Source organism: Dama dama, chromosome 7, assembly GCF_033118175.1.
Source record: "Dama dama isolate Ldn47 chromosome 7, ASM3311817v1, whole genome shotgun sequence".
NCBI classification, from domain to species: Eukaryota; Metazoa; Chordata; class Mammalia; order Artiodactyla; family Cervidae; genus Dama; species Dama dama.
The window spans coordinates 50,032,329-50,176,507 of record NC_083687.1 but is presented as its reverse complement, the minus strand read 5'-3'; the positions used below and the strand labels follow the sequence as shown (position 1 = coordinate 50,176,507).

The 144,179-nt window shown below is 48.0% G+C and overlaps 1 protein-coding gene and 1 long non-coding RNA gene across 2 annotated transcripts; one reads left to right on the top strand and one right to left on the bottom strand.

The window, feature by feature from the left end:
* Positions 1–62,535: 62,535 nt before the first annotated feature.
* LOC133059213 (uncharacterized) lies at positions 62,536–71,114 on the bottom strand. The gene is made up of 3 exons (XR_009693504.1): positions 71,047–71,114; positions 69,537–69,718; positions 62,536–62,628 (listed from the first exon to the last, which is right to left on the bottom strand). It is a non-coding gene; the product is annotated as an uncharacterized LOC133059213 (long non-coding RNA).
* Positions 71,115–72,607: 1,493 nt separating this feature from the next.
* On the top strand, positions 72,608–115,332 carry LY86 (lymphocyte antigen 86). Its single transcript, XM_061147683.1, has 5 exons — positions 72,608–72,815; positions 100,828–100,914; positions 102,129–102,257; positions 110,998–111,050; positions 114,939–115,332. Exons 1-5 carry the CDS (start codon positions 72,629–72,631, stop codon positions 115,020–115,022), a joined length of 540 nt encoding a protein of 179 aa, XP_061003666.1. The 5' UTR covers positions 72,608–72,628; the 3' UTR covers positions 115,023–115,332.
* Positions 115,333–144,179: the final 28,847 nt, after the last annotated feature.

The following is a 144,179-nucleotide window of genomic DNA, read 5'->3' as shown; positions in this document are numbered from 1 at the left end:
ATATGAATGCATTTTATTTCATGATGTGACAACCATACTTTATCATTCTTGTATGGAATCTTCTCAAAATTTTCAGTTATAAATCAAAATGTTCTGTCTAATGTTTAAAATAAAAATTTAGTCTCCTAAATTTAACTAAAAAGAAAAGCCAAAATATTAACCAACCAAAGCCCATACCTCACTTCTACAAACTTTCCATGTTATTTTAGCCCCAGGACCTTTGTACATGCCATGCTCTCCATCTGAAATGCTGCTTCCCTTCCATTCATCTTCCTACAAACCTCTGGCTTCTGGTGGAAGATGCTTGACTCCTCAGTCCCATCAGGGGGCCAGGACTTACACTTCATTCCCAGGAGGGAACAGCATGGGAAGCATAATTTGGAGACTCTCTCCCTTTTGCTCAGTGCTTCAAAGGTGTCATGCAAGGCATGGATATTGTGAGAATATTAGGAAGCTCATCTTTCCCCAATGGAAGGACTTAATGCTAAAGCCTCTTGCTTTTCTGTGACTTCCCTCTTGTGGAACACCCTAATCTGAATACAGAAAGTCTCACAGTAGCAATCTCTCGGTCAACAGATATTAATTAGGTATCTACTAAGTGAAAACCGGGCTCCCCCAGAGGCTCAGCAGTAAAGAACCTGCCTGCAGTGTAGGAGATGGGTTCAGTCTCTGAGTCAGGAAGATCCCCTGGAGAAGGAAATGGCAACCCTCTCCAGAATTCTTGTCTGGGAAATCCCATGGACAGAGGAGCCTGGCGGGCTACAGTCCTTGGGGCCACAGAGTCGGACATGACTTAGCGACTAAACAACAAGTGAAAACTACCATGGAGGCCTCAACAGAGAAAAAGAAGCAAAATATTTAGTTGTCGTCCAGAGGGATCTTATCAGCTAATTGGGAAAATAAGTAGATATATTTTTAAAAGATAGCTAAAATTTCCAAATAACAGATGAAAATTGTCCAAGGATGTATAATAGACAGGGGAAGCTGAAGGAACTTGGAGGGTGAGTGGGATGGCTAGCCAAAGCTAGAAGTAAAGAGAAATCAGTTTAAGAGCAGCATCTGAAAATAGAATCTAGGGGCCAGACTCTGGCCAGAGTAAAGTTCCAACGAGATCTTGAGACCCACGCCAATGGTAAAAGGAAAGTCCTAGTCACAGAGGTAGAGCATCTTGACTTCCATAAAAACAGTAAGGGTGCCTTTGTCAGTTAGCTATTGGCTCTCCTCTGTGGATGACATTGCTCTGGAATAGTACAAATGTGACTCCTCGCTGCCATCTGGCATTTTCTGGCTAAGAGCAGTGCATGTGCTGAAATGCAGAAATGGCACCCGCTAAAACAGCACAGAGAAAACGGTGGCTGTGTTCACTGACGTGTCTCTGCATATAGACTGGAGGAGGAAATGGCAATCCACTGCAGTATTCTTGCCGGGATAATCTCATGCACAGAGGAGCCTGGCAGGCCACAGTCCCTAAAGCGTCTGCCAATTAAGGAGATTATTCCAAAGCATCTCAACAGAGTGTTTTAGGGAGAGATGAAAGGTCTATAGCTCTCCCAAGAAAAAGAAACCCCATACAAGTCCCAAAACAAGGCATCAAAGAGCTAACTACACCTTGGAGGGAAACAGTACTTGAAGCTCTGAATTTCCTCTTTCAACAAATACTCACAGTGAAGTGTATGGGTTCGAACCTGGTGGAAGAGCTAAGATCCCACCTGCCTCATTGCCAAAAAAACAAAACAGGAAACAGAAGCAAAATTGTAACAAATTTAGTAAAGACTTAAAAAAACAAAGTGGTCTACTTAAAACAAATGTTTAAAGTTAAAAAAAAAAAAAAAAACAAAGAAAAAGGAAAATGTCAACATTTGTGTAATGGATACACTGGCTTCTCCTTATATTCTGGGCTCTCCAGTTCTGCCCCGGCCCTAACAAGGAGGCAACAGAAATGAGTGAGGTTCAGTTTACTGGATCCTAATTGAAATAGGGCTTTTTAGGGTCAGAATTATGTTCATGGAAAGGAAATAAGTAAAGTAGAAGGTACACTTTCAAAAAGTGAACATGGTAAGGTAGTCTGTGAGACTGAGGTCTTTCAGTGAGCTTAATAATGTGGGTTATTTTAAATGCTTGTGAGAAATGTTTAAGAGATGGTTGGTACCACTGGGTTTTGTCCACATTTCTTTCATTTGCTTTTCTTTTCATTCTTTCTTTCTCCTTCCTTCCCTCTTTCCCTTCCTCCTTCCTTCCTTCCTCTCCTCTTCCTTCCTTCCTTCTTCAGTTCTGCTTTCTTTCTAAACAAGATTCTATTCTTGTCTCCAGAATTCTCAAGCAGAGGAATATAGATAAGACATGAGTAGACTTTTAACAAGGAAATTCATTTTCAAAAACATCATCCCGGGGTTGAGGACATGACTGGTGTGAGATGACTGATCGGAAGTATGTGTGTTGGCCTCATTGCCAGAGATTCCACTAAAATGACAGTGTTGGAGTGAGGAAAGAAATAAATCTGTAGCAGAGAAGAAACTGGGAAGGAAGGTCTTTTGTAGATGAAAGACTTCAACACATTTCTTGCATATGAAAGCAGATGGAAATGTGTTAGTGGATGAGATAGAGCAGAGGAAGCCAAACCCCAAATGTGAGTTTGGGACCCTCAGGGGGGCGACTACCAGTCACCCTCCCAGGATGCGCTGAGCATCAGAGGAGGGTGAGAGGTCCCCCTTCCATGCAGGCTGTTACTTCTGGAAGACAGAGGAAAAATAACCGGAGACTCTTCCGTGAAGGAAATGAGCCAGCTGAAGAGGGATCTTGTTTGGCGTGGGCGTCGGTCTCCTTGTTCTGCATTTTTCGGAGATGAAGTGGAATGTCCAACCCTGGGCTGGTCCTAGGCTGGTCGTAAAACAAAAGCTACTGGTTAGTTAGCCCGGGGCACTCACATGGAGTTCCCTGTGGGCTTTCTCATCCAGGAGAGAAGCCTGTCCAAAAGGATGTTGATTCAAACCCAAAAGAAACCGATGCTGGACGATTATCATTATGAAACTAATTTCCACTTACCAATGTGAACACACGAATATGATCACCAGGCATTTGAGGGCAACACCCAGAAGGAAATTGAAAAGTCAAAACATATAAAGTCTCATGAGAACAGAAATAATTCAAGAACAGAAAATATTTTGAAGTATTTAATGAATAAATTCAAAGATATTTGAGAAGATGTCTTATTTATAAAACACAATTAGTGTGATTGGAAAGGGAACAACTAGAGAACAGGAAAAAATTCTTATCAATTAAAAATATAATATTTAAAATATAAGTTTAATAGAAGGGATAAAATACAAACCCCAAAACTCCTTTAATGTTTAAAGCAAATGGCAAAGAAATAGCTAATTTGAGGGATAAGATTTATAGATGATTAATGGCAGAAGTTGTGGAAATCCACCAGTTAGCTAAGAGAAATTGCAGAAAAAGGGAATAGAGAATATAGACGGAGTTTTTTTTTTTTAAAGAAACAATGGAACATTTCCTTGAACTGAAGAAAGGCAAATCGTCATATCTGATAAGTCTACTGGGTTCTGAGCAGGATGAACTTGAACATAGCTACATGACTACCAGCAGATCCTCTTGATATTTCAGAAAGCCAATGATACAGAAAAAAAATCACAGAAGCTTCCAGAGGAAAACGCAAGGAACCACCCAAACTTTTCATTAGTCACAGTGGATTCAGAAGATAATAAACCAATGCTAAAAGAAGCAAAAAAAAGAAAACGTTTTGAGCCCATAATTCTATACCCAGGCAAACTAGCAATGCATTTTGAAAGTAAAATAAAAATATTTTCAGACATACAGAGACCCGCTTTGTATATCATCTTGTCTACCTAAAGTCTTCTGAGTGTATTTTCCTATAAAATCAACAAGACCAAAAAGATGACAAGGAGTCAGACTGGCCTTTCATCCAGGAAGTCAGTGAAGAGAAGCCCAAGGATGATGAAGGTATGCAGGTCTGGAAAGCAACAGGCCCAGATTAGGGCACCCTGAAAGAAAGAAAAAGAAAGAAAGAGAAATCGCTCAGTTGTGTCCGACTCTTTGCAACCCCATGGACTGTAGCTGACCAGACTCCCCCATCCATGGGATTTTCCAGACAAGAATACTGGAGTGGGTTGCCATTTCCTTCTCCAGGGGATCGTCCCAATCCAGGGATCGAACCCTGGTCTCCTGCACTGCACGCAGACTCTTTGCCATCTGAGCCCCCAGGGAAGCCCAGGGCATCCTGGCAGGTACCTTAGGCAGAGGGAGGGGAGGGATTCCAAACACTAGTAACTACTGGAGGGCTGGATACCTATGAAGTTATGGCAGAGACCTAAGATTCTTTTTAAGTAAGAAAAAAAGAACTCCAATTAGAAGCACCTGGTAAACATAAAGAAAAAAAGTCGAAAGTCCCAAACTGGGGGCAAGAAAAAAGTGACTTTAATATGAATGATAAGGTGTAAGAACAGAAGAATCCGTATGACCTTGAAGCTGGGAATGTTCTGTTTCAAGTGCCCAGAAAGCATGACTCTGGACCTACAGGGCAGAAAATGTAATCATTAGCTTTCCCCTCATCTCTGAAGTCAACATTTATAGAGTCTTAATAATGTCAATGCTGCTTATTAGCTTTCCAGTTTTAGAATCCACAGAGAGATAAAACACACAGATTTAATTCTGATTATAGAATAGAATTGAAATGTTATCAGCTTGGACAAGGTAAAAACACAGCTGCAGCTGAGGGAAGATGGGAGGTAAAAGGATGATGAGAGAGAGCAGGAAAGGTCAGTTCAGTTCAGTCACTCAGTTGTGTCTGACTCCTTGTGACCCCATGGACTGCAGCATGCCAGGCTTCACTGTCCATCACCAGACTGACCCAGACTTGCCCGTGAGTGTCCAGGAGTCTCCCGCAGAGATGTGGGTCGGTGGTGGCCTGGTGCAGGGTCGGGGGCACTGAGGGCAGTGTGTGCGCAGGACCTTCTGAAGGAGGTCTCCATTATCTTCATCACCTCCACCATAGTTTGGCCTCAGGTCAAACAACAGGGAGTGAACAGCCCCGCCCATCAACAGAAAATTGGATTAAAGATTTACTGAGCATGGCCCCGCCCATCAGAACAAGACCCAGTTTCCCCCTCAGTCTTTCCCATCAGGAAGCTTCCATAACCCTCTTATCCTTATCCATCAGAGGGAATGTAAACCACAATCACAGAAAACTAATCAAACTGATCACATGGACCATAGCCTTGTCTAACTCAATGAAACCTTGAGCCATGCTGTGTAGGGCCACCCAAGATGGATGGGTCATGGTGGAGAGTTCTGACAAAACGTGGTCCACTGGAGAAGAGCGTGGCAAACGACTTCAATATTCCTGCCTTGAGAACCCCATGAACAGTATGAAGAGGGAGTGGTGGGAGTGCTGAATCAAGAGAGAAAGTTAATGAGAGAGCTGGTGGTGGTTACCAGTGGCTGGGGTGGGGGCCATATTGATCAAAGGGTATCGACTTTCAGTTATAAGATGAGTAGGTTCTGGGGAGCCAGTGTACAGCCTAGGAGTTGTGATTAGTAATTGTTGTTGTTTAGTCGTTCAGTCGCGTCCGACTCTTTGCGACCTCATGGACTGTAGCCTGCCAGGCTCCTCTGTCCATGGATTTCCCAGGCAAGGATACTGGTGTGGGTTGCCATTTCCTTCTCCAGGGCATCTTCACAACCCAGGGATCAAACCCAGGTCCCCTGCATTGTAGGTGGATTCTTTCACCATCCTTAAAACATCCATCTTTTTAAGAGTCTTTATTGAATTTGTTACGATATTGCTTCTGGTTTGTGTTTTGGTGTTTTGGCTGTGAGGCTTGTGGGATCTTATCTCCCTGACCAGGGGTCAGATTGGCACCCCCTGCATTGGAAGGCAAAGTCTTAACCACTGGACCACCAGGGAAGTCCCTCGATTTTATTTCACATATGTATGTGTCATTTGGATAAAGATCTTAACTTATAATGTTAAGCCTCACCCTTGGTATAAATTCACTTCAACGATGATATAAATTCAAAAGTACCCAAAACCCTACCAGTGTTACCTGCCACACACAAATTCCTACTTAGGAAAAAAAAAAAGAAAAAATGTCGTTTTCTTATATTTAAACAGTAGCCAAATGCAAGTTGGTATTGAACTTACCAGAAACCTTTTCTTCGCCCATAAATGCTGGTTTTCTTTTATTTCAGGAGAAGAATTTTGCACATCCTTTTGTCCTGAAGGAAATATAGGTGAATGTACGGCATCCTGGCAAGTGGTGCTGAAGCTGGGAAGGTTCTTTCGTGAGTCAGCAGCTTATTCAAGTAGAATGAGACCCTGACCTGCAAGAACAGGGCGGTGAGCCCAGCAAGCTCTGTTCCGTGGAAAGCTGTCTCCCAGTTTCAAAGGCAATGCAGACCACCTCCTGCTTCCTGCATCTTCCCTGATACGTTTCCAAAGAGTCTGTCTAGAAACCAAACTGATGCTATCCGATTTTCCTTCCCATTTTTCTGCTTTGCTGTGCATTAGAGCTGTAAAAAAGTCATAGCTAGGCTTCTGTGTGAGCCATCATTACCCAGGTAACTTTTCATCCTCTTTCCTTTATTCATTTACTCAACCAAGTGACTGACACCTGCTATGTGCCAGACAGCGTGCTAAGTCCTGGGAGTGCAGCAATGAGCAATGCATACTGATCTCCTACGAGCACTGTGGTTGTCCTGGACACCCCGGTGGTTAAGCCTAAGACCGCAAGATGGAGACACATGTGTGTTCAAGACCCACGCTGTCACTAACGAGTTGACTGACTTTTAAACCACTTATCTCACTTCTTGTTCTTTGGTGTCCTGGTTCTGAAATGGGAATATCATTCACCTCAAGGGATTGTTGTGAGGATTAGATGACACAGATGCAAACGGTTGGCGCGTATTATTTCAGCGAGGGGCAGGGACTGTCTGTTGTGACAGCATTATACAGCAATGAGCACAAGAACAGGTCATAAGCAGGATCCACAGAGGCCACCTATTTTTGTCCGGGTGAGTCAAAGAAGGCGTCCCAGAGGAAGCAGGATCTAAGAGAGGGATGAATACACGAGAATGACTGTTAGGCGAGAAACGAGAGGAGAAGAATGTTCCAGCTGGGGAGAATAAGGCCAAGAGGGTTTCTTAAAATATGAAGCTTTCAATTACATTCATAGTGGCTGCACACGGACCACAAGTCAAAGACCAGCCAGAAAAAGATGCAGGAACCAAATCAGAGACCTGTAGGCATTTTAAAGGTTTATCTTTCTTCTAAGAGCTATGGGGAACCATGAAAGGGCATTCAACGGGGAAGTATTTTGATCAGATCTGCTTGTAGAAATATCACTCAGGCCGCAATGCCAACCGTGGACAGGAAAGAGAGAGAGGCTTGACACGAGGAGACTCCTGAGAAGGCTTATACTGATCTAGAAAAAAAATAAATAAATGTGGCAGATACAAAGTATATTAGTGGAGACAGAGGGAGGGAGAAACCACAGGTCTGGTGAAAAATTTAGCGTGAGGGCAAAGGAAGACAAAGGGGTCGAGATGATTCAATTAGGTGGGCAAGGAGATACTCGCTGAGACAGACAATGCAGCAGGGAAAGCAATGATTTTACATTTGCACCTCTGGTGTCTGAGCTGCCAGTGAGATAGCCAAGCAAAGCAGGCAATCAAAGATATGTTCAAAGCCCAAGAGAGATCTGAGCTGGAGACAGGAGACACCCCAACAGCGTCACTCACCAGAGGCTTTTCTTTTCCTTGATGAGAAGAGTTGCCAGCAACTTCATGGTCCCGGGACAAAGAGAACGTCATCTTAATGCAGATCTTTCCTGTTCAGTGGAGAATACTTTGGTTGGTTCCCTCTTTAGTTGGGTTAGTGTGGACCTCACCACATTATTAGAGGGGTATAAAACGTCCCTTGTGTTTAAATGTCTTTTAAAAGTTGCCTACACTATTCAAAAGAGTATGTGCCTGAGTGGGAAGGGTCTGTATTAGTCAGGATAAGCTAGGTTCTGCTGTGGTAACAAGTAATGGGAATAAAGCCAGCAAAGACTCTCTGTTTCACTCTGGCTATATGGATATTACAGGTCAGCAGAGGGCTCTGCTCTCAAGTACCCAGAGCAACAGAGCAAGCACCTTACTAACCTTGTCACTGCCCACGACAGGGAAGAGAGCGCTCTGCAGGACCCAGGACCCAAGGACCCACCCCCAGAAGCAACCCCTGGTGTGACTTCTGCTCACATGCCATTGGTCAAAGCTAGTCACATAACCCCACTTGACAGAAAAGGACCAGGAGGTATACCAATGTCCTTTGTCTCATCGTGGAGAAGAAGAAGAACCAAGTTGAGTAGCATCAGCTTTCAAATAGAGGGGAGGATGAACACAAGACACCGGAGACTGAGGAGAAGCTTCCACAGAGGGAGCAGGAACGATCAACGTGTTCTTGAAAAAGCCAAAGGAAGAAATGCTCTAAGGTAGTGAAAACGGTCAGTATTCCTGAGAAGCCTCCTAAGACACAGAGTGATCTAGACACAGAGATGGGGCTGGGATCCGGGCCCAGCACTTCAGTGGCAGGATGGGGGTGGGGACCACAGAAGAGGATGTGGAAGGTAACAGGGAGATGAGCCAGGATAGATGGAAAGGTGGCCAACCTGTTCTGTATAACTTCAGCTGCTGGGGACTTCCCTGGTAGTCCAAGCGGTTAAGACTGCCTGCTCCTGCTGCATGGGGTGAGGGTTTGATCCCTAGTTCGGGAACTGAGATCCTGCATGCTACACAATGCAGTCAAAAAAAAGTGATGATAAAAAAAAAAAAAAAAATGACCTCAGCCATTGTATCAATCCTGTAAGCTAGGTGTCCTTTTCTACATTTTAAAGCATAAGAAACAGAGTAAACCAAGGCGGCCCAGTTAGGAGACAGCAGAGCTGAAATTTAAACACATACCACTGTCTTCCCACGCATCCATATCACCTATGTGTCCCTAACCACATCAGCAGAACCCATGGCAAATACTGGAAAGGATTCTTCCTGCTTCTGACAGAGACACATCACGCAATTAGGTGGAGGTCCTAGGCACACGCCCGTCTACTCGTCAGAAGCGGAGTTAGACGAAAACCGGAGAAAGCAGCAGCTCCCATCTCCTCGTGGCAGAGTGTGTCTGCTCTTGCAGGCCCAGCTCACGAGCCTCTCCAGCACATCTCAGAATTCCTTGGACTCAGATACCCTTTGCTGTGGTGCAAAGAGGCTCAACTGCCAAAAGCATGTAACAGGCTGTGTCTTTTTGAAGAACCAGCTTGAACTGATTGTTCTTCAGCTTTGCACATAAATTACAGAACATGAGGCCTGCAGCTTTGCCCAAAGTTGTCAACAGGTTTTAATTGTCTCTCTTTTCCGTACACACAGATGGCTGTGCTAAAGCTGCGCTGCAGACCCCTGCCGCCTTCACGAAGGAAACTCAGACACCACAAACGCAAATTCGTTTAAAAAGAAAAGTTACGGTAAAACAAAGTCCAAGGTAGCCACCGTTGTTTCTTCCAGAAGATAAATGTTACATAAAGGAAAATAGGAGAAGGAAAGAAACAGAGGCACAAGCAAGGCAAGAAAAACTGCAATGAAAATGCAGACAATCACAACACAGGTACAGATACCACTAGGAAAAGTGAGAAGTCCTTGAAAGAGCAGGAAGTCCTTTTTATTGGTCGCATCTATAATGGGACCCCACGTTCAAGTTTCTTTCTCTGAGTTCATTCAGAGAAGCTCCAGATGCAGCAGTTTCACTTATAGGATTCAGTCCTTCAGAAATAACAGGACTAGAGTGTATAGTTATGCTAAAAGGTTACCTTACAGCCTTGTTCACAGTAGCAAAACTTAGGGAGCAAGTTAGTTAAGTGTAGTTTACCTATGTGATCAAACCACCATAGATTGATGAAAGTTAGCGATTTAATAACATAAGTGACTGTGACTTATTAAGTGAGAAAAATAGACTATCCAAAAATGATTCAGTCTGTATACACGAGTCCTCCCTATCTATTTTCTGTGCTTAGCAGGCATTCTGATGGTACACTTGTCAAAATGTGAACTGTACTTAGGTCTTAGCGATGGGCTTTCAGATTATTTTCATTTTCTCCACTTTATCACTCTCTATTGTCTGCCTCTTACTCTTTAAGAAAACATATTGTCTTTAGAACGGAAAAAAAATGAAGCCATTTTCATTTTGAAAGAGCAAAAGCAAATCACGAGGTGAATGAGAAGTATGGGATGCCTCCTGCTTGACAGAAACACGTGTGCGGCGTCAGCCCTGGTCCACCCGGCAGTCCATGGCAGAGAAGGGAGGTGCCAGGACACCCCCACAATGTGGGGGATGGCTCCCGTGAGCATTTGTCCTCTGGCGATAAGAACAGCTGCTGTAACCCGGCTCCGTGCACAGAACTGGCTCGAGAAGAGGCGCGTGACTGGTAGATGTTGAACGCAGCGTTTCACCTGCGGGAGAGGGACATGGACACACCACCAGGCACTCATTTGAAGAACCATGTGTGACACCTGCAGGAAAGGAAAAAGACCCAACTTTAAGCAAGCGGGGGTTCAAATCCCTGCCCTGGATTCTTACCACTTGAACTTGTACAACTTATTTAACTCCCTGAGACTCAGATTTCTCATTAGAGAAATGAAAGATGATAAATATAAAGAACAGGTAAAGGTGATAAAACATAACACAGTGATAAAACAAGTAGATTGAGTGGCATAGTATATTTAAGTGTCTGGTATACAGTAGGTGAGAGCTTCTCTGGTAGCTCAGCTGATAAAGAACCTGCCTGCAATGCGGGAGACCCCGCTTCGACTCCTGGGTCAGGAAGATCCCCTGGAGAAGGGATAGGCTCCCCACTCTAGTATTGTTGGGATTCCCTGGTGGCTCAGATGGTAAAGAATCCACCTGCAATGTGGGAGGCCTGGGATCCCTAGGCTGGGAAGGTCCCCTGGAGGAGGGCATGGCAACCCACTCCAGTATTCTTCCCTGGAGAATCCCCATGGACAGAGGAGCCTGGTGGGCTACAGTCCATGGGATCACAAAGAGTCAGACACGACTGAGCGACTAAGCGCAGCACATATAGTAGGTGCTCAAATGTCACTATTATTAGCATATTATCCAGCAGAGTGGATAAAATAGTAAGGGAAGGGAAACACAGATTTATGTTCTGATGCTGGTTTCAGCGATGACCGACTGTGGGACTCTGGGCTCACCGCACCTGGAGCTGTGTCTGGATCATTTCTCATATCTTTCTCAACACTGCCCTGAGACCAAAATGGGATGTTCATGAGGATGTACTTTGCATGAATGCAAGGATTGTTTCTGAAATACTTATGGTTGTCCTTTAGGAACCAAGATTAAAACCCTGTATAGTCAATCAAAGCTATGGTTTTTCTAGTAGTCATATACAGATGTGAGAGTTGGACAATAAAGAAGGCAGAGCACTGAAGAACTTGATGCTTTTGAATTGTGGTGCTGGAGAAGACTTTTGAGAGTCCCTTGGACAGCAAGGAGATCAAACAAGTCAATCCTAAAGGTGATCCACCCTAAATATTCATTGGAAGGACTGATGCTGAAGCTGAAGCTCCAATACTATGGCCACCTGATGTGAAGAGCTGACTCATTAGAAAAGATGTTGATGCTGAGAAAGATTGAAGGCAGGAGGAGAAGGGGGTGGCGGAGGCTGAGATGGTCGTATGGCATCATCAACTCAAGGGACATGAGTCTGAGCAAACTCCAAGAGATAGTGAAGGACAGGGAAGCCTGGCATGCTGCAGTCCATGGGATCGCAAAGAGTCAGACATGATGGAACAACAAAAAGAAAAAGAACAAAGGTATACTCATTTCTAGTATAGTCTTTCCTACTTCTTGGGAAAGGAGAGTATGAATTCTGGGGAAGCCATCTTGAGACCAGGTCATCTTAGAAGTTCTCCAAAACAATCAGTAATCAGAACCATTTAAAAAATAAGTAATCCTTTTCATGGCAAAACACCAGAAAGAGATCAAAAAGAAAGCCGGTCAAAGTCACAGTGCTCCCTCTGTCTCCTCCAGACTCCTAGTTTACCTTCCATGAGGCAACGAATGTAACCAATTTCTTCTTCCAGAGACACTTTACGTGTTAACATGTATCTACACATACATATATACACTGTACATGTGGGTACACACACACACACACACACACACACACACACACACACACACACACACGCAGGCGTACATTTCAACAGTAACATGCTATGCTCATTGTTCTGTGTCTTTTTCTAAACAATGTATCTCTTGTATCAATATGTAAAGAGCTGCCCCATTCCTTTCAACAACTGTGTAGCATTCCCTAATATGGATATAATACAGCTCTCTTTACAATCTTGACCGGATTGTAAATTGTTTCCAACACAGGATGCTCTGCTAGATACACACATGTGGGTATAGTAGTGGTTTTAGTCAGCAAGTCATGTCCAACTCTTGCAATCCTGTGGACTGTGCCCCGCCAGGCTCCTCTGTCCATAGGATTCTCCAGGCAAGAATACTAGAGTGGGTTGCCATTTCCTTCTCCAGGGGATCTTCCCAACCTTGGAATTGAACCCAGGTCTCCTGCATTGCAGGCAGATTCTTTACTGACTGAGCTATGAGGGAAGCCCACATGTGAGTATATTTGAGATAAATACAGAGAAGGTCAAAAGGTACGAGGTATTGCCAAACTGCACTCCATAGAGACTGCACTCAAATTACATTCCCACCAGCCATGGAGGAGAAAGTCCACTTCCGTACTTTGTTGCCAATGCAGCATGTATTATTAATGTAATAGGTACAAAAAATGATGTGTCATTATGGGTTTAATTAGTTTCCCTCATTATAAATAAAATTGAATGCCATTTTGTTTGAGAACTATTTCCTTTACTATGAGTTCTCCTTTCAAATCTGTTGTCCATTTGTTGCCCATTTTTCCTGTTGGGCAATTAGTTTTCCTATGGACTTGAATTTATCGGTCTTTCCTTTATGGCATTTTTCATTCTTAGGGAGGACATCCTTATTTAATTTTTAAAATTTTATATATTTTTCTAAAATGCTTAATTCCAATTTTTAACATCTAAATTTTAATCAATCTGTAGATTTCTGTGTATATAATATGAAGAACAGGAATCCAATTTTTTCCCCAGATGATTATCAAGGTCACCCCAAGCCTGTGCCCTGTATGTGTGCATAAAGGTCTTCCTATTCTGTTTTAGTCATCTGTTTTTCTAGCCATGCACCAACATCACGTTGTTTTAATTTTTGTAGCTTTAGAATATGTTTTGAAAATCTGATAGAAATAATTCCTCCACCTTTCCCCTGTCTTTTTTTTTTTTTAATCCATGTTCCTGGACACTCTATTTTTTTTTTCACATGATGCTTACAATCAACTTATCTGGTTAAGAGATTGTTAGAAATTGCATTACATTTATGGATTAACCTTTATGAAATTGAGTTATTCTGCTCATGAAAAGACCATGCCTTTTTCAAGTAGAGCTCTTTATCAAACAAAGGTAAACAAAAACCAGTCTTTATGTGTCAAGGATGTTATAATCCTAATAGAGAGTTTTATTCAGGCCCATTTCTTTGATTTACACAAAACGTTTCTTTGTCTTAGATGCTCTGTTTCCATTTTTATAGAAAAAGATACTCCATCACTTACACAAACTGTCTCCAAATGTCACATTTGCACACCAAGGGCAGAACCAAGACTAAATGAGTCACCCACAAGTGGAATGCATCTCTTTAATGATGCATCAATCTCCAAATGCTCTAAAATTAGGTATGCCTGCCCAACCCAAAACACAGCTTAGTTCCATGCTCTCATCTCTAATACTGCATGATACATCACTCAGTAGGAAAACATCTAGAGTTATTTCATTTGGAACTGCTTCAGAAAAGAAGCATTATTGACTAACATTCGACAATTGACTTTGAAAGATAAGTTTCTTTGAGAATTGGTGGTCTCAGAAATTTTGATCATTGAATATTCACACTATCTGATAATTTAATAGTATGATTTCAATCAATTGCCATCAACTTCCTAGATAAAGAAGGAGATCACCCACTGACTATTAACTGAGTTTTCTAATGTCACCCTGAGGGTCTGTCAATGAGGTGAGAGAAAAAGAGGGAACATACTGCATCATCACACTAGTGAACTAACTCACCCAGTGCTCTTCCGAGAAAACGTTGTTCCTGAAACACAGTTTGTTAGTTCTGGGTTCGCCGCTTGTTCATTAACTGTCATCTCCCTGGTACAGCTGGCCCTCTGTGTCCACGGGTTCTGCATCAGCAGATTCAAACAACCCTAGATAGAACACTGTTTGATCTGCAGAAGTTGGATTATCAGACACAGAACCCATGGATACCAAGGGCCAGCTGTAAGACACTTGAGCATCTGTGGCCACTGGCATCCCCGGAGGGTCCTTAAATCAACCCTTGATGGATCCCAAGGGACAGCTGTACACAGCTCTAAGGTGGACCTGAAGCTAACTAGCTGAAGTCCCCAAATTAGGCTCCTCTTCTCGCTACTAATCTGTAGTTTGATGTGGCAGAGGGAAAAGGGATGGACGTTGTTAGAGACAATAGTTCGCTCAATCTGAAGCCTGTCCCTAAACCCCTTGGCCTTGGACAAGTTATTGAAATATGTATTTCTGACAATGTGGTCCATGAATCACATGCAACAGAATCTCCTGGGTGTTTATATAAAATGTGTATTCCTGGGCCTCATTCCTAACCCACCATGGGCTGGTCAAGTCATCTTCATCAGCAGCCAAGTTCTCAGGAGATTCTTATGTATGCATACGGTTGCAATCTTTTTTGCTCATCTGTAAAATGGCACATGGGCCAAAATTTATCCCAGGGTGGTTTTGAGGGTTTCAGATAATTCCATGTGCAAAGCACCTGCACAGAGACGTAACTGGTTGCTGTCCTCTCCTTTTCTTCTCTTCTACCAAATAATAAGGAAAACTGGAGACAAATACAGCATGCTACTATAACGTTTTGTCTTGTTCTTTACTAGGAAAGCATGGAGCTGCTATTCCCTTCTTAGAAATGAATAAATCTCGGGCTTCCCTAGTGGCTCAGATGGTAAAGAAACAACCTGTAATGCGGGAGACCAGAGTTGGGCCCCTGGGTTGAGAAAACCCTCGGGAGTAGGGAAGGGCTGCCCACTCCAGTATTCTTGCATGGAGAATTCCATGGAAATAAATCTTAGTTACCTAAAACTTGAGCTCAGAATTTTTCGTGGAAAGCATTTAATTGATGTTATAGATCTAAACTTATCAGATGGCCACATAATTTTGAAATACTGATAGACAGCTACCTTCCACAATATGTATGCTGGTTATCAATTTATCGCCTCTTAGCTCTAAATTCATACTTCATTACCTGCTGTAGGAAAATGGATATGGGCCCCTTAAAATATTTCTCTACCAGACGGCATGATATTAAGCTTTGTCAGTAGAGGGCATTGGAGAGAACTTACAGGAGGAAAGGATTTTGCTTCCCGGTCTGGAGCGCTTGGTGGCCAGAATCTGCAGCGGGCACTTTCTCCAGAACCCAGCTCTGGTGGTGTGCCTGGCTTCCCAAGTGCATAGACACCTTCCACGTGGGATGCAAGCTTCCACTTCCACGTAGTGGATTAACAGGAACCTGACTTAGCTTTCTACCTTAAACAACTGGAAAAAACATATATGAGACAGTAGTTTTCAGTCACTGACTGAGAGACATCCCCAAAGAGTAATCTCTGAGAGAAGTGAGACAAATAAAGCAATGGCCAGTTTAATGTCTGTGGTACGCTTGCAGCCAGAGGTACAGAGAAGGGGAACTTCAGAGCCCAGTGGAGTTCCTGAGTGGGGGGGATAAAGGTCAATATTCGGTGAGTCCAAAGCTGCTAAATTTCTCAGGGCAGGGTACTAGGGGACAGAGAGAGAACTTAGGAAATCTTCAGAGTCTTCTTAAGTGCCTAACTGTATTGATGTAGGCATGCATGTAAAGTAGCTACCGATGTCAGAGGGAAAAACACTGAAAAGAAGCAGGTGAAATGCTCCCCCGGGACGGAAGTTACTTGCACCCCATCGGCTCTGTGAATACGCACTGCACAGAGTGGAGTCACCTCTGCAGCGGGGCAAAATGCAAAGGCCATTCTGCTCCCGCTCTCTCAGCTCAGGCTGCAAAACCCCACAGACTGGGGGACTTAGACAGGAGACCTCTATCCCTAAGGCTTCTGTAGGCTGGGAAGTCCGAGACCATGGTGCCAACAGCATCAGTGCCCGACGAGGACTCTCTTCTGAGTGTGCAGACCTTGCCTCCTCACTGGGTCCTCAGGTGGCAGAGAGTGAGTTCTGGTCTCTCTCTTCTTTTTTAATTTGTTTTTATATCTTCTAATTCACTTTTTAAAAATTATTTTTTTTTTAATTGAAGGATGATTTCTTTACAGAATTTTGTCATTTTCTGTCAAACCTCAACATGAATCAGCCATCGGTGTACATTATGTCCCCAGCCTCTTGAACGTCCCTCCCACCTCCCTCCCCATCCCACCCCTCTCGGTTGATACAGAGACCCTGCTTGGGTTCCTTGAGACATACCACCAATTCCCATTGGCTGTCTATTTTACATATGATAATGTAAGTTTCCACCTTACACTCTCCATACATCTCACCCTCTCCTCCCTCTCCCCATGTCCATGAGTCTATTTTCTATGTCTGTTTCTCCATTGCTGCCCTGCAAATAATTCTTCAGTACCATTTTTCTAGATTCCGTATGTACGCGTTAGTATACAATATTTATTTTTCTCTTTCTGACTTACTTCACTCTGTATAACAGGCTCTAGATTCATCCACCTCATTAGAACTGACTCAAATGTGTTCCTTTTTATGGCTGAGTAATATTCCATTGTATATATGTACCACAACTTCTTTATCCATTCATCTGTCAATGGACATCTAGGTTGTGTCCATGTTCTAGCTTGGAGGACAATTGCTTTACAATATTGTGTTGACTTTGGCCATACAACAATGTTCCTTCCCTCTTGAGTCTTCCCCCCCAACCCCAAACATATGAATTTGAAGGAGACACAGACACAGTCTCACAGAGCTGTGGCCAGCTCTCTAGGGCTTCTCCTTCTGGCTCCCCCTTCTTTCTTGCTCCTCCTGCTGGTCCCTTACTCGTGTGCTGAGTTTGTCGTTGTCGTTAAGTCACTTAGTCATGTCCAACTCTTTTGTGAACCCATAAACTGTAACCCGCCAGGCTCCTCTGTGCATGGAATTTCCCAGGCAAGAGTCCTGGAGTGGGTTACTATTTTCTTCCACAGGTGATCTTCCAGACCTGGGGATCAAACCCACATCTCTTGCATTGGCAGGTGAATTATTTACCGTCTGAGCCACTGGGGAAGCCCTTGCTCTGAGTTTACTCCTTGGTAAAGTAGTAGCACAAAGGGGAAACCCAGACAATGAGAAAGAATCCCAGCTAGGAATTTTATATTCTTTATTACATTACTCTAGGGAAAAAAAATCACCATTTTATAGCATGGCAACTATTAGTATTAGAGAAAGTTATTATGTTACAATTTTTGTGATAAGCTACTTTGGGGCTAAATGGCAATGTAGAAGCAAAATCTAATGGAAAACACTCTGGCTTTCTGTTAACATTTGTTAACTGAACAGTAAGGTTCTATGCCCACTCATCCACACCTCCTAATTGTAGGAGAGATAGGCAGTAGCCATTGAACTACCTCCTGAGTGCTGGCCTTGCAAATCCAAACCTATAAAGCAATGACAAATGCTACACTTTGTAACAGGGCAGGACAATAACTGAATTTAAAACAAACCAAAGAAAACTGACTAAAAAGCATTTTTTTTCCATACTGCATCAAACCTATAATTCATTAGCACACCATTTCTCACTTCCCATAAGAAACCAAAAATACTGATGATGTATATCACATGTCAGCATTCAACAAAATCATTTAAGAACCATAAATTTGAGTGTGTGCAGAAATTTTGTATCTTTTTTTGTACAAGAAGGGTGCTTTCCCCTTTTGGAGGAGTTATGCTTTAGATCGATTTTGCCAGTACTGACTCAAGCAACACCTTCTGGGGTGTTTCAGAATTTATGCCCCACTTCACATTTTTCCAGCCCGGTTACTTCTTTGTAAGCTTTGCCACTGGGAAGTAACTTAAAAAAAAAAAGAAGAAAGAAAAAAGCATTTCTTTTTTTCGTTCCCCAAGAATCTTAAAAGTCGAGTAAGAAAAATGAAATGACCAACAATGACTCCCAAGGGGAATCTGAGTAACCGGGAAGATTCATGGGGGTTTCTTAATGCAAGAGCTTTTTCTCTATATATTCACAACCCACGTGGACGTCAGCACCCACGGTCTGGAGGATGCAGGAGTCTGAGCTGTGCTTCCACTCCTGTGGAGACAGCTAATGGGATTGGGCATCTGCCCACAGCCCAGGGGAACACACTATCCCGTTCCTCCTAGTGTAAGCACCACCAAAGGTTTTCCACACCCCAGCCAACTGGCTTAACTGCCCTGAAATGGGATCCAAGTCAACACTGATTGAATGTCAAGGACACGGCAGAACACATTCCATCACTGTTTCCCTGAGAGACAACCCACAAAACAGATGCGCCCTGCAGGGGAAGTGGTCGGGGCAAGCACCCTGCAGCGCTGAGCACACTCCGCACACCCCGCACGATTACCGCTCACGCTGCCTTGACTGAGCCCATTGCTGTCTGCGCGTGTGTGCCCCCCGCCCCGATCCTCCTGCTGAAAGCCTGACCTGCGCGGTGATGAAATGAGGAGGTGGGGCCTTTGGGAGGTGATCAGGTCGTGAAGGGGGAGCCCTCCTGAACGGAATTAGTGCTGTCAGGGAAGAGGCGCAGAGAGATCACGCCCTTCTTCCACGGGAGGACCGATGAGAAGCCTGCGGCCCGAAAGAGAGCCCTCATCCAGCTGTTTCGGCACCTGATCTCAGACTTCCGGCCTCCAGAACTGAGAGCAACAGATCTCTGCCGTTTACAAGCTCCCCGGTCTGCGGCGTTTTGTTGTAGCAGCTGGAACACGCTAAGACAGAGCATATAACAGCGAGGGCAGAAGGAAGAGAGACATTTGAGTCACGGAGCATTTATAATCCAGGGCAGCAAATTGCAAAACAAATCACACTCGCACGCTTGTAACAATATAAATCCCTTACTGAAGACCATGGGGGCCGAGGAAAAGAGGGAGGGAAGCCAAGAAGGAAGGTGTTACAGCTAGGAAGAGAGGCGTCCAGGCAAGCCGGGTGCTGCAAATTTACCATGTTGGCCCAGGGACCAGCAGGTGGGAAACGCGGGACTAAAAATTTGCTTTTAAGAAAAAAATCATTTCCATACAGTTAACCTTTTGTTTAAGCATGATATATAAATTAAAAAAAAAAAAAACACACATCCAAGACTCCACTTTATCGTGAAAAGCTGCTGGTGGAATAGACTGAAGAAGTGTGAGCAGTATAAATCCATCTCCATGTTCAGCGTTTGGAACTAGATTATACACACACAGACATGCCATCTTTCCATTTAGCACAAGTGACCTCTTCTCTTTTGCCTTATTGGAGCTTAATCTGAAAGTTCTGCTGGCCTTTCATGAAAAGAAAAACCAGCAACAAGTCATTTAACAGAGGGTTGGCTATTTTCAGTGCTATTGTTATGACAACTCTGATTTCCAAAAGGATTATTAAGAAGGAAAAAAAAAAAAGGCCATCTCTGAAATCTACATCAAGTTGTTAAGGCAACAAGAATGAGATTAAATCTAGAAATGTTCGATCTGCCGCCCCCTCCCTCCCCCCTATTAACCACCCCGCATGTTCTCGATGGCCTTGCCAACTAACTGAAATCATCACTACATCTCTGCCACCCTGTCCCAGCAATCAAGGAGAAGTGCGGATTTGAAGAATGGGATGCGGTATGGATTTATGTGTAGGTTGGATTAGTATGTCTGTGGGCTCCTGTGAAATTCTGCAAACAGTTCATCACATTTCTCCCCTTAAATTCTGTTTGTCAGATTTAACCAAGGAGGTGGCAATCCTTTACCCAGATGAAAAAAAAAAGGACATCGGGGAAAACGCCAGTGGCATTTGTTAGGTTTCAGGAAGCAAAGACTGGCGGAAGGGCAGCCTGAAAGAAAGAGGCAGCACTCACAGTAGCGCAGAGCTAGGGGGTTACGGGATGCATGATCGTCCATAGAGATGCCCAGGAGAAGGGCGGAATAAGGCTTGAGAAATACTGAGGACATCTGACATCTTGAAGGGCCACACTGTGAATGTGGAAATGAGGAGCAGGCAAAGGGGAGCTTTCTTGGGGTGAAAGCAGCATCCGTGAGAAGGATGGAGGAGTGACAGTCAGCCAGCGTGTCGGTCGTCAAGGAGACAGCCTAATGGAGGAGAGGGTGACGATTCTGACCCTGAGGATAGCATTGAGGGCAGAAAGGGGCCCGTGCCCGCAGCAGGAGGATTCTCTGAAATCTGGGAATGATGGTGATGGGAGCCGGAAGGAAACGTGGCGAGAGAAGCAAGTTCAGAGTGAGGAACAGTTTAGGGCTCCAGGCGACCTGTTCTACTTTAAGATGTGTTCAGCAGGCAGTGAGGAGAAGGCCATGGCACCCCACTCCAGTACCCTTGCCTGGAAAATCCCATGGACGGAAGAGCCTGGTAGGCTGCAGTCCATGGGGTCACTAAGAGTCAGACACGACCAAGCGACTTCACTTTCACGCACTGGAGAAGGAAATGGCTACCCACTCCAGGGTTCTTGCCTGGAGAATCCCAGGGATGTGGGGGCCTGGTGGGCTGCCGTCTATGGGGTCGCACAGAGTCGGACACGACTGGAGCGACTTAGCAGCAGCAGCAGGCAGTGAGAAATTCAGGTAGGGGGGCTCTCCAAAGAGATGAGGGCCAGAGACTCAAGGGTTATCACGACCCAGGAAGAGGTGAGCCCCTGACCGTGCGACGATGCAAGGAGAGAGAAGGGAACCTCAGGTCCGATTTCAGCCTCCCATCTCCTCTCTACCCAGTGCTACTGTTGGTCTGGGGACGGCAGGACCTCACCCCAGTGAGCCAACTCACCGGGGCACCGCTCACCCAAGACCGAGTGTGTCTCCCAAAGGCTGATGCGCTCTGCAGGGTCCCAGCAGTGTGCGCATGAGTTTCCAGCAGTCTCCTCCCGGCACACGTGAGCTAAGAGGTGCTGGAAAAGCCTCTGAGCTCTCTCACCTGGTGACCCAGTTTCTCTCTGCCTGCCAGAAGCTCTTCCGGCCTCAGATGACAGGTCTGGAAGCAGCTTAGTAGAATGGATGGTGAGTTACGCGAACACGCTTTCACATTAATTGAATTCTCCTCTGTTGGGCTACTGCAAAATGATCTTTTTCTTAAAGTGCTACATTTTATTTCACTACCAGGGACTCTGCCGGGTGGATGAGGATGGCTGGTACCAGGGTGGACTTTCCCTAGAGGGCAGGGCTGGTCTTACAGGAGGCAGACCAAGGAAGGCCCTCTGGGAGTAAAGGTCACGTTTTCTCCAGAGCTCTCTGTATCACTTCGGCCACTGGCTTCCACATCTGGGCAGATCACCTTGGGAAGCTCTTTATATGAACAGATTCCTTAGACCAGCCAGCTCAACTCAATTAGAACCTCAGGAAAGAGCACCCAGGGGTCTCAGTCTCACCGGACATCCTGTTCAAAGACCCTTTCTTCAGGAATCATTGCCTTCAAGCATTCCACTCATGCTCTGTAAGAAATATCCAGGCATTTTCAATAGTTGCACAAGAAAGAAATTTGCTTGGCAAGGCCTTAGAGAATGGGGGTGAGGGCTTGCTAATCAGAAACAAACCAAAAAAAGTTTTAAAATTGTCCTTTGTTTTCACTGTGATATTTATCTGTAATATCAAATAACACAAAACCTTTGCCTAAGACTGATGTTGTGAGCAGAAGAATTTTGGATCAGAAGTGGCTGAGAAACTTCACAGCCTGAGATGGTGCTACGGTTCAGCTCTGCAAAATTTATCTTAGCAGTTTTACCAGGGTGCTGCCTCTCCGAACCTGAGTCCGTTCTTGATTGAGCTCTGGAGAAACACAAACTTTCAGGCCATGAGCTGTGCCTGCAGAGACTGGGGACCTCACAATGATGAAAGAGAACACACAGCATCCAGGTCAGGGCCATAGGTTCCCTAGCAACACCCAACAGAAGAGAGCACCTCCCTCCCGCCCATCTCCAAACCCCAGAGGTCCAGGATGTTCATGTCCCAGGGAAGAGAAAAGGGTCAGCATCTCAGGGAGACCAGCTCAGGAAGCAGTTCTCTTCCCTCCAGCAGCGAAACCAAACATCAGAACCCAAAACCAGCCTACTTTCCGGTGCATCCCTCAGCGGATGTCTCAACTTCTGTAACTCACACCCCTCTGCTCCTAATAAAACCTTGGGAGACGCAGTGAAGAGTTTGGGCAGCGAGTGGGGAGATCCGGTATCAGCTCTTCTCCTCTCTGTCTGTTTCCTCATAATGGGAACAAGTGGTCCTGCTCACTTAGCAGAGAGGGTTTGGAGGATCAGAAGGCTTCAGCAGGTCTGGCAAGGGGCTGGAGCCAGGAGCATCTCTGTCCCGTCTCGAGTCTTCGCGAGGCCAGCCCACTGCCCGCGCTCTCACTCTGCCCCTTCTCATACCCGCTGGGTCACCAGGAGAGCGGTGGGCAGCCTTTGACTCCCGGATGCATGAGAAACTTCACAAGCCCAGCTCATCAGCAAAAGACCATCAGCTCCTTCCCCTGTCTAACTCTGTGTTTCTTAGATTTGGGTTTGTAGTGTTAGTCACTCAGTCGTGTCTGACTCTTTGCAACCCCATGGACTGCAGGCCACCAGGCTCCTCTGTCCATGGGATTCTCCAGGCAAAATACCGGAGTGGGTTGCCATTCTCTTCTCCAGAGAACCTTCCTGACCCAGGGATCGAACTTGCATCTCCTGCATTAGAGGCAGATTGTTTACCACTGAGCCACCAGGGAAGTCTGTAGTTTCCAACATTTTGTCTCTGGGAATACAGCAGAGATTTAGTTTTTACCAGGGTGCCACCCCTCTGAATATGAGTCTTGCCTTAAGAGTGTTAGGGGCAGAGGAGTCAGGATTCCAGGCAAGGTCACCTTCCCGGGAACCCCTGGGAAGTCTCCCCAGGCCCAAAGCCACCCCTGCTCAGGTCTGCACGATGCCTGCTGGCCCGGTCTCTGCTGTCCTTGGGTTCCAATCACTGGTCCCCACACTGCAGCCAGCTCTGCCTGAGCCCAGCCAGAGCATCTTCTCCTGCCACACACAGGAGGCAACGGGGGAAGCTTCTTCGGGCAAGCACCAGCCCTTCATGTTCACTTCTCTTGATGTCTTTTCCAAGAGACTCCAGCTCTTAGCTTCCCAAAGGGGCTTCTTTTGGAGGCACAGTGCTTCCTGCCTCTTGCCCAGGTTCCAGGAGCTGCCACATCACTTCGCCTGCCCAAAGGGATCCTGAGGCTCTCCTCTTGCTTCTGCATATATCGCCGACTCCCGTGGAATTCCCACAAGTGGAAGACCAGCCCCATTGCTTTATTTGCATCTCCTCCTCTTTAAAATTTTAAAAATACTTACAGGACTACCTCTGTGCTACAGACTGACAATCATTCCTTTTTCCGTAGAGTGTGCTGAGGACAGGGAAACTCCAGTCCGATGGAGCAAGGCGGTCCTGCCTTTAGCACTTCACTTGCACACGTAAAAGGTCAGAGAAATCAGAGACCGCACACAACAGTGGTGAGCAAGGTAAAGGCTACAGAGAGATGAGAAGCCCTAACCTGTTCGAGCGACAAAACCTAAAATTTCACCCCCCTCCCTCAGCATCCTCAGAAGGGAGCACGGTTTGCTCTTCGGGGCCGCTGCTGTGGCTGCTGCGTGGAGTAGGTCTTGAAGCACAGAGCATCTGTTCTTGCCTCTTCTTGCCTCACTGCTAGGATCCGTGATCACCAGTCCCTGGGCAGATACTGCCACCAGAACAAACCCTTGCAGGCCCTGGCCATCGAGAAACCGCTCCAACATCACTCTGCCCCGGGGTTGGATGGAAGCAGACAGAGGCTCTCTCTCTCTTCACTCCATGCCAGGCTGACGTGGGCTCACAGTGTGAGAGCGGGGTTAACACACACAGACTCAGACACACACACACTTTTCCCCAAGACCTGCCTCCCTGTCCCCCAGCTTCCACGTCCCCAGAATTTCAGAAGCTGAGACTTTCTCTCCTAACATTGAAAGCTAACTGCTTTTTGCCCTAGGATAAGTCATATTTCTCTTAGGAACATCTCTACATTCTAATAGGTTTCATCCTGCTTTCAAAGGTAGACAGGTCTTTTGCATCAGGGACAAACATCAGAAGGCCTGAAAGGATGGAGTAGAGTTTGAGTGACAGAGTGTTAAAGATGAGCTGGCTGAACCAAAGAAAAAGATGCCCCAAGAATACAGAGATCTGGCTATCCTTTCCTGAACAATTCAACTGAGAACCATACGGTACCTGGCTATTTCCTGGAATGATGGGCTTGGGAGGTTAGACAAAACTCCAGGGTCTCCATGGAGGCTACACACTGATGGAAAGGTAGCTAAAGATCAAGATTTAGCTTTCTTTATTTTTTTCAAGTTCTGAAATTCACACTCCATAATTCAGTTTGAACATCTTAACCTGGGCTTCCCAGGTGGTAGTGGTAAAGAATCGTCCTTCCAAGGCAGGAGATGTAAGAGACGCAGGTTTGACGCTTGGGTTGGGAAGATCCCTGTGAGTAGGGAATGTCAACCCACTCTAGTATTCTTGCCTGGAGAATTCCAAGCACAGAGGAACTTGGTGGGCTATAGTCCATGGGGCTGCAAAGAGATGGACAACACTGAGCACATATTAACCCTAAATTCCATTTTCATACTCCAAGAAAAGTTTGTTCTGTGAAACCATGGGAAAGAGGAGAGTTCTAATTGGGCTTCCCAGAAACAGACCCTGAGATGAGGATTCAGGTACAGATGACTCTTTGAGAAAGGGCTCCTGGGGGAGGCTGGTAGGGGGGTTGGGGGCAGAACCAGGATAGGAAGGGAAGAGGCAGTTAAGGCAGATGCGGGCAGGGTCCTGCAGGGAGCTTGGGAGCAGGGAGCAGTCTGCAAGATGATGGAGCTGGAACTTTTATTCTTCTGTACCCACCTGCCTCTCAGTGAGGGCACAAATTCCCCCAGCACTTCCTGCTTCCAGACTGTGCAGCCCAGGAAGCAGCCTGTAACCCACAGACACACCAAAAAGAGTAGGGGTGATCTGAGCGAGACCTTGACATCATTGGCTGCAAGGACCAGAGACTCTAGTTAGAGACTTGGCTTCCTACACCCAAAATTAGGCTACTCAACTGCTCTGCACCCCTGATTCCTTACCTGTAAAATAGGGAATGTTATCATACCTGTTTTATTGGGTTATTGTAAGGATGAAATAGACAACTTAGGAAGAACACATACTAAACACTGAGAAAGATCAGCTATTGCAATTATTTAGAGGCAAGCAGAACAGCAATTCCAACTGGGCATGCAGTTCTGGTTATGTTTTGCAAAAAAAAAAAAAAGAAAAGAAAAACAGAAACAAAACCAAAAACATGTGTATTCAAAAGTCTCAGAGATCTCTCCCATCTCTCAGCAATTTGGCAATGGAATCTGACTCACCTGGAAATTATAGGTTTCCATTAGGTGAAATGAATGTGGACAACCTCTGTGAGGAGTTTTAGAAGCACCTTGAAAAGCAGAAACCCACTTGTTTGGATTGCACACAAAGCATTCCTTTAGCTAAAACTCACCTTCGGGTCTGTATGGTGTTTTCTGCCCTGTTCATCTCTCAAACACAGTTATAAGGAGAGCTTTTAGTTCCGTAGGTTTGGAGCATCAGCGTACTATTAGACTAGCCCACAATGAGCTAAGTTAGGAGCTGCAAGGGAGCTGTTTTTGACATCCGAGTAGCACAAAATGTGATTTTTCTCTGGAGAAGAATTTTGAGAATTAGAGAGAATTAGTCATATTTCCAATGGGGATTTTAACAGTTGTGAAATTATTAAGAAGACCTGACTCAACAATTCCTGTATTGCAATATGTCACCTAGCTGTCTTGTTACTTAAAATTACATGATTTAGAAGACAGTGACTTTAAAAAGAACCCAACTGAGTCTGGAAAGAAAAGGGAGATATGCAGACAAAGCAAGGGAAAAGTATAAAACTGCTGAACGTTTATGGAGCTAAGTTTAACAACTCTGGGCTCATTTAAGACATTTCTTTCTTAAATAGCACATTGAATAGGCATGTTTATCCTCTCAATGAGTTATATGTTTAAAATGCACTCATTAAACAGTGTGTTTTTTTTTAAACCAACAATACTGAATCTGAACTGAATTTAACATGTTGCTAAATATTCAAACGGTTCACCCCTTTGACACTCTTTGGAGGGTTAAAGAAAATGAATAGACTCTTACTGGACAAAGATGAGTAAGCCAATTTACGACCACCCTTGTGCTGTATTTTTCTAGCCTCTTCATTTTTCTACTACTCCTCATTAACTCCGTTAAATGAGCTACAGCTAATGATCAGGTCCTGTCCTTTCTATAGGAAAATTAGGCCATTAGTGAGCTTGTGACTCTTGAGGTGTTTTCCAGGAGTGGTGAAGAATCTGAACTTTTTCAAGCACACTCTCTAAGTTTCCCTGGCCCTCAGAATGCACATTTGCAAGGTGGTTGGCCAGGATTAGCAGGAAGTGAAGAGATTCTGAACAAGATGGTTCTCATGAGCCTGGTCTCATTAACACGGCGTGATAATTCGATAACCTCGCCAAGCACAGGCAACGCCGGGCGAGTCTGAAGAGCTATAACTAGCTCCTCTAAATGATAAATACAAAAGTAGATGTGGCTTTACGCTTTGAGGAACGAAACAGACCACTGAATGGGATAAGCCCTTCACTCACAATCAGAGACTGTAGAGACAGAGGGTGTTCTTGCTAAGGGATTATTACCACCTACCACTAACGGACAATTCCAAAATACATACATGCCTTCTTGGGTGTTTTGCTTCTATCAAGTTAATCCAAGTCAAGTCCATTGAGAGATCTCAGGCTTATTCCAGACAAGTAGGAAAGACTATCCAATCCAACCCAAAGAAGTTTGCTCCAATATGTAAATTTCAGACACTGTTCATTCTTCATATGTTTTCAACAGACTTGTTTGCTGTTGTTTTTTTTCAAAGAGTTTGTTTCAACAAAACATTTCTTCCCAAATTGATCTATAAATTAAATTTATAAGTTAAGTTCAGTTCCAATCAAAATTCCAATAGGATTTTGGATGACCTTGACAAATTCATCTGAAAAGTTATCTGGCAGAACAAAGCAGGGGAACTTGCCCAACCAGATATTGTTTTACCTCAAAGATGAAGTAGTTTGAAAGGAAAAAGGTAATGTTGGTATCAGAAAAGACAGATCAATGAAATAGAATAAGAATCTCAGAAACAAACCAAAAGAAGTGTGGGAACTCATTCTATGATAGAGATAGCATTATAAATCTGTAGGGAAGGATGGAATTTTTAGTAACTGATGTTAAGAAAACTGGTTCACAGCATGAAGAAATATGTCTACCTAATGAAATGTAAAAATACAGACCTAAATTGATTGAAAACCTAGATATGAAAAGCAAAACAGTAAAGCAATATTTTTAAAAATATTGTGACATTAGGATGTGTGGGAGAAGCTCTAACACTAACACTCCAAAGACATAAGGTGAAAAAGATGGTAACGACAAGAAAACTGAAGATTTCTGTTCGGAACACCACAAAGTATATTTACAGGGGACAGAATGGGAGAAGAGAAATGCAACATCTAAAATGAACTGGGGGTAACATCAGTCGTATGGAAGAAATTCCTACAAATTAACAAGAAAAATATAGGAAACAATTTTGAAATGCTCGACAGATAGTTAAAGGAGGAAACTCAAAAACTAATAAGAATATTAAGAAATATTCAACTTCATTCACCAATAATCAGAAGTACATACGCTAAAATGAATTTATGCCCATTCTGTCCACAAAAATGTGGCTGTCCAGTGTTAGCATGTGGCCATATAAGAAACTCATGCACTACTGGTGTGAGAGGATATTGATTACAGTGTGTTAGGTTGGCAGTGGTGGTGGTTTAATTGCTCGGTCGTGTCCGACTCTTTTCCACCCCATGGACAGCAGCCCACCAGGCTCCTCTGTCCGTGGATTTCCCAGGCACGAATACTGGAGTGAGTTGCCAGGGAAGCCCATGTTAGACGGTTATTCCAACATATTTGCTACCTCTTCACCATTTCCACAAGCAAGATATGTTTTGTCTCTCCTTGGACTTGGCCACGAGACTCAGTTGGGTCTCATAGTGGCTTCCTGGCACTTCCCTGCCCCTGGCCTTTAAGCGTGGCCATAAGATCTGGTTTGGCAAATTGGAAAATTTTCCAGTAACTCACACATATCCAAGAGAAAATGCCGACAGCGTCACTGCACACACTCGAGTGGTGGTAATCTACGTTCAAACTCATTCACGTGGTGACCAGCAGGGTCAGCTCCTTGCATGATGTTGGACTGAGGGTCTCAGCTCTTCCCTGGCTGCTGGCCACAGGGGCCCCCCAGGTCCCTCCACCCGGGGCTCTCTCCAGGGCAGCTCACGGCACGGCAACTTGATCCCCTCGGAGCAGTGGGACAGAGGGCGTCTACCAACGGCAGCCACTTTTGCAAGTCCTGTTCGCTAGGGACTAGGCACTGGGTCCAGTCCACAAGGGCCCAGGAGCTGGGTGGGGAGCCTCTTAGAGGCGCCCTTCAGCGTTGTCGTCAACACTATGTCCGGCGGTGGTCAGTGACCACCGGGCGAACAGAATGATGATTTCAACCTTGTGTAACAGACTATATGTAACAGGTCCAAACGTGAAAGTAAGACCAAGTGGCGAGGAGTACCCGTGTACCTTTCACCATTATGTATTCGTAGGCCAAGTGGTAGTTAATTGACAGTAAATAATACTGGCAGACTGAGTAATTATTTAGGCCACTTTTTTCTCCTTTAAGTATGTAAATATTAGGGCTTTCCGGTGGCTCAGCAGTAAAGAATCTGCCTGCAATGCAGAAGCCACAGGAGACGCGGGTTTGATCCCTGAGTCAGGAAGATGCCATGGAGGAGGAAATGGCAACTCATTCCAGTATTTTTGCCTGGGAAAGCCCATGGGCGGAGGAGCCTGGCGGCCTACAGTGCATGGGGTTGCGAAGAGTCAGACACGACTGAAGTGACTCAGCATGCACATGCAAATATAAAGAAACAGAAAAATCATGATTTTTTTTTTTTAGGTGAATAATAATATAGACTCTATTGAACAAAACAGCTCCAATTCAGATTTAAAGTAAAAAATAGTGTGTGCTAAACTTCTTTGATGTAGGTTCGGGTAAATTTAAAACAGGAGAAGAATTTCAACATGTTCTCACTTAACAGGGGGATGATCAGAGGCCCAGATGGCCAATGACTTAGCTCAGGCCATGGCAGGCATCTCTGCCTTTGGTCAAGAAACTCTATCCAGCAGATTCTCCTGCCAGAGTATAAAAGCGATCATGCCCGTCTCCAAGGAGCTGCTGGTCTGATCCTAAGTGGGCTAGATTTGGCACAGCTTTCCTGCCTTTCCCAGGAAATTCACACTGAAGAGCTAATTGCATTAAAATGTTCTATATTTAACTTCTGTCTCTGCTAACAAGCAAACTTTCAACAATAGTCTCCATGTTCTTTCTTGGACCAGAGCAAGACTCCTTTTATTTTGTTTCAACACTGTTTTCCTAAAGCTCTCTCACCCTTTTCAAGCTCCTCACCACAGTGTAAGTCCATGAAAAGTTAACACCCCTGTTCAGTGGGGAACCATGCTCCTTTTATTAGAATGTTCTGGCAAACCCAACACCAGGAGATGCATCTCCAAGCAGATCTGCCTTCGAAAGGCACAGTGTGTTAGGGAAGATTCTCCCTAGAGTGATTGGGGGTCCAAGGCTGAGGCAATGAGATTAGATTTCCTCTGTTTCCTCTTCTGTCCTTAATGGAGTTCTTTTCATACGATAGCATATTTTAGATCTGTGAGTTGGCAAAATTAAGGTAAACCACTGTAACAATGGACAAGCCATTATACTCTTTAGAACCCCATTGCCAGTGAGGGAAAGCTGAGGTCTTAAAGTCCAAATTCTACCAACAAAATGGCATTTGCCGGTGCTTAAAAAAAAAAAAAGGTTTTATCGGTAAGACATTTTGTTCACACTAAAAAGTTTAAAATATTAGCATCAACTAGAAAACATGCCATGGAAGAAGCATATGCAAGAGCTCACCATGTCATTAAAGTTCTCACCAGAGAGCTTGATTAGTGTAGCATTTAATAAAAATCAAAATTGCATTTCTTAAAAGTTAAAATTATTATTTTTTAAATTTTAGTTTAAAGTACCAGGCTATTTCTATTCCCAGTCACAAATAACCATTTGGATTAGGATTTTTTGCCGAGGAACTGTATATAAAATCATAAGTGTATCATGTTATGAAATAATCCCTATGTACGGGACATGTAAGTAACCCCACTGGACTTCACTTGGTGAGGTTCGGTCGTGTGGCTGAATTCAATCACAGTTCTCCCTTATCACGTTCATCCCTCTTCCCTCCCCTACCCTAGGCTTCTTGACGTCTCTCATTCCAGATATGAACCTGTTATACATCGGTCATCTCATAAAATCACAAAACCTCCATGTGACTCAATGGCTTTAATGTAGAAGAGGGCATGGTCTTAGGAGACTGACACCGGCTGACCACCACGGGAAACCTTGGCAAGTGAATTTGTGTTTCAAATGCCTGCATGTGTTTCTCTTATTCTTCAGCACTTGAGCCCACTAGACTGAATCCTCTATTTCTGCTTCCCCTCTGAGATTCAACAGTCCAGACAGCTCTTAAAACCTTAGTTTTCAGAATCAAGTCAGATACTCAGTTTAGTAAATATCCTGTCACTCTACAATCCCTACCTTTACACTACCCCATGTTTGGTATTTTGTGTCTCATTACTCGGTTCCAAAAACAACACTCAAATGAAACAGTCGGTTCTTGGTTCTGACACATGGGCTCTTCCTTTAAAACATTCTCAGAGGTCATAATAACTCCCAGACCTTAGAATGAATGGGATAAAACATACTGGAATTTGTAAACCACCTTCACACATAAATGTGTGATGTTACCTTCTCTCAAGATTTCAGTGACCCACCACTTTCTTCCGTAAGCTTTGCAGGTAGTAAAATGAATGAGCATAGGACATTAATTTCCACAGAGAAACCTGTACGCAGGTCAGGAAGCAACAGTTAGAACTGGACATGGAACAACAGACTGGTTCCAAATAGGAAAAGGAGTACGTCAAGGCTGTATATTGTCACCCTGCTCATTTAACTTATATGCAGAGTACATCATGAGAAACGCTGGACTGGAGGAAGCACAGGCTGGAATCAAGTTTGCCAGGAGAAATATCAATAACCTCAGATATGCAGATGACACCACCCTTATGGCAGAAAGTGAAGAAGAACTAAAGAGCCTCTTGATGAAAGTGAAAGAGGAGAGTGAAAAAGTTGGCTTAAAGCTCAACATTAAGAAAACTAAGATCATGGTATCCAGTCCCATCACTTCATGGCAAATAGATGGGGCAACAGTGGAAACAGTGGCTGACTTTATTTTTCTGGGCTCCAAAATCACTGCAGAGGGTGACTGCAGGCATGAAATTAAAAGACACTTACTCCTTGGAAGGAAAGTTATGACCAACCTAGATAGCATATTAAAAAGCAGAGACATTACTTTGCCAACAAAGGTCCGTTTAGTCAAGGCTATGGTTTTTCCAGTGGTCATGTATGGATATGAGAGTTGGACTGTGAGGAAAGCTGAGGGCCGAAAAATTGATGCTTTTGATCTGTGATGCTGGAGAAGGCTCTTGAGAGTCCCTTGGACTGCAAGGAGATCCAACCAGTCCATCCTAAAGGAGATCAGTCCTGGGTGTTCCTTGGAAGGACTGATGCTGAAGATGAAGCTCCAATACTTTGGTCACCTCATGCAGAGTTGACTCATTGGAAAAGACCCTGATGCTGGGAGGGATTGAGGGCAGGAGGAGAAGGGGATGATGGAGGATGAGATGGCTGGATGGCATCACCAATTCAATGGACATGAGTTTGAGTAAGCTCTGGGAGGAAAGTTATGACCAACCTAGACAGCATACTAAAAAGCAGAGACATTACTTTGCCAACAAAGGTCTGTCTAGTCAAGGCTATGGTTTTTCCAGTGGTCATGTATGGATGTGAGAGTTGGACTATAAAGAAAATTGAGTGCTGAAGAATTGATGCTTTTGAACTGTGGTATTGGAGAAGACTCTTGAGAGTCCCTTGGACTACAAGGAGATCCAACCAGTCCGTCCTAAAGGAGATCAGTCCTGGGAGTTCATTGGAAGGACGGATGCTGAAGCTGAAACTCCAATACTTGGGCCACCTGATGCAAAGAGCTGACTCATTTGAAAAGACCCTGGTGGTGGGAAAGACTGAGGGCAGGAGGAGAAGGGGACAACAGAGGATGAGATGGTTGGATGGCATCACCGACTCAATGGACATGGGTTTGGGTGGACTCCAGAAGTTGGTGATGGACAAAGGAGGCCTGGCGTGCTGTGATTCATGGGTTTGCAGAGTCAGACATGACCGAGCGACTGAATTGAACTGAACGTGTGTTTTGAAAAGCCTCTGATAAGCCCAAAGAGCAGTAAGAGAAACTCCAGAAAGTCTCCTCTCCCTCGTTCCAAGGTGGTTTGTTGGCTGAATCGAATCTCTCAGGATTGGGTCCACCCACCGCGATTCATCTCATGCCTGCCTCTGCTGCTGCGGCTGCTAAGTCGCTTCAGTAGTGTCCGACTCTGTGTGACCTCATAGATGGCAGCCCACCAGCTCCTCTGTCCCTGGGATTCTCCAGGCAAGAACACTGGAGTGGGCTGCCATTTCCTTCTCCAATGCATGCCTCAGTCATTCTACAAGGAAAGAATGCATTGACTATCACTTTACAAGATGATGCAAAATATAGGAAGGATGCTGACATAGCTAGTACAACCCAATGCTACCCTAAGAGAGACATCGAATCCACAGCCTTAAAGATAACAGTTACACCATGCGATCTTAAAGCAGCAGAAAACAGGAGAGAAAAAGTCATTTAAGATACAACTTTCAAAAATAACCCATCGGCCAAAAACTACCCTGGTCCAGATTCTTTCTAAGTCACAACAAGACTCAATAGAAATGGAAAGAGAACTGCACAGTAATGGATTCACAAAAGAAAAGCACATTATAATTGAACCATCTGATTCCTTGGCACACGAAGCAGCTGGTCTGACCACACGTGGAAGATTGTGCTTGATTCTGGTGCCATCTTTCAAGAGGAACAATGACAAACTGGAATACATTCCGAATAGGGCAAACTATTCTGGAAATTATTGCATATGATAAATGGTTGAAAGAACTGGTGATCTATTTCCACCAGTGAGGGAATAAGATAGCTGCCTGAAATAATAGGGGTGACTAGCAAGTGGGACTAGAATTATAGAAGAGTGGGCTAGACCATGAATCAAGGAAAGAGCGCTAGTCAAATAAATGCAAATAAAAACAACAGTGAAATACTATTTCTGCATGCCTGTACCTCGGCAAATTGGGATACACACACACACATATATTTATTTTTCAGTGGAAAGGCCTAGTGTTTTGCTGGTAGGAGGGGTGAGAAAAGCTTTTCTCATAGTTTGGAAATAAGAATCAAAAACGTTGAAATTGCACATACCTTGTTACCAAATGTTTTCATATCTGAGAATTTACCTTGAGAAAATAACCAGAAATGCCTTAAAGACTTTTGTAAATGAATGTTCATCAGAACATTAGTTATGCTCACAGAAAAATGGAAGCAATATCTTGCTGTTGTTCAATCGCTCAGTTGTATCTGACTCTTTTCTACCCCATGGACTGCAGCAATACCTAGATACCCAATAAAAATCTTGGGAGTTATCTACACTAATAACTGGGCTGCCCAGGTGGTGTGAGTGGTAAAGAACTCACCTGCAAAAGCAGGAGATATAAGAACCAAGGGTTCGACCCCTGGGTTGGGAAGATCCCCTGGAGGAGGGCATGGCAACCCACTCCAGTATTCTTGCCTGGAAAATCCCACAGACAGAGGAGCCTGGCGGGATACAGTCCATAGGGCCGCAGAGAGTCGGACACGACTGAAGTGACTCAGCAGTCATGCATACACACTAACAATTACAGTATTTACAATGAGCAGGACACTGCTAAATATTTTTCTCATAACATGTGTAATCCCCTTCATAGCCCTATGAAGGGAATGTTATTGTCCACATTTTATAAATGAAGAACTTCAAGTGCAAAGATGTTGCATTACTTAAGGTCTGGCAGATAACATGTGATAGAGCAAAGATTCCAAAATTACCAACCTAGCCCCAGCTCTGCACTCGTAACCACCACACTGAGTGTCTGACTCTTTGCAACCCTATGGACTGTAGCCCGCCAGGCTCCTCTGTCCGTGGGATTCTCCAGGCAGGAATACTGGAGTGGGTTACCATGCCCTTACCCAGGGGATCTTCCTGATAAAATAGATAACTATTAAGGATTTACTGGGCTTCCCTGGTGGTTCAGATGGTAAAGAATCTGCCTGCAATGCAGAGACCTGGGTTTGATCAAGAGACTCTTGGCCAACCAACCAAGAGACTAAAGATTTACCTGCATCAAATGGAGAGATTGAAAACAAGGAGAGCCCAGCCTCTGATGGAGCAGGAAAGAGAGAAGTTACGTGTGATTGATGTCACACACCCGAGTCTATCAGTGGTCCCTGTCTATATTCTCACACAATCCAGAAGAACATTTTTATCAATTATTTTGTAAATGCAAGTTATTTAGTAACTCTAGTAGTATTTTTAAGAAGGTGGAAACCCTACCTCATCCATTTTTAAAAGTGCAAGTGCTTTTTTTTTTTTATTAATTGGAGCATAGTTGATTGACACTTGCATTGGTTTCAGATGCACAGTGAAGTGAATTAGTTATAGGCACATCCACTCTTTTTTAGATTCTCTTCCTATACAGGCCTAAACCAGAGTACTGAGTAGAGTTCCCTGTTCTACACAGTAGGTCTTTATCATCTTTCTGATATACAGTGTGTGTCTTTGTCAATCCCAGTTCATCCCCCTTTTCCCCCTAACTGGGCTTCCCTGGTAGCTCAGTCGGTAGGGAATCTGCCTGCAATGCAGGAGACCCAGGTTTGATCCCTGGGTTGGGAAGATCCCCTGGAAAAGGAAATAGCAAACCACTTCAGTACCCTTGCCTGGAGAATCCCATGGAGAGACAGGAACCTGGTGGGCTGCAGTCCATGGCGACGCAAAGAGTCGGACACGACTGAGTGACTCACACTTAACACAAGGACCTACTGTGGAGCGCAGGAAACTCTGTAATGACCTACACGGGAAAAGACTCTAAAAGAGAGTGGATACTTGGGCATGTATAACTGATTCACTTTGACGTACAGCAGAAACTACCACATTGTAAATCAACTACACTCCAATAAAATTTTGTTTTACAAACTCATGCATGTCAAGGTACGGACTAATGTGTTCCAAAACGAAAGGAGAAAGGACTGTGATGAGCTCTCTGGCATGGGTTAGGAATCCATCTCAACCCCCTTTGGGAGAACTTTGAAGGCTTCCCCTGCCCAGCTTCAGTCCCGGCCCCGCCTCACCCTGATGCCCACCCTCCAGCCCCTGCAGACGGAGTTCTCCCAGCCCAGAGGCTCAGCCACTGGAGCCGCTAAGAGCTTGCTTACCATCTGGCCACTTTTCACTCTCCTCTTTCAACTTCTATTGTTCCGCAGAATCAGTGGGTAGAAGTTACTAGCAGAAGTATTTTTGTTTTTATACTTCTTACAAAAAAAAAAAATCAGACAAATTCAGAAGTCAGTTATTTTTTCCTTTTCATTTTGGAGAAATTAGGGGAAAATTGCATGGCAGATATAATTACTAAGAGGAAATTTTAAAACAACTTAGGTCACTCTGGAGCACCCTTCAAACAAGGTCAACCTTTTCACTTCTTTCCCTCTTGTTGCTGAATAATTCTTTGTTTGCTGGAGAGAAAAACAAAGAAACACCTTGGATAACCAAAACCACAACTGCTGTTGCTGCTTCCTCTGTATTGGAAAATATCTTGTCTCTAACATTTGACTCACTTGTAAATACAAGCACACATTTTTAAACTCAGGTTATTTTTCTCCACAAACTCCATTAAGACCTATACAAAAACATAAATGACCACATGAAAGATTTTATAAATCTCTCTATTAACACCAATCAGAAATTTTAAAAATACATATGTGGAATTGCTTCAAATACTGCAAAAAAGGTTTTTCATGGCAAACTAAATATTATATGAAGTACTCTTCTGTTTACTGAGTAATCCTCCAAAAATCAGCAAGTTTGATGAACAGAGAGGCTCTGAGAGCCAGCAAGAACCTGGGGTCACCCTGATCTTTTAATTCCTTTGGCTTGAACAATATCATGATTTGTAGACGGTGATGTTCTGCCAAAGATTTATGTGACTTCCCAGGGGAGCCCTATATTCCCATGGTTACTCTTAGCTGTAAGCCCCTCATTCCTACTGAATTAGCTGTGAATCACATCACAGTGTCCTCCATCCTCTTTCTGTTCTGCCTGAAATTATTCCGGATATAGAAATGGTGCCTTCCTTCATTTTCACAAAAAACGAAATTCACCAAGCAAGCCATAAAGTGAAAGCCAGGCTCACCACAATACTGAACCCGGCAGACCTGACCAAAGTTAGGGAAACTCAAAGAAATTTCCATCACAGCAAGGCAAACATAGGAAACCAAATGGAGTATAAGCCTGTTCCCAAACTGCTTGAGGCGGCCTACTTACGGAAAACTCACCTGTCCCACCAACAAAAGCAAAGCTCCGCCCTCTGCATCCTTCCAACCACCCCACTCCTCCACCCCCTCTCTCACAGCATCCATACCAAGAACGGCTTATTTCTAGCACAGCACATTTAGCTCTCTCTCTCCTTTTCTCCTGCTAACCCCATGTGATTTATGATGCTATTGTTTAAAGCAAAGGCATTTGCCCCTAACAGGAATGCTATTGCTATTAATAAATGTTTTTATGCAACTTTCATTGTAATACTTTGGCCCCCTGATGTGAAGAACTGACTCACTGGAAAAGACCCTGACGCTGGGAAAGACTGAGGGCGGGAGGAGAAGGGGGTGACAGAGGATGAGATGGTTGGATGGCATCACGACTTGATGGACATGAGTTTGAGCAAGCTCTGGGAGTAGTGATGGACAGAGAAGCCTGGTGTGCTGCAGTCCATGGGGTCGCAAAGAGTCAGACACGACTGAGTGACTGAACTGAACTGAACTTCATTATAATCACAGAATCTTAGGAATCAGTTGGGCCAAGACCCTTGTCTTAAAAGGTGAGAAATACCTAAAAAATAAAGACTAAATAAACGACTTTACCCCCAAGGTCTTATATCTTAGTAGTAGCAGAGTTAACAGGAAAGCCCTACTCTTCTGAATTCTGTCTGACGTTTGCCAATACTAAATACAAATACTGAAACATCCGAATACTGGCTGATATACCAGTAGGGAAAGCCTAAAATTCTGTTTGTTTTTTACATTATAAAAAAGTAGGATGACTAATGCAAAACCAGTCCAGGAGACTTTTCATCATCAAATATTTCTGAGCTCACATTTGTGCTAAACGTCAACGCAGGCATGACGGAGCCAAGACTGAGTAGAATGTCTTTATCTGGCATCTAGACAGGTGCTTCCCTGGTGGCTCAGACGGTGAAGAATCTGTTTGCAATGCATGAGACCAAGATTCGATCCCAGGGGCATACAGACACCCTGTGTCGTGACCCCAAACTACCTTCCCTCACCCCTGGCTGTAAGTGCCATCTGTATGCTGATGACGCTCTGAATTTAGGTCTCTCCACTCCTGACCTCAGTGGCAAGCTCCGTGTTTGTACACCTAAATGCCATCTTTACCCTGCTGTCTGGTTGACTAATCGGCAAAACAGAACTCTCAAATTGTTTCTCAGCCACTCCTTAAATAGTTCTTTCCTTGGGTTCTCCGTCTCAGTAAATAGTATCACAGCTGCCCAGTTGCTCAGGCCCAAAACCCTCAGAATTTTCCTCTGTTTGGCTCATTCGATTATAACCTACGCCTACTCTCTCTGCTTTCCTCCCTAAGTACGTCTGAATCTCTTCCCTTCTGTCTCTGCCACAGTCCCCCCATCCAAGATTTCCTGACAAAGACTGCTCTATTGCTCCAAGCAATAGAAATCTCCAAGATTTCTCACCAGCTCCCCTCCTCCACTCCTGCCCTCTGTGGTCTATTTTCCACAAAGCAGCCAATGGGAATTTTTAAATATAAATCACATCATAATAATCTCCTACTCAAAACCCTTCAGTGTCTCCCCACAAGGTTCAGTAGGACCACCAACTTTCCTTCTAGAGGCTACGACGCTTTGCCTGATTGGCCCCTGCCTGTCTCTTTGTGATTAAAGATACCAATCTCTTCCTTTACTGTTTTTATTTTATGTATTCCTTTATAGCCTTGATGAATAAGTTCTTCCTACTGCAAGAACATAAGGACATGCTCTTCAATTTTTTTTCTAATCCAAATGCAATTGATTTTGGCATATGGTGTGATGAAAGCATTCAACTTCATCTTTCCCCACATAGATAAAAATTACCTCGATCCCATTAATTGGTATTGACCCCCACTGGAAATCACATTTCTGTGAATGGGTCTGCTTCTGGATCTCAATTCTGTCTCATTGGTCTACTCTTTTATTGATCTGAGCAAACACTGCATTATATTAATGATTATAACTTTACAGTAACTTTGTGTCTGATAAAGCACTTTCCCCCACATCTTTTTCTTCTGCAGGGATGTCTTGGTTATTGTTGGATCTTTGCTTTTTCGCATACATTTCAGAATTAGTATTAATTATAAATCAGCATTGATTCAAACCATAGTACTGTATTGAATTTATGAATTATATTGGTTGTAAGCTAGTATCTTTACAAATTGAGTCTTCCTATTCATAAATATGGTATACCTCTCAATTTGCTTCTCCTAATTAATAACTCTCCATATAGTTTTATAATTTCACCCATAATCTTTTGACAGATTTATCATTAGAGCTGACTCATTGGAAAAGACCCTGATGCTGGGAAAGATTGAAGGCAGGAGGAGAAGCGGGCAACAGAGGATGAGATGGTTGGATAGCATCACTGACTCCACGGACATGAGTTTGAGCAAGCTCTGGGAGTTGGTGAAGGACAGGGAAGCCTAGCGAGCTGCAGTCCATGGGGTTACAAAGAGTTGGACAAGACTTAGCGACTGAACAACAACAACAAAATTATTGGCTGACAAGATTTTATAGCTGTTAAAAGTAGTATCATTTTAATGTATATTCAAGGTGTTTCCTGCTGGCTTCTTTATACTGATTTGAAATCAACCCAGTTTTTGACATGTTTTCAGATCTCATAATTTGTCCATAGTTGTTTTTTTTTCGAATTACCCTGTAAGAAATTACACTATGTGAAAATAATGCACGTGTCATTTCTTGCCTCCTTTTCGGTTCCTCCTGTTTTCTGTTTTCTTTCTCCTTTTGTCCATCTCTTCTCATCCCGCCCCTCTCTCTTCCCCTCTCCCCATCCTTTTCCTGGACCAGTCAGGATCTCCAGAACGATGTTAAACAGAAGCGGTTACAATATGCAGTACTGTGTAAAACATGATGTTGAAGGAAACTTCTAATATTTCACTATTCCATACTGCATTTGTGGAAGATTTTTGGTAGATCCACTGTATCAGAATAATGATTTCTAGCTTCCTAATCATTTGGCTTCCCAGATGGCTCAGTGGTAGAGAATATGCCTGCCAACGCTGGAGACACAGGAGACGTGGGTTCGATCCCCGGGTTGGGAAGATCCCCTGGAGAAGGAAATGGCATCCCACTCCAGTATTCTTGCCTGGAGAATCCCATGGACAGAGCATCCTGGTGGGCTACAGTCCATGGTTGCAGTTGCAAAGTCAGACACAACTGAGTTACCGAGTTCTCACATAATACTGTTCATTATGAAGAGACCTGGAGGGAATCTGCTGGGAATGTGCATCTCTGGAGCTAGTCTCAATGTTGTCCTCAGAAATGAGGAAACACCTTGAGGCGAAACTGTAAGCCGACTCAGTGTCCGCTCCCTTTGGTTCTGCTTTCTCTGCGTTAATGGCCCTTCAAGTTCCAGCAGCTTTGCATTCTGAACACCAACCATCCTGCCTGTGGCAAGCCTCAAGCTGCCACTTTCTGTTCGTTTCCACACCCATGGTCACAGGGCCTGAGTCAGCAGATACTCCAGGGGGAGAGCAGCAGCTGGAGAGAAAGGACTCTCTCCTAACCGCTTGGCCCTTCCAATCCTGGCAACCTTGACTCTCGGAGGCTCTCAGGCTACTTTACATTTTATTTTATCCAGCTTTGCAGTTCCTCCCCACACAGGTTATCCTGATATAAAATACTTCTTCACTGACACAAATGGAAATCCCCTGCAAGGATTCTTTTTTTCCCCCCCCAAGAAATGTACCAGGTGGCATATTTTCTTACTTAATGGAAATGTCTTTCTGTTGGCTTTAAACGTGAAAGATAATTTGACACAGAACAAAATTCTTGGTTCACAAACACCTTCTCCTAAAGATTCTGTAGATGTTGCTCCATATTCTTTTTGCATTTAATGTGTCAGAGGAAAATGCTTAGGTGAGTCTGATTTTTGTTTCTTTGTAACAGGTGTTAAAATTAATTAATGTTTCCAGCAAGACACCAAAAAGAATGGTATCAGTTACAAGGCAATGGCTGCATAGATTTTCCGAGTGGGTGGATAATAAGGAATTTCACAACTGGAGCCCTCCCACAAACAGGATGGGAAGTTGGGATAAATGGAAAGGAGGACATTTGCGTGTGGGGATGGGGAGGGGAGGTGCCTTTGGAGTGTGAGTTCCACACTCTCTCACCTCAAGTGTGAGCTCAAGGGGGAGCTCAGTGGAACCCTCAAAACCCCCGAGATGCCACCTATCTTGAGATTAGGCAACGCTTTCCACATTGCCTTCCATAAATGTTTGTATATTGACCATGTCTAAAAACTCATATCATATGGTCTCAACTAAATGAGGCATGCACAGTAAAAATATTTTAAGAAATCATACCAAAAGTATTATAATGTGCTTGGAGTCTGGGGGATTTTTATTTTTGTCTTCACTTACTTATTTTCCAAAACATGTACATACAAGTTTTTATAATTAGAAATCGTGTTTTTAAATATCTAAGTACAATAAAAAAATTTTTTTTACCATACACCATGTATGCTATGTATGTATGCATGTTTAATACACAATTATGTAAAAAATATTCATATGGAAAAAAAAAATCCTGGACAGAACTTTTCCCCTCAAAAACCGTGATGGTCTCTGGCTAGTGATTTCTCCGTATATATCTGTGTTTTTATGTAATAGGCGGCTGGGGAGGGCTTCAGGAAACACCGGCCCCATGCCTACAGTGGGTCTACCTGCTCGTCAGGGGGTCTGAGGAGCATCTGCCGCGTTCTTCCCCGCCACACCTCCAGGTGAGAACCCTTCATCCAGCCCCTTGCCTCCCCCTCCTTCCGTTCCCACGCACCCCACCGCCTCTCCCCTGGACCCCCAAGCCTCTCGCAGCCCACTTAGCTGGCCTGTGCTAGCATCTTCGCACACTGTCGTCCACCTGACCGGCCCCTGCTTTGCGGTCCGGTCTCGCCTGCAGCCCGCAGCGCCCGCAGCGCGGGGGTGTGACCCCAGGCCGAGCTCGGGGTGCACTTGGGGTGCGCTTGACGCCACCGCGACTCAACTGACAGGCGCCCCGCTCCCCGCGCCGCTGCCCACCCTCCCCCGCCCCCCGCCTGCCCCCCGGCCGCCCCGCTCCAGGAAGCCCCGGCCCCCAGCTGTGCCGGGACATCAGAGGAGGAAAGGGACCAGGCCACGCAGCGGCTCTCCCGGGTCAGCAGCAGCGCGGCGGGGCGGGGAGCGGCGGCCCCTGACGCAGTCGGGTCCGGGGTAAAGGACCTGCAGTCGAGGTCCCAGCGCCCCCCCCACCCCGCCCCACCCGGGACGCCTTCAGACCCGCAGCCAAGTGAACTGCGATGAAAAATGCATCCTCGGCCTCCGCTCATCCGCGGCCCAGATAGGCGCGGAGCAGAGGCCGGGGCTGGAGGGCCGCGCCCTGCGATGCTCAGGGTGGGGGAGAGGGCGGGGAGGTGTAGGCCCACCCGACAGTTTCTTCTCCAAAGGACCATGGGAAGCGCTCCCTGCGCCCCACGACCCTCGAGTGTGTAACTGGGCCCCCGACCAGGGCTTGTTCGCTGGCCACCAGCTCCCACAGCTGCTGCGCAGCCGGAGCGCACGGCCCCTCCAGGCGCGGGGGTGGCCGGAGCCCGGCGGGTGGGGCAGCCCCCGGGGCCGAGGTGGCGAGGGGCCAGCACCGCAGGTTTCCGGAGGCCGCCGCGGCCCCTACCATCTGCGCACCGCGCGGACAGCCGCTGCGTGGGCCCCCGGCGCCGGCCTCCCCCGCGCGCTGCGGGCCGGCTCCACGTCGGGGCTGCGGGGAGGGGCCGTCCGCCGGGCTCGCTGCCCCCCAGAGTCGGCATTTCTAAGTCGTTTCCTAAAGTCACCCTTTACACTGCTGGTCTGCTGCAGGCCGCGCAGCGCCGTGGAATGCGACGCGTGTCTCCGCCGTTTCGCGGTGGAATCCGCGGCAGCGATCCGGGATGTTTGGGATCCAGGTCGGGCTCGCCCGGCCCCTCCGGGCCCGCAGGGCGCTGGCTCGCTGGCCAACACCGCCATCTGGTGCTCGTGGTCAGCAGGTGCGGGCCTTGCCCGGAGAACGGCGGGGTGACGTCAGGGTCCGCGTTTGCTCTGGAGCGGGCTCTGCGGCAGGGCCCGCGTCGCCCGGAGTTCTTACCGCAGTCTTGTAAAAGAGGCATCGTGCCAGAGGCTTCGCCATAGGACCCAGGTTATATATATCGCCACTGAAACTTCCCTCTTTGACTGCAGTCTCTTCTAGGGCTGCTGGATTTGAAACTGAAAGGGACGGAGAAATGAAAAACCAACCTTGACTCACAGCTCCAAAGCCCGCTCGTCTCCCAGGCGCAGGCCCGTCAGTCCCCCGCGTGGTGACCTTCTCGTCGGGCCTGGGCCGAATCGGGTGGCAGTCAAGGAAGCAGCTGAGGGTGTCACCTGGGTTTGGGGTAAGGGGCAGAGAGGAGAGGAGACCACAGGGAATCCTGGTCCCTTGACCCCAGCCAGCTTCTTCCTTCTCCCAGGACTGCAGGGCACACCGCTCGCTTCCTGAAACGCTGGGGGCAGGGTCTCCCTCCAGCGCATTCTGACCCCTCCTCTGTTTTTCCCATCTTTGCCCCTGACCAGAACCCCAGCTGCTTCATGTCTGGCACCCGATTCGGCCAAGGCTCAAGGAGAAAGCCTTCCTTGATAGCTTCCCTGGTAGCTCAGTTGGTAAAGAATCCATCTGCAAGGCAGGAGAACCCGGTTCGATTCCTGGGTCGGGATGATCCGCTGCAGAAGGGATAGGGTACCCACTCCAGCATTCTTGGGCTTCCCTTGTGGCTCAGCTGGTAAAGAATCCGCCCGCAATGTGGGAGACCTGGGTTCTACCCTGGGTTGGGAAGATCTACTGGAGAAGGGATAAGCTACCCATTCTAGTGTTCTGGCCTGGAGAATTTCGTGGACTGTACAGTCCAAGGGGTCTCCAAAGAGTCTGACAAGACTGATCGACTTTCACTTTCATTCAATGAGAAGGTCACTATTCTGGGGACTGACTGGCTGGAGGCAAATTTAGGTGACTGGCTTTGGGAGTGCTCCCTGCAGTTGAGTGCTCTCAACATCTGTTGGTTCCTGCAGTGCAGACGCACCAAATGTTTCCTTCTGATCTTCAGCCCTTGCCCGTACAATACTTCACCGTGTGAAAAACAAATTCTCCCATCTTCCAGAGATGAAGTTCCCCACATGGGAGCTTCCTCCATGTTGCTCTTTTGCCTTTAAAATGTTTTTATCATCTTCTATCTTCTCTTTCTCCTGTATGTCAAGGCGCGGGGGGCAGTGCAGGGTGGGGGTGGAGACCTTGGTCTTTTTCCAAACCAAATACCTACTTTTACCTCTAACATGAAAATACTAAGCCCAAACAAAACAGGAAGGAAAAATAACTCAAAAGAGAAAAAAATCAAGAAGCTGAAGGAAAGTTTCAGAAACTATCAATAATATTCTCAGGTGCATGGGGGAAAAAAGATATTACATACCTGAGAAAGGTATGCCACAAGAAAAGGAATGTTAGGAAGAAAGGGGAAAAAAAGCCTCTTGGAAATTAAAAGATATGATTGAAACAATGACATATTCAAAAGAAGAGTTCAGATCACACTCTAGGGAGGCCCCAGAAAGTTGAACAAAAAGGCAGAAAGATACATGATTAAAAATTAGAAACACAGCAACCACATAAGTCAGAGGCAAAATCAGCGACATGATTTGAAAGGCTCAGCCCAAAATGATCATGTGGGCACCCTTGTATAAAAGTGACTAGGATGTTCAAGGGTGTTAAAGCCAACATGGGACAGGTCCAGTGGACACAGTCCTCTGGACCCTGCCCCATTCCTCACAATTCAGGGACGTCAGGAATCTATGGCGGGAGGAGTCCTGATCGGAGCTTTGAACCACGAGAGCACCGCCTGTTAGATTGTTTAGGGGTTGGCGTATCAGCCGCGGGGGCTTGAAGCTGAGTCATCCAAAGCAAAGCCTTGTTGATTAGTCGCTCAGTCACGTCCAACCCTTTGCGAGCCCGTGGACTGCAGCCCGCCAGGCTCCTCTGTCCATGGGATTTCCCAGGCAAGAAGACTGGAGTGAGACCTTCCCGACCCGGAGGCGGAACCCTTGGCCTCTCTTACACCTCCTGCATTGGCAGTCAGGTTCTTTGTCTCTAGCACCACCTCGGGAGCCCTTGTGACATGTAGTTGCTAGAAAAATATGCAAATGTAGCTCGTGTGGTATGTTCATTGGATGGCACTGGTCTGAAGAGATTTATTACTGAGCCAGTCAATAACCTAGTCACTTCTATATTTTGTTTCTTTCTTTCTTATCACAAGGTCCCGGGACCGCAGGCTTGGCCCTGGCTGTATCCTTCAGTGTCCAAAATAGAAAACAGAAATCACGTTAGGTATTTTGAAAGGCTGGAGATTTGCTATAGGTTGCCAGATTGTTATAAAGGCCAGAACAGCAGAACTGGAGGGTGGCGGGTCCTGAGATCCAGAGCTGCAGAAAGCTGCCGCCCCCCTCTGCAGGAGCCAGACCTCAGGTGAGCCCACTCCACTCACCTGTGATGCTCTTCAGCAGCCCCAAGAGCTCACAGCAAGCTCAGGCCACCCCACACCAGAGCCTGCCCGCCTGAAGATGCGGGTCGTGTTGCGGCCGTTGGCACCCAGCAGCAGGCAGGCACCCTCCACCATCACTGAGCTGGCGTGAGACAGGGCCTGCCAGAAACATAACGGCCTCGATCTCACTTCTAGCTTCTGCGGATGCCTCCAGCTGGCAGACTTAAGTGGCATTCAGCTGGTAATGGAGTCTGAAAAAGGTAGTTTGCAAGCTTCCAGTCCTGCAGGTGAGAAGGAAAGGAAGGTAGACTAAGGCACAGAGGTTTTCTATAGAATCTCTTCTAGATGCTGAAACTGGAAGATGTGGTGGAATGTACCGGGAGGGAAGTCTTTGGCTGAACGGGAATGAATCATTGATGCCGTTGTTGTTCAGTCGGTAAGTCGTGTCCAACTCTTTGAGACCCCATGGACGGCAGGACACCAGGCTTCCTCACATCTCCCAGAGTTCACTCAAATTCGTGTCCATCGAGTCAGTGATGCCATCCAGCCATCTCGCCTTCTGCCACCCGCTTCTCCTCCTGCCCTCAATCTTTCCCAGTGTCAGGATCTTTTTCAATGAGTTGGCTCTTAGCATCAGGTGGCCAAAGTACTGGAGTTAGCTTCAGCCACAATCCTTTCAATAAATATTCAGGGTTGATTTCTTTAAGGATTGACTGGTTTGATCTTGCAATCCAAGGGACTCTCCAGAGCCTGAGAGTCTTATTGATAGTGACACAATAGTCTTATTGATAGCAACAGGGAAAACTAAGAGAGCAATAACAATGTAAAAATACGTCAACTATAAACTCCAGGAGAAGCAAAAAGTTCTACAATAAAGGAAATATAATCACGGTGCTTGACGAGGTTCAGCTGTGAATTACATGTCTGTGGTCAGAATAATATAAATTCCTAATATAAATTTACAAAAAAAATGATATATAATTTTATTGGGATGATGGGGCATGTAAAATAGGCAGGTGTGAATTTGAGCTCCAAATCTTCATCCCCCCATGGTAGAAATTCAACACATAAAAGCAAATCTTGGAGAGACAGTCAAGATGTAGCAGTACAAGATGGCCATGTGTATGTTTGAAGCTTTGTCCTCAAGGAAGCAACTGAATAGTTAGAACAGGAAATGAGGATCTAAATGAGGATGAGTCAATGACACTGTCCTTTGGGGTGATAAGCTCTTGGGAATTAGATCCTTTGTTTTCCTTTTAAAAACAAAATTTAGCATCTTTTTGATTTCGTATATAAGGAAACCTCCCCACCCCCAACCCTTCACTTCTCATAGAGTATGCATTGTACACACAAATTTATGGTAATAATGAAAAGAAAATGCAATTACTGTCAGAGTTAAGCAATGCTTGGCAGCCCTGAGTGGCATGATTTATTTATGGAAGGAAAGCTGACTGGGCAGGAACTAATTATTATCTTTAGCTAATATTCTTTACCATAAATTCATATCAGCTTAATTGTACTTTGGGTGAGCAACTGAGGTTACAAATATGCAGCATTCTGTTTCAGACTACCTTGCCATGACAAGATTGTTAATTAGGTAACTTTGAAATCTATGTTAATTCTTTGACGATAAATTGTATCTGGAGTGTGACATTTACCGCTCACCAAATGTCCACCTCTTATAATCAGGTAGGTCCGTGTGACATTCTGGCCAATAGGCCATGCTTGGGAGTGATTCGAGTCCCTTCTAAATGAAAGCACTTAGGAACCAGGATTCAACTTGCCAGCCCTCTGTCCCCAACCTTGGTGATTGTTGAGAAGAGCGTTCTGAGGTGGCGGCAGCGTCCTGGGTTGCTAAGTCAACCCGGGGAGAGTGGGTACCCTGAGAGTCACCCATCATCCAGTGCCCCTTAAGTGGCTGAGAAATAAGCTGTTACTGTTTTTACCCCCTTGAGATTTCAGCATGCATGTGTCACTGAAACATGGTCCAGTCTATCTGACACAATGTTCTTTTGATACGCTGTTTATAGAAACCACTTTCTAATCCACCATCATAAATCCATCACCCTGTGTAATTAAAGCATGATTCTAATGGGAGCAATGGGTCTACCCACTCCACCCCCACCCCGCCCCTAGGATGACTTTCTTTAAGGTGGTCGCAGCAGGAGGAGGAGGAGGCAGGTGGTCACGTGACGAATCTTGGGTCTGTGTGACATCACCTCACCAGGGCGGGAGCTGGGCCCATAAAGGAGCATCCCTGGTGTTCTAGCTGACAGCCCACCAAGGAAACAGAATACGAGGTGTTAGACTGTTTAGACTGAGTCAAACATTTCAATCAGTCAATCAATAACATTAATTCAAAGCCTGCTGAGTTCAGCATGTTGAGCCAAGCACAACATCAGACTGAAATGAGGGAGAGATATGTTTGTTTCCCCCAACAGAGGAAAGAACTGCTGCGAGAAAGGAATGCTCAACAAATTCTATAAAACAGCATCTCAACAAATACCCAACAACATACTTCAAATTTCCACGCCCCTGTATTTTTAGCTAACTTGTTCCTTGATGCTTCATCTCAACTACATTCCAACAGTCTGATTGCAGAACCCATGGCTCACCTGTTTCTTTTGGATTTTTTTTTTTTTAAACTTCTGCAGAATCCATGGTAGAACCTGGTTCTACTGAGCGCTTCCCTTATGGAGTGCAGTTTCATCCTTGTGGGAGCTCGTGGAGGGTCAGGGCAGGAGTGGTAATCTCATTTAAAAAAATTTTTTTTAATGTAATTCCAGGAGATGGGGTGTGGGTGAAATGGGGAAAGGGGGTTGAAAGGTACAAATTTCGGGTTATAAAATAAACAAGTCATGGGCATGTGATGCACCGTATGGTGACTAAGGGAAAAAAAAAAAGTAATTCCAGACTTTTGCATTAAAGTTCATGGGCTATTTGGTCTCCACTTCCAATTTATAGTACACTAATTATGATTCATTCAGCATCATAACAGCAGACTGGAGCCCACACACATAGCACCAGACACAGCCAGCTACGCCCCAAGCTGTTAGAAAAACACCAGCTCTGAGGGAGGGCTCCTTGATGTAAGCGCTCCTGACTATTCCTGAGGAAACACTGAATGACTCATCCGCTCCCCTCCAACACCTCCAGCTCGCCATCCTGTGCTGGGTCCATCTGGCTTCCCAGGGCCAAAATAGCATCCTGAGATGACTGTCCCAGCGTGTACCAGAATGGATAGACAGGATGGCGAAGCCTCTCCAGAGGCCCTCGGATGATTTTCTGGAACAGAAAGCGCCAGCAGTTCTTTTCTGCACTGGTATCCTTTGCTTGACCCTGGATACCAAAGGTCCTCGACTCATCCCATCTGCTCCGCCAAGTCCTTCCGGGTGCATTGTTTTCTGACAACAGTAAACTCTGCCATATGTCCAACAGATGTGGCATTGCTCGGGGACTTCAGCCTGCCTCCCCGGGCGCCCCTCTCCAAGGCTGAGTGGATTGCCACCATGCAGCTTGGTGAAGAGACACTCCCACGAAGAGCATAGCTGCATGGCTTCTCATTCCCACGCTGGTCCCCCGACTGAGGAAGCTTATACCCTGGAGCCCTGGGTCTGTCACTGCCCAGTACGCACAGACCAGGTGCCAAAGAACAGAGCAGGCTCCAGCCTCACGATGCCCGTGCAGAGGGAAGCCCAGGAAACCTGCCTCTTGACTCATGCATGCTCTGTGCTCAGTCGTGTCCGACTCTCTACGACCCCATGAATTGCAGCACGCCAGGCCTCCCTGTCTATCACCAACTCCCGGAGTTTACTCAAACTCATGTCGATAATGAGTTGAGTCAGTGATGTCATCCAACCATCTCATCTGCTGTCATCCCCTTCTCCTCCTGCCTTCAATCATTCCCAGCAACAAGGTCTTTCCCAATGAGTCAGCTCTTCACATCAGGTGGCCAAAGTATTGGAGTTTCAGCTTCAACATCAGTCCTTCCAATGAATATTCAGGACTGATCTCCTTTAGGATGGACTGGTTGGATCTCCTTGCAGTCCAAGGGACTCTCAAGAGTCTTCTCCAACACCACAGTTCAAAAGCATCAATTCCTCGGCGCTCAGCTTTCTTTATGGTCCAACTCTCGCATCCGTACATGACCACTGGAAAAACCATAACCAGGAGCCCGGTGAGAAGCTGCAAAGCAGCCTGATGGCCACTAGGGGGCTCCCTGCTGGCATCTGCCCGCGCCAGAGGGCTTAGTCCCTGAAGATTTCTGGTAAATTCCACAGGATTTATCAAACTGTTTATTTCCTCCTTCCGCAGATGTTTAGAAAGCAGTGATGATGTGACGATGCCAAGTGAAGAGAATAGTCATCTGTTTAACGTTCACTGGCTTTTGGAAAGGAACTGAACCTACTATTGGCCACAGTGTGTCATCCGGGCGTGGGAAGTTGGCAGCGAGGCACCTCCGGAGAGAGGCAGGCGGGCGGCCCTTCGTCCCAGAGCCGAGGAGCCCTGGGCGCCCTCTGCCCTAGGAGATGCAGGAATCTCGTTAGCGCCTCCCAAACATCGTTCCTCCCGGGAGGGTTAGGTCTCCTCCTCCTCCTTCTCCTTTTGAAGTTTTTATTGAGATAAGTGCAGATTCACACGCGGCTGTGAGAAGTAATGTTGATGCTTCACGTGTGCTTAACGGAGTCTCCCTAATGGTGACATTTTTCTAAACTGTGTAGTACAATATAGCAACCGGGATATTGACTTTAATACAACCTACTGATCCTATATAGATTTCCCCAGTTTTACTGGTACTCCTGTGTGTGTCTGTCTCTATGCAATTTTATCACCTGTAGATTCAGAAATCCACAACCAGTCAAGACACCGGGCCTTTTTATAACCAAACCAGCTCACTCCCAAGCCTCCAGCAACGGATAATCTGCCCTGCATTTCTAAAATTTTGTCATTTCAAAGAATATGATATGAATGGAATAATATAGTATGTATATTTTGACTACTGGGTTTTTTGTTTTTTGTTTTTTTGCTCAGTATAATTCCCTGGAGATTTATCCAAGTCACAGTTTGCATGCACTAGCCTGCTTAAACCATTCACCTATGAAGAACATCTGGGTTGATTTAAGATTTAGCCCTTAAATGAAGTTGCCGTGACCAATAGTGCAGTGTTGTTCGTGCTGCTGGCTACTGATGTTGACCATTTTCATGTGCTTCCTATCTAATCACCTGGAGAAGGAAGTGGCAACCCACTCCAGTATTCTTGCCTGGAGAATCCCATGGACTACAGTCAATGGGTTTGCAAAGAGTCAGACATGACTGAGCGCCTAACACTCACTAATTGTAAATCCTCTTTGGTGAAGTAACTCTTCTTGTCTTATGCCCATTTTCTAATTGGGTTGTTTGGGGTTTTTTGACTGTTGCATTTTGAGTACAGTCAGACACGGCTGAAGCAGCTTACCACAGCACACACGCATTCTTTTTCAGAATAGTTTTTATGGCAAATTCAATTTCTTTAATCAGTTCAATTCAGTTGCTCAGTCGTGTCTGACTCTTTGCGACCCCATGGACTGCAGTGAGCCAGGCCTCCCTGTCCATCACCAGCTCCCGGAATTTACTCAGACTCACGTCCATTGAGTCGGTGATGCCATCCAACCACCTGCTCCTCTGTTTTCCCCTTCTCCTCCCGCCTTCAGTCTTGCCCAGCATCAGGGTCTTGTTTCAAATGAGTCAGCTCTTCACATCAGGTGGCCATAGTATTGGAGTTTCAGCTTCAGCATCAGTCCTTCCAATGAACACCCAGGACTGATCTCCTTCAGGATGGACAGGTTGGATCTCCTTGCAGTCCAAGGGACTCTCAAGAGTCTTCTCCAACACCACAGTTCAAAAGCATCAATTCTTCTGCACTGAGCTTTCTTTATAGTCCCACTCTCACATCCATACATGACTACTGGAAAAACCATAGCTTTGACTAGATAGACCTTTGTTGACAAAGTAATGTCTCTGCTTTTTAATATGCTGTCTAGGTTGGTCATAACTTTTCTTCCAAGGAGCAAGTGTCTTTTAATTTCATGGCTGCAGTCACTATCTGCAGTGATTTTGCAGCCCCCCAAAATAAAGTCAGCCACTGTTTCCATTGTTGCCCCATCTATTTGCCATGAAGTGATGGGACCAGATGCCATGGTCTTAGTTTTCTGAATGTTGAGCTTTAAGCCAACTTTTTTCACTCTCCTCTTTCACTTTCATCAAGAGGCTTTTTAGTTCCTCTTCACTTTCTGCCATAAGGGTGGTGTCATCTGCATGTCTGAGGTTATTGATATTTCTCCTGGCAATCTTGATTCCAGCGTGTGCTTCTTCCAGCCCAGCATTTCTCATGATGTACTCTGCATACAAGTTAAATAAGCAGGGTAACAATATACAGCCTTGACGTACTCCTTTCCCTATTTGGAACCAGTCCGTTGTAACATGTCCACTTCTAACTGTTGCTTCTTGACCTGTATACAGATTTCTTAGGAAGCAAGTCATGTGGTCTGGTATTCCCATCTCTTTCAAGGAAATTAGAGATACCAAGGGAACATTTCATGCAAAGTTGAGCACAATAAAGGACAGAAATGGTATGGGATTAACAGAAGCAGAAGATATTAAGAAGAGGTGGCAAGAATACACAAAAGAACAGTACAAAAAATATCTTCATGATCCAGATAATCACGATGGTGTGATCACTCACCTAGACCCAGACATCCTGGAATGCAAAGTCAAGTGGGCCTTAGGAAGCATCACTATGAACAAAGCTAGTGGAGGTGATGGAATTCCCGCTGAACTATTTCAAATCCTAAAAGATGATGCTGTGAAAGTGCTGCACTCAATATGCCAGAAAATTTGGAACACTCAGCTTTTTTAGTGGTTATAAGTATATTTAAGTTATCTATTTTTTCTTGCCTGAGCTTTGGTGGTTCATTCTTTTTGAGGAAATTGTGCATTTCTTTCAAGTTTTCAAATTTTCCAGCATAAAATTGTTCATAATACTCATTTGTTGTCTTTCAAATGGTTGAAGGATCTGGAGCAATATTCTCTGTTTTATTCCTGGTGTTGGTGCTGGGTGTCTTCACTCTTTCTATTTTTGTCAATCTTGCTAGACGTTTTTCAATTTCATTGATTTTTTTTTTCTTCAAAGAACCAGTATTCTCTTTCATAGATTTGTTCTATTGTCCTATTTTCTATTTCTGTTCTTTATTATTTCCTTCCTTATTCTTGGGTTTATTTTTCTACTCTTTTTCTGGTTTCTTGAACTATGTATGTAGATTATTGCTTTGAGACGTTTCCTCATTTCTCTTGTGAACAGTTCATGCTATAATTTCCCTCTCAGCACTGCTTTAGCTGCACCTCACATTTTTTGGTTCCTGGCGTTTCATTTTTATTCAGTCCTGTATTGTTTCTTAAATTTCCTTTGAGGCATCTTCTTTGATGATGGATTATTTAGAAGTGTGTTGTTTCATCTCCACATGTCTAGAGATTTTCCTGTTGTCATTCAGTTATCTATTTCTAGTTTGATTCTGTTAGGGTCAGAAAACACACTCTGCATGATTTCAATTCTTTTAAATTCGCAGTCCAGTGGTTAGTACTCTGTTAGGTTAAGACTGCCAAGGGCCCAGGCTCAATCCCTGGTCAGAAAACTAATATCCCACAAGCAGTGTGGCTCAGCCAAAAATAGAAATAAAACTTCTGAGGTCTGTTTCATGGCCCAGAGTATGATATATCTTGATGAATATTCTAGGGGGGGGTTAAAAATCTATATGTAATCTCTAATCTGTGGATAGAGTGTTCCATGTATGTCATTTAGGGTCTGTTGATTGATGGCATTGACCAGATGTTCTATTTCCTTGATGATTTTCTGTCCACTCATTCTATCTGTTGCTGAGAAGGTGAAGTCTTCAACTGTAGTTGCAGATTTGTCTGTTTCTCCATTCAGCTCTTTCAGTTTTGACGCATGTATTTTGAAGTGCTATTCTTGGTGCAGACCCCTTTGAGATCATAATGTCTCCCTGGTGGATTGATCGTTTTATCATTATGCAATGTATTCTTTTTCTCTAGTAATTTCTTCTTGCTCTGAAGTCCACTTTATCAGAAGGTAATATAACTACTTGTGATATCTTTACTAATATTTTTATGACATATTTTTTCCTATCAGTTTAATTTCACCCCACATCATGAAGTTTGAAGTGATATTTTTGGAAGTAGCATATAGATCCTCTACCAGCCTCTGCCCTTAGGGATTGGTATAGTTAGATCATTTACAGTTAAGGTAATTACTGGTATGTTAGTGTTTAAATTTGCTGCTTTTGTGATAGCAGGTGACCCAGTGCATGTGTGTGTGCTAAGTCACTTCAGTCATGTCTGACTCTGTGCGACGCTATGGACTGTAGCCTGCTAGGCTCCTATGTCTGTGGAATTCTCCAGGCAAGCGTACTGGAGTGGGTTGCCATGCCCTCCTCCAGGGGATCTTCCTGACCCAGGGATCGGACCACATCTCATGTCTAACCTGCACTGGCAGGCGGGTTCTTTACCACTAGCGCCCTGGGAAGCCCAGGTGACCCAGAGCCCCCACCATAAACCACTGTTAGCAAAGACTCTCTGATGTGACCCAAGGTCCCCAGTAAACAAAGCCACTTCTATCAGAGAAGCTATTCCAAAGGCATAGAGTTTACCTCCCAGAGTCAAGGGCAAAGGCCAGACCTTTCTTTTGGTAAGCGTCATTCTTTACTACGCAGTTTGCAAATCGCAAAGGATAGTCCATGAATGTACCTGTATTTCTACTCTTTTCATTAGTCCCTCTTCCTTCCTGTTGGTCTTTGATCCTCCTTTGTATCCTTTTGTTGAAAGCATTTCCATTAGTCAGCCTTTAAGGGTGGGTCAGTTGCAGCATGCTCCTTTGTCTCAGAATGTCTTTATTTCCTCTTCATCCCTGAAGGATAGTATCACCCGATAAAGAATTTGATTGACAGTCCTTTTCTCTCAGCAGTTGAAAAATACGATGCCACTTCCTTCTGGCCTCTGAGGTTTCCAAGGAGAAATCCACTCTTATCTGAATCAATTTCCCCCACAGATAACATGTTGTTCATCTCTGACTGCTTCTAAGCCTTTGTCTTTCATTTTGAGTTTAATTGTGACAGATCTCCGTGTGGATTTCTTTGGGCTTATCTTGTTTGGGGGTTCTCTTATCTTCATGGGTCTGCGAATTTTGTGTCTTATGCCAAATGAAGGGAGTTTTCAGGCATTATTCTTCAAACCCTCTTTCAGCCCACACTCTTGCTCTTCTCAGACTCTGATGATAGCAGATGTTGAATCCTTTTTACTACCCCATCATCCCTGAAGCTCTGTTCATTTATTTTCTGCCTGTTTTTCTTTCTGTCATGTATACGGATGAGTTTTATTGTTCTGTGTTCAAGTTCACTGATTCCTCTGTCAGGGAAGCGTGTTCCCCTACTGCTTGTGGGAAGGACTCCCAGGGGTCTGCTGAGGATGGTGGCTGTCGTCACTGGGACCCCTGTTGGGTGTAGGGGAGGGGTCAGCCCTCCCAGGGCTGCCTTCACTGCTGGGCTGGGCTGGGAAATGCCAGGCCTGGGTGGTCTTCTCTTGGTGGAGGGGACATAAGATGTCTACCTCTGTTACTCCTCTGGTCCCAGGACCCCGAACAAATTTCTCTTCTTCTTCCTTTCAGAGTTTTCCTTTAGTTTTTTCTTGCATTATTTCCAGGGTTCCTAGTTGTGCTTCCATGTGGAAGAGCACAGAGAAAAGAGGATCCAGCTAGTCCTTGAAGTGCCCCCTCCCCAGTCTGGGAAGCCTACAGAGGACCAAGCAGGGATGCCCCAAAGTCAGCTCGAGGGTCTACAGGTTTGAGGAGCCGCTGTATTTGTGCAGATGCAGGGGGCTGTGGCCACACTTGGAAGAGAGGAGGTTGGGAAAAGAAAGGAATTAGACGTGGTTCAATGGCCAAAAGGCTTCCCTGGTGGCTTAGACGGTAAAGCTCAGACGGTGGCTCAGATCGAACCTGGGTTCGATCCCTGGGTTGGGAAGATCCCCTGGAGGAGGAAATGGCAACCCACTCCAGTACTGTCCAGTACTGGACAGACACTCCAGTACTCTTGCCAGGGGAAAATCCCATGGACAGAGGAGGCTGGTAGGCTACAGTCCACGGGATTGTGAAGAGTCGGACATGACTGAGCAACTTCACCTTCACTTTCAATGGCCAAATAGCACAGTGTGACCTATGGGCTACTGTGATAAACGCGTGGACCACGAGCGCATCAGGGAAACTTTGGTCAAGCAGGGGAGAAGGGACTGTCATTATCAGGCTTCACTGTTTACAGACACGGAAACTGAGGCTCATGGAGGTCAGAGCTGGGCCTTGGAAATGGGTCTGCCTGTACCTAGAACTCACGTCCCCATGGGTCCAGACCTCTGATTTTTTTTTTTTTACACACATCTCTTAGCAGTGGAGCTAAATTGGCCTTGCTTCTCACTTTCAGAGTTCTCTCCCCTGTTCAGACTTGGCAGCATCCAGTGTGTGTACTCAGTCGCTCAGTCGTGTCTGACTCTTTGCAAGCCCATGTCCTGTAGCCCGCTGGGCTCCTCTTGTCCACGGAAGGACGTGAATACTGGAGTGGGTTGTCATTTTCCTCCTCCTCCAGGAGGTCTTCCCAACCCAGGGATCAAACCTGCATCTCTTGCGTCCCTGCCTTGGCAGGCAGAGTCTTTACCTCCAGCGCTACATGGAAAGCCAAAACTCCAAGTATGAGAAAACTCTAAACGTTCTCTGAAAAGAGCAGGGATGAAGCATCCTACGTGAGCAGAATTGGCCAGGCCCCTCCTCTCACCCTGCCCATATGGACTCATCTCTCTAGTCCTGTATGGGGCCCAGCCTGGGCGGAGCATGGGCTCCTCCCCACTGCCCACCTGCCAGCCTCCCCCTCCCTCAGGGAGGGTCCTCACCTTGGTAGATGCAGGTACATAAATGTGGTCGGAGTTGGGAGGCACCCGGATGGCTCAGGGTGAAGAACGCACCAGACAGGTATGCTACAGGGTTGGGAAGAAAGGAGAGGCTGCTCTGAAAGCTCCTTTGTTTTGTTCCCTGTAGTTCAGCCCTGAAAAAGGCTGAAATGCACAGAGACAAGTTCTCCTCCATTCTCATCTCCACTAAGCCCAAATTGAGACATTTATTAGAGCTGAATTTAAAGTTTTTTAAAATCTCTTTCACCCTAAAGGGAAAAACTCCTGGGTAGCTGGTGTGCCCTGTAATAATGGCTGTAATTAATCTGTTGAGGTCTGTGCAGTGCAGTAGACCGGGCGGCGGCTGCTCCTTGGCTCCGCAGCCTGCGGCCTCAGGACAAAGACGGCAGGGTGGAGCGCTCACAGGACAGCAGGAAACCCGTCAGCTCTTCCGTCAGCTCCTCTGCGACACCCTCGTCTGCTGTCTCCCATGGGTGTCAGCTTTGGGGGGAAGCGTTATGTCAGCTTATGGGGGGACATCAACTCTCCCAAGCTTGGCTATAAATCTCCTATGGAAATTGAAGACAAAAAACACATTTCTTTTTCATCGGTCTCATTTGTGTAATAAATGCCTCAGGGACTCACAGCTCAATCAATGCTTCCAATCTCCTGAAATTAAATTATCTTCTTTTCGTGAGCGAGATAAAAATGATTGAAGTAGGTGGAATAATTTGGGTCTTATCTTAGCATTATTGACTGAATGGCATTACCATCAGAGACTTTTTCCCCTCCTGTGTTATTTATTTCAAGAATTACCTGAGATTGCTGAATATATATATATATATACACACCCATACACACACACACACACATACATACATATATATGTATTGGGCTTCCCAGGTGACCCTAGTGGTGAGGAACCCTCCTGCCAATGCAGGAGATGTAAGAGATGCAGGTTTAATCCCTGGGTCAGGAAAATCTCCTGGAGGAGGGCATGGCCACTCACTCCAGTATTCTTGACTGGAGAATCCCATGGACAGAGGAGCTTAGCGGGATACGGCCCATAGAATGGAAAAGAGCTGGACACTACTGAAGCGACTTAGCATGCCTGCACATATGTATTATGTCACTAAGGAGTATGCTTGCAAACCAGCCATACTCATTAAATAGAAGGTGCTGTCATTTATCTCTTGGAGTAGAAGTGGAAACTTGAGGCCACTAGTCTTCCTTAAGTGAAAGTGGATTTAATCCCCTCCAATTCAGACGGTTCATACTAAATATAGAGCATTCTTACATAAGGCATAGAAACACCCAAATCAGAACTACAGAAGAAATACAGAAAAACACCTCCGTCTTTTGATAAGAATAGCTTGTCTTGGAATGTTTTAATGCTTTGTGTGTTTTACAAACGTTTATTTGGTAATCACTACATGCTACACTGAAGGCCAGTTTTTATGAACAGAAAGATGGATAGCACAGAGACCTGATATCCCACAAGTACACATAGAAATAAATACTGCTAATAGAGTGTAAATACTATAGCGGAGCTATATAACTGGCCCTGAATGGGAGCGTTTGGGATGGGGAAAAGCCTGAAGGATATGTTTTCTAAAGCAGCGTTGCTCAACACAAGTTTCTGTGATGATGAAAATGTCCAGTTTCTTCACTGTCTAAGATGACAACCACCAGACACATGTGGCTCTTGAGCACTAGAAATTTTTAGTTTTATTTAATTTTCATCAGTTTTAATAGTGGCTCCCATGTTGGATAGCACAGTTCTGAAGCAGTAATTCTCAAACCTTCAGTCTGTATCAGAGCCATCTAAAGACCTTCTTAGATCTGATGTAGCAGGGATGGGGCCTAAGAATTTGCACTATTACAAGCCCAGTGACTCTGATGCTTCTGGTCCAGGGGTTTTCACCCCAAGAAACACTGTTCTAAAGGTCGAGTCCTTGGAGGTCAGAAGACTGTCTGCCCTTTGCTTGTAGACTTGCTGTGAGCAAACGAAGTCAGCTCTGTGACCTTCATTGGAAGGGCTTCAGCAGTGTCTTCAAGTTGTCATAATTTGTAAACTTGTAAAACCCAGGTTGGTTAAGACCTCCATCTTCTACTTTGGCAAACTCTCCATCATGTTTCCCCATTCTGTCCAGTGTGTGGAGGGACCAGATGCACTTGGGAGGTGGTGTTAAGGGCAGATTGAATTGGACATCCATTTGGTTGACTAACTGGGATGTATTTTTGTGGTTTCCAGCCACTGGCATATATGGAGTTCCTGCAGGTGGTTCTTGTGTAGGAATTGCGTCCAGGAATTCTCCAGCCCTCTGCTTGCCTGTCAGCGTTGAGTAGGTTAGAGCCTGGAGGTCATTGCCTTATAGGCTCTCCATAGCATCAGACAGAAGTATGTAGGTCATGGGGGAGAAACAAGGTTTGAAATGGAATCTGTGGGAATTGTTTCTTATCATCAGACATTTAAAATTATAAGTGGGAGGTTCAGTAGTCAAAATGGAAACTCTTGCCTATAGAAATCTATTTGGTGATTCAGCTAATACACTTATTCACAAGACATCCCCTTTTTGTTTATTAAATTTTTTTTTATAAAGAGAAAGATGTTTTCAATAAAGCTTGAAAAGACTGTTTTACCACTGAATTTGCAAGAGGTTTTGAAATATATCAATCAAACAAGTGAAAAGTTTCAGAGACCTAATTTGGATATAGAAAAAAGGCATTTATTTTGCTCATCACTCAATTTATTTATTAAAAAACCAAGAGAAAAATCCAGCAAAAAATTAATTGAATATAAAACAAAAGCCATAAGTTGAACAATGTAGTAATCAGTATGAATTATTCTGATATCGAGAAGTAAATTCTAGCAATTTTGTTTCTTTATATTAAACCAAAAGTAGTAATTCATTAAGAGGAAGTAATGCATTTTGAGTGGAAATAAAGAATAGACTCTTTGGGTTGTTTGATAATCTGATTAATGAAAAGGAGTCCATTCTACAAGGAAAATGGGAAAATATTTAACTCCTACGGGTTTGGCACAAACCACGGATAGTGGAATTGACAACAATAACCTAAAACTCATAAGAAGCCACTAAACCAAGGCCTTGGTGACAAAATGATTTATGAGTGTTTCCAATGCAAAGATTTTTTTTTTTTTAGAGATTAATCAGTGTATAAAAAACCAGAAAAGTCCTTTAAAGAGTCCTTGAAAATCTACTGTATAGCTCAGGGAACTATATTCAATGTCTTTTGATAACATGCAAAATAATTGGAAAAAAGAATATATATACAAGTATAACTGAATCACTTGATGCACACCTGAAACATTGTAAGTAACTATACTTCAGTATGGAGAAGGAAATGGCACCCCACTCCAGTATTCTTGCCTGGAGAATCCCATGGACAGAGGAGCCTGGTGGGCTGCAGTCTGGGGGGTCGCAAAGAGTTGGACACGACTGAAGTGACTTAACAAATACTTCAATAATTTTAAAAAAAAGTCTCACCTCTGAAGCTATTTCTCAAAAATAAACAAATAAATAAAACAGAAAACCCTTTATTGCATGAATGAAACTCAATAGATGTTTTCCCAAATTTGACAATAGCCCTAAGACTTAACCAGTAACAAATTGAGAAACCACATAATCACTTTTTGCAAACTAGCAATAGTTCAAAAAAACCTGACCAACATCAATCAACAATGCTGGAGGAAAGTCTAAATTATCTTTCTAGTCTCTTCATAGAAAAATATGACAAAGTTGCCATCTGAAGAGAGTGAAACTCACAAAAATACAGGAGGACCAAGCACTTGTAGAGGAAAAGCAGATATCAAGAGTCAACTAAAACGTTACTTTTACAAATTTTGCAATGTCTTGCTATTTGTTGACATTTAAAATTTAATGATTTTATTATTTTTAATTTAATGACTTTAAACTTAATGATATATCATTTCTTCTGTCACTTGAAATAGTCAATGTAAATATTCATTTTTATTTACAATTTTGCTAATTTTTTCTTAAAGAAGACCTGTAACTTGTGAGTTTTAGGCTCCACACAAGCCTGGATTTACTCCTGTCCTTCTCCAAGTATTTATGAGTAAGTGAGTTGGGAAAAACCTCTCTAAGCAAATGGACCTAGGAAATGGTTTCTTTACTCTTGCATGCCCAGCGCCCAGCACATGTTCGGTCCCTCGGTTGTGTCCGACTCTTTGTGACCCCATGGACTGTAGGCCGCCAGGCTCCTCTGTCCATGGGATTCTCCAGGCAAGAACACTGGAGTGGGGTGCCATCTCCTTCTCCAGGGGATCTTCCCGACCCAGAAGTCAAACCCGAGTCTCTGGTGTCTCCTGCATTGGCAGGCGGGTTCTTCACCACTGAGCCACCAAGGAAGCCCACCTAGCAGGTAGTAGGCCTTTAATAAAAACTTGTTAAAGGACAAATGAAGAGTGAAGCTATGAGCAAAAATGGTGAGTAATTACCCCAGCCGGAGCTATAGCATCAGGAGGGGAGACGGAACCGTGGAAGGCAGAGCACACCCTTTGAGGCTCGCCCCTGGGGTGGGGAGTCACAGGATGGATGTCAGAGGAGAGAGATGACAGGCGAGGTCACTGGGACACGTTTATGGAAACGTGGCTCCGAAGCAGAGGAAAGGAGAGAAGGCTGGGGAAGGGTGCGTCGGACCAGGGATGCAGGTGGGAACCCACGTGACCTGCTTGAAAGGGGCAAACCAGTTGGTGAAAGCAGGAAGGCTGGACAGGAGAGTCTGAAGGGCAAGCTCGGAGCTGCTTTGGGATCATTAGCCAGGAAAGCCAAGGCTACCCAACCAAGGAGCTTGGTTCTACCCTGAGGAGAGAAAAGACCTCACAATGGGTCTGTCCTTGGGCACACATGTGTGTGTGGAGTTCAGAATGTCTCGTCTCCACAGCAGGAGGAGGTCTTGGAAAGAGAGACCCTGGGCAAGGAGACCAGAGCAGAGATGATTCCACCAGCTCAGGAAGCAGGGCGCACGGTCCAGGGCTGGGGAGACAGGGTGAAAACAGCCGAGGAGGTGCGGGACCAAGACAAGACACAAAATAGAGGCTGCTGGGGGCGGGGGCGGCGATTTCTGTTTTTAACGTTGATTGAATGCCTGCTATATAGCAGATGCTTTTTCATGGACCACTTCATTGACTCCTCAAACTCTCCTGAGATAAGGGAGACCGTCATGCTCAAGACACAGGTTAGGGAAGCAGGGCTCTGGAAGAGACAACCATCCACGCTAGGCAGCCAGGATTCGGGGTGGGCATCTCAGAATCTATCCCCCTCAGGTCCGTGCTCCTTGCAGACCCCACACGGCCCCGGGGCACAGGCAGAGGGCAAGTCAAGAACAGCTTCTGACTTCGCCCCTTGGAGGCTGAAGACCGTCTGTCAGAGAGCGGGGTGGTGGGGGGCGGGAAGATCCAGGGAGAATCTTCTGGAGGCATATTTTTACTTGAACAGCTGGAGGACAGCATCTTTGTCCTTGTTCTCCCAGCCTGACAAGTATTTTGAGCCCTGAGACTTTGAGAGAATCACTCTGCAGCTGTCCCTGACATTTTAAAATCTGTTTCCAGTTTGAATTAAGTGGAATCTTCAGTCTTGGATGTGAAAGTTGTTGCAAAAAAAATAAATAAGGTTGCAGAAAGAAGTTTATTTCAGCTTTTCTTCCTTGTTGCAACTGACCTTCTTTAAATAAAAATATGTGATACAGGCAGGCTTCCCTTCCCCCGTGAGGAAAGTCTGGGGGATCTGATCTAAAGCCATCCAGGGCTGGGTGGCCCTGTATCTGCCTCCCAGAAACGGGTTTGCTCTGCCTTTCCACCCGTGGCTGGGCCGTGGACACAAAGGAGGTTAAGCTAATAAGATGTGAGTACTTTTTGCACGTGTGTGTTTTCCAGTTTCTCCAACTGTCTGAAGCTCCATCCTTGGGGAAATTTTCAACACTGGTGTATTCTCAAGAGAGATTATTTCTCCTGTTTGGTAAAGGAGAAACTATTTATGTATTTCCACAATTTGCATTGCAACAAAGACATGTGGATTTATTTAAATATTTCGTGACAGGGCAGCTTTAACATGTTATATTAATCTGCCAAAGACAAGTCATTACAGCTGCAGAAAAACATCCCCTGCTTACTCGCAGGAACACACACACACACACATTTACAAAAACAAAAAAAGCTGATCACTGTAAAAGTTGCTCTTGCCGTGGAAAATGCGAAAATTAAAGAAACACAAAATAGCTGCATCAGAACAGGAAGCTGACTGGGGACCCTGCAGATATTCTTTATGTTTTGAGGAAATTATATTAAAAATGAAAGTAATGATCTCCACTTGCACCAACTGGTTGAACATTACCTTTAAATTTTCTTTTTTAAATTGATCAAGTGCTATGTAGTTGTTGTAAAAGACGCAAATGCTGTAGAAACACACTTCTGGACTCTCCCTCCCTCACGGCCTACCACAGATTATTGGACTGCTGTGATGATTACATATATGACTTCCAGCATAAGATTCATAGTATATATTCCAAGGATACAGTGTTCACTTCTTGCTCAAACAATACAAGCTTCTTGACCGTTTCCCTAGCTACATCACAAAGCTCTGTGTGTAGCTTCCATCTGGGCTATCACATTGTCCACTTGGGCTTTGGGGCAAGAGGAATCAAGGCCAGTACACTGATGCTTATTCTGCTCATTATACTGTGAGTAACCAAGCCCTTTGTTTCTGACCCCGAGTTTCACGTCTTGTGCCCACATCCGTGAAACAGTAACAGCTAAGCTCCTTAGCTTGCAAGGAAGGTAAAGTCTGTGAATCGTCACAGTTCTTAACAATTGTTTAAGAAAAAAATCAATGCATTATGAAGTTTATAACATATGTAGAAGTTAAATGATTGTGATAGAATAAACAATGAAAGAGATTAAATGGAAATGCATTTATTGCAAGTTTTTATGGATGCATGTTATAATCCCTAGAGCAATGCTGTCTAACAGATAAATACCGTAAACCAGAAATGCAGGCCATATATGTAACCTTAAATTCTCTAGCTGCCACATTGGAAACATAAAAAAGAGGAAGTTAATGTTAGTATTTTATTTAACTCAATGTCTTCAAAATACTATCATTTCAACATTCAATCAACATAAAAAATTCAGTTATGTATTTTACATTCTTTTCTTATACTAATTCTTTGAAAATGAGTGTGTACTTAAACCATCAGCATAATCTGTTCATTTTAGCCCCATTTCAAATGCTAACGTAGCTAGAGACTAACCTATTGGACAGCACAGCTCTAAAACCACCACTAACAACATAAAACAAGGAGATGGCTGAAAAGTGAACAGAGATAAAATGGAATACTAAAGAAATACTGTATTAACCCAGAAGAAGTCAGGAAAGAAAAGAACAGGCTGAGAAGCGATGGCACAAATGACACATTTGGATATCACACACTAATTCTTCACCCCCAGGAAGGAGGAAAGTTGAGCACGGAGGCTTAGCTTGTGAAAGGATTTTAGTCCTAAACATGCCATTGATAATCTCTGGGGATTTAGACAAGAGACCTCATCCTTCTCAATTTGCATATATTTCTTTATCATGTAGTTGTTTCTGTTTACGGCAGTAATAAGTGTTACATTTCAGAAAGTGGATTTGGATGTTAGCCAGATTTGAGTCTGGACTCTGCCCTCATGTGACTTTAGGCAAATTGCTTAATTGCCCTAAAGTTCAGTTCTTTCTTCTCCATAATGGGTATTATATAACACCTACCTTAAATCCACATAAAACACAGTGTCCATCATTTTCGAAGCCTTCGTGAATATTAAGTTGTTTTATTATTATTATTAAGCCAGCTAGGACCATGAACTATGGGTTAGACACCATTCAAGGCAGCGATGACTCAAGGGTGAATGGTAAAGTCTCTTTCTTCAATAGAGAAGCCAGACACCTACCTGACTGCCTACTAACATGGCTATTATGAGGCTATAGTAGGAACACAGAGAGACCATTTAAGGTAAAAACACGTGTTCCTTATGTCAGTGTTCATACTGTGATGTGTAAACTTTTTTTTTTTACAGAATACAATATCCAGGGAGCCTGGAATAATCATGAATAAGGTTCTGTTCTGGTCATTATTTCAAAAAACTAACAGACTTTATTCTATAAGTGAACGAGGAGCAAATTATTCTCCTTTAAGACTTCCCTGATGACTCAGTGGTAAAAAATCTGCCTGCAAAGCAGAAGACCTGGGTTCAATCCCTGGGTTGGGAAGATCCCCTGGAGAAGGAAATGGCAACCCACTCCAGAATTCTTGCCTGGGAAATCCCATGGACAGAGGAGCCTGGCGGGCTACAGTCCATGGGGTTGCAAAGAGTCTGACACAAATGAGTGACTAATACTTTCACTTAACTTAAAAGATCAGTTTCTATTTGTTCACTAGGAAGCTCCAATCTTCTGAATCTTACTATTGGGAACAAGTATTTTATTGATATTTTTCTTCACTAGCATCCTTTTACAAAAGTACTGTGGTCATTCATGTATCTTACCTAGCCCCTAGTTTATAAAGTGAGAGTTATTGCATAAAGATTACCAAGTTTTTTATGCCAAATATATAACAAGCACTTTTTCATACCTATTCAATCTAGTTTTGTTTTCAAGCCTGAAACATGGATTTAGCAAGCTTCCTTTAATAGGTGAAAGTCTGGGACTTGCAAAGGTCATACAATGGTCTGTGGTGGGGCCAGGATGTGGATGAAGGTCAGCCTGATTCCACCCGCCCCTTGTAACGCTTCCTCCCCTGGTGGGTGCTTAGGAGAGGTTGAGCAATAGTATTCCCAATTTGTTCAGAGTATGAGGAATGGGTCACACACCTTCAGTTGCTCTTACCAAATATTTGGAGGCTCTCCAAGCAAATCATATGCTCCAAGCTACAGTAGCAACGGCAGCAGCAATGGTCTGGGGCCACAAGTTCACTGTCAAGAGTGGCAGCCAGAGCGATACCCCTGAAGAATTCTCTACATGACTTTTAAGTTGCATACGTGGGTTCTAAGTCGCTTCAGTCATGTCCGACTCTTTGCAGCCTTATGGACTATAGCCCACCAGGCTGCTCTGTCCATGGGATTCTCCAGGCAAGAATACTGGTGTGGGTTGCCATGCCCTCCTCCAGGGAACTCTTCCTGACCCAGGGACCAAACCCACATCTCCTATGTCTCCTGCACTGGGACGCGGGTTCTTTGCTACTAGCACCGCTTGGGAAACCTGACTTCTAGTTTAATCATCTACAATTACAAAGAAATTATTCATGTTAATATAATATCTTATATCAAGAATTCTTATTTTTCTATATTACAAGCACTAAATATTTCTATACTTTCTTAACAGTCTGTGTCGTCCTCTGGGCAAACCTAAGTCTCAAACAAATCTCATGGCAGGGTCTTCCTTACCTACACCAGCTCATATAGCCATTTACCCCAAAGATAAAGAGCACTGGGCCAAAAAGGAGGTCGCGGTAAATGTTTGTTGACTGGATTTTCATGAAGATCAAATTCAGCAGCCTCTTACTTTCTGTTTCTCTTGTGTAAATTTGACATTCATCATAGAAAAATAGGCACTAGACATACATGAGAATTTACAAAGGAATAAATACACATGACCAATAATAATAACATCAAAAGTGTTTAACTGTACTAGTGCTGAAATAAACATGAATAAATTGAAGGAGAAACCAATATTTATCTACTAAATCAACAAAAACCATTTAAAAATAATAATACCTCATTGCTGAGGGGATCATTATATTGTTTCTGGAAAACTGTATGATAGGATGTATCAAAAGCCTTAACATCTGGTGATTCTTCACCTTGCTGTGCCCCTGAAATACTATAAGTCAACTATAATCCAATAGAAAAGATATATATATTAAGAAAAAAATCTGGTGATTCTTTTCACAAAGCATTTCACTTTTAGGCATTTACCCCAAGGAAATAATCATGGCGGCACAAAAGAACACTCACTGTAGCAGTGTCTGCCATTATGTTGCTGTTAACAATAGTCTAAATGCCTAAAGGGTAAACTGATTAAGTAAGTCATGATCAATCCATGCAGTAGAACACTATACAGTTACTAAAAGTCATGCCATGGAAAGGGAAGTGAAGTCACTCAGTTGTGTCTGACTCTTTGCAACCCCGTGGACGATAACCTATTAGGGTCCTCTGTCCATGGGATTTTCCAGGCAAGAGTACTGGAGTGGGTTGCCATTTAAGGGATTGTAGATGACCAGTGTAGACACTGTAGTGTGTTACAGTGTGTGCAGTTTGTACACTGTGATTGTGTGTGTGAATACCAAAGAACATTTCACAAAATGTCAGTAGGGTTTATCTCTGGATGCTGAAATTATGGGTGATTATTTTTCTTCTTTGTCCAGCTTCCCTGCCCTATCTCCCTGCAGAGGAGGGCTATCTCCAAAGTCCTTCAATTAGGATGTATTACTTTAAGAATGAGAAAAAGAAACTGTGATGTATTTTCGAGAAACAATGACATCACACTTTAGCTTCTTGGGGAGCCCAGACTCTCAGGCAAGGGCGAGCTCTTGCTTTGCCCTCCCTGGGAGATGACTCACTGAGTCCAGAAGTCCAGTCTCCAAGGCCAAAAAGAGGAGCTTATTGGGTCACACCCATCCTCTGTATTTCATCCATTCAGTCTAAAGTGTTTTACTGAGTACCTGCTCTGTGCTAGGCACTAGGGGTGCAACAGTCAGGAGGAGAAGAGAGAAGGAGAAAGGAGAAGCGATGAGGAGGAGGGAGGGAAGAAGAAAGACTTCTAATGTGCTGTGAGGGACTCCGACCATAACCACGTGGCGGCCAGGGGCAGCGCTGTGAACGAGCCCTCGGGCGCATAGGCTTGTTCTGGAGGGAGCTGCCAGGGGTGGCCGAGCTGAGCTCTGAAGGAAGCTCAGGCATTAAGGTGAGACAGAGGGATGAGCAGCCCGCGCAAGGTAACAGGTCGGCCTGGAGACGCGGGCTCAGGAGGGAGCAGGGTTGCTATAGAGACAGAGAGGGCGGGGCCAGCAGGGGTTGGAGCAGAAGGGACCAGACCACCGGCGAGCCTTGTGGCCACGTTCTGGGGCCCACTGAAGGGCTCTGGGTCTGAGAGCGGCCGGGGGATCCTAGGAGACCACGAGGAGCCCCATCCTGGGCGGCGGCGGGCAGACTGGAGCGGGAAGAGAGATCCTCATGCAGTCACAAGGAAATCACCCGGTGATGCACAGACTATTTTTAAGTGACTTCATCTTTGACTCCCTGCCGGGAAGTCTCCGATCTTAAGGTTCAAAAGCTCGAACAAAGGAAAGACCAGCTTTTTGAGCGCGAAGTGACAACGCTGGGCTGTGGCTTCCTAACACAATTAAATTCTAGGTGAGCAGAGGCCACAACGATGGAAAGCATGGCTTTGCCTGGAAAGTACAAAGTGCCCTTTCCCCGCTTTATTCATCAATAACCCTACAATTGGAGCTGACACATCCACGCTTCAAAGCGAAAGCAAAGAGCTCAGTTTGTGAATATTAAGCGGCTTGCCGAGAGATGGTCTGACCCTTACGTTTCAGCGGCGTCCGGTGGTGACAGAAAAGGGGCCTAACGTTCATTAGACCCCTTCAGGGCTAGGCGGCTCACTGGCCACCTTCTGCGGGCTCTCTCTTCTGAACTTTCAAGGGCCTGTTTTCCATGCAGATTTCACATTTCTAGTGGGGAAGAGATTTCTTCTAATGAGAAGGCATTTATGTCCATCCATTTAGTCACCTGCCATGGGATGCAGGGCCTGGCTTTGGCTGAAAAGAAGTGTCTGCAAACTAGATTACTGAGAAACTTTTGAGCCTAGCACATAGCATTTCTCCCCGTGTCTGCTTTCCTCTAAAAATGTAAGTATTAATTTTTTTAAAAAGGTGGGGTCTCACACTTCCCTAGGGGTGACCCTCCCAAAGGCCTGAGAGACTGTGGGAAGACGCTACTGAAGACCCTCGCTGGCTGGCACCAACCCTACGAGATGCACATGTTGCCCACACGACAAACAGTAGATGTGAAAAGAGTTGAAGAGCAAAACCTCACGGCTAGGCCCTGGAGTGGCGGGGGTTGGGGGGTGGGGGCACTAAACGGTGTTACACCGGAAGTAGCAGGGCTTCCTGCCGTCTGCACAGGAGAGGGGCTGCTATTTCGGTTGCGCTCAATCTGGAAGTCAGAGAGAGAAGAGATCACGCCTGTCCCCTCCCTCCGCAGGGTGGCAGAGACGAGGGTCAGCCCACAGCGGGAGGGGCGAAGCGGCAGCACTCCGGGAGGGGGAAGTATCGCCCAGTATCACGAATACCGGAGAGCAGCCTCCGTCGAATGCAGTGGCCCGTGGAGACACACTGGCGTGGGAGACAGAGTGCTGCGTCGTCAGAGCTGCTGGCCCGCTGTCGGCGCGTGAAATGTATTAACGGCTTAAGTCGGCCGGAAGCCCCATCCGTGCACCGCAGAGGGGCAGTGTGCGCCCACGAGGCTGATCCGCTTTCCCGAGGGCGCTGTACTGCTTTGGGGAATATAAGCTGAGGCCAGCGTGAAACCCTGTCCTGTTCTCACTGCGCACACACGCCTTCCTGGAGTGTTTAAGTCTCTAGGGAACCCGTGAGGGTCACGGGGTGGCGAGGAAGCACCTTAGAATCCAGTCCCCGCAGCAAGAACTCCAGCATCCAGTCCGTCCTGAGACGGCCCTGGGCTCGCCCCGCCGGCGGCGCGGGGCTCGCTCCCCAGAAGCGGCGGCCTGTCGGCGGCTCCCGCGCTGCTCTCTTCCCCCCACCCCTTCTCTCTCCTTTCCCTCACGCTCTGCAGCAGAGCCCGCTCACCTGCTGTCACCTTACCTTCTCCTGTGGGGCGTCGCCCTCACTCCACTTCCGTCGTTGGACTCCTGCCCTCCGTCTCCCTCATCCTTCAAATCTCTCCTGAAACATCAGTTTTCTTAAAGAGCGCGGACACTGACAGCCACCTGATGAGAGCATTCTTCCCTGGCAAGTAAAGAACCCCACCATCGCCAAGCAAACCTCTGTGGAAAGAAAGCAGATGGCGACAGGGAGGAAGAGGGTTATTTAGAAGAGTAGAATGGAAATCTGAACGAGACAGAACAGAGACAGAACAGTGCCAGGTCTTCAGCAGGGCGTGGTCCAGGGCCTGGAAGTCAACCCCAGAGCTTGGTGGTATAGTCGGTCACTATTTACATACACATACTATTTACATGCAGGTAACTATTTACATGCACATAACCATAAATGTAACATAGTTACATACATGTAAGGACAGAGGATGAGATGCTTGAACGGCATCACCAACTGGAGTGGGTTGCCATTTCCTTCTCCAGAGCATCTTCTCAACCCAGGGACTGAACCTGCGTTTCCCACGTTGGCAGGCTGATTCTTGACCACTGCGCCACCTGGAAAGCCCCTAGATGCCAAAACGGCCTCTGAATGATGACTCTTTTCATGGCAAGGTCCTTTGACTTACACAAGTCTGCAGCCCAGTCCTCAGATGAGCTGGCCTCCCTCTTGGGGCTGCTCATGGGGCATCTCTCCTGCCCGGCTCCCCTGGTCCTTCACCTGGTGGGTGGGGATGCTCCCAGGGGTGGAGGGGCGTGGCCTCAGCTGCTCTTTACCCTGACTGTTCAGAGGAGCCCTCAGAGGTCCCTAGAGAAATGTTCCACGTCCCTGTCCTGGAGTCACTGTTGGTCGCAGGCTCCCAGGGCCCCCAGTTCTCACCTCCTCAACTCTGTTCACAGCATGCCACCCTCCTGTCCACTCAGACCCTGCAGAGCAACCTCATCTCTTCTCACAGAAGTTTACCCCCCTCTCCTCTCCTCTATGGTTTTTCCAGTGGTCATTTATGGATGTGAGAGTTGGACCATAAAGAAAGCTGAGCACTGAAGAATTGATGGTTTTCAACTGTGGTGTTGGAGAAGACTCTTGAGAGTCCTTGGACTGCAAGGAGATCCATCCAGTCCATCCTGAAGGAAATCAGTGTTGAATATTCATTGGAAGGGCTGATGCTGAAGCTGAAACTCCAATACTTCGGCCACCTGATGCAAAGAACTGACGAATTGGAAAAGACCCTGATGCTGGGAAAGATTGAAGGCAGGAGGAGAAGGGGATGACAGAGCATGAGATGGTTGGATGGCATCACTGAATCAATGGAGATGTGTTTGAGTAAGCTCCAGGAGTTGGTGATGGACAGGGAGGCCTGGCGTGCTGCAGCCCATGGGGTCGCAGAGTCGGACATGACTGAGTGACTGAACTAACTAACCTCTCCTCTGGGGCTCAGATTTCCCCTTGGGTTTCACAAAAAAGCCAGTGGTTCTTCAATTTGAATGGGTGTCAGACCCACCTGATGGGCTTATTAAGACACAGTGCCAGCCCCGCCCAGGAGTTTCTGATTCAGCGGTCTCGCTCGGCCTGCAGCGGAAGAATTTGCATTTCTAACAAGCTCTTGGTGCAAGTTGTTGCTGTGGTCCGAGAATCCTACTTTGAGCAACTCTGTTGAAAAGCAACATCATTGAACAAAACAAAAAAACCAGTCCCCAAATGATCACATCCTTTCCTCTCCCAAGAAATCCAAAGTATCCATCAATGAAGTCAGCTTATTTCACTGGTAATTAAGTTCCACTTACTGCAGAAAAAAAAGTTTTGAAGTTACTTTAATTCTTATTTAAGCCATTAGCAGAAACAGTCAATTTACCCAGTGTGCTCAGAGAAATGCTTCTCCTCCCAGGGGAAATAGTGTTCGCTGTGGCTTCTAAAATCTCCCCGGCCCCAAAACAGCCCTGACTCTGGTTTCCTTAAGCTAAGGAGGAGATGGGGTTGGGCTGGGGACCAGGGGTGAGCAGCTTCGCTGTCACAATCCAGGACACCGGAGGACGGGCGCAGGGAGGGAGACTCTTGGCTTTGAATAGGAAGCGGGCCGTGACATCAGTAATCCTGCTGCTGACCCCAACCATCAGGCCCCAGGCTTCCTAGGGAAGCCCTGACTTCTCCACCCCTCCCCGCCCTTCCCACCAAGCTGAGCCCAGAAACAGAACCCAGCTCCCGTCTCAGGGCTCTTGCCTGCATCTCCTCTCCAGAGGCCACAGCAGCTGCCCCTCGGGGCACAGCCCTGCTCCCCCAGCTGAAGTCTGAATCCCGGAGTGGAAGCCGACAGGGCAAGAGCCTCATTGCAGACCTCAGAGGTCCTTCTGTAGCCCCCAAAGGCCAGACGCCATGGGCTGGCCCCAGCCAGACCCCTGGTCCATAACCCCACATCAGAGCCCCGTTGGGAAGAGTATGCCGCTGATGGAAAACACGTAGAGGCCTGTGGTTCCGCTCTCCTGAGTTCACTGCCCTACCTGGGGATTCTAGGGAGGGTGGGTCTGTGCTGGGGGCAAGGCTGCAAAGAGGGGCCGCTTATAAGGAAGGGTGGGCTGTGGGGAGGGCGGGGCTACAAGGAGGGCTGTTTGGGGGCCCAGCCAAATGGTCATGCATTACTTGCTGCCCCCCACTCTTTGAGAACAGAAAGTCAAACATCACCCACCCCAGACCCAGAATAGCCTCTACTATTGATTCAAGCTCCAAAGTTTCACGGAACTGCATTCAAAGGCCACTGCTAGCTGCCTTTCGGCTTCCCTAGTGGCTCGGTAAAGAATCTGGACACTGCCTGCAACGCAGGAGACCAAGGTTCGATCCCTGGGCGGGGTGGGGGGCGGGATCCCCTGGAGAAGGAAATGGCAAGCCACTCCAGGATTCTTGCCTGGAGAATCCCACAGACAGAGGAGCCTGATGGGCTATACAGTCCCTGGGGTCGCAATGAGTTGGACACAACTTAGAGACTAAATCACCACCAACTGTCTTTTGCTTCTCACAGTGGTTCCCCAGGAGCATAAAATAGGAGAAGTGAAACTGATCATGTCACCCCTTGATGAGGGGGGAGGAAGCACATGGACGGTGCTGTTATTGGGCCCTGTCATCGTGCTGGTCACACACAGGGTCTCTGCGCCATGAAAGGGTTCGCAGCCGCCCTCCTCATCTGGACTCTGCTGTCCCCCCGGAGAGCTGGCGGGGAGGCCTGGCCCACACACACAGCCTGCAGGAACGGGAATCTGCAAGTGCTCTACCAGAGCTGCGGTGAGTGCTTTCTGAACCTCGGTTTCTGTTTACGCGAAAGGCAAGGCCCTTGCAAGTGAGATGCTTGAGCGCTTTATGGGGGTGGGGGAAGGGCAGGGACACAGCCGCTGAATGGGTAGGTGCCGAGCGGGGAGCCCCGGGCAGGAGAAGCGGTCTGGGCAGGGAGAGCTGAAGAGCATGGCCAGAGGGCCGGAAAAGCACAGTGATTCTCTAGATCAGAAGGGAAAGGAAGACCTGCCTGCAATGCAGAAGACCTGGGTTCGATCCCTGGGTCAGAGAAGAGAGATGGCTACCCACTCCAGTATTCTTGCCTGGAGAATTCCATGGACAGAGGGTCCTAGGGGGCTACCATGCATAATGTCACTAACCTCAGAGCCCCAAAAACAGCAGACCTACCTGTAAGTCTACCAAGTCGTGAAACCTCACCGTTCAGGATCAGGAAGAGAAGGTGCCATCACTTCAGTTCAGTCGCTCAGTTGTGTCCAACTCTGTGACCCCATGGACTGCAGCATGCCAGGTTTCCCTGTCCACCACCAACTCCCAGAACTTGCTCAAACTCACGTCCATCGAGTCGGTGATGCCATCATGGTGAAGCTTCCATGACCTCCCCCGATTGCTCACCTGGGACACCGCTCCAGGTTACGTCGTTTGCAAGTTGAGTGAAAAGATCATTTACGACAAAGGAGAAGATTCCTGTCCTTCTGATGACACTGCCAGCGTGCCTCTCACAGCAGCTGCATCATTTATTCATTCAACAAACACTCACCAGCAGCTGCTGATGCCACGGTTCTCTCTAGCTCTGGACATGATAAGAGGGAATGAGCCACGGCTCTTTCCCCACCGGGCAAGTGTAGACACCAACCAACACTGCAACCTAGCGAATAGAGTGCAGGGAGCCGCCGCGGTCAGGGTCTGAACCGAGTCTTTGGAGGGTATGGTTGTTCGCAGGGGCCATCAAAACGCCATGGACCCCGCGGACCGAGGGGCTTCCACAGTAGAGGCTGCAAGTCTTGCAAGACCAAGGTGCCAGCAGGCCTCATTTCTCCCGGGCTTGCCGGTGGCCTCCCCCTCCTCCTGTCTTCACCTGCTCTTTGTTCTGTGCCCGCATGTTCCTCGTGTGTCTGCGTCCCTTCTCATGAGGACATCAGTCACATCGGATCAGGGCCCACCCATTCAGGAAGATCCCCTGGAGGAGGAAGTGGTAACCCACTCCAGGAGTCTTGCCTGGGAAATCCCATGGACAGAGGAGCCTGGCAGGCTACAGTACATAGGGTCGCAAGGAACCGGATAGGACTGAGCGTCTGGGCACATATACACACATTCGGCTCATAAAGGGGGCCTGAGTGGGGAGAAATGAGCCCAGTCTCAGGGTTACATGTTGAATGAAGATGAGAGGGACTGGCTCACGAAGCCATGACCTTGTGAAACATGACATCTTGGCGGTAGACAGGGGGAAAATGCTGCTCAGACTGTAGGTGGTGGACAGCAGATGCCCTTTGAGTATCCACGTCAGCCCCACAATAAGCTGAGGGGGGCGTCAGTGTTACACCAAGCAGAAGCTGGGCCCTCCGAGTGCCGCCCAAGGAGCTGCCTCACAGATGTCCAGACTTGACTCTTTTGAAAAGAGGAAATGTTGAAGATTGAAATACACACACACCAATTTTGTTTAATGGAGACGAGAAGGAAAGGCTGGGTGTTGGATGTGTTCATCCCCTTCCTCTTGCTCTTCCCTTGGGGATGGGATGCGTTCTGCTGGCCTCTGTTCATTTTCAGGGCAAGATGAGAAGCAAAACTTGAGATGAATGCCCTGCTCAGGATTTGTTTTTCCAGTTCACCCTCCCATAAACGGTTGCCATGGCTGGTCCACCCCTCAGACCAGCCTGCAGCCTGCGTCCAAGCCTGGCAACCACCTCCCCCGCCGCTGCCAGGAGCAGACGCTCCAGGGAAACGGATCGTGTCGCTGCCACCCGGGGAGAACTCCTCCCTCTGAAGGGGCGGCTGCTCCGTGGAGTCAGTGAGTGACGGCCACAGCCTTGCTCTAAGCACACAGTGGAAGGAACGGAGGAGACACAGCTCTTGTTCAAGAGCGGCAGGAGGAGGAGCCAAGTGTCTGGGTAAACGCCCCGTGGGAAGGGCTGGACTAGAGACGGTGTCCTGCACCAGGGATGTGGTGATGGCTGCAGAGGGTGAGGCTGAGTCTAAGCCACTAGGGAACCTGTCCTCAAGCTTGAGTTCAACCATGTAGGATGATGAGAATAGTGATTACAGCATCTCATGTTCACGAAGGGTATATGTGTCAGGCGTCACACTAAGTACTTTCTAAGCATTATTTTTACTTACAGATGTGTACACTGAGAGTGCATGCTAAGTCACTTCACTTCAATCATGTCCGGCTCTTTGCCACCCCATGACTGTAGCCCGCCAGGCTCCTCCGTCCATGGGATTCTCCAGGCAAGAATCCTGGAGTGGGTTGCCATGCCCTCCTCCAGGGGATCCTCCAACCCAGGGATCGAACCCAGGTCTCCCGCGTTGCAGGCAGATTCTTTACCGTCTGAGCCACCAGGGAAGCCTAGAATACTGGAGTGGGGTGCCATGCCCTTGCGTCAGACATGACGAGCAGTGAAACAACAAAGAGGGTGAGTGACGTCAGGCAACTTAGGCCACCAGGTAGCAGAGTGACACCTCCAGGGCACAGAACGGGCAGTAAGTAAATATTTGTGGAGTTAAAATGCATTCATCCCAGGCCCACTCTGAATCACCTGGCGTCTAGAATGTTGTCAGAAGGCAAATGGCGCAGGGGTGGGAGCGGGAAGGAGCGTTTAGGCCGAGGACCATGTGATCGAAGGCTGGGGAGGAGGTGTAGACTCGGGGGCTGAGGAAGGGCTGGGACGTGGGGGAGGGTGATCGATGCAGTAGGAAGGGTGGGCAGAGCCCAGGGGTGATGAGTGATTCTATGTGTCAGTGTGGCCAGGGCACGGATGCCCAGATGGCTGGGTAAACTTCGTGTCCTGGGTGTCTCTGAGATGTTTCCAGAGGAGATGCGCACTGGACCAGTGGGCTGAGTAAAGCAGATGGTCCTCTCGGTGCGGGCAGGCAGCTCCCGACCAGTGAGGCCTGACGCCCGCACAAAGGCGGGGGCAGGGAGTACTCACTCTCTGCCCGACAGTGAGGCTGGGGTGCCCATCTCCCACCTGCCGTCCCCCCCACCCTGGGTCTCAGGCCTTCAGGCCACACCACCAGCCTTCCTGGGGCTCCGGCTCGCAGACGGCAGACTCTGAACGTCTCAGGTTCCGTCATCACATAAACCTAAGCCGTGTAACAAGCCTCTTTCTAGGACAGATACAGATATGTGGCATGATCACCAACATGCCATGGCCTGTGCAGGGGTTGGAAAAGAATCCCCAGGCAGGGTGAAAGGAGAATAAAATTTATTAGAGTGGGAGACACTGTTAGAACAGCGGGCTGGCTCCAGGGAGAGCCAACCCTTTCAAGGGCTAGTAGCCAATGTTTATAGCCTCGAGACAGAAAAAATTCCTACTGGAAGGGTGGCGTTAGGTGATGGGTTAGGATGCTGTAGGGTGGATGCTAACAGGGTAGAAATGTTACCTAATGTGGAGTCAGGGAACTGGCCACTGGCCGGAGGCTCATGGCAGCAGCTGCTATGGGTTCGGTCAGTTTCAGAGATGTTGGTACAGGACTCCACACAGAGGGTATAGGTTCAATCCCTGGTCTGGGAACTAAGATCCTCTATGATGCATGGTGTGGCAAAAGGAAAAAAAAAAAAAAAAAATCAATAATCCAGGAAGGAATTGCTGGGAGCCTAAATTAGCCTCATTTCAACAGCCTTAATGTCAGAGGGAGACTTTGGTGTACGCTGGGGTCAGCAGATAGGAAAGTGGTGTCCTGGGAGCTCCTCCAGAGATGGGTCTCCCTCCTGTCTTGCCAGCCATCAAGCTGCGGGGGACCAAATGGCTGCACCCCCTCCCTGATGGAGCTACCCTCCTCGGCTACTGCATTCACTGCAGGACAGCCTCTCAAGGCATCGCACCAGTGAGGCACATAAAGACCGTGTGCTGTGATGCTGCGTCCAGGCCTGGGCTTCAGACGTCCTTGGGCACAGGGTCTCCTAGGATCCCAGTACAAGTGTGTTCACATCGCATTCGTCCAGATGTGGAAGAATCAGCAATCAAGGATTCGCTGTCTTGCGGGTTTAGCGCTTCCTTTCCCCCTTCTCTGTTCGTTTTATGATCTCAGTGGGAAGGGGAGATCGTAGGCTAGAAACTCTTCTGAACAATCTAAAAATCCTCAAGGTGAAAGAAGGAACTTCACAAGCAGTTAGTGGGTGCTGAGCTTAGACCAGGAAGTGAGCAGAAGTGTCTGAAAAAGCAGAAGTCCTGCTCCGTCCAAATGGTGGTGCTGCTGCAGAGAAGAGGGTGACAGTCTTTACGAAAGCAAAAGGGGGAATGAAAGCAGTCGGGGGGGCCTTTCTTCTGTTAAATCCTAAGACCGTTTCCAAGGCTAGAGGAAGCCCAGCCCGTGCCCCGCCCCGCCCCCCCCCCCCCCACTGGCATACCTGCCCAAACGCCCACCAGTGCGGTTATTTGCTGCTTCTGTCACACAAAGACCGGAGGTGGATCAAAGAGTGCAGGTGATGGGAAGATGAACTAGAGACTGGGGGATACAGAGCAGGGAGGGGAATAGTGAAACCAGCATGTGGGGGCAGGGAGGTCTGGGAACTTAAAACAGGGGAGGCCGTGTGAAGCCTTGGGGTGAGCTTGGGATCGGGAGTCCGCAAACCTCACTCCAGGCCCTGGGCAATCCTGCTTCCTCTCTGTGATAGTCAATAGTGTGTGTGAGTTTCCTTCAGTGGCGATAACAAGGTACCACTTTGCACTGAGCGGCTTTAAAGGATTCTTAAATCCTGAGAGTTTTGGAGGCCAAGAGTCCAAAGTCAGTTTCTCTGGGTCCAAGGGGAAGCTTCCCAGAAGTTGGGACTTCTCCGATGGCTCAGACAGTAAAGAATCTGCCTGCAATATGCGAGACCCAGGTTCGATCCCTGGGTCAGGAAGAGCCCCAGGAGAATGGGATGGCAACCCACTCCAGTATTCTTGCCTGGGAAATCCCATGGACAGAGGAGCCTGGCGGGCTACAGTCCATGGGGTCGCAAAGAGTCGGATACAACTGAGCAACTAACCTTAGACCATTTACAAAATCAAACCACTGGGAGCGACTTTGCAAAGGGCCGCAGTGGGAGCGTCTCTGAGTGTGGTACCTGCAGGCCTGGGTTGCTCATGGAGAAGCTGGGTGCCCATGGGAGTGGGTGGCGCGTGGTCCAGGACTCCTCCTGCCCATAAATGCTATTGTGGCCATTGCTGCTGTTACTGCTGTAATGGGGTTTTTGGTAAGAGTTGGAGAGCAGAGATCTAAGTTGTATTTTCTGGCAACAGCCGTGAGTGTAGATCCTAGTATTGTCCGTTAACATGCCTTGACATCAAGCAGGCAGATGGGGGGGTCAGAAAAAGTAAGAGACTTGTATACAGGTGGGGGGCGAGTTCTCCCCTCCAAACCTCAACCCCAAACAATGGTTCGGGAGAGGAGGTTAACTGAAGGAAAAGGGCCACCCGCCCAGGAACTGTGTGCCATCTGGCTGAGTGTTGGTTCCTTCTCTGGGAAGCCTTGTGATGCTCCAGGACTTCCCTCTAGGATGTAGAATAGCCGAGTGAGCATCTCGGGAGCCCTCTGTGGTCCTCCAGGGAGCACTCTCCAGTCCTCCAGGGACCAAGCGCTATGGTACTCACCCGTCTGCCTGGGATCTGGGTGCAACCCGGGGGGCATCCCCGAGCAGCAGGCAGAGGGCAAGCCGGCATTGTGAGGGACCCGCCTCCTTGTGAGGGACCTGCCTCCTTGCGGGGAACCCAACAGGGCTGAGCGGTGCCTCCGTGCCTTCTTGAGATTCTGCGCCAGCATCCCCCACAGAGCCTCTCCGCCTCCAGGACAGAAGGGAGAGGTAACCAGCCAATGGCCCGGAGGAGGAAGAAAAAGATCCAGGGCCCAGAGGGCACTGCTTCCAAGCTTCCAAGCTCCCAGTGGGGGGTTCACCCGGCTGCCAGGAGCCACAGTGAGGTCAGCGGGCTCCCTTGAGTGAGGCCTGGCGTCTCTCCTCTGGCCGGGTGGGAGCTGCATCAGCCCCCAGTAGAAACCCAGAGAACTATCAGGGCTCCCTTCAACTGTTCACCCTTAGCATCCTTTCCTGTAGCCTGGGTCTTTCATATTCGGGGGTGTTTCTGTGTGTTTAGCGTTCAATTTTGTGCTTCATATTTTATTAAGGGGTTTCCCTGGTGGCTCAGTCAATAAAGACTCCACCTGTAATGAAGAAGATGAGGGTTCAATCCCTGAGTCAGGAAGATCCCCTGAAGAAGGAAATGGCAACACACTCCAGTATTCTTGCTTGGAGAATTCCATGGATGGAGGAGCCTGGCGGGCCACAGTGCTTGAGGTCACAAGAGTCCGACACATTTGTAGTGACTAAACTGCCATCAAGTTCTATGAAAAATATCCCTTTAAACAATTAAACTCTACTTGCATAATTAATAAATCAAAACTTTATAAATTTAAAAAATTGGTTTTATCACAGGCATACATCCATGGGTCACAAACTTGCTAGTAGAATTGTCTTAAGCAGGTAAACAAATATAACAGATTTCCTTACATGCTTTAAAATCTTTAAAATCCGGCAAAGCAAGCACAGGGTATCACAGTGACTGTTCACTTCCTAGGACCCTTTTCTTAAACTGGTGTCAAGATATGGTTGTTTTTTAGTCGCTCAGTCGTGTCCGACTCTTTGCAGCCCCATGGACTGCAGCACACCGGGCTTCCTGTCCTTCACCATCTCCCGGAGCTTCCTCAGACTCATGCCTCTTGAGTCCGTGATGCCACCCAACCATCTCTACTGTGGATTTTACTTAATCGTCTCTACACTGATATTTATTCTTCCTTGTATTCTTACTTTTTTTGGAGTTAGAGCAATGAAAGTGTGAAAGTGTTAGTCACTCAGTTATGTCCAACTCTTTGTGACCCCATGGACTGTAAGCCCGCCAGGCTCCCCATCCATGGAATTCCCCAGGCATGAATATTGGAGTGGGTAGCCAATCCCTTCTCCAGGGAATCTTCCCGACCCAGGGATCGAACCCAGGTCTCCCGCATTGCAGGTAGATTCTTTACCATCTGAGCCACGAGGGAAGCCCAATTATAGCAATACCTAGGCCAATATTTTCCTAGGGTATGTTCTAGACCAAACATAAAGCCTATAATTCAGACCAGCCAGGACATAGGTTTTGAATTACCAATCAGTTGATCCTGGGCCTGGTGGCTGGCCAGCAAGTTGACGTCTCTGAACTTGAACTTGACCTATTACATCCTGAAGACCTTTTCAGCCCCGTCCTGTCTCAGGGTTCCCTGTGTCCTGCTGCTTTTTCAGCCACTGATGCATGTTTCTCTGGGTCATTGTGAAGCCATCCTAGCATCATTATGCATTAACCTGGCCTGTCAGCATTGCTAGAAACATACACCCACCACTCTAATGTCAGAGATACAATGAGGGGATCATTTAGAAGCCACGATGGATTTTATCTTCTGCACAGCTGAGGCTCACCTTTACCATATTTAGCAAACTTATTCTCTTAGAACAACACTGGGTTATCTTTTCACTTGTGTATTCTGTGTGTTTGCTGGTTCTGGTTTGACTCTCGTCCAGCTTTCAATCCAGTTTTTATATAAGACCATTTGAGCTGATCAATCCTTCTGTTCTAATTTTTTCCAAGCCCTTGTGTTCATATATATATTTATACACATATTATATATATATATTATATATATATATATATACACATATATATTTTTTTCCTGGTTTATTCATGATGCTTTGTCTTCACTCCTACCTCCTTACAAAGATAGAAACAAATCTCTGGTTCTCTCTAGCCTATCCAAACTGGTGGAAACATTCTGGATCCCCAAAGAACTAAGAACAAGGCTTCATGCTCATCCAGTGTTTGTGATGTGACGCAACTTCCTTCTCATCTAGCTCAGGCTGCCTCACCCAGACAGGCCGGCGAAGTGACTCTGAAAGACAGAATCCCCAGAGAGGACATCTTCAGGAGCCCCACACGGCGGGCACTGCCTTTCTTCCTGGTCCCAGAAACTTCCTGGTATCACCCCAGTCCGCAGAAGGGAGCAAGTCCTGATGGCCCCCTCCCACCCGCCCCCTCCCGGTCAGAGAGGGCATTACAGCCCCCCACCCCCGCATTGGCCCGCATTCTGCTTCCAGCCCCAAGGCCAGCTAGAGGACTTGGTCTCCCCGCCCGCGGTCTGCAGAGGCTGTGCAGCTGGAGGCCGAGTGGAAGGAGGCATGCTGTAGCCTGGGCGGGGTTCCTAGAGCAGCTGCAGGGGTCGGCCTCACGCTCTGTGGGACTGAGGCATCCGTCCCTGATGGGGGCCTTGTGGCCATCTATTGTGGTCCTGCATGTTACTCGGCCTTGAAAGGAGCCCAGCAGCCAGGGTCTGTCCCATGACGACCTATTTCTCCACAAGCCTGGTGCTCTGCAGGCATGTGGGGAGGGGTCAGCATCCTTTCACCCCCACCCCCACACCTCCCGCAGGCACGGGGCAGACAGCGGACCTCTTCAGAACTGGGAACTGTTCTGGCCAGACAGAACCCCAGGGCTTCATTCCAAACGCCTCCTCATCCAGAAGAGGAAACTCGGAGCCAGCGAAGCAGCGTGTCCCGACCACAAGCCACAGAGCTGCGTGGCCGCAGTGCTGTCCCTGGACCCCCGGGGCAGCCCTGCCTCCTGCCTCCTGTGTGAACGCCATGGTGTGAACGCACCCGATCTCAGATCAAGGGTGCCACCTACACTGCGACCAGACCCTCTCCTTCCTCCTCACACCCCCAACGTGCAAAGGATCCTCATTCTAGGCGGGCCTCCTCTGAAAGCGGTGTGCCCACATCCCTTCCTGCCAGGCCTGGGCAAAACAAGAGCCTCTGTGTCTACAAGACCTAAGGGGGCTCATTTACAATACTGAGAGGACCATTTAGTTCCATAAAGCTTCTGTCACTGCCAACTATACATAGACGTGACAGGGTTTCACACAACAGTGAAGGCAAAGTTGTTTCGGAGGAAAGCTGCCGCCTTCTGTGGATGAGCCCGTCGAGGGCTCTAGCAGTGCTTAGGGAACAGATGACCATCACGGAGGGCACCTGATGGAGACAGGACAGGTGGCTCAGACCCCCGAAGCCCCACCGCTGGATGCCGGCAGCCAGCTTCCTCCGGTCCCTTCTCCATGTGTACGAAAGTTTGCTGAGAGCAGCCAGCTTCCGCCATCAAGGAAAACGCCCAAGTCCCCCCACCTCCCCGGGGATCTGCAGGCTCGGGTCTAGATCCTGGATGGTGCTATTCTGGAAGCCCAGCACTGGAGCCCTGGTTCTCTGGCATCCAAATTCCAGCCTGACCAGCACGGCGCTGCTGAAATCCAAGCCGGATGGGGAGTGGGCGGGAAGATCCTCTTCCGGGGTGCACAGCATTTCTGCCTCACACTTAGCTTCGGTTTTAACTAAATGAACTTCTGTCAGTGAACATGCACATTTCAGAAAAAAGTCCCCAAGGAGAACAGAGCATTGCCAATGGCTCTTGGTTTATTTGAAGCAGCAGTTGAACAGCAAGTATCGTGTCCAGTCGTGTCTGAGGTTTTAGAGCCAGTCGCCAAAACGAGGAGCAGGAGGCACCTATGCAAATGCTGCCGGCTCCCAGGGTCTCAGGGACGCCGCCTTCCTGGGGGAGCAGACCTTCAGGAAGGCACTGACAGGAGAAGCCAGAAAGCGGAGACCCCTGTTCCCTGCCTGCCAGACGCATCATCTCCCTACCTCTCACCCGCTCCAGAGCCCAAGTCAGATGCTCAGATGCCTTCATGGAAAAGGCAAGTTGTGAAGGAAGGGGGTCAGTTGTAACATACAGTAAAAGTTACAAGGACTAGAGCTGAGCTCATCTCAAGGAGGAAACTGCTGTTCCGCTCCATTTGATTGGAGACCTAAGACATCCAACCTTCTACTTTTTTGAAAGAAAAGCTCCTAATCTAGAAGCTCAGCCTCCTGACTTATGAACATGGCAACCAGCCTAAGAGTTCTTTAACGCTGTGAAGGGCAACGAAACACTTCTGAAAGCTAGGAGTAAATCAGGCCGTAGCAACTTACAGCCTCTGCTGTGGAGAGAGGAGATGTTGGTCTGGTCACGCCTGTTTATTTTTTCTTTTTTTGACACCTAGTCCTGAAGGGCTTCCCTTCCTGGATGTAGAATATCTGGGGGGAAAAAAAAAAATCTTACTGTTCAGTTTTACCATCACTATGCTCTGTATCAAAGTAAGACCTCCACCTGAATCCCCCAGTATTATAAATATGTAAGTTAGCTATATGTGTGTATGCTCAGGCATGTCTGACTCTTTCGTGAGCCTATAGACTGTAGCCCGCCAGGCTCATCTGTCTGTGGGATTTCCCAGGCAAGAATATGGAAGTGGGTTGTCATTTCCTCCTCTAGGGGATCTTCCCAACCCAGGGATTAAACCCGTGTTTCTTGCATCTCCTGCATTGGCAGGCAGATCCTTTACCACTAGTGAAAAACCCCCAAGGTAAGGAATCGACTTCCTCAATTTGGAGTGTTCTTGCTAGCCCAAGAATCAAGTGTTCAAGCATGTCAGGTCATGCTATTTCTGTCAGCATCCCGACACCCGACCTTGCTAGCTAGATTTTGACCCAAATCTGTTGAACTGTTTCTTGCTACCTACAGTCGTCACTAAAATGTATATTTCTATTTAAAAAAAAAAAAAAACGGCAAGAAAGCAGGAGGTCTGAATATGAACGACTCTGAAGATAAAACCATTTCTTTGCTTTTATCTTTGAGTCCACAACATTTAGCACCATGTGTGTCATCAATAGTCGTTACAACTTAGAGGAGTAGGTTTAAGTTATAGGGTTTCCTGAGAAATGACCAGTGACACAAGGAATCAAGTGCAAATGTATTCGAGAAACGATTCTGGGAAGAACCGGAAGAGAGTGAAGAAGTGAGTCAGGGAAGACAAGGAGGCCGATCTGGGTCACCACTGTGGGCAGCTGAAGCCCAGTCCTTCTGGGCTCCTGGGAGACCCGGGAGACCTGCCTTGGGGTGGTCAGATCTGCAGGGAGGAGAAACTGGAGTGCTGGTCTGACGACTTCTGTGTGTCATGGTGGTTCCTGGGTACGTTGTTTCCCCAGCTCATCCGGCTTGACTGTGTACAGAACAAGCTCACCCCCACAGCCAGAGAAAGCCCTCAGGCAGAGCCGTAGGAATTGTCAGGAGGACTTTGGAGAGAATAAACGCCCTGCTGCAGTGTCCTTGCGCATTGAAGTCTCTCCTATCCACAGAAGCCTCCATAAATAGGACACAGGTGAAAGAGACCAAGACAGCCCATAAAAAGTGACCAGCGCATCTTGGAATGGGCACGCTGCGGTCTCCACATGATGGAAAACTGTCTTGCTATAAACTCTGTGGGTAAAATGTGACACAAATCTTTTTATACACATAGCTGAGCTTGCCTGAAAGAATGGGAGCTCTCTGGGAGCCAAAACGGAAAGAAAACACAAAAGCAGAGTAGAAAGAGGGCTCTGAGGATGTGTCTGCACTCAGGCCCTGCGTCGGCCTCCACGAGCCAGAGCGGGGCTTCAGCAGATGTACAGGCGTCTGGCAACCATGGCCCGTGCTGTGCAAAATGGGAATTGAGCCCATCGTGAAGCCAGGACCTGCCAAGAGCGATAGCCCCAATAAACAGTGGATGAGAAACAAAGAAACTCATCTGACTGCGTGGCCTCTGGAGGAAATAACTCTTCCCTGAGAACCAGGAGCTCCAGACCTGATATCAACACAGTTTTGAGGCTCAAGTGTATAGTCCCTTCATGATCCAGGAACTCCCAAGCCTAGAAATTACATTCAAGTGGGCCTTACCTGGGAATACCTGAGACATGTTGGCAGAAGAAAATGTCAGTTTTCCCCAGAGGAACACATACTCTCAATTCAGCTTTCACACGATTTCTGAAGATTCAGCTTACAACCCAAAATTTAAAGCCACAAGGAAATAAACCACCATAAGGGAAAGTCAGCAGAAAAACAAAATGCAGAATTCTACCTCTAAGTATATTAGATTTGGAAAATGTAAGATACAGAATATAAAATAGAGAACATGTAATTTGTTTAAAGAAGTGAAAAAGAATCTGAAACACGAGAAAGGAAAAAATAGAATGTCCAAAAAAAAAAAAAATCTGAAAGATTTGAAAAAGAATCTGTTTGATTCTTCTGTTTGAAGCCCTTAAAATATTTAGTTGTTGAAATAAAAAGTCTCATGGCTAGTTTAGAACACAGATTTTAAAATAGCTTAGAGAGGGGGAGTTCCCTGGTGATCCAGGGGCTAAGATTCTGTGCTCCCAATGCAGATTCAGTCCCTGGTCAGGGAACTAGATCCTGAATGCCACAATTGTGAGTCTCCTGCCGCAACTAAAAAAAAAAAAGAGAATCCTGCCTGTCGCAACAAGGATCCATGTGTCACTAACTTAGAACTAACGAACTGGATAAAAGGGCTGGATATGTTATTCAAACTGTATCACAGAGAAATAAAGAGATACAGGCTTCAGCTACAAAACAAAATAGAAAAATAGGAAAAAGGCAATTTCTGAAAAAAAATACTGGAATTTTCTAGAATGAATGAAAGACCTCAACCACCAAATTCACTGCACACAACTTCCATGTGGGAATACCACAACTAGACCCACTGGAATAAAACCACATGTTAACGAAGGAAAAAGATAACTGGTGTAAGGAGCAAGAAAAATCACATAGCAAGAAATTTTATTTAGAATGATAGCAGATTTTAATATAGCAACATCAGTATACTCAGAAGAGAAAAGAGCAATCAACCTTGACTTATATATTTAGGTAACTACCATGCCAAGACGAGGGAATTAAAGACTTTTTTGGACAAACAAAATCTAGAGTTTGCCACTAAAAGACTCTCAGTAATGAAACTTTCTAAGGGACACTTCAGAAAGAAGTAAAATGATCCCAGAAATAAGTTCTGAATTGCAAGATGGACTGGGACAAAAGAATTGATAAATTTAAATATGCAATGAATGTAAGGATGATAAAGATATCTAATCTGAAATAGGAATGCATTTGTTTCCTATTGTTGCATAATAAATCACCCTAAAATTTAGCAGCTTAAAACCACAAACATTATTATCTCACAGTTTTTAATGGCTGAGTAACATTTTATATATATATATATATATGTGTGTGTGTGTGTGTGTGTGTGTGTATATAATCACACTTGTTTATCCCTCATCCACCAGTGGACATTTAAGACGTTTCCACGTCTGGACTATTGTAAGTGATGCTGCTATGAACATGGTGGTACAGATCTCTTTTCCAAGTTAGCGTTTGTGTTTCCTTTGGATGTACTCCCAGAAGTAGAATTGCTAAATCATATGGTAGTTCTATTTTTAATTTTTTGAGGAGCTGCCAGCTTGGATTTTGAAAATCAGCTCCCTGCTCTTTAAAGAAATGTACCTAAAATACTGTTCTACAGTGAGCATCACATTGAATGGTGAAACGTTGGAAGCATTCTCTTTAAAACCAAGAAATCGGGCAAATGAGAGTGCCCACCCTCACAACTTATATTCAACGTGGTGCTGAAGGCCGTCTACTAGCATAGCAAATACAACATCTGGAAAGGGGATGCAAATTAGTTTTGTAGGCATGCAATACGACAACATAGAAACATCTAACCTAAAATGTATGGAATTAGTGACAGTTGAATTAACAGTGTATTTTTTTTTTTAATTTTTATTATTATTATTATTTTTTTCCCAGTGGGTTTTGTCATACATTGATATGAATCAGCCATGGATTTACATGTATTCCCAATCCCGATCCCCCCTCCCACTTCCCTCTCCACCCGATTCCTCTGGGTCTTCCCAGTGCAACAGTGTATTTTGAAATCAATGTATTGCATTATTCCAAGAGATAGCTAGTATGTGTAGCTTTGGTGAATTCACTTTCACAGCTGTAGAACATATCATTTGTGCATAGACTACAATTATATACATTCTCCTTCTAATAGATATTTGGGTTGCTTCCAATTTTTCACAATTACAAACTGTTGTGAGCCTCTATTATTTACGTCTCCTGATCTCAGAAAAAAGCTTCCCAGCCCAGGACTTTTCTTTCCATTTCTCTGAGGCTTAAGCCTGGGCAAAGGTATGTGGCAGCATTTCTCTAGTTTCACCAGTTTTGTCTGGTAATGTTTCCATACAGTAACGGTTTTTAAATGCTATGTTCTGAAAACACACGAGCAGATGGCAAGAAAAGGCTGAACAATATCCAAATGGTTCCAGCGATGGCGTGAAGGAGACGGGTAAGGTGTTGAGTCAGGCCTGCTTGAAACTTTGCTCTGATCGGCTCACAGGCTGCCCTGAGCTCGTGTGCAGGTCGGCGGGCGTGAGGAGGCTGTGGTTATTCAGCAGGCACACGGCTCTCGTTTATCAACCTGAAGTCAGCTTTCCCATCTTATTTTTCATTTCAGCTTGCCATCTTCCAACAGAATTCTTTTCATAGTTTTAGCAAAAGTATTTTTAATCTCTAAACAGGAGGAAAATATAATAGGATTGTGTTGATTCAGGAAGCAGAGAAATGATTGCTCTTCTCAATTGGGAATTTATTTTGCTGGCAGAGGCAGCTGGTTCTTCTCTCCTCTGGCATCTGGCAGTGAGTGCTTGCAGACCTGTGTCATTCATGCCACGAGATCCTACTCCTGGGTGGTCCACGCCACGCAGACGAGAAACTTCTCCCTCTTTCCCATCAGGGAGAGCTCTTTTGCAGGGTTGGAATGTCCAGCAGACTCCGTCTGGCTTCATTGCATAATGTGAGCAATGCAGGGGGAAAAACTGGTGAGCTAGTTCTGGGAATGAGGAATTTTGCTTCCCTGATCAGTACAAGACATCCTGGTAGAAACTCACATTAGGGAACCTCTCCAGCTTGTCAGGAGAAGATTCCTGAGAGTCTCTTGGGCAGCAAGGAGGTCAAACCAACCAATCCTAAGGGAAATCAACCCTGAATATTCATTGGAAGAACTGATGCTGAAGTTGAAACTCCAATACTTTGGCCACCTGATGGGAAAAACTGACTCCTTAGAAAAGACCCTGATGCTGGGGAAAATTGAAGGCAGGAGGAGAAGGGGGTGACAGAGGATGAGATGGTTAGATGGCATCACTGACTCAGTGGGCATGAATCTGAGCAAACTCAGGGAGATAGTGAAGGACAGGGAAGCCTGGCCTGCTGTAGTCCATGGGGTCACAGAGAGTAGGACGTGAATGATCAACGGAACAACAGACACCTTCTCAGGAAAGCTCCATGGTCTCTCTAGGAGCGTGTCCTGGAGACACTGTGCCTCTAATTCTCAGATAAAGAATGACTCTGTGGGCCCCCTGGAACACATCCCTCCTTGTTCCAAGGCCTTCGTGGGGCACTCACACTCATTCTAAATCAGTGTGGTCGGACTCAGAAACAGAGTCACTCTCTGTCCCCTTGTCTGAATGCTAACCATGAAGAGGAGGGTCTTTACCTGTGTTATGTACTGAATGTGTCTCCTCAGAATTCATATGCTGAGGCTCTAAACCCCGATGTGATTGGGTGTGTGTGTGTGTGTGTTCTCAGTCATGTCTGACCCTCTGCAACCCCATGGACTGTAGCCTGCCAGGCTCCTCTGACCACGGGATTTTCCCAGGCAATAATGCTGGAGTGGGTTGCCATTTCCTCCTCCAGAGGATCTTCCCCACCATGTCTTCTGCATTGGCAGGTGGGTTCTTTACCACTGTGCTCCTGAGGAAGCCCATAAGGTGATGGCATTTGGAGGTAATTCGGGTTAGATGAGGTCAGGAGGGTGGGGACCCATGATGGGATTAGTGTCCTTCCAAGAGGAAGAGACCAGAGTGGATGCTCTCTCTGTCTCTGCTGGGTGGGGACACATAGAGAAGCCTGCAAGCCTGGAAGAGGGCTCCCACCAGGCCCCGAATCAGCCAGCATCCTGACCTTGGACTCCCAGCCCCCAGAACCTTGAGAAATAAGCGTTTGTCATTTCAGCCACTCAGTCAGTGGTATTTTGTTATGACAGCCCGACAGACTGAGATGGACCATCAGCTCCGTCAGTAGTCTTGCTTCCTAGGAGAAGTGTAAATTGATGTTTCGTCGTGTGGCTCCGATGGGGGCTTGGAGGCAGCAGTGGACGATTTCTTACCAAGTGTGGGGAGAGCAGCACTCGAGGGAGAAGAAATGTTTAATAAATTGATCTCATACTAGAAGCACAGGGGAAATGAGTCTTAAGAATTCTGCTGGAGACCCGTGGCGGCCGTGCCCGCGGCCCTACCGAGCCCGGCGCTGCCTCGGGTTCCGTCGCCCGGCCCCTCGGCTCTGACCGGCCGCGGCTCGCCCTTCCCCGGCCCCTGACGCAGAGCCGAGGGGCCTGCCCGTCCCCGTGCCCGGAGGTGGCTGCCTCGGCGGCGCCGGCGGTTGTGTCGGTGGGCGGCGCGGATGGGCGGTTGGTAGCCGCCGGCGGCGGAAGACGGTGCCGGGGGCCGCGGGCCCTGCTGCTGCTGCCGGCGGAGGGGGAGGCGCTGCCCGGTGAGCGCGGCGTCGGGCCCCTCAGGCGCGGGTCCCCGGGCGGGAAGCGGAGGCGGACGGCTGCGCGGGGCCTGTACGGCCCGGACTCTCGGGTGCCCCCGACCTCCCGGTGCTCCCAGCCGGCGTCGGGAGCGCCGGGGCCCGGGACGCACCCTCGCCGTCGCCGCCGGGCCGGGCCTCGAGGTGTCAGACGGCGAGCAGGCCGGGGCGAGGGTCGCAGACGCGGCTATGTCCGGACCCCGGAGCGCGAGGCTCCCCGCGGGCAGCGTCGGGATAAAGTTACTCCCGGGAATGACTCAGCCTCCGCCGGCCCGCGGGTGGGTGCGGGCCGGGGCATATGTGCGGATTTCACAACTTCCCCGGCCGGAGCCGGGCGTGCCCTCCGGGAGTGGGGGCGTGGGTGGGTGTGCATCTCCCCGGCTCCCCGCTGGACGCGCCGCGGCGCTGGGGCTTGTTTGGTAACCGAGTCCCCGCACCGGGCTCCTGCCGCGTGGTCGCGGGGCCTGCGGGCCGGGGCGGGCCGCGGTGCTCGCGGTGGATACGGAGGCTGAGAGACCTTAAGCCGGAGAGGGGAGACCCCACGCGGGCCGCAGGATGCGGGCCGCAGGATGCGGGCCGCAGGAGGACCGGCCTGCTTTGCTAGCCGCCGTATTGTACAGTTTCTCGATTGTCGTGTGTGGGTGGTGCTTGTGTGTGTGTGGTTTCTTCACAGGGTGGGGAGGTTACCAGCTTAGGAGGGGTACTCAATTTGAGGTAGACAGCCCGCGTGATGAGGAGTCTCGTTGGTGCGTTTCCATGTTTGATACACACAGGGTTCTTCAAAGTCCGGTGTTCCTGTGGGAAGACGCAAGGGGCCGTCGAGGAAGGCGGCTGATTGGATCTGTAAGCAGGCCCTCCTGGGGATCTGAAGATGGTTTTCTTCTTTCTGTTTTTAATGTTGTAACAACAGAATATGGTCTGAATGAACATATTTTCTCAACATTTTAGTGTTTAACATTGTGTCTAAAACCTAGAGTTTTATAAAACAGGGTGCTTTATATTGATAAACGGTTGTGTTGGTAAATGCCTGTTGATGGAAATCAGATACGGACTCAGACACGGTTTTAAAAAGAGTAATTTAATTTCGTCTGTTTGGAATGCTTTATGTTTGTCACGGTTAGGATTGTGTCTGGCCTGATTCTTGGGTGGAGATGTTGGATGATAGGAGAGGAGGGCCGCATTTTTCTGGCCCTTGCTGAACACACACAGGGTCAGAATACAGGGCAGGTTTACTTCCAACAAATGAAACTCATTGAAGGGGCAGAGGGCACAAGACCTTTGTTTTTGAGGGGGGGGGGGAACAAAAAGCCCCACACTTTTGAACCTAAATTTTTATTATGTAAGCTTGTTCATTTCAGTCAGAAGCTTGAGAGGAGCTCTTATTGGCCCTCTAATTTTGAGACTATCTTTACACTCTCCTGCATTCAGCAAATGTTTGAACACCTGCTTTATGCTTTACTTTGCAGATGTGTGTAACTTTTCAAAAAAAGCAGTGGGTAGTAAAATGTTCTCTTCCAGACGGTACTGTTTGGTAACCCCAGTCAACTTTTTGTATTCAGAAAACACTGGCTCAGGCACCTCCAGTGAAAGTCTAGCAGCCCCCTCCCACACTCACTCCCTCACTCAGGTGGTTGGTGCTTCCTTACGGAGGCAGACCATGGAGCCGTCTCTGCAGGGCATACGGGAATGTGTACCATACTGTCTTTGCCCAGTAAGAGAGGGGAGACTGAAGTCCTGTATACAGTCAATTACTATTTAAGCATTGTCTGAAATCTGAAGGCAAGACCCAAGAGAAGTGAGGAAGCTGACTATTTCTGACCATCTCGGATTAGAAGGAAACTGCAGCAGCTCTGAGGTCCTTGGCATATACAGGGAAAGGAGAGATTACTGAAAGGTGGGCAGACAGGAGTGAGGGGAGAGCAGTAGGAACAGGTGGTTTGCTGGAGGCTCAACAGATCCTTAGAGGAGAGTAGCATCCTGTAAACTGCTGTGTTCAGAGGCACAGTGGTTTGTTCAGTAAACCTGGTGAATCTGGGAAGAAGTTTAAATTGAGAGTCATTCATTATTTTCATGAAATGTTAAACCCCAGCAAGACCCAGTTTTAACTCAAGCAATGAGCAGTGAACAAGGGGAACTTTATATGTAAGCTTTGTGTGAAGTTGTAGAATTAAAAAAAAAAAAAAAGAATTCTGCTGGATTCCGTGTGACAGAGTGTGGCCAAAGCCACCTTGGGGGTCTTGAAGACCACGATGGGAAGGAAGCAGGGGAGGCTGAGAAAGGAAACCCCCATCGCGGCTGGCCACTCAAGCCACCCTCCCCCGACACCCATTGATAGCAATGATCCGCTGCTGCACGCCCAACTCATGGCTTCCAGGATTTGCTCTTCCTGGGGACATTCATCTCATGTCATGGAGGGCATTTTGCCTGAACCTGGAAGGTTGAGTGGGCATAGAAGTTGTTGATCCCATAGTGACAATAAGCCCCTCTCCTGATTTCTCCCAGGGAACAAGCTTCTCCCAAGAGAACCTGCCTACCATACTGGGAGGGAATGTAAAATGCACAGTCACTCTGGGAAACAGGCTGTTTTTTGTAAAAACCGGACATACGCTTACCATAGAACCTAGGAACCTCAGTCCTGGGTATGTATCCCAGAGAAATGAAGACTATGTTCACACAAAAACCTGTGTGTGAAAGATCATGAGAGCTTTGTTTGTGATGGCCCCAAACTGGACTGATGTCCTTCCATGTGAAGGACAGGTGTGTAGCTAGGCTGTGAGATATGCACACTTCGGAAAAAAGCTCCTGAGATACACAGCTGCCTGAATGGGTCTCCAGGGCCACTTGGAGAAAGAAAAAATCCAATCTTAAAAGATTGCATACATGCTGATCATTTTGTAATGTCTAAAAACATTGAATCACTGTGCTGTATGCAGAAAACTAATACAATACAATATTGTAAGTCCACTATAGTCAAAAATGAATATGTACATATTTTTATATCTTAATATATATATATGACAAGTTAAGAAGAACACTTACATACTGTATGGTTCTACATATGTAACTTTCTCAAGATGACAGAATTATGTTGCTGAGGCAGTCATTTATGGTTGCTGGGGTGGGAAAGGGGACGTGGGGTCAGGAGTGATTGTGAAGGCGCAGCACCAGGAAGGTTCTTCGTGTCTGTGTCTTGCCTGTAGTGGTGGAAGTTGAAGCTATGAATAGCAACCCCACCACTAAGATTGACTTTAACCTGCCAAGGGATCAGGCCAGGTAACGTGGGGTGAGTGTATGGCAGACATGGCTTGCACACGAAAGACTGTGTGACTCTATGTTGGCTATAAAATAAGAGATTTAGAGTACACGTGTATCTTTCATTGAGTTTATGTTTTGGCTGTGTAATATCTTAATTAGGTGATGGAAGTGTTATACTCCAGATGAAAGCGGAAGCCTTTTCTGGTTCGTCCGTGTATCCCCAAGGCCATGTATCAGGTCCTCGGTAAAATGAATGAGAAGTTGAGTTGCATTTCCCATTCTTTAGCCACTAGTATGCACTGTCAGTGGTAAGACAATTCAAGTTTGTTTGCACTCTCACGCTAAGGTTTATGTGGCACCATGATGCCCCCAGGGCTTCCCAGGTGGCACTAGTGGCAAGGAATCCACCCGCCAATGCAGGAGACACAAGAGATGCATGTCGGTCCCTAAATTGGGACGATCGCCTGGAGCAGGAAATGGCAACCCACTCCAGTATTCTTGCCTGGGAAATGCCATGGACAGAGGAGCCTGGCGGACCCTAGACCGCTGGGCTGCAAAGCGTCGGACATGACTGACTGACTGAGCATGGGGTGTGTGATACCCCCATGGCAACACACAGTAAAACTGCATTTAGTGTTTGTCGTCCAGCTACTCTTGGGATGCAAAAGGTCAATCGTGAGAGCTTCAGATGGGTCGTTATTTCCCTTGAGACATTTTGCAAGGTGTTTTTGATGAAAGCTCATCTTCATTGCTTTTTATCTCTTTTTTGGTCTCAAATGTTTCTAATATAAAAAACCACCTCCTCCTAAGCTCGTGAAAGCCAGACTCTGGTTACCCCTGGGGAGTGGAACTCGGAGGCCAGAAGATGGTGCAGATTCACACCCTGTATCTGTCAGTGATGAGTTCCAATGAATCCTGTTTCTTTTGCAGTTAGAAGCAAACAAGATAAAGGATACAGAATGTTGAATTTGGCAGCCGAAACCTTCACACTCAAAAACACATTCGCCCAGCTTACAGGCAGGCTGTGGGATGTGCGCATTCCTGCCCTCTGTGTTACAAGCAGTAGCCGTTCCGCTGTGAGGGTGTTCATTGCGTTTTGTTCTCTTTGACGTTAGGAACCATGCTAAGCATTTTTGAACACCCAGTCTATATAGCCAAGGCTTCCCTGGTGCCTCAGGTGGTTACGAACCTTCCTGCAAAGTGGAAGACCCGGGTTCCATCCCTGGATCAAGACCATCCCCTGGAGAAGGGCATGGCTACCCACTCTAGTATTCTTGCCTAGAGGATTATATGGACAGAGGAGCCTGGCAGGCTATACAGACCACGGGGTCATAACTGAGTGACTAACACTTTCACACTTTCACTTTCCTACATAACCATGCTGAAGAAACAAAAATCTAGATTACATACCCTCCTTTGGCTGTGTGAGTCAATTCCCAATGAAATGCTGACCGAGGAGACTGGAATGGGGGCAGAACTGCTATTATTTGAAATACAATGGCCCATCGGGGAGCTTTGCCATACTATTCTGCAGTAATAAGATTTGACAGGTGGGGAAAAAGGAGAGACCGGGAAATAACAGAACAACTAGCTAGAATGCATTTACCACCTCGTAAGTCATTTCTTTCTCTTCAAAGGCAGGAAAAGAGGATGGGGCAAGGGGGAAAGGGACACGCCACAGCACGTCAAGGACAGAAAAGAGGAAATTAATTTTGTGTTGCCATGGTAACGGATTTCCAGCCATGGCATCTCACAGAAGCCTTCCCGTTGTCATCATTTTTTTTTTTTCAAGGATCCACAATGACCCTTGAATGTTATCATAGGAATCACACAAGAAAAACACCCCATCAAAACACAGCCATATAAGAAGGCAAACTTTCAGATCCATGCACAACTGGGCCTATATGGTAACAGAGCACCAGCTTGTAAAACCAGTAACCACCCAACCTAAAGGAAGAAGTCAAAAGCAAGATCTGTTTATTTTGTTTTATTTGCAGAAGAATTCTGAAAGACCGCAGAGGTACATCTGCTAATATTTGGCCTGAGACTAGATTTTCATCCACACTGAGAAACTCCATCCTAAGTGCCAACGCAAATACCTCTGTTATGAAGATGATAAAGTTAATATGAGCTAACACCTTTCCAAAGAGTCTTCCAAGTGCAGTCACTGGCTTCAAAACTCAAGCTTCCCAAGTGACTGCTGGCACCCACCAGAGCCGCCGTGAAAGTTCAGCTTCCCTCCTGCTTTCATCCAACTGCTCAACCTTGCCTCTTTTCAGTTTATTTATCCAACCAGCTGAGATATATGATTTGTGGGCGTGTCCACTATGATCAAATCAGTCAGTCCTAAAGGAAATCAGCCCTGAATATTCACTGGAAGGACTGATGCTGAAGCTGAAGCTCCAATACTTTGGCCACCTGATGCGAAGAGCCGACTCATTTGAAAAGATCCTGATGCTGGGAAAGATTGAAGGCAAAAGGAGAAGAGGGCAACAGAGGTTTAGACGGTTGGGTGGCATCACCAACTCGATGGACATGAGTTTGAGCAAACTTTGGGAGATGCTGAAGGACAGGGAAGCCTGGAGTGCTGCAGGCAACTGGGTCACAGAGCCGGACACGACTTAGTGGCTGAACAACAACAGGCAGAGCTATGAAACTTGGAAAATGGGACCAGCATCATGAGGCTAGTCCCCTCCTGTGTCCCTCAGACCACCCAACCAGCAGCACAGAAGCTGTAGGGAGCAGAGTGACTGCTGTGGACTCGAGGACTTGGGGGCACACGTGTGCCTGAGACGTACCAACGGGGGGCCCAGCCCCATGCACCCGTCTGGCCCCATCAGGCCCCACTGACCTCAGAGAGGAATTACACTTCCCGAGGCTGTGCCATTGGAGTTTGTTTTCTTGCCCTGATTCCAGCTGAGAGCCCAATACTGGTCAGAAACGCCCCAGGCCAGCGCATCCTCTCCCAGATGACCGCCTGAGTCCAGCCCCTCCCGGGAGAGCACAGGCCACTAACAGATCTTAAGGCCCCAGGATGGCTCTGGGGCCGAGATGTGTAAAGACCCTGCACACGCTAAGCCGCTCCTGTCCATCTAAGTCTCTTCTACTCCACGAAGGAGTACGAACCAGCTCCAGGAGGCGTGTGAGCGCCCTTAGCGAGAAGGCAGATGCTCCTGTCTGCTTCCCCAGCTGCTCCCTCACCCTTCTCCCTGGGGATTTCGTGTCCGCTGTTTGAAGGAGGCTGCCTTCCAGGCACACCTGTCCCCGGGGCGTGGGGGCAGCAAGGCAGCTCACCCACTGTAACTGCCGCCCTCTCTCGGGCGGGCGCCGTACAGGAGGACTCAGCAGACAGGATAGAGGTAGAGCTCAGAAGCTCAGGAAAAAGAAACTTCAATGAAGAGATCAAACATCTCACCCCAAAGCTTCTCCTCTTTCCTCCGTTCATTCCCTGCTGTATGGTGAAGCATCGGGAAGAAATATTTATCTCTGCCCTTGACGCCCAGGAATACCACTCTCGCTAACTCCCCAGGTTTATTCTTTCAGAAGATCCAAATTCAGATAATCCGGTTTCTATGTGGTCAAAATCACCCGGGGCAAGTGTCCAAGGAAAAACCCCCATCCTGGTCTCCAATCAACTCCCACACCATAGAAGGAGACCTGCTTTAAAAACGCAGCCCACTTTCTTTATTTTGGTAGCTGATTCTGTAGACGTTTGTCTGGCAGCTGAGAAAGCAGCTCTTCAAAGCAGTGGTTCTTCACTAGGCAAGTTCATTCCCAAGAGAGTATTTAGTAAAATCCGTAACCTATTTTGTTGAACTTGGGGCTGGGATGCTACTGGGGTCTATTAGGTTAGAGGTGTAGCTAATATCCTACAGTGCACAGGAAAAAAAAAAAAAAAGAAGGTTTTTCCCCAAAAGGATTTCTGACCCAAAATGTCCATAATGACAAAGTTGAGGAATCTGGCTTTCAAGTTCTTGATGAGTTTACTGTATATAATCCCTATTATTCATTTGACAAACTACTACTTGGAACCTAGTATAATCTTTTTCTTAAGAATGTCTTTGTTTTTTATTTAATTTATTTTGTCTTTTGGCCATGCCAAGTGGCGTGTGGGATCTTAGTTCCCTGACTAGGAATTGAACCCGTGCACCCAGCAATGGAAGCAAGAAGCCTTAGCCGCTGGACCAGCAGAGGAGTCCCACGTAGTATAGTCTCAGCACGCGATGCCGGGCTCTGAGGCTGCGCAGCTCGCCTTGAAGCATCTAGTAGAGGAGTGGCAGAGGTTCACAAGAAAATAAAAAATATTTTTTATAGAGCATGCTAAGTGCCCGAGTGAAAATATCAGTCAATAGGGGAAAGGCCGTAAGTGTGTGAGGGTGGGCTTAGGGGACAAGGAACAGATGTTATTTTCCCTGAAACAACTGCAAACTGCATGTTCACTCTAAAGTATAAAGATTCATCCTCAAAAAAATAAATAAATAAATAAATAAAAACTCACTCTCAAATATAAAATTGAAATAACTGCTAGGAAATATCACCAAAGCCCTAATCACTTTTTAAGCAGTCTATCTTTCTGTTTTATAGTCACATCCTCAGAGAGAAGCAACCTGCTGCTTTCTTTGTGACTTTGTTCCTTATTAAGATGATTTTCTTCACAATAATATTTTTCTAGTACCAGGGAGATGTTTTATTTCCTTCTTCTGGCCTCACTTTATTCTCTCCAGCTATGCCTTTAAAATATTGATCAACACAGTGTGGCTCTGTGCCTGATAATTAGCTAATTGACACATGCTTATCCCCTTTTATCTTTCCTCAAATAGCAACTTATATTTGTTCACAATCTTGAGGATGCACTTTCCTAAGCCTCTGTTGGTTGGCCTCTTTTTTAACACTGAGGGTCAAATATGTAGCGGGAAAAATTGTCTCCTTAAGTCCTGCTCCCATATTCCAAGCTGAAATAAATGCCAGGAGGGCACAGAGATGCTGATGAACAAATGAAATGGGCATCAGAGAAAATGGCTTATCCCCCCAGGAAATTAGTGACCAGATCATAGGAGTTTCATCAAACAAAAGTGCACTTAGATTAGATTCGCAGGGCTGAATAGCACAGTGATCATTTCCACGGGAGATACCACAGACAATTATGCATCTTCCAGGTCAGCAGTGTGGATGATTAAACTGTCTGGAATGCTCCCACCAACAAATGTGAGCTCATAGCTAAGCTGAAATTGAAACCAGTCATGAAATAGAACTGCCAGATGCCACAGGCCTGCACAGAGAATACCGCAGGTGATCTCACTAATCAGATCATTAACACCCACCTTCACGGCTCTGCTTTGTGCCTGCCTCTGTGCAATACTGGGCGGCAACTTTTTCTTTGTTGGTTTTTAAGTCTGAGTTTGAATCCTGACTCTGCCATTTTCTAGGTCTTAAACCTGGTTAACTCAACACCGCCTCTCTGAGTCTTTATTTTCCCATCTGTGAACGGGGGATGACCAGGCCTGTCTCTCAAGATTGTCATTCATTCCATCAGTCCAGGTCCAGTCAGAAATTCAGAAACCCCGTCAGTTATTTCAACAGAAAATTTAATACAGGGTGTTGGTTAAGCAGTTGTTCAGTTCAGTTCAGTCTCTCAGTCATGTCCGACTCTTTGCGACCCCATGGACTGCAGCACGCCAGGCCTCCCTGTCCATCACCAACTCCCAGAGTTTACCCAAACTCATGTCCATTGAGTCGGTGATGCCATCCAGCCATCTCATCCTCTGTTGTCCCCTTCTCCTCCTGCCCTCAATCTTTCCCAGCATCAGGGTCTTCTCAAATGAGTCAGCTCTTCGCATCAGGTGGCCAAAGGATTGGCCACCTTCAGCTTCAGCATCAGTCCTTCCAATGAACACTCAGGACTGATCTCCTTTAGGATGGACTGGCTTGGTCTCCTTGCAGTCCAAGGGACTCTGAAGAGTCTTCTCCAACACCACAGTTCAAAAGGATCAATTCTTCGGTGCTCAGCTTTCTTTACAGTCCAACTCTCACAAGCAGTTGTTAGAGAACCAGAAAAGCAAAAAAAAAAACAAAAACCAAAAAACAGTGAGGAAGCAGCTGCTGCCTAAGGGCGTGAGCAGAGGACAGAGGTGAAGGTTGTTAGAATGTGCAAGTTTGATAGCAGAGCCCTTGAAGGGCTGAGGTGCAGGCAGCCGGAGAAGGGGTGAGTTACCGTCACCACAGAAGCTTTGGGGCTGGCAGAGCTGAGCCTCAGCTGATTCCAGGAAGGTACAAAAGAGAGCTGGACACTGGAACCAGCCGCCACTGCCGGCGACAGGCCTTCAGCAGGGGACACACTCCAGCATCAGCAGGAGTGTAAGAAGGAGAAGTCCTTCTCCCGCTCAGCCCGTCTCTTTCTGGCGCATCTCTGGCAGGTGGCAAAGTAGAAATGTGAATGCAAAGAGCCCCCAGCTTCACACAGCAGAGCCCTGAAGGCTAATTTGAAGCTGAGAGAAAATAGCTTAATACATAACCCATTCATCCATGCATTATGCGCATTTATGGAGTGCTTACTTCATGTTTGACCTCAAGGCTATGCATTAGGTGCAGGGGAGCCTGGAGAATTAAGTGGAAACCCCATGAAGTGCATGGCTTGCAACTCATATAACGCAGACCCTTACTTAAAATCAGCTGTCTTCTCTGGGACCCAGAAGGAAACATAAGGAAAAAGGAAATTAAAAACGAAACAACACGAATGAAACAGAACTCTGGCTCTTGCCTTTCAGGAGGTCTGCGTTTAGGTTAATTATTGTGAGGCAAGTCAAATGTCAAGGCACAAAATCACACATGCTCGTAGGCCGTAAACAGACTTCAGACACAGCTGTTTGAAGAGCTCAGAGAAGCAGAAAAATATGTGGGGGAAATCTGGAGGAGGGCGTGACAACCCGCTCCAGGATTCTCGCCTGGAGAATCCTATGGGCAGAAGAGCCGGGTGGGCTACGGTCCGTGGGTCACATAGAGTCAGACATGACTGAAGCGACTTAGCACATCACAGAGAAACCTTCACACAAAACAAGTGGGAATGAGCGACTTTAGTTTGTAGACAACGGCCTGAACCGGTAAGACCAGGAGACTCAGGAGAAAGCGCCTGGAACTTGCTGGAAAACTTGCTGGGTAGCGCTGACGTTGCCGCCAAGATCTTGGGGAATGGAGCGTGGACTCTGATGTGGGAAATGGAACTTGGGGCCAGCAGAGCATTTCTTGACTCTCTCTAAGGCATAGATGAGCCACTGGGATGTTCGGAATAAGCAGAAATTATACGTAAAAAATATTGGTTTTGTAGCTTTTCTATTTGACACAATATCTTTCAGATAGTGGGCTATTTGGAAACAATTGCTGTGTTGAATGGGATGGGGTAGGACGGAGTGATAAAGGCAGGTCTTAACTTTGAAAAGTTGCACCTACTTTCCCTTGCTTGAAATATAGTACAAAATACTTTGTGAAATATTTGAGGCAATCAATTTTAAGGACAAAAGTTGAGGAATTAAAAGCAAACAATAATCGGAGTTTTAACAAGTAAAGACAGAACCCACCCAGGGCTTTCCTAGTGGTCCAGTGGTTAAGATTCTGTGCTTCCACCACAGGGGCAGCGAGTTTGAGCCCTGGTTGGGGAACTAAGATCTCATGTGCTGTGTGGCGCAGCCAAAAAGTTAGGAAAAAAAAAAGAAAAGATGAAACCAACCCACCAGGACGTTGTGCTCGTTTCTCAGCCTGAGACCTGCTGTCAGAGTGAACTTGGCGTCGCGTTTGCAGAGACGGGGAGGGGCGGATGAAAGCATCATGGACTTCGGCAAGGAGAGTGCTGGGCAGTGTGCTGCCAAACCCATTTCAGTGACTCACGTGGAAAAAAGGCACAGAATGGGTGTGAGTCTTGAGCGTGAGCTTGCAGACCATGTGGTGTCCTCACATCTACCCCGTCCTTTTCTTCTTGGCAGACCCATTGCAAGATTTTGGCTTTTCTGTCGACCAGTGTTCCAGACAATTAAAACCAAATCTCAACATTAGATTTGGAATGGTTCTGAGTAAGTAAACATTATTGTCATAATATAAAACATGACACAACCTCTTCGTGGCCCAGACACCCAGTTATTCGTATTTACTGTAGTGGCTGAGTCGCTGCATCCCATCACTCTCTGGAATTAACTATTTCCATTTCCATTTCTCTCTCTGGGTAATATCCAGATAGAGCAGAACTCTCATTTAAAGCTGTTCTTTTGTGAGAAGAGACCCTAGACACTCATTTGGATGCTCTAAGCACCTGGAATCAGTATATCCAGCAAAAAAAAAGAGAAAATATTCTGAGCCTAAGTATCAATGTTTGCTCAAGAGAAGGCTTTTTTGCTTAGTTGTCTCAGCCACAAACAAGTCTGGTACCAGCAGCATGGTTTATCTTTGCATTATTTCATTCCACAAATAGCTCATCTAAGCTCTTAAACCTGGACTCAGGCAAAGACATAGGACATCTTCTCTGTCCACTGAGTCAACGAGCCAGAAGGCTTTCAGGTTGTTTATTTTTATTTTTACGTGGCCAGGTTGTCCCAGTTGGTCATAATGTTGCTATAGCTGCTAGACTCTCTCCTTTCTCACAGTTTCCTCAAAACCAGAGCAGAAGGATTTAATAAATTGAGCACGTGGACTCTTTCCAGAGAAATGGAGGGAACATTCCCGGATGCCAAGACCTCTCAGGCATCTCGGTATTTCCAGACCTTGCACAGTGTCTGGGCTCCATACCAACAGCTCCAGGAATGCTGTAGGGAGAAACAGGACTAGAAGGAAGGGAGTGAGTGGAATCTAAACAGGGAGGAAAGGAGAAAAAGGCAGAGAGTCGGGAGCCAGCCGTGCAGGGCAGCCAGAAGCTTCCTGGGTGATAATGGGCATCAGCGGTGGGGGTTGCAGGCTGGACCGCAGCCCGCCGCTCTCGAGGGAGGCACCTGGGACCACATAGCTGAGAATCCGTAGGAGGCAGGTCCCCAGGGTCCACGGCATCAGGGTAGGGGCGCAGGTCAGCTAGCTGCTCCAGGCAGGTGAAGTCCATGAAAGGGCTGACTTTCATCCACAGACTTGTCCCAGTCGCGTTGCCCAAACGCTGTTTTACCAAAACAGAAAGCTGTTCGCCATACAGCGCAGATTTCTGGCGATGAAAGGTCCTTCAGCTCAGGCTTTTATGACTTCCGCACACTCTGACGCTCAGCGAAACCCACACTAACAGGAAAGCTGACCTCCCCTATGCCCCCAGGGGAGGACATCGAGCAGCTGTTTCTGGACGTCGCGCTCTTCAGTAAAGGATTGTCCATCCTGAACTTCTCCTACCCCGTCTGTGAAGTGGATCTACCCAAGTTTTCTTTCTGTGGAAGAAGGAAAGGAGGTAGGTGTTTGGCCGGCTGATGGCCGGCTGGGGCCCAGAGAGAGGTGGACAGGAGCTAGCGGCCAAGGTCATGATATTCAGACCGGCGTCTAGGGTGCCCCCTCCCCTGCGGATAAGGTTAACCTCATGTATATATACATGTTGTATAAAAATGACCACACAGCCCATCCCACAGGACATGCCTTACAGGGTGAGTGTGGACATCAAATGAAATGTGTTTATCAAGTGTTTGCAAAGAGAAAATTGTTGTTAAGTGTTAGCAGTGGCGCCTTGTGAAAAATGACCAGTGCGGTAAGCTACATGAAAACATTAGATATGGACTTAATTTTAAAGGCATTGCAAGCTTGGAGTTAAGATAAACATGACCCTGACGCCTTTTGCAAGCTGATGAGTCCTTTAGTCAAAGAAATAATTGCTACCTGGTTCATCTTTTGTGTCAGTCCGATCTTACCTGTGTTCAGTGTTTGTCCAAAGCGGGGAGTACATCATAATTAGATGAATTTCAATACATAACAGAGAAGATCCCCTGAGAGCTATTTTTCAGGTCTGACGTGACATCGCCCAGCAGGCAGCTGTCATTCCTAACAGCAGCTGGAATTGTAGGGCTTCCGCGGCAAAGGTCACTGGTCTCACACCTGCAAGGAAGACAAAGCGGGAAGCTGAGTGGGCGCTCGGGCTGGGCGCCTCCCCGCCCTCCTGTTCACAAACGTGGGCATTTCCTGTCTGTCCGGGTTCACGCTGAGCACGTGAGCCTGGCCCTGCCCCGAGATTACTGATTGCAAAGGCCTCTCAGCCTCACTGTCTCTAGCTGTTTAAAGTGAGTCCCGACAGCTCTGTCGAGTCAGCAATTCACATCTCGTCAGCCAGAGCTCCGCTGCCTCACCGTCTCAAGTGCTGCTTTCTGTGGGTCTAAGAGACAAAGGAAATTTGGAAAGTACCTAGATTTGGAAAAAATGCCCCAAACACTTTCTGCAAAATGCCTTATACCTCACACAGCTGTAGTAGAAAACAAGACAAAACGCCTTCCAGGCAAAGGCCACCTTCAAGAATCCCACCGGAAATCTGTGCCGAGGACCAGACAGCCTCTGTCAACACACCCGCAGCCCCACCTGGGGCCTCACTTTTAACTGTCCTGCATTCACGGTGCGTGTTAGTAACAGATGCAGTCCCAGGAACCGAGCCACTGATTTCTGCTCTAAAAGAAGGGGAGCCAGTGGCTGTGTCTGAGGCCTCAATTTTAAAACGCGTCTTCTCTGGGGCAGCGTCCCCTACCTGTCTGCACACCCGTGATTTCTGGGCCATTGTAGACCTCCTGTAGTGGCCCTGTGGTGTAATGGTTAGCGCTCTGGACTTTGAATCCAGCAATCTGAGTTCCAATCTCAGCAAGACCTACTTATCTTTGGGCTTCCCGGGTGGCTCAGCCGTAAAGAATCCACCTGCCAATGCAGGAGACCCGGGAGATGCAGATGCGATCTCTAGGTCGGGAAGATCCCCTGGAGGAGATTTTCCAGTCTTCTTGCCTGGGAAATCTCATGGACAGAGGAGCCTGGCGGCTACAGTCCGTGGGGTCGCAAAGGGTCAGACACGACTGAGCAACTACACAACAGCAAGACTCCCTGTGTCTCCAAGTTGCTCCGCTTTTTCAGGCTTTTGGTCCTGCAGGTCCCTGGGCTTTTGTGTTCAGTCTCTTCCAACACAGGGCTGGAAGCCAGGCTTACACAGAACCAGACCTTCGCTGCCCCTTATGGCTGTGTGACTTCAGGCAGAATTACTCAGTGTATCTGAGCCTCAGTTTCCACATCTCTACACAGACCTCATGGGATTCTTAGTAAGGATAAATTGGACAATTATACAAAGTCCTCAGGACAGAGTCTGGCACACAGGACTCAGTAAGTGATAAATGGCAGCAACTGCCCGCAGGTGATGAGGGATTTCTTGAGCAAGGGCTCTGAGCCCCTGAAGTCATCAATCTCAGAGTGGAAGTCTGCATTTTAACAAGGCCTGGAGAGGCGGCAGAGCCTCGGGGGCTTAGACGTTTAAGACCTTTTTCCCTTGGAGGTAGCGGGAACCTGACTCAGGTCCAGGTTGTATATCCTCTGCTGGCTGAGAGAGCAGAGCCCCGGCAGCCCGCTTCCACCTCTGGGGAGAGACCCCCGCCTGCAGTTCTCACGAAACTGGAATTTGGAAGCAGCAGCAACTCAGCCATCAGCCTTTCTTCTCTTCATGTTTTATTCTTTGTCTGCATACTTCAGGCAGCTGTGGGTTTCCTGCTTGCAGCGGCTGGGCAGCTGCCGCTGCTGCAAGTTCATAAAGAATCAAGAAAAACAGTGGTTTATTACTGCATTGGCAGAAAACACCCACCCTTGAACTACAAAAAAAAAAAAAAATAGAAACAATGATCACCTTAGACTTTTTTTTTAAACTAAGAGAAGGAAAGGAAGGAAAGAAGAAAGAAAAGAAAGAAAGAAGGGAAGGAAAGAAGGAAGAGAAAGACACATTGCCTGTTAAGGAATCCTGTAGCCCTGGGAGCTTCCCTCCATCCTCAAAATTAAGCCTCTTGTAAATGAGCCAAGAATACGTTGAACTTGTCCTTTGAAATCCATCAGTTCTTTTTGTTGAGCCCAGAATATTGAGATTAATAGTGACATAGGACCTAGGTCTGGATAGTCAAAGCTATGGTTTTCCCAGTAGTTACGTATGAATGTGAGAATTAGACCATAAAGAATCTGAGCATCAAAGAACTGATGCTTTCAGATTGTGGTGCTGGAGAAGACTCTTGAGAGCCCCTGGAATTGCAAGGAGATCAAACCAGTCCATCCTAAAGGAAATCAGTCCTGAATATTCTTTGGAAGGACTGATGCTGAAGCTCTAATACTTTGGTCACCTGATGCAAAGAACCTACTCCTTGGGAAAGACCCCGATGGTGGGAAAGACTGAAGGCGGGAGGAAAAGGGGACGGCAGAGGATGGGATGGTTGGATGGCACCACTGACTCATTGAACATGAACTTGAGTAAACTCTGAGAGACAGTGAAGGGCAGGGAAGCCAGGCGTGCTGCAGTCCATGGGGTGGCAGAGAGTCGAACATGACTTAGCAACGGAACAGCAACGAAGGACCACAGTGTTTTTAATTCTCTAAGGTAATACGGGAAACGTTACAAATTCTCAGCCTGCTGTGGAGTTTCATTAAATCTAATTGAAGTGAAGTGAAGTCGCTCAGTCGTGTCTGACTATTTGCAACCCCGTGGACTGTAGCCAACAAGGCTCCTCTGTCCATGGGATTCTCCAGGCAAGAACACTGGAGTGGGTTGCCATTTCCTTCTCCAGGGGATCTTCCCCACCCAGGGATTGAACCCGGGTCTTCAGCATTGCAGGCAGATGCTTTACCGTCTGAGCCATCAGGGAAGCCAGTACTCACAATTCTGTGTAATCATCATTTAGGAAGCTATTTGAGAAGGCGGACTGGCAGCTCTCCTGTCCCACCCCAAAACTTGGGCCCCGTGGGTTGCTGGTATTTGCATTTTAACAAACATCCTAAGAGCTCTGGTGTGCACAAACACCTGAGCCCCCCAGCCTGAGGAGGACCGCTCTCTGTGATGTCTGTTCCATTACTTCCGGTCACGTCGTCCTTCCCTATGGCTGCCCTGGGTTTCTGAAGGTCATCTCAGTTTCTCCTCTTTCTTCCCATCACCATCTTCTTCATTTCTCCTTCTGGCAATGCAATCAGCCCACCGATTCACAAGCTGTATTTTGAGACTTATATTAAGTGTTTATCCACAGAAATCCAAAAATAGGTTGGTAAGAAAAAAAAAATTAAATCCTCCTTCCCTTCTTGCTGCCAGAAGTTACAGCTCTTACAGAGAAAACCTGGGCAGCAAAGACACACAGTTCTTGTAGGAGGAATGACGTTGGAGAAAATCATTTCACCTCCCGGGCCGTCCATGGCTCCGTCGTTGGCCCTGACCAGTCCAAGAGCCACTGGTCACGTGTGGCTCCTCATAATCAGAAATGGGGCCCATCCAAGTGAGATGAGCTCTGAGTGCAGAGTTTGCACCAAATTTTGAAGACTTTGTACAAAGCATAGTATGAAAAAAGAATTTAAAAATCTCATTGATACTTTCTATGTTGGTAATATATTGAAATTATAGTCTTTTTAAAATTTTTGTTAAAAAAATCTTTCAAGTGGAGATGATTCACATAACTTCAAGATAAAATTATTAATGGCATATTTTAATTCATGCATGTTTTACTTTCAATATGATCATAAAGGTTGCCATTTTTGAAAAAGGATTTTGAAAGGCTTGATCAGTTTTTTCAAGTTTAACTTAACTTTGATATGCATGTCATTGTCTTATAGGCATCATCGTTTTTTATTCCCTTTAATTGTTACCTGGTCTCACTCTGCCAGATAAACATTCATTGTCAATGGCTTTAAGCTCTTTAACACTTTCTTTGCCTTTCAGTTCAGTTCAGGTCAGTTCAGTCGCTCAGTCGTGTCCGACTCTTTGCAACCCCATGAATCGAAGCACGCCAGGCCTCCCTGTCCATCACCAACTCCCGGAGTTTATTCAAACCCATGTCCATCGATTTGGTGATGCCATCCAACCATCTCATCCTCTGTCATCCCCTTCTCCCTCCTGCCCCCAATCCCTCCCAGCATCAGGGTCTTTTCCAATGAGTCAGCTCTTCACATCAGGTGGCCAAAGTATTGGAGTTTCAGCTTCAACATCAGTCCTTCCAGTGAACACCCAGGACTGGTCTCCTTTAGGATGGACTGGGTGGATCTCCTTGCAGGGACCTAGATATTTTTTTAAAAATTAAATTCAAAATTTGCCTTTTGTATGCAATGTATTAATTACATTTTTGTTGCAAAAAAAAAAATGTTTCTGCTGAAGTCTAGCTGCTTTACGACGTTGTGCTGGTCTCAGCTGCACAGCGACGTGGACCGGCCACACGCACACAGTCACCCCCCTTTCTCGGGTTTGCTTCCCATTTGAGCCGCCACAGGGTACCGAGCAGAGCGGCCTGTGCTATACCGCAGGTTCTCATTCGTCACCTGTTTTATGCATAACATCCACAGTGTGCATGTGTCAATGCCGGGCCCTCCGTTCACCATCCCACCCCCTTTGCCCTCCTTGGTGTCCATGCGTTTGTTCTCTATGTCTGTGTCTTTACTCCTGCTTTGCAAATAGGCTCGTTGAAATTATAATGATTTTAATATTTGGGTTAATATACATGTGTTGTTAAATTAATTCCACTTGTTTCTTTCTCCTTTTTAAAAATAATGCAGATTACAAGCGTGGCTCACGTGATATTTCCATGAGATAGTGCTGACCTAAAACTGCAGTGTCCAATATGATAGCCGCTCGTCACGGGGGGCTATTGAAATCACTTACACTTAAATTAAATTATACACCTAGCCACACGAGCCACCTTTCAGGTTCTCAGTGGCCACGTGTGGACAGCGGCTGCTTTACTTAGTGATGCAGACACAGGACAGTCGCACCTTTGCGGAAAGCTGTACTGAGCATCACTGACCTGGTAGGTTCTGTGTGGCCCTACATTTTTCTTAACCACCTGTCCTGAGTTTCATTGGAACGTGTGTTGGAAACTTCATTCTCTAGCCTAGGTACCTTCTCTTTTGTTGAAATCCTAGAGTACGCGGGTGTCATGGTTCCAAAGACGTCTTTGCTGGGAGCCCAAGAATCCACCTGCAGTGCAGGAGGCCTGGGTTCGATCCCTGGGTTGGGAAGATTCCCCTGGAGAAGGGAAAGGCTACCCACTCCAGCATTCTGGCCTGGAGAATTCCGAGGACTGTATAGTCCATGGGGTCGCAAGGAGTCAGACACGACTGAGCGACTTTCACTTCACTTCACTTCAAGTGTATGTAAGCCACCACTCTTGGCCCTTCTGCGGTCAACCACCTAGCGTCTCCCCTCTGAACCCAAGGTCAGTGTATCAGCGCCCTGCTGCTGCTGTGACCCTAGTGACCTGCCATGCAAAGGTGCTCTCTCACGATTCTGGACACCAGAAGCCTGAAACCAGAGTCAGGAGGTCTCTGTTCCTTCTGGAGAATTCAGAGGATGGATAAAGATCTGTTTCCTTGCGGTTTTTAGTTTCTGGAGGCTGCTGGCATTCCGTGGCTTGTAGCCACTTCCCTCCTCTCTGCTTCCATCCTCACACCCCCTTCTTCTTCCGATCTTCTCCAGCTTGTGAGGGCCCTTGTGGTTACACTGGGCTCACCCAGACAATCCAAGATAATCTCCCCATCTCAAAATCCTGAACATGACTGCAATTGCAAAATCCATTTTGCCTTGTAAGGTATCTATGGGTTCTAGAAACCAGGACATGGACATCTTGTAGGAGAAGGGAACGGGTACTAGTAGCCGGTACAGCATCCCAACGGAGAACAGCACAGCTTGTCTGACCTGCCCATACCCTGACATTGTGACGAGGCCAGGTAATTATGCCTCATCAGAGGAAAACCCAAACTCTGTATGTTTCCAATGAAAAGGCCCTCCAAGAAGTTCTGAGAACTTCACAGGTGATACAGCTGCTGGTGTAGCTGGGGTGAGATGTGAGTGTCTCTGTTAGGGGATCCTACTGCTACTCAGAAAAGGTTTGCCTTCTTGGACTGTTCTTGTTGCCCTTTCCCAGACCCCCAAGAGCTCCCACCAGCCAAGTCCCCTGCCCAGAGGAGAAACTATCTGGCTAGAAGTGGGGGACACAACCCATGTGTCTGTTGGAATCACTATTGGCAGAGAAAGAGGCTAAGATTGTCAATGAGTCCTTATAGGAGGAGGCCAGTGTGATGTTACGGCAGAAAGACGGGGGTTAACAAACACATCTCTAAATGCCTGGAGAGAGGGGGCGTGGCAGGGCCCTGAGTGAGTAAGCCTTAGAAGGTTGCTCATTTCATCGTTTTATAAATGCCCCATTGCAAGTGCACAATGAATATGGCCAAGTTTAAATAACATTAGATTACTCTCTTAGTGAAAGGGCAGCCGTCTGGTCCACGATTCTTTGGGAGCTTTTATTTCCACATTTTAAAATCCATTTCCTCTCTTAAAAGACACTGTGACAATCACACAAATATCTGGGTCCCCCAAAAAAGTCGATTGGCAGAAATGACTTCAAGTATTAAGAAGCAGGAGGGTGAAAATGTCAATCCACTCTGTATTAAAAACTGATCAAGATTCCCAAAGAAAGAAAGTAAGAAGTGGGTACAGATATAACGCGGCTCTTTTTATAGCCCTGGAGTGTGAGGATGTTAATTAAAGGAATCTCAGAACCTGAGATGATCTGGAAACGGAAGGAGCAAGAATTTAATTTTAGGTGTTGTTTCATCAGGTTAAAAAAAAAAAAAAAGTTTTGCGAGTTACTTGCAGCAATTCTCAGAAACTTCATGGGCCCACAGAAAAGCTCCAGTTGAAACTGTAAAGTGAAGACCAAGTTCATGGCAATCTCTCACCCAGCAAAGGTCCCTCATAGTGAAGCCCAAATCAGCAGATCTCGGAGCATTAAATGAGCGTAACAAAGTGCTAAATAGCATTTGTTTGGTATGCTTCAAAAAACAGCACTCATCCATTTTTTAAAACGGAAGCAAAAAAAGAAGACACCAGTAGAACTTAGCGATTGTTCACACTGGCTCGGGAAGAAGGCTCCCAAACCCAGCCTTGGTGTGTTTCTCCGCGCCCCGCACGGGCACCTTCCCGTCCCTCTCCCTCACACTGGGTGAGTAAGGTGAGGAACTGGACGGGGAGGACCTGCTGGCTCTGCCCCTCCCGGGCCCGTCCTCCACGAGCTCACACTCAGCTCCCAGTCCTCTCTGTGGCCGGCAGGAGAGGCCTTCCCGCTTCTGTGCTGCAAGTGCAGGGGCTGCCTCAGGAGGCAGGCGACTCGTCCACCAACACTCAGTGGGGAGGAGAGCTGGGTCCTGCCTCCAGGGCCCGGCCGCTGGCCCCGTGTCGCCTTAGAACACCGAACAGAATCATGAGGTCGGTATAAAACGCGTCCAAGGGAATCCAAGCAGAATCCAGCCGCACCTGACGGGGAGGGACGCGCTCACTGCTGTGCTGGGCCTCTGCTCCTCTGTCAGCTGGGTCCCGTTCCCTGAGGGACTCTCAGTGGTTCGTGGTCCTAGCAGTCATGGTTCTTGAGCTGCAAGAAGCAGAAACCCACTCCTGCCAACAGCAGCCAAGGGATTGTCTTGAAAGGCTACCGAGAAGTCACAGAATCAGCGAGAAGCCTCGGGGAGATCTTGTCATCCAAACGTCCCACACCAACCATTGTCTCAAATGCAGCATCTCCCTTCGTGTAACTTTAGCAAAGCTTTCCAAACGTCGTTATCAGTGCTTTATACGGATTAACTCTCTTCATTCCTCGCAACTCTGTTGTGGTCCTTACTATACCCGCCTTAAAAACGAGGGCGCTGAGCCCAAGGGATCGTAACTGTCCAGGGCCGATCAGTTACGGGAAGTTGTCTTAGGATTTAACCTTGAGCATCCCAGGGCCAGCCTAGCCTCAGCATCCTCATTCTGCCTGGCTCTCTCGTGACCTGCGTGTCTCCTGCTACTTGCTACAGCCTGGATTCTGTCTCACTTAGGGATTTATGTACCACAGTCAGAGACCTTTTCCTTCCATCACTGGCTCCCCAGGGCACAGTAAGCACAGATAATAGAGCAAGTCAATTTTGTTTTCGATGATTGAATGACGTGATGTGTGTTTTGTCTGTTTTTCCAGAGCAGATTTATTATGCTGGCCCTATCAATAATCCTGGATTTGAAATTCCCGAGGTAAGGGTTTGGTTTGCTGTTTTCTTTTGTTCCTTAATTATTGTATCGAGCAGTTTCTTAGAGGAGGAGGTGGGTGGGGGAGAGAGACAGCAGAGGAGGAGGAGAGGGAATTAAACAAAAACCTTCAAGTTTTTGCATAGCCCGTCACTGAGAAGACCCTTTCTGGGTGAAGCCGTTACTTCATCGTGGGCACTTGCTAGTTAAAGCTTGACACTCGGGTTTTGGCATTTAACATTTTTGTCCTGTGGGACCCTGGGGCACCCCTTGTGGAGACAGTGCCCGTAGAGAGGGGCTCTGGGACCCTGTCCTGCTGGAGGACTCTGTCCAGAGGTCTCCGCGTGGCCAGAACTGTTAGAGGTGAGGGAGGCAGCCCCAGGCGGGCTGGCTGTTCAGAGAAGGCAACAGAGACAGCCCAGAACGCGCTAAACTCCCCAGTTACCGTGCTTGCTCAATGCTCACAAGCTCCCACCCCGTAAATAAAATGCCCACTTCTTGCACCTTCACTGTTTTTCCAACAATTCCATTTTATTTAAAATACCATTACTTTATGAAACAGCTGAATTCCAGCAGCTTGGACATAGCGATCCATGCTCCGTAGCCACTCCTGAGAGCATCCTTTGGAAAAACATCACGAGAATCACAGAAATGTAGTCAGTCTCATTTTTGGTTTTCAATTTCATCCTTTTCATCTTACAAAGCCTGAGTATGACTCTAGAAGAGGACCTCCTTCTCCATAAAGAATCTCTTGAACTCGTTTCATCCCCTGGGCGTGTTCCCTTTCTGTCCCAGCCTCTGGGTTCTTCTGCTTCAAGCTGCCAAGTCGTCAGACCACCTTGGTCTTTCTCCAGTGATGCTCTGGCAGCTGGGGGCAGGTCCAGCTTTCCAGAGTCTTATCCTCGGGCCTTTCAGGGTAACACGCAAGTTGTGCAAACTCTCTTCCCTTCTAGGATGTGAGACCAAATTCCTCCCACAAAGTTTTTTCTTTAAATCTTTGCTATTTGAATTCTTTTTCTTTCTCCATTTTTCTGTGGATCCTCCCCCATGCACCCCCAATCCATCAACTCGAAATTTGCAAGCAATTAAATTTTGTGTTGCATTATTGACTTTAAAAAAAAAGCAGTTACTCTTAACGACTGTAATAAATAGAGAGAAAGAACTTAAAAGTCATAGGATCGCTTTGAAAGAAATGAAACAGAGATGTAACGAGGTTTATTGCATCCACGTAGGATACGTGGGTGAATGCGTTACCTGTATCCATGGCCCACTAACAATGCTCCTTGAGATGTTGTCCACTGTGAGGCTAAGACAGGGATCAGGTTGCCTGCCCCCGCCTGCCTGTTCAAGCATCGTCAGGAGCCCCCTGCCCTGTCCGCCTACCTCTTTAAGACTTTCCGGGCCTATGGAGCAGGAACCTGGCCAATCCTGACCCCCCAAGCCAGGCCTGCAGGGGAGAGAACCAGAGCGGACACGTGTGACCCATCACGTGAGCCGCACAGGCAGCTGGAGTCCTTAATCCCGACCTGGGCTCCTCTGCTGGCCCGAGACCAGCCCAGCCAGCCCAGGCGCCCCTGGCCAGCCGCCAGCCTGCAGGCCGCAGAAACACTGCTTCCTAACGTGGGACAGAAATGGTGCGCAGACTTTTGGTTTCAGAAGACCTTCCCCAGGTCCCCCCTCTTCACACCAAACCCCCAGAGGTGGGCTGTGTGCTAATTCCACTCCTGCTCAACTGGAAACTTCCCACTCAGCCACCAGTCTTGTGTGTCGATATTATTTTCTTTTTCTCACAACCAGTCCTTGGCCCCATTGAAGTCCCGCCTACAGCGGCATCTGTCTATGGCAGCTGCTTTCTGACTTAGAATTTAGAGACTCTATAAGCTTCCAACTTGGCTGCCAACTTGCAGGTACGGCCTGAAATGTGTTAGTGCCAAGGGTGCAACTACATCTCCTACCTGGCAAATCCAAACCGCAGAAAGGCCCCTGTTGTGTGCCTCATCCCTTTGCCTGCCCACAGATGCACACAGGTGCCTGAACACTCTCACCCCTTAGAGCACAGTATGTATTAATATACCTTGGGATTCAGAATCCCGAACCTCTTCCTTCAAATACTGCATCCTTCGTTAGGCGTCTAAAGCAAGGATGAAAGATTCAGTTGGGTTACAACAATTTTGTGTGGCGTGTTCTTAAAGGCACAGGAGCAGTGAAGAGTAGATGATGGTGATGATGATGATGACAGTGAGGAGGAAACCCACTCAGGTGCACGTGTGAGCTGGTCTTTATCCAGACCTAATTCTCTGCCTTTTACTCTGTGATTGATACCCCTAACACTGCTTCTGCAGTCATAGCTGCTGCTATTTGAACAGACCCAGGGAGCCTAGACTGTCATAGAGTCTTTAAGGGGAAGGGTGCCAAAGGTCGCCTTCAGCAGCGCTTACACCCGAGACCCCATCAGTGCTCAGGAACCCACTCGCTCCTGGGCCTCTGCTAATTGCTAGAAAGCTCTTCTCTCCTAGCCTGAGCCCAGTCATGGACCGTCCATCCGGTGGTTTAATCTGGCCCTGCCCTCCGGCTGATACAGATTAAACACTCTCCCTTCCTTGGATGGGGGCTTCTCTGGTGGCTCAGATGGTAAAGAATCTGCCTGCAGCGCAGGAGACCTGAATTTGATCCCTGGGTTGGGAAGAGTCCCTGGAGAAGAGAAAGGCAGCCCACTCCAGTATTCCTGCCTGGAGAATCCATGGACAGAGGAGCCTGGCAGGCTTTAGTCCATGGGATTGCAAAGAGTTGGACACGACTGAGCAACTAACACGCTTTCCCTTGGGTGACCGGCTCCTCAGAGATGGGCCGAGTTCCAGGAGCTTCCTCCGCCCTCCGCCACGCAGAGCCTTTCTCCTCGGGACAGAGCGTCCACAGCCGCTGGCTTCGGCCACGAGCGCTGCAGACGTGGCTCCTGCCTGGGTCCTCTCTGCTGTGCCGCTCACAGCCTGGCTGGCCTTCCCTGACCGCAGGCAGAGGGGCTCCTCTGGTCGGCTGTGGCCAGAAAGGGCCCCTGAAAGGCAGGAACACTTTCTCTAGTGGCGCGTTCGGGTTCCGGCCATGGAGTTTTGCCCCCCAGCTGTCTCCTCCATCTCAGCACACAGCACCCTGTCTTTCCTGTTGCTCAGGCCAGCATCCTTGGGGTCACCCTTCACCCCTCTCTTCCCCACCCACGTGGGTCTCCTCAGCAAACCGTCCCAGCTCTTTGCAAATCCAGCCAGAACGCCCACCTCTCCCCCACTCCCCCAGCTGCTCCGAACCCTCCCCACCTCTTGCCTGGCTCTTGCAGCGCCTCCTACCTGGTCCACCGCTTCCTCCGCGTCTCCCCCTGTCTCCTTCCAACGAGGGACCCTGCCGACAGCCACGTCAGGACAGGCCACCCCCCGGCGTGGAGGCCAGCGCCCCCCTACCCACGGCCCGCGGGGCCGTCCCCTGCCTCCTCCCCTCTCCTGCCGGGAGTCCCGTCCGCCTCTTCAAACGCGGGGCCCCCAGCCTCCAGGGGAATGGCGAGCTCCCGCACTTCCTTCAGGTCTTGGCCCCGAGGTCACCTGCTCAGGGGACCTGCCTTGAGCACCCTACTCAAAACCACACACCAGCCCCAGACAGCCCACCACCCCATCGGCCCACCCACCGCGGGAGCGCCATCTGGAGCTCGGGCATCTCAGGCGTAGCCAGCCATCCCGGGCGCCCTCTGCTCTCCCGGCCAGCCTGGGGGCCCGCGGGGCGGGCGCGGTTCGTCCCGCTGACCTAACCCCCAGGGTCGAGAGCGGAGGCCGCCTGTGACAGCTCGGTGGGCGCCCGCTGCAAGGCGACGGCTCTGCGGCCTCACAGCTGCCGCTTCCCCGCGCCCCTCAGGGGGACTACCAGGTCCTGCTGGAGCTCCACAACCAGGACCGCGCCACCGTGGCCTGCGCCAACGCCACCGTCCTCTACTCCTGAGCGTCTCGGAGCGCCGTCAGCTGTCCCGCGGCAACAGCAGCTCCTCCCACGGACCCTGCCGAGAGGGAGGACCAGCGGACCACAGAGCAAGCCTCCCGGAAGGGGCTGGCGCTGATGTCAGCCCCAGGACCAGAGGTCCCCACACCCCACAGATGCAACGAAGGCCCCGGAGCATCCGCCTCCCAGGAGCTCCTGGGGGTCAACCCAGCAGTCTTGAGGGACCGTCTCTCACCCCGAGTGCTCTCCTGACAAAGCTCACCTCTTTCCTGCTCCTGGGAGCCCCGGATCAAATAAAGAAGCTGGCCCGCAAGGAGTGCCTCGTGGTTCATTTAAGAATCCTGGTACAGCCCTGTAGCCGTAGCGTGAGCTCCTCTGCCCACAGAGTCGCGGGCTGCCAGAGCATAAGTGATGCTGAGAGATGCAGGAAGGTGACGGCCCGCCTGCAAGGGCAGAGCTGGGGGTGAGCCATCCCTTCTTCCGGGAAGCCCCACACTCTGGACGTGAGGCCCGGAAGCTGGCGAAACCTCACACGCAGACATCACAGTCTCCACTAAACCAACCTCTTGGTAACATCATCCCGGAGTGCGGCTGTCCTGGCCCCAGCGCACCTCGGCTCTCCCGAGTGTGCTCATTAATTCACCCCCCGAGTCACTGCCGACCACTCATGTACCGGGCCCTCTGCTCAGCACTTAGGCTACACCAGGGGGCAAAAGAGACCTTGTCTCTGCCCTCAGGGAGCCTGCAGGGCCCTGAAATATTAAAAATTCACATGTCCCCCAGGGCCATGTCACGCACGTGCAGAGCTGCCTCCTTCAACGCCCCCCATAAATGACGAGGTCACCTCCTGTTTCCAGAGCCCATGGGGCGCCCGGAGGTCTCCTGTCCCTGGAAGCAGAATCCCCGGGGGGCCCTGCCCCCTCCACACACTCCTGCTCCCCGCTTCTGCTTCTGTCCCTCTTGCTCCTGCGAAGGGGCTGGAGTTGGGAGACTGGGGTTGACCGTCTTGTTAGCAGGTCTTTTACAACTGTTAAGGTGCCACTGTGTTAGCAATGAAAAGAGGAAAGAAATGCATGGTTTTAAAATGCCCGTTGCTATTAATTACCATCTGTCTGCAGTTGAACTACCCGGAATAGCAGGCCATAAATGCCTGGTGAATCAAAACCTTAAACCCAGCATCTGAGGTTTCCTGGGTTGTGGAAAGACAAAATTACAGCAGTGTTCTCGCTGACGCCTAAAACGCTCCGGGGTAAAGGCTTGCTGTGGCCATGCCAGGCTCGAGGGCAAAGCTCAGGGCACACACGTGGCCGGGGGCGGGGGGAACCGTTGTGGATCCAGACAGCAGACTGGACTGCTGGTCCTTCTCCATTCCTCCCAGCCAGACATTCCCGTTCCCTTTCCAGAAACATCCCCACGTCCAGCAGGGGCCGCGGGTGGAGCCCAAGAATTCACAGGTTCTGGCTCAGGACAGCTGTCGCCGCCTTCCAAAGATGGGGCCAGGGAAGAAGAAGCAGTGCACATCTCATCTTCCACTATTCAAATGTTCCTTTTTCTGTTCTTTGCTCTCTTCTTAAAATTCATTGACAGTGTGTGTGTGTGCGTGTGTGAGAGAGAGAAGGGGGAGAGAGAGGACCGGAGAGACAGGGCAGGGGGAGAAAGAAAGAGATTTGGAGGCTCTAGGTTTAGTTAAACAGAGACTCCCACACACACGGGGGCTGACCCTGCCTTGGCCAGGCACACAGGAGTTCACAGCAGTTGCACTAAGGGTGTGATTTGAGGAGGAAAAAGTGTTTCTCGGCCCCCAGATATGTCTGCCCTTACATTTCACCGAGTTTCATTCCTGCAAGTTGAGAAAGTTTTTCCTTGTTTATGACTCTCCTATTAAAAAGTACAAACTGTCCTGGTAGGAGAAATGCCAGGATAATTATCATAACTCAGGCAGAACATCATAACTAGGGTGAAGCTTGGAGCTGCCAACACAGGAAGCAGGAGGTATTAGGGGGCAGGTGGGCAACCCACGGCAAGCTCTCTTAGGCTGGTCACCCATGTGTGCCCAGCGGGCAGGGTTGGGGGTGGGGGAGAGGGGAGAGGGGGCCCTGCCAAAGAATTTAACTTAATTATTTCTAATCAGTGATTTGCCAATGTTTCAAAATCACCATCAAGTATTCTAAAAATTTCTCCTGAATAAACCTCTCTGGAGAAAAAAGAAAATTCTCTGATTTAAGGTTATGCTATGATGCCTCCAAACCAAGGGACTCGAGTGGAAATAAATGAGCTCCAGTCATTTTGGTGTCCGTAGGCCCTTCCTTATATTTTAAGGGAACCTCTGTGTGCGTGCGTGTGTGTGTGTGTGTGTGTTATTTTTAAGGGAATGCCGGTGCCCAAGGAGAGCTTCCCCAGGCGAGGTTCAGGCAGAAAGCTGAAGATCCGCTGGGTCAGTGTGATCGGCCTGCTTGGAATGTTTGTAAGGAGCGGAGACCAGCTCCTCTGGTTACACACAGCTCAGCGCTCACTGCTGAGGCCGCGCGGTTCAGGCTTCAGCCGCGGTTCGCTAGGAAGCTTCACGCGGTCATCAGCACGTCTCCTCTATTTCTCTGCGGTTCTCTTACCCCTGGCCTCCCCGAAGACTGGCTCCACGCTCCGACAGTCCTTCCTACAACAGTAGATAGTTTCACACTTGTCCAAAGCACAGAGGAGGGCGGCCTCCCTCCCGAAGCCCTGCATTTACTCTGAGGGCAGTGGTTTGGAGCACGTGGCCACTCCTGGCCAGTCACCTTGCCCCGGTGCTGATTGGCTTGCCTGGGTCACGTGACCCACCCTGAGAGCTGGAATGGCCTTGGTCCCACTGGAACCACACCATCCCCTAAGTGGACCCTGGGGAGGTTAGAAAGTGTACAGAGAGGAAAGAGTTGTGGAAGAAGCGTCGAGAATTAGGCCATCTTTTCAGCTGTTAACTGGGCAAGAACCTCAGGTTCTCTAAGCCTCTCTGTTCATCTGCATGTGCCAACCGTAATAACACCTGCCTTACTTACAGAAATACCTTGAGAAGTAAACGAAAGAACAGTGCCAGGCACGCAGTTCAATGACCGTGAGTTATTATTCTGTCCAGGAGGTGCGTGAGTCAGTTCAGAGCACTATCATAAAAATACCATAAGCTGGGTGCCTTACAGACAGCAGGCATTTGTTTCTCACATTTTTCTCATTTATTTCTGGAGCTCAGAAAGACCAAGACCAAGTTGCTAGTAAATTCGATGTCTGGTGAGAGCCTGCTTCCTGGACCACAGACAGCTGTCCTCCTGCTGTGTCGTCACATGACAGGGGGGGGTGCCAGAGCTCTCCGGGGTCCCTTTTTATAGAAGCACGAATCATGTCATCACCTCCCAAAGATCCACCCGCTAACAGCATCTGGATGGAGGTTAGAATCTCAACCTATGAGCTTAGGGCAGACACAGACATTCAGTCCAAAGCAGATGGGTACTCACCTTGGAGCGGAAGGCCTGCTTCCTAATTTCCCTTCGACGTAGTCGGGTGCAAACTGACTCTGAGCCCTGACCTCACCCAGAAGCCCGCATTCCTTTTAAGTCCTGACACGATTCCTTGGCACCTTGATATCTTCTAAGTGTGGCCGGTTTAAGTAGATCTGGGTTAGGCACGTGTTCGCTGAACTACATAAACCCTGAAAAGAATTTAAGGGAAACATTCAGGGACAAGTTTCCCCTGAAACAGAAACTTTCCAGGCCAAAAAAAAAAAAAAAGCCTAGGAAAGAAAATGCATGTAATTTTTAATTAAACTTGTTTCCTGTTTAAAAAAAGAAAGAAAGAAAAGATACACATTGGGGATGTGAAGAACTAAATGTAACATCTGCAAATGTAACAATTACGTCTGCCTCCAGAAAAAATCACCCAAAATAGCTAGTGAGAGAAGGAAAAGGCCACATGCTGGTTTTAACCCGGACTTGTTAAGGAGGGAAAACTTATCATCCCAGCGGTTCAATTCCAGGTTTGAATCAGCTACAGTTTTCTCAGCCAGCTTTCTCAGACAAGTTCCTTTGTCTAATTTCCCCATCATTTGATCTGGGCAAGCAGGGGTCCCAGGGGATTTGGAGATCAGCCACTTAACATCTAGTTTGTAAATAACTTCAGTTTTTCCATTGGAGCTGAAGCCCTCAGCTGCCTTCAAAGGTACCAACCTGATTTTTTTTTTTCTCCCCAAACCCAGATTTCCTTTAAAAGGTGGTATAACACCAAATTCTTTCTTTCAATTTCTTGGCCCCTTATTCTTGAAAAAAAAAAAGAATATTTGCATCGATGTTATTTCAGCTGAAAACAATAATTTCTTCCTCCAGCTGAAGTTTTTATGGATTCCTTGAAACTCAACCAAGGATGCAAAGAAGGAAAAAGTCCATGCCACACAAGCTCATATCATTTTATTGTGGTTTTCCCTCCTTTTCTTCTACTCAGAAATGGTTGGAGAAAACTGGAGAAAGGGCCAGAGAATGTTATTGAAATAATCAAAGGGTTACAGCAAGGATTTCACATCAGTTCAGTTCAGTCACTCAGTCATGTCTCTTTGTGACCCCATGGACTGCAGCACGCCAGGCCTCCCTGTCCATCACCAACTCTGGGAGTTTATTCAAACTCATGTCTGTTGAGTCGGTGATGCCATCCAACCATCTCATCCTGTCGTCCCCTTCTCCTCCTGCCTTCGATCTTTCCCAGCACCAGGGTCTTTTCAAATGAGTAAGCTCTTCCCATCAGGAATCAAGGATTCCACATAAAAGTAGACTAAAAAGGTTAAAATACATGATATAGAAAAATAACATTTGAGAAGGCAGAACAACTGCAATAGTAATATCGTCAGTTTAAAAGCTAACAATTTTTTGAGCACTTGGTATGTGTTGGCATTGTGCTAGATACTCTATGTTCAGTTACTCAGCGTTGTCCGACTCTTTGAGGCCCCATGGATTATAGACCGCCAGGCTCCTCTGTCCGTGGGATTTTTCCAGGAAAGAATACTGGGGTGGGCTGCCATTTCCCACTTCAGGGGATCTTCCCCACCCAGGGATCAAACACGAGTCTCTTGCGTCTACTGGACTGGGAAGCGGATTCTTTACCATTGTGCCCCAGGGGAGCCCAACCTCCGTCTCAATGCTTAGTGAGCCGATGGGGGATAATGCCATGGCCCGCTTCATAGAAGAGGAAGTCGGGGTTCACGAGGTGAAGAAGCAGAGCCCTGTGCCGTCAGGGATCAGTGGGCACATAGCAGCCCTGCGGCCCACTACAGGAGCAGTGGGGCCCTCGGGGCGCCCGGGGTCCGCCGGCTCCTTCCCGCGCTTACTCCTCCAGCCAGACCAGTAAGACTCCGAGTCACGCCTGTCCCCAGAAAAGGGTCACGTGCTTGTAGCCTCTCCTCCTGCCTTAGTTCGTTTTGCTGCTGGAACAAAAACACCATGGAATGGGCCGCTTAGGAGCAACAGAAACGCCCCTTTTCACATCTCTGGAAGCTACAAGTCCAGGGTGTCTGGGGACGGCCCTCCTGGCTCCTGGTTCTAGGCGGATGATGGCTGTCTTCCCGCTGTGTCCTGAGTGCTGGAAGGGCTGGGGGCAGGGGGGGCGGTGCTCCCTCTGGCCTCTTTGATAAGCACTCCACACCCTCCCAAGGGGAGTCCAGCCTCCTGACCCAACCATTCCCCAAAGCCCTCCCTTGGCAACACCCGCACAAGGGTGCGGTCTGTTTCAACATCTGAATTTTTGAGGGATGCAAACGTTCAGACCTCACACCTCCTTTCTATTTTTCCTTTACCCACCTCATTTTTGGTCATGAAATGGAAGATACCGAAAGACAGCTTAAAGATGAAAGTCCCCTATTGAAAATGAATTATCCCAACCACCAAAAAGAAAGAAGAGTTACGCAATGTGATTGAAGCAGTAAATATCACTTTGACAGCAATCATTACAATACATGGTTGCATTGTTTAATACCTTGTACATCATAAACATACACACAGTTGCATGTCAATATATTTGATTTAAAAAAAAAAAAGAAGAAGGAATAAGCCATCCGTGGTCACCTGCCCATGCCTGCACTCTCAGTGATGACCCCGTCCACCACCCTGGGTGACACACGTCCGGTCTGCAGTCGTTTAGAAGAGAAAGGTGACTTCACTCTTGCCTTGTTCCCTGTCCACAGTTTTTCATCATTGAGCTGGGTTTTCCCTTTGTTGCCTCCAAAGGTACCAGACTGTTTGTTTGTCTGAGTTGCGTTTTTTCCCTTCCCTTTCACATACCCTGAGGGCTGTCTGCAGCTGTTTGCTTCTTGTTCAATTTTTTAATTGGATCTCACTGTTCAATATTTTACGTGTTTTGACTTCACTATTTCACAGCCACACTCAGGCTCCAGAACCCTGGACTTGGGAAGGAGCCCCTAAGGTCAGCCCTGGGAGCGGGGTCACACCTGCCCCACTCAGGGAGTTCACTCCCAGATGCCGGAGAAACGGCCCTAAAAATCAGAAGCTGAGACTCAGCACAGCTGTGGAAGGAAGCCGATCTTCCCTGGACCCAAGGGCACCGCGTCGTCTCTTCTGGCTACGTCGGGGTGGAAGTCGTGATGTGGGCTCGGCCTTGTGGGTGAGGGGAAGGGGCCCGGGGCCCCACGCCCCCACCCGGCCCTGCAGACGTGCACCGGGCCTCGGGGGGACAGCGCGCCGGCGGGAGTCTGGGCCGGAAGCTGGCGCGCCAGGCACTCAGGGCCTCCAGGCCCCCCGTGGCATGCTGTGGGGTCCCCATGGCAATGGGGTACCGGCACCAGAGGGAAGAATACCGCACAGCTTCTCCACGAACCGGGGGGAGGGTCCCAGCACCAAGCCGGGAGGGGAGAGGCAGGCCTGGGCACGGGGCCACGCACCCCCAGGACCCGCAAGGGCAGCGGTGCTCAGCCTTCTTGCACCCCGAGAGCCTGGGTCAGCGCCCGGGGGAGGCGCCCAAGAATGAGAGAGGAAAGAACTGCTCTTCTGCTGACAGAGGCCCCAGAAATTAACCAGCGGGCGGCAGGAGGAGAGTCTGCAGAGATCCCTTCACAAGCAAGTCGAGGGCTCTGTCAGTGACGTTTCATTCAGCTCTCGTCGTGAGAGCGTCTTCACTGGAACCCACAAGCGGACGCCTGAGACGTTCCAGCTTTGCTGGTGGGCGGGGGTCCCTTCTGCAGAGCCCCCCAGCCTGGAATCCCATTTCCTCCCCATGTGCTCCCACCTCGGCTCCTTCAGTTCCCCTGCAGACACGTGGGGTCCACTTGGACCTCCCTGGAACCTCCGCGCTGTCCCCCTTCTGTTGTTTTCCCGTCTCCCTGATAATGGGAAGGATGCTCTGCTCTCACCCTGGGCTCCCTCCCTCAGCCCCTCCCGACAAGAAGCCCTGGACTCTCGTCTGTTTACGGTCTGGACCACACACACCCCCCAACCCCTACGGCTCCCCGTTCACCTTCCTCCCAAAGGAAACTTGTGGTGGGGTGTATAGCAGAAGAAAGTCCAAACCCAGGGTAATTCACAACATTGTTGTTGTTCAGTCACTAAGTTGTGTCCAACTCTTTGCGACCCCATGGACTGCAGCATGTCTGGCTTCCCTGCCCATCACCATCTCCCAGAGTTTGCTCAAACTCATGTCCATCAAGTTGGTGATGCCATCCAACCATCTCACACTCTGTCACCCGCTTCTCCTCCTGCCTTCAATCTTTCCCAGCATCAGGGTCTTTTCCAACAAGTTGGTTCTTCGCATCAGGTGGCCAAACTATTGGCGCTTCAGCATCAGTCCTTCCAATGAATATTCAGGAATGATTTCCTTTAGGATAGACTGGTTGGATCTCCTTGCAGTCCAAGGGACTCTCAAGAGTCTTCTCAGGACCACAATTTGAAAGCATCATTTCTTTGTTGTTCAGCCTTCTTTATGTTCCAACTCTCACATCTGTACATGACTATTGGAAAAAACACAGCTTTGACTATATGGACTTTTGTTGGCAAAGTGATGTCTCTGCTTTTTAACATGCTATCTAGGTTTGTCAAAGCTTTCCTTCCAAGGAGCAAGCATCTTTTTACAATGTATTACAGCATATTAGATCTTTACTATGTATAGGACAAGAGTGAACTGCGTAGGGGACAATGTCCTACCTACGTAGACAATATTTATGAGTTATTAGCTAACCACTCAGAGATATTGTGTCCTCTTCTCTTTAGGCTCCACAAAAACTAGATATTAATCTCAACCTCAGGGTCATGAGCCAAAAGGCATATAGCAAAAGTTCAGACTAGCAAGTTAACTGGGAGGAAGTGACTTAGCCCATGAGATGGGAATGAGTGGTTTAAGAAAGAAACCTAAGGCGATGATGTGCTAGTTTGCTAGGGCTGCTATGAAAGCAAAGAACACAGACTGAACGGCTTAGAGCGGAAGCAACGTGTGTTCTGTCCGTTTTACCCGGAACCAGAACCGGAACCCTGGAGTGTTATCAGAGAGACGTTTCTAAAGCACAGACCTGGTTACACCCTCCTCTGTGTTGAGTTCTCCAAAGCCTCCTACCTGTGCCCACAGACTCCTGCTCTGCGATGCTGAGACTCCGTAAGCCGGCCGCTCTCCGCTGGCCAGCACCCCTCCTTTCACGGTACCATGAAGCTCCCCGGGGTCGGCTCACACCTCCTGGAGCACAGAGTTCTCCTGACTTTGCACAGATGCTCCCTCAACCTAGAACCTGCTTCTCCCTTCTTACCTGGCTGCTTCCCACAGAGGGTCTCTGTTGGGATGTCGCTGTCTCCCGGGAGCTGTCCCTCATCCGAGGGAATGGATTCGCTCTCCCGCCAGTGAGCTCCCTCCCATCCCATCACGGCGCTAATCCCTCTGGGCCACGATCACCTGTTTGTCTCTGTCCCCCTCACATCACTGGGACCGCCTTGCAGGCAGGCTCTATGTTCAGTCTGGTTTCTAACAGAGGGCCTGGCCCTGAGTGAACAGTGACCATCACCTGTGGGGTTGAATTGTATCCGTAGCAGCAGAGACCCCAGACTGGGCTTCCTACCCCTCCACTACCACCCCCTCGGTTGAGGTCCTTGATAACTACCCGCTGTGTGGTTTCCTGTCAAATACATGCTCCGCCCTGGGGCTTGGTCTCCCCCCGGGAGATCATGGCGTGCCCTCTCCAGATCCCCTCTTATCTGAGCCCACAGATTTTCAGCCTATCTTCAGACTCACAGGGCAGAGAGCTGGTCCCTGTGAGGACCGCCCTTTAACCCCAGACATCATCTGTGGAATTAAACCGTACCAGAGTCCACAGTGCCCTAGGAATTAGACTTCCTCCGCTGCATCTCTGTCTCCTTTGTCTGAATCTTGACCACCGTACTGACCATGTGGACCATCATTTTCTGGCTCACTTTTTCCACCCCGCCCCACCTGTCGGCCGACACCCACACCATCCTGGAGAAATCTGATGCAGAAGACCATCTGTGACATTTTAGATTTTCTGGAAGCCGTATTTCAAAACACGAAGAAGAGGGCTTCCCTGGGGGTAAAGAATCTGCCTCCCAAAGCAGAAGACCCGGGCTCGGCCCCTGATCTGGGAAGATTCCATGCATCTCGGAGCTCCCGAGCCTGAGCACAACTGTTGAGCCTGTGAGAGCCCAGGAGCTGCAACCACTGAGCCCACGTGCCCGAGAGCCCGCGTGTGCGGTGAGAGAAGCCGAGCACCGTGGCCCCACTCACCGCAGCTGGAGGAAGGGCACACGGCAGCCAAGACTCACCGCGGCCAAGAGCAAACAGCAAGCAAAATTAAAAAGGAAAAAGAAACTGGCAAAATTAATTTCAATCATATGTTTTGTTTCACACAATATGGCTAAAACGTCATCGTTTCAACACGCAATCAATAGTTTTAAAAAATTGTCAGGACTGTATGTGATGTTCTTGTTTTCATACTAAGACTTCACGGTCTGGTCTGCACCCTTTCGCGCACCTCGCTTTGGATTACTGTCAACTCACTCCGTGCCTGGCGGCTACAGGTGGCCAGTGACTGCCGCCCTGGACAGCACAGGACAGGCGGCGGGGTAGTCATAGTAACAGTAACTAGTGGAGACGATGTCCTTGTCACTTGCCCAGGACTCTACTGAGCCTCTGAGACTTTTCACGCACTAATAAGCTTAAGCTTCACAGCAATCCCGCAAGCTAGAGACTGTTGTTAACCCCATGTTGCAAATGAGGAAACAGTCTCAGAGATTAAAAGACTGTACTTACCACTCGTCTCCCCTGCCCCCTGACCTATGGAACACTTAGTAAGCACAGGATTTGCTAAGTCTGAGAAGTCACATATCAAAAATGCACATAAAGGTTAAAGATGCTATGGATGATAAAGCAAAAAAGTTTGGATGAGCAAATCCATGTTTTGAAAGTCATCAGAGAGGACAGTCGTATACTTCCAAAAGCTACCTCCCTGTGCCATGGCCAAAAAAATGGATGAAAAACACGACAAAGGGTAGATTTTATTATGTTCTCAGGCTTTGAAAGCTTCAGAAAGAATTAGCTGAGAGAAAGTTCATTTTCAACAGTTTTGACAGATGATTAAAATCAAGCTGGTTTCCTTTTGGTCCCTTCATGGAGCAAACTCTGCCAGCCTCTGGGGCCACTGTTCTTAGCCGGGCACACAGTGGGGGGTGAGGGCAGCTGCTTTCTCACGTGCTGATTTCAAAGACTTCTCCGGGATGGGCATCTGTGGCTTCCTTCTCATGTCCTTGAGAACCTAGAGAGATGACTTCCCAGCAACAGGAAGGGGAGGCCTGTCCCCTCCCGCAACAGACAGAAGAAAGACCACCTCCCAGCAATAGTCTTGGGTAATTACACCTTTCTTTGTGCCACAGTTGAGCCTCTGGGAAATATTTACCTCTTTAACCTTCAGACTTCACTATCCTAATTGAAAAGAACCTATGAAATGTATGAGGATTAAGTTCCATTTCAAGGAACAGAAAATCAAGTAGTGATTTACACAATTTAGAAATCCAATTCTCAACCCAAACAGTCTGTGATCAGCAGGGCTTGAGTTTGTCTTATTCTGTGACTTTATCACCCTCCCCAGATGGCTTCTGTCTCGTGGACCAAAATGGCTGCCCAGATCCAGTCATCTCATCACATTCCAGCCAACAAAAGAGGTGAAAGGGCAGGGAAGGAATAAGCCCTCTCTTAAGGACTCTTCCTAAAAGCTGTATATACAGCTTACATAAATGCCTTACTGACCAGAGCCAACACAAGGCCATCAAAGCTACAAGAGAGGATGAGAAATGTGATCTCCGATCTGGTGTGTCTGCAGCAACATGCGAATGTGCCTCTCAGACTTCTGACTGCAGGGAGTACAATCATTGGAGGTCCCCAGCTGCTGTGTTCCAAAATTCGTCACTGCGCTTGCAGGGAGGCCATGCTTCCCGCAAGCCGCCCCAGCCCGGGTGTATCAGTAATACTGAGGCACCCTTGGTTGTAGTCGCACAACCTCTCTGACGGGGAACACCAGCTAGAGAACTGTACGAACTACCTCTTCCCACATAACAAATTAAGTCTTCCCTGAAGGCTCGGTGGTAAAGAGTCTGCCTGTAACGCAGGAGATGCAGGAGACCCGAGTTTGATCGCTGGGTCAGGAAAATCTCCTGGAGGAGGGCATGGAAACCCACTCCAGTATTTTTGCCTGGAGAACCCGTGGACAGAGGAGCCCGGCAGGCTACGGTCCATGAGGTCGCCAAGAGTCAAGACTGAAGGGACTTGGCACACATGCTGAAGTCCAAACTGTGTAGTTCACAAGCATGGCCAGGAGGTGGCAGTCGTGACCAATGAGAAAATCCTGCGGCTCTGCCTCTATCAGCTGTTCATTGCCCGGTGGATGCTTCCTGGACCTAATCTGATTCTCATGAAAGCGATTTCCTTCTTACGAAAACATCAGGCCCAAACAGAAACTAACCTCATCCTGCAGATAAAGACTGTTTGTGCCCCACAAGCTCTCTTAGCTCTAGCCAGACCCTCAGTAAGTACTTTCCCAGCAGCAAGAGGCTGGAACGTCATGGGAAGCTGGGTGGGCGCAGGCCTCCCCCTGAAGCCCCACCGTCTTAACAGAAGCGGTCCAAAGGGGGCGGGCTTCGCAGACTGCCAGACTGATCCCAGCCCGGGGAAGGCCAGCAACTGGAGGATTCTGCAGGAAATAACAAGAAGCCAGGCGGCTGCTGTGTTGAGGTCACGGTGCTGGTCCCACATCCTGAGTCATTCACACCAAGTCCTCTCCCACCAGTAACGCCCGCGTGCCTTCCTCATGCAGGCACAGGTCCAGTGGTCTTTCCCGAGAGGAGATCATTGAATCAGCACCATTGCCACCTCTCTAGCTACAGATCTAGGTCGGCTGCTCAGACAGCGAAGGGCTCTGGGAGGATTGGGAAAGCCACTTAAGGAGTCCAGACCTGACCCGGTGGCCGCCAGTTGAAGATTTCCAGCTGGAGAGGGCAGATGGGGCAGAACACAGAGGAGGCGAACGGGAGCAGACCGAGGGAGCTCTCCGCCGTCCCTGACTCTCAGCGTCTTGTCAATCTTCTTGTGCTTCTCATAGCATGCTGAGACGAGCGGAGGTGTTTCCTGGGTTCCTTCCTCTGCCTCATCTTTGCCAAAAAAATAGCCCTGTTTCCATTGAGTCCCGAGACTCAAGTGATGGCAGGAGAGCTCGTGGGCAGTGGCATCAGAGGGACCAGGCTTCAGGATCTGGAGATGTAGCAGAAGCCCTCAAACCTCTGTTTCCACGTGGGGGCAAAAGTATTTACCACAGGGGCTACAGTGAGAGTGCAATGAGACCAGACAGACAAGTCCTTAGGACGGCACCTGAGCGGACACGTGCTCCATGAGCTGGGGCGCCACAGACCGGGGCCGCCTGGGAAGCGGCCACGAGGCAGAGCAAGCTCGCCGGCAGGTACTGATCCAGCCCTGGGGCTCATCCCATGCATGCGCGGTTCTATAGACTCTGCACAGGCATGCGCACCCAGCCCCCCACACGCGCACACACCTGTGCATGCACACACACACACATACACACCCACCTGCATGCATACACATACATACCATACACACACCCCCACATCCACGCACACGCACACACACTCACTAATCCACACACATACACACCCACCTGTACGTATACACATACCTACCATACACATACATACCACACAAACACACCCGCACACACACACACACCCATCCACATCCATACACACCCACCTGCATGCATACACATACATACCATACACACACGCCCACACCCCCACACCCACGCACACACACACACCAATCCACTCACATACACATCCACCTGCATGCATACACATACACACACCCGCACACACACACACCAATCCACACACACACACCCGCACACACACACACCAATCCACTCACATACACACCCACCTGTATGCGTACACATACACACTATACACATGCACACCACACACACACACACCCGCACACACACACACACACACACGCACACACACACGCACACTGAGGCACAGAGGGCCCCTGCCCCCTCACCCACACCCAGGTCTGCTCTGAGCTGACTCGCTGCCTCCTCAGCGTGCCTGCAGGTCTCCCCTTTCCATCTGCGTGGGTCTGCTTCTGGAGGGCCCACCTGGGGGTCAGCCTCCTGGGGTTCTGTCCCTCTGCAGTGGTCCTGACTCTGGCCACCATCCAGGGCCAAGTCCCCTCCGTGGCCAGAGTCGAGTCACCTGCTGGCTGATAGAAACGTTTGCTTGTGGGATCAGACACCTTGAGGGGATCAGACGTCTTGCAGGATCAGTCACCTTGAGGCCAAGCCCAGGTTCTGCACGTATTAGAACCGCCAGGAAGGGAAGGTGTCCCGCGAGGTTAGGAAGAAGGTGGCCCCTCACAGGAGCCTCACGAGGAGAAGCCCCCCGCCCCTGATAAACACCGCGTTCCGCCTGCCAGCCCAGGCAGGAGCCTGTCCCTCGGAGGAGAACCCAGGGTGCGGCAGGGCCTGCGGGCTCTTCCCGCCGGCATCCGGGGAGAACGGCACGTGTAGAGCTCAGCCTTGGCCCAGGTGGAGTCCAGATGCCCTCCCGTGACAAACAGGGAGGGCAGAAATGGGTCGCCTTGCCCTGTCCACACTGCCAAAGCTCTGAAGAGTGGTCTCCCAGGACCAGGGGCCGCTGCCAGGCCCAGACCTCCTAGTGCAGCTGGACTCGTGTGACAGAACTTGTGAGCCCCGGCCTGCCGCTTCCTACACCCTGAATGTGGTTCTGAAGTTGGTTTGAAATGGGTTTCCCATCAAGACAAGGGGGTTTGGGCTGCACATGTGTAGGACTCCCTAAAGGAGATCAAACCCTTTCTAGGCCTCATGTGGATACCAGAGGTCGGGTAAAGCCTGAGAAGTTTTGGGGGACCAGACCAAGATCAGAGTTGGGGGGGCAATTGACAAGAGAGGTCAGGGAACAGGGATGGACACAAGGGGAGGTACACAGAAGCCCGGGGAGATGAGGAAGGATCCCGGAAGCCACTTAGGACTTCGGATCTGCCTCAAGGGCAATGGGGCACCATCTGGAGTTTCTCCCACGGGGAGCCCCCTGACCACAGAGTGAAGCCCTTCTCCCCTCGGGGCTGGAAGGTGGGTGCAAACTCAGCAGGGAGGAGCATGCACTTAGGAGGAAGGACCTGGGCTCCTCCCCGACGGTGGGCAGGGAGGGGGACCCTGAGATCTCGGCTTCAGTACTGGGGGGCAGAGCAGGGGGAGGGGTTGTTTGTTCAAAAGGCCAACAACCCACCAAATCCGAGGTTGGGGGGCTTGTTTTAGTTCGGGCGGCAGGTGTACACAACTAGGGGAGTCTGCATTTTGCTTCCTTGGAAATTCCGCCTCCTCCCAGCCTGGAAATTTCCATCAGCCCAGACCCAGCGCCCATGGGGCCACGCCAGCACTGAGAGGATGGAGCAAGACAGAAAGAAGGGTCCGTTTTCTGGGAGGCGTTTGTTGTCTCTCCACGTGGGACAAAACCAAAGTCCATCGTCCTTCAGGCCCGAATAGATTGATTTCCCTGTGTGTCCAGATGAGTCCCGCATGGAACTCGGGGCCTGTGGGAAGTCATTTAAAGTTGAAATATTTTCATGATATCATAGTGTTTTTCTAAAAGGAAAGATACTGCGAATAAATACACCTGCTGCACCTATGATAAGTTTAAATTTTTTTTCTATTTAACTATATTAGTAAACAAAGGCATTCAAGGACACACGTATCTCTACCTACCGGTCAGTCAGTGCAGGAGCAGACGAGCCAGGCTTTCCAACTGAAACCTTTTATCGCAGCCACATCGACTTTGCACAAATGACTGTTCATTCTTCAAAGTGCATGTTTTATAATATGGACATTTCAATTTTTCTCTACATGTATTTTCTTTATTTGTTAATGTCATCTATTTATATATTTTTCATTTGTTTATTTAAGACAAAAGCCGGGATTAACAAAATTGAACCAAAAATACACCCAGAAACATAGCCTTACGGTATCAGAACCTCCTCTCTGAAAAGCAAGAAAGTTCCATAGCTAAATTATGAAAACTTGGTAGGCTTCCATGAGATTGTGAAAATAGTTCCATGGCAAGATGGCTCACATATTTTTCCACGACTAGATTAGAAACAGATTGATGACAATTGAAACAGAAAACATAAATACTGCCATATTTCATGGACTTTGAGACTCCATCAGTGTAAGACACAGGGTTATTTAAATAAAGCGTCACACACGAGAAAATGCTGGCTGCTCACGGCGCATGTCACAGTGCTGTCTAAGCACTTAGAATGTTTATTTTAAACATGTTAAAAGAACTCTTGGACCTATTTGAACATAGAATGTTTTAAACCGTGTATCACTCTTCTACATGCATAAAAAGGAAATGCGGCTAAATAAATAGGGTAAAGACCCTGCCTGCCCACGCAGGAGATGTTAAGAACTGCAGGTTCGATCCCTGGGTCGGGAAGATCCCCTGCAGGAGGGCATGGCAACCGACTCCAGGATTCTCGCCTGGAGAATCCCATGCACAGAGGAGCCTGGCGGGCTGCTATCCACGGGGTCAAGACTGAGTGAGTGAAGATACACACACGCGTGCTAGCACGGCTCACGTCTGCAGAGAGATGAGCTCTGCTCCGTCCTTAGCGGCCACAGCTGGAGTGAGACCGTCCCCCGGCGATGGCAAGTCCAGTCATGGACAGGAGGCAGCGATGACGCAGCTGATCCCAGGCTGGCCGCTCGGAACGGCTCTCCCCTCCCTTTCCCAGGCTGGCCTCCCGCAGCATCCCCCCGGCCACGCCAGGTGAGGGCCCCGCACAGGGCGTGCCAATACCAACCTCTGCCTCCCGGGAACCTCACAAACCTCCTTCCCTGCTGAGACGCGGTTCCAGTCAAAGGTGGGGCTCGGCTGCAGCGGGCAAGAAGCCCAAAGCGTCATCTGAAGCTCAGCACCCACTTGGCTCTGGGAACTTGAGGAATCCCTTTGCCTTGGCTTCCCGTCCCCGTGATGAGGACGGTAGCCTCATCCCCTCTGTAGGTGTGTCTGTAGGGCTAAGAATTTGCAAAACATGACCGCTTTGAACCCTCTGACGGTGGAACAGAGGGATACCACTAAGGCACGGTTATGGGTGACCTTCCAGCTTGACCAATCAGTAAGCCATGTCTTGTGTTCCCATAGGTGTATATACAGAGAGAATAGCCCTGTCTCTCATTCTCTCTTGTTCCTGGTGTGTGCAGTTTATTTCCCGTCTGCTTCTGGAAACAGCAGTCCTCCCCAGCACACCATAGCACCCCATCACCCCGTCCCATCTCACTCTTGTCTGGCAGGAAAGGAGAAGACCCAGGGCTCAGGTCTGGCAGGTGAAAGACCCCATCGGCCCCAGCCTGCAGAAACAGACTCACAGACATAAAGGACAGATTTACGCTTGCCAAGGGGGAGCGGGGAGGGGAAGGGATGGGCTGGGAAGCTGATATTGCAAATGCAAATGGTTACATTCATGGATAAACAGAAGGGTCCTACTATATAGCACAGGGAATGATTTCAGTATCCTGTGATAAACCACCATGGAAAAGACTATCAGAGAAGAATGTCTTCATGTACAACTGAGTCACTGCTATAGGACTGAGATAGGCACAGCACTGCAAATCAACTACATGTCAAGAAAAAATAAAATCATAGAAAGAAGACAACCCCTCCCAGGCTGCTTCATCGGCGGCACTGAGAGAACTGCCTCGCCCAGCAGGGACAGGGCTATATTCTTCCCCAGTATTTGCTGTCCTAGCCTAACCTGCCTTCCTCTCCCCTCCCAACACACACGGGAAACAGTTACCCCTTTAAATGCAAAAGGACAATTCTCTGAAATAATCAGCAAAAGTCAAGGATGTGCAGATGTCGCATAGGGAGCAAGCGGGGAGAAGCATCAGGAAAATGCAGAAATCCCAAACTTTAAACGATAGCCGTCATGACCTCTTAGAGCCTACACGGAGAGAGGCGTTTGGGACACAATCCTTCCAGAAGGAGGAATCCAGGCTGGAACCAGAGAGTTCCCGGAGGTGGTCCCAAGGCAAGGACGAGCCTCTTTCGGGGCCTGCAGACAGAAGTCTGTATGCCTGGAAATTACGAGAGTCCTTTCTCCTTGACACCGAAGGGTTAAACAGGAAAATGTACATGCGGAAGCTATGAGGGAAAAGGAGGAAGGGAAGGGAGTGCAGCCTGCTTCCTCCCTCTGGGCAAAGAGAAAAAAAGTCTGCATAAAACAATGAGAAGACGGTATTACGATGAGACGTTGTGAGGTGTCAGCTGGTGAGCTAGTCCTGCAGGGCCCGGCCTGGAGCTTGATGGACCGTGGAGACACTGCCTGCCTCCTTGCAGCCACTCCTATGGGTAACTGCTGAAAACATCGTGTGTATGTTTATGTGTGAGTTACGTGTGAGTGCTTGAGTGTGCATGTGTGTGATTTTTCATGCATACATATGTAATTGTGTGTGCATGTAAGTTGTGTGTGCATGTGATTGTGTGTGTGCATGTTTATGTATGAGTGTATGCATGTGTGTTTAGTGTGCATCTGTGTGTGGTTTTGCATGTATGCGTGTGAATTGTGTTTTGCACATGCGTGTGACTGTGTGTGCGAGTGTGTGCGTGTTTGTGTATGAGTGTGAGTATGTGTGTGAGTGCTTGAGTGTGCATGTGTGTGGTTTTGCACCTGTGTGAGTTGTGTGCACGTTTTTGCACGTGTGTGTGTGTGATTGTGTGTGCTTGTGTGCACACAAGCGTGAAGCCAGCACAGGCTGCTGTGAGGCACACCCACTCCATGCCACCCAGAGCTGCACAAGTCCAGTCTGAGCAGCGGCAGAGACAAGAGTAGACGGAAGAAAAATTGTTCCTCTCCCTTCGTCTTCACTCTACTCCTAAAGGCAGGAGCCTTTGGGGCTGCAGACCGTAACCCAGTGTTTCCTAACCTGCATTCAGGGGACACAGACCTGTGACCCTGTGAGGCCCTCCTCCTTCCCCTCCCCCAGTGGAGAAGCAGATCCTCCCCACCTCCACCCACTCTCCGCCTGCGCACACACCCAAGTGTCCTACCTCCTCTCTTCACCATGGTTACCGGAGCCTCCGCCCTCAACTTCCCTAAACCAAGACTTGGCAGAGAACCCAAGGAAGTGTGCTCCATGTCCTCCCAATGAACTGAAGCTGTGCTCGGCACTGTTTGGATAATACCATCTAACAGAATGCCTGGAAGTTACAGAATATACTCATTAAACACAGCTACCCATTCATAAGCCCTTGAAACATCTTAGAAGTCTCAACAAAGACTCTTCTGGGGACAGAGAGCCGGGCGGTGCCTAGGTCCTGCTTAGGAATTAGATTTTGTTTCAGAGACCACTTTCTATACTGTATTGAGACAGTATAGCAAGTTTCAGCAGCTGAATCAGTCCTTCCTGGGGAAAAAAACACAAAAATTTTTGGGACTCTGTGCCATCTGCCTTGGGCACGGGAAGGGGGTGGCTTGGCTTGCCACCTTCAGCAGGCTACATGCTCAGGCACTGTCTGCTCTGATCCTTGAGCGCTGTGTGCTAAGATGTTTCAGTCGTGTCCAACTCTATGCGACCCTGTGGACTGTAGCCCACCAGGCTCCTCTGTCCATGGGGTTCTCCAGGTAAGAATACTGGAGTGGGTTGCCATGCCCTTCTCCAGGGGATCTTCCCAAGCCAGGGAGAGAACCCGCATGTCTTAGGTCTCCTGCATTAGCAGGCGGGTTCTTTACCACTAGCGCCTCCATCAGCCTCGATTCACAAACAAAGCAATGGAGGGTCTTGTATTCAAAACGGGGAGATCCTTATGTCTGGGACATGTGGATTCCTCTAAAGAACGGCTTTGGTAGGAGTTTCCTGGTGGCCGAGTGGTTAGGATTCCAGGCTTTCACTGATGTGGCCCAGATTCAATCCTCGGTCAGGGAATGGAGATCCCACAAGCTGCAAGCCAAAAAATAAAAAAAAGAGAGAAAGGCTTTGGCATTAGGACTCCCCATCGGCCTGCCTGGCTGAACCTCCCTTAGACCTGCCCTGATGCCCTCCTCCCTCCACTGGGGCCACAGCTGCATCTCAGCCCCGGGTTCCCCAGCCTTTCTCGGCCCCCTCGGGAGCTCCCCACCTCTCTCCTCTCAGCTCCTAGATGCTTCCGTTGCTGCTCAGTCGCTCAGTCGTGTCCAACTCCTCTGTGACCCCATGGATGGTAGCCCACCAGGCTCCTCTGTCCATGGGATTCTCCAAGCAAGAATACGGAGGTGGGCTGCCATTTCCTTCTCCAAGGGATCTTGCTGGACCAGGGATCAAACCAGATTCTCTTGTGTCTCCTGCACTGGCCGTGGATTCTTTACCACTAGTGCCAGCTGGGAAGCCCTCAGATATGGAGCCCCCGACTAAAGAGGTGGAGCTCTGCAACGCCACTGCCAGCTCCACCGTGATCAGAGCTGGGTTAGTTTCCTAAAGCACCCCAAGTAGGTGACTGATGACAAGAGACGTTTATCCTCTTACATCTCTGGAAGCCAGAAGTCCGACATCAGGGTGTGGGCAGGGCCAGGCTCCCTCTCAAACCGGCAGGTGACCTCTCCTGGCTTCCTGCTGGCTTCCAGAGGTTCTCCAGGAAGCTCTGGCAGACACACCACCCCAGTCCGCCAGCTTCACGTGGATTTCTCCCTGTGTCTTCACACCGTCTTTCCTCTTGGCAGGCCTTTCTCTGTGGTCAAACTGTCCCTTTTTATAATGGCTCCAGGGGGTCCACCTTCATGCACTGAACTCATCCCGCTGTGGTTAAACTGGCAAAAAATCTTATTTCCAAACAAGGTCACATCCACAGGTGTGAGGGTTGGGACTTCAACCTGTCTTCTTTGAGGGGGGAACACAACTCAACTTATATCAGTAACACCCCTGAGAAGGTCATTGCCTAGTAAGTAATTATAAGTAATCACTGGGGAAAGGGAAAGACCCAGATACTGTAAGAACTATTGGGTCCAAATTGACCCCTGGAGATCCAAAGTGTCATCATGGCCCTCTGTTTAGAATGGGGGCCTCTGGGGCCTGGCAATAAATGAGACCTGGTCAGTGTCCAGCTCACGACGGTCCTGCTTTCTCCACCAACACACCTGTGTGGCCACTTCCTTACCATCATAATGACTGTATTTAGTGGCTGGATTATCTTCAACACTGGGACCCTCGTCCTTGGGATAAGTCCTATCGTAGTGGAGGACACCAAACAGAACCTTCTGAAAATATCCTGGTCCAGCAAGGCAGTAGTCCTATTGTAGAGGAGGACACCAAATAGAAACCTCTGAAAATATCCCAGTTCATCAAAGCAGTAAATCAAAAACAATATTGCATTCTGAGAGGGGTGGCAGAAATTTGTATCACCATTAAAGACCTCGGGGGTACAAAGTCATTGTACCAATTCTATCTCCATTTAATGTACTGGTCTGGTCTCTACAGAAGTTGAATAGATCTGAGGGAATGACTATAACCTACAACAAACAAAACAAATAGCCGCTGTTCTCGGGGCTGTGTTGGATTTGGTCCATGATTGACCTGGCAGATGCTTTCTTTTCAATTCCAATCAAGAAAGAGGATTAGAAACAGTTTGTATTTATGTGGGATGGAAAACAGTATTCAATTAGCACTTTGCCCACGGCTATAAGAGCTCTCCTATCTTCTTCATAAAATGGTCTGAAGATATGTGGACCACCTGAACATCCTACAGAAAATGATGACATCATGGAGACTGGACAGAAGAAATAACAGGTTCACCTTGGTAAAATACATGCGTTAAAGAGGATGGCAGATAGATCCCATGAAGATTCGGGGCTTACATGTCATTGATGTTTTCAGGAGTCCAGTGGCTACAGAATGTCTGAATGTACCCTCCAAGGTAAAATACAAAATTCTGCATCTTATATCCCTTCCCACAAAGAATGAAACAGTGCTGGCTATGCCTCGTTTGATCCTGAAGGCAAAACATTCTACACCTAGAAATACTGCTCCAGCCCATGCACTGGGTGGTACAGAGGACATTAACTCCGAGTGGCACCTTCAGGAGGTCCAAACTTCAGTTTACATACACCCACCCCCAGAGCCAAATGATCTGATGGACCCATGAGGCTGGAGGTGTCAGCGGTGGGATAAGACTGCAAGTTAATCACTAAAGGGATGTTGCCTTTAAGCTTAAATTATACATAATGGCTCATCTCTGGGGACCCTGCCTGCCAGGTAATGAGCATTAGGCTAAAATACCTTTGTTCAGCTCACAGGAAACATCCCGATCAGGCCTACTTGTGAACTACTGCAGGAAGGAAGAAATTAGCACATTCCCTCTGGAAGCTGAAAAGAACCAGGAAATGTTTGACTTTATTCCCTCCCCTTTGAGTATCAAAAAGCTTGAATTCTAACTCAGACAGATGGTTCTTCGGGACATGAGTCCACCATCATCTCTATCTACTGCCTTTCCACATAGTCACTCTTCCTTACCGCACAACTCCTCTCTTGATATTTTGACCTGTCGCTAAGAGACAGTACAGGCTTGGACTCGCTAACAGCCACAGTGAAAGTGCTACCCAGAGATGAAGGTCTTCCAGGAGGAGACAGGAAGGCACTGCTTCCTCCCGGGTTTTCCTTTGGTTCCCGAGCAGCATCGGCCCGAGTCTCCAGTGATGTGGGATTTCCAGTCCGCGTGCTGTCCTTTGTTGTGCAAGCCCCATAGGATCCTCGCCAGCAGGCAACACGCAGGGAGTCCTGAGCTTCAGGGCTGTGTGAGGAGACAGAGGCCTGATGAAAGCCCGTTTTTACTCTAAGAAGGGTCTCTCAGGACTTCCCTGGTGGTCCGGTGGAGAAGAATCCACCTGCCAATGCACGGGACACAAGTTCAATCCCAGGTCGGGGGACTAAGCCCGCACACCGCAACCTCTGAGCCTGCGCTCTGCAGCCCGCAGGCCACAACAAAGGACGCCCGCGTGCTCTCGAGCCGGTGCTCCGGGACAAGAGAAACCAGCACCGCGAGGAGCCCCAGCTCCGCACCTAGAGCGCAGCCCCTGCTCGCCACAACCACGGGAAACCTGCCTGCAGACACAGAGACCCAGAGTGGCCAAAAACTGTTTTAACTAAAAAAAAGAAATTGCCTCTCATTCCATTCAAATGAGACACTGTGAGTAGAAATCACAGAGACACACACGGCAGGAGATGCCAGGAGCAGGGGTGTCGGGGTGGGTGGGAAATAGTGTTTGATGGAGACAGAGATTCAGCTGAGAAAGATGAAGCGTTCTGGAGACGACAGAGGTGATGCTTGCACAAAGCACATGTATTTAATATTTACCACTGAACTGTACGCTGAAAATAAATCTGATGGCAAATTTTATGTTATGCATATTTGACCACAATGGAAAATTTTTAAAGAGAACAAAGGGATGAAGCATGTACTGATACACACCATGGCATGGATGACCCATGAAAACATGATGCTAAAGGGAAAAAAAAAAACCAGTCACAAAGGTCACATATGGTCTGATTCCATTTATAGGAAACCTCCAGAATAGATGAATCCACAGGGACAGAAATCAGCTCAGTGGTTGCTGGGGCTGGGAGGGAGACCGGGGGAAACTTCTAGGGTGATGAAAACATTTTGGACCCAGCCAGGGGTGGTGTTTGCACGCCATTGTGAATGCGCTAAATGCCACGAGACTGCTACTTTGGTGAAGTTGATGTTATGTGAGTTTCACCTCAATGAATTATTATTTTTTAAGTCCAACAAAAATTGCTGACCAAGTCGGTGGGGGTGAAAGGAGTGCTGGGTGCTGAGTTCGGAGGTGGTGTCTGGCCCAGATGCTCCCTGGCCTCCCGGGGATCTTCTCCGGGGACCTCCACCACAGTCTGTGCAGAGACCTTTGGGTCTCTGCAGCTTCCCATTCTCGGAGCCACAAGACAGTGATTGATCTCCATTTCCGTGAGTTCTCTGTGGTTATACATATGAGATAAGCCCTGTGTTTGCAGGCAGTCCCAAGGGGCAGAGGCTCGGATCAGAGCAGCTGGGCAGGGAAAGAAAATCCCAGGCCCTGCTGGGTCCAGGGGGAAGTAGGTGGCCTCCGCCTCTCTGTCCACGATCTCCCCTGCCCGGCTCAAGCAGGAGCTTGCAAGAAAGAAAGGAAGGAAATGAAGTAGCTCAGTCATGTCCAAGTCTTTGCGACCCCGTGGACTGCCTGCTAGGCTCCTCTGTCCATGGGATTCTTCAGGCAAGAATACGGGAGTGTGTTGCCATTTCCTTCTCCAGGGGATCTTCCCCACCCAGGGATCGAAGCTGGGTCTCCTGCACTGCAGGCGATTCTTTACCGTCTGAGCCATCCGGGGCTGGCAAACACCTTGCCAAAGTGCTGTGCAGGTGCCCCATGTAACCAGACCGGGAGAGGGGAGAGGGCTGGGGCGGGGGAAGATGAGACCCTCCAGGGAAAGAGGGGGGCGGGGCTGCTCTGGGAGCTGGAGGAAGAAGCCAAGGTTCTGAAGGGTGTAGGGAGCAGAAGACCGTAAGCCTAGTTCTAAGAACAACACAAAACAATCCTTTGGAGAGGGAAAGACCGAATGTGCAAGAAAGGGGGTGATGAAGGGAGCTGTGTCGCAGCAGGTGGGTGGTGGGGGCTCCTGGATCAGTGGGACAAGTTTGCAGGAAGAGGGGATTAAACAAGTGCTCACTCGAGAGCCCAGGAGAGGCTAGATGACATGGAACTGAGGGGACCCTTTGGCATCCTTTTCACTCCAAAGCACCACTGCCCAAAAGCCTGCAGGGAGAAGGCTGGTGATGGGACTGTATGTTATGGGTGGCATCTGCCTAGCAGGGTGGAGCCTACCCAGGAGGGTGGGTCTACCCAGCGGGTGGGGTCCATCCAGGAGGGTGGGGTCTTTCTAGGAGGGTGGAGTCTACCCAGGAGGGTGGGTCTACCCAGCGGGTGGGGTCCATCCCGGAGGGTGGGGTCTACAGATGAGGGTGTGGTGGGAGGTCCTGGGTATGGGGTGGGGGGACCTTGAGCACAGTTGCAGCTCTTGACCTTGGACCCACACTTGGCAGAGACCAGAATAAAGGCAGGAGACAGCTGATGGTGAGACAGGAACAGTGGCGGGAACAGGTCAAGACCGGAAGTGAGTGAGCGTGAGGGAAGCAGGAGGGTCTGAGTAGGAGGTGGGGTTTCGGGGTCGGGCGCCGTGGGAGCCGGAGCGGGGACAGCGCCCTTGGGTGGGGTGGGGCGTGTTCCCAGGTCCCCCAGAGTCCCAGGACACCTTCTTGAGGCCGCAGCTGTACTCAGATACTTGGGGAGGAGACTATTTTTATATTGTAATAAACACATTCCATTGATTCACGTGAAATAGTAAATTTTTTTAATTTAAAAAAGACTTCAAACGCCTTTCTCCTGGCTGCCTCAGGCTCCACCCCAGGTTCACGTCCCTCTGTGGTTTGGTGTGGGAGGAAGCGTATGCACGCTCTGCTGAGGAATCTCTACAATGACGGACGACATTCCGCGTCTGGATCTCTGGGAAGGGCTGCAGGTTTGATCCCTGGATCGGGACAATCCCCTGGAGAAGAAATGCCAACCCATTTCTTCTAGTATTCTCTCGTTTCTCTAGTGTTCTGACCTGGAGAATTCCACGACCGAGGAGCCTGGAGGACTCGAGTCCCTGGGGTCGCAAAGTGAGGGGCTGACACTTTTGCTTTCATTTCGTCGCGATTCTACTTTTGCATCATGTGAGGAACATTAAAAATGTCAGTGAAGGTCAATTGCATCTGAATCTCCAGGCACTGATTTTTTTTTCCATTTCCTAGGATTGACAATTAGTGCCTCAGATAAACAATTTCAGATGCTTCAGTGTCAGGGTTGGGACAAAAGAAGGCGTGGGACCAGCAGCTTGGAATTCAGATGGGCACCTGCGCTGGGAGAGTGGATAGGGAAGTGAGCCGGGGGAGCTTAGCCTGAAGGAGGGTAGGGGTCATGCAGCAGGTGAGGAGACACGGCGACTTTTTACAACTGTCTACCTTAGCAAAATGCCCACCAAGTTCTGCAGCTGATGACACGTGCAAGAGTTAGGAAGAAAGTCAGGAAGGAATGGATACGTGCATATGTATAACTGCATTCCTTCACAGTACACTGAAATGAACACAACACTCAATCACCATGCTCTGTTATCACAGTGAGGGACAGGGAAGCCTGGTGTCCATGCGGTCATAAAGAGCTGGACACGACTGAGCCACTGAACAGCCACAACAAATGCTCTACTATGAAATTTAAAATATAAATATTTATATTTTATCTAATATAAAATTGAAAGTGAAGTGACTCAGTCATGTCCAACTCTTTGGGACCCCATGGACTGTAGCCTACCAGGCTCCTCTGTCCATGGGATTTTCCAGACAGGAGTACTAGAGTGGGTTGACATTTCCTTCTCCAGGGGATCTTCCCAACCCAGGGATCAAACCCAGGTCTCCTGCACTGCAGGCAGACGCTTTACCATCTGAGCCACCAGGGAAGTCACCAATATCAAATACAATTAAATTTAACAAAAGGAAGAAAGGCAGAAAAGAAGAGAGAGGAAGGGGATGGGAGAGGGAGAGCAGACAATGAAAGCCATCAAATTGTGAAGCTTGTCCTTGACTCTGGCAGATGGCTTCAGGAGACAGAAAGAGAATATGAAGACAGAACCAGTAAAAGTGCCACGCATTCTGTTACTCCACAGTCACACGGAAATTCAGAGCCGGAGGGCCCCTGACCACCTCACTGCTCCCATGTTATGGGTGAAGAGACCGGGGCACAGAGAGGTCACGTGAGGGGTCACGGCCTCGCTTTGCGCTGAGCCCAGGGCTCCGGGGGGCAGGCTTCCCTAGCACAGGCCACCCCTCCCCACAGGGTGGGTTCTGCTTTCTCATTCACAGGCTGAGGCTGTGAATGTGTGAGGCTGAGACCTAAGGTGGGGCGAGTTAACACTCACTCTCTCATCAGACACTGTGTCTTTGGAGAGCACCTCCCACGTAAATATCTCGGCAAGGGTCCGCCCTCTGCAGGCAGGCAGCACGTGACCAGCACCGCGGCTGCTGGTTCACTGTTGATGGGCCCGGTGGGTCCATTCTAGGCTGGGGTCTCGCAGCTCCCGGCTTGAGCTGCACCCGCTGCTCGGAGTCTGACCCCAGTCCACGTCTGTGATGGACTTTCCAGGGCTTCATCCGTGGCAGGAAGGTGTCTCCGTGCTGCAGGCCAGCCGACCTTCACCTCCACTGCCTGGCGCTCATCACTGTCTCAGCCCCGGGGACCTCTCTGTCCTGTTGCCATGGCCACCAGCCTCGCCCCAGGCATCCCAGCACTGCAGTGTTCACAGATTCTGGCTGACATGCGGGCAGAGGCCCAGCAGTTGGAGAAGACACCATCCTCTGAAAGCTGTCCCGAGGCCGTTCCATGGGACCCTCTGGACTGTTGGAGGAGTCTTTCAATGGTGTCCACTTAGCAGCCGTCTGCGACCAAGGATGGTTCATTTCCCTCCTGCAGCAGCTTCCTGGCCCCTTTAACCCCAATCCTAAAGAAGGCTGTTCCCGGAGCTCGGACGCTGGCTGGTCACTAAACCCTGAAAACCCCACCAGCTGTCCCCGAATCTCCAAGCTCTTGAGAGAGAATGTCCCCCTCGACAAGAAGTCTGGCCTGGCCCATTCCTGGTGCTTCTGAGTGTCCTGTGACCCTAATCAGCTCTGAGACAGGGGAATCAATGGTGGGCGAGGTAAAGAAGCACACAGCTGGGGCTAGAGGTGTCCGCTCATCACAAGCAAACAAAGGCAAACCTCCCGCGGGTAACACGGCCTGAGTAGCGGCCGGCCCTGGTGACCTGCTGGCCCAGTGCTCATGATCACAGCCATCCCAAGCAGCGAGGGGCTCCCTGAACACGCACGCTGCCCGGGGCAGGCCGCCTGCACTCGCCTCATCAGGCCTTGACCCGAATCCTCCACCAAGAACAGGCAGGTAGGAAGCCCTGCAGGTCAGAAAGCATCAGAGAACACTGTTTCCACAATGGACACCCCCACCCCTCCCCTCAGATCGCAAAACCAGGAGACCAGAGCCCCCCACCCCCGACCCCAGGAATGAGCCCCGCAGTCCTGGAGCCCGGCCCAGGGCCGGGGAGCAGGGATGGACTCATAGATGTTCGTCCCTGTAAGGAGGGGGCAGGGCGGGGCAGGCAGCGGCCAGTTCTGCAGCCCAGCCCGCAGCCGTTCCAGCTACCCAGGGCCTAGGGCCGCCCATCCCCTTCGCAGTCCTCAGTTTGAGTGTTCATCTGCCCAGAGGTACTTTGCTGAGAATTGCCCTGCCCTTTGCTGAGGAGGAGCTGAAAAAAATTTAAAAAGGAACATTCAAATTGAACTGCCTCAGGGAAGCTGCTTCTTTAGAAGCAATGTCCAAAAACTAATCTCTTTCCACTGGGAGAGAGATGATCGTAAATTAGTAACTAGATAAAAATTGAAGAAAGGAGGCTGTGATTTGAATTTCTTTGTACGTTTTTGTGCTCCCTTGGAATAATTCGTTCAGCTTCTCCTTTAAGTTCGAATGTCTTCACAAAGATTTATGGTTTAATTTTTTAAATTGAAGGACAGTGTGTTTACCTCTAGAACTGGCAAAGCAAACCTCAAGTTCAAGCCTTAATATTCAGACTCCATGGCCAGGTCCAAGTTCCCATTAGACCATCATTACCACCGACTTTTCAACAACATCCCAGGGATTTCCTGGTGGTTGAGTGGTTAAGGCTCCTCACTTCCAAAGCAGGGGGCTTGGGTTCGATCCCTGGTTGGGAAACTAAGGTTCCACATGATGTGTGGTCCAGGAAAAAATCCCGTAAAAGCAGGGAACAAAGTCGGTGGGTCTGGGGGCTGAAAAGGCCAGTGTTCAGAGTGATTGGCAACCGTCACACATCCCAGGAGAGTCTGCACACACCCATCCTTCCTCCCATCATCCCTCCCCGCCCAGCACCCCCATCACGCCCATTTGTTCAAATGATTCCCAGGGTCTGCGGAGAATGTTTAGAGGATCAGGAGGCTGGCCAGGGTCCAGCAGGAAGAAGCCTCACACGTGGAGAACAAACTGGACTGAACTAGCTCCGGAAGTCACCGGCATGCTGTGGAGACACGCCGTCTCCTGAGAGACAGTTGGAGACTCCTTGCACGGCAGCAGATAGGCCCCTCACGCACGCTTCACCCCTCACGCACACGACTGCTGTCTGCCCCTCGCTGGTTCACAGGCCCCGTGTGTCCTGAGGGATGGCCGCTCCCAGACCCGCCCGAGGCTGAGGCGGGATGAGCAGTGGTTTCCAGCCGGGCTGGGCTGCATGCGGTGACTCACGGAAGCCTCTGGGTGGGGAGATGGGACCCAGATCCCCTTCGTGAAGCCGTGTCCCCGTGAGAACGGGCCTGGAGGGGAAGCTCTGCAAGCATGCATGTGTCCTCCATCGCATCAGTTGTGTTTGCGACCCTGTGGACCACAGCCTCTGCCAGGCTCCTCTGTCCTTGGAATTTTCCAGGCAAGAATTCTGGAGCAGGTTGCATTTCCTCC

Coding starts and splice junctions, on each gene's coding strand:
- LY86 (XM_061147683.1), top strand. CDS start 72,629: ATGGACGGTGCTGTTATTGGGCCCTGTCATCGTGCTGGTCACACACAG. Junction 72,816..100,827: donor AGTGCTCTACCAGAGCTGCG/GTGAGTGCTTTC, acceptor TCTTCTTGGCAG/ACCCATTGCAAGATTTTGGC. Junction 111,051..114,938: donor CTGGATTTGAAATTCCCGAG/GTAAGGGTTTGG, acceptor CGCGCCCCTCAG/GGGGACTACCAGGTCCTGCT.